General features: G+C 43.1%; 1 pseudogene; it reads right to left on the bottom strand.

Annotated features, from left to right (window-relative positions):
* Positions 1 to 104,870: 104,870 nt before the first annotated feature.
* On the bottom strand, positions 104,871 to 105,305 carry LOC127202013 (40S ribosomal protein S15-like; annotated as a pseudogene).
* Positions 105,306 to 144,179: the final 38,874 nt, after the last annotated feature.

Genomic DNA, 144,179 nt, shown 5'->3' on the forward strand with positions numbered 1-144,179 from the left:
ATTAGTAGTGTGTGAATATTAAGATTCTGGCTCTGTCTGAGGTTAGACTATGAAGCTGAACAGTCAAACAAGGGCAGCCTGTCATCATCTTTTTTTTTTTTTTCTTCTTCTTCTTCTAATGTGCCATTGAGTCAATGACAAACAAAGGCCAAATTATGAAAAGCTAAAGAATGGGTCAGCAAGAGCTCACTAGTATATGATTATCGGGGAGAACAAAAAGTTACGACAGCAAAACTACTGTGCATGTGAGCATTACAGAGGACAGAGGGAGCTATGGGAGAAAAGCAATGAGACGGGAGAGGTCTTGCTGCTGGAGGGGTTGTACATATGTGGACTGTGTTTGAATTGAATTGTACTTTTCACTTACAGTGAAATGGTGGCTTCATATGTTGTAAGAAACAACAATCTCAATGTATCTCTTTAGCCGGATCCTGCAAGGATAAAATCATGTAAAACCAGAGCATATAACATAGTCTTATAGGCAGGGTGTTGAGTTAGTGTAATCCCTTTGTTGTACCGAGGTTTCACAAGGGTTTCTTGTTTATGTGCACTTGTATGATGTCATCACTTTGTTGTTGGCTTGAGACAGGGTCTGGAAGTTGCTTTGTACACAGGACTGGCCGTCCTCAGTATTGAACACCCTCTGGCTCTGCCCCTCAAGTGTTGAGATTGTAGGTAGGTGTGCACCCCTACTCAGCATTTATTTTTAAAAGTCAGATTATTTTTCATTCCAGAATTTTAGAGAAACACCCATCTGGACTAGGGCTGGCTATAGTGTAACAGAAGAACGGGAGGTGCAGAGTGAGATCTCCTGGTGTCTTCCCGCCCTGGCATTCTGCCGAGCGGCATCAGGAGCCACCTGACCTTGGTGGGAATGTCCGTTGTCAGTTGCCTTGTTTGCTCCTGTGACCAGCGCAGGGCTCTGGGAAGGCTTCTTCAGTGCTTTGTAATAGAAGCTTGCTCATGGAATCCCATCGGGATGCCTCCTCCTGCACTAGTATGTGAATCCTTCGCTCCTCAGCTGGGTCCAATACCCTTAGTCCTCTCCTCTTCTCTGTTGAGGAACTCACTCCTGCAGGCTACCTTTCCCAACTGCCAAGCCAGCAGGTGGGAAACGGTAGTGAGAATGGCGAATCTATGTTTATTTTAGCTTTAGACAGCATCCCTGATGGCAGGCCCCTTCCTCTGCCAACTCATGCATGCTTCCGCATACCTTCTCTCCTCCTCACTGCTCGATAGTGTAGGACAGCCATCTTGTGCTGTGGTTCCTACAGCTTCCTGCTCTTAAGAACCCCTGGACCGGGCCCAGTTGCTGAAGACAACACTGAAGACAGGGATGCTGAGCTGGTCCCTATAGAGAACCTTCATCCCTGAATTCCAGAGCCTTTGGTATAATAAGTTACTTCGCATGCTTGGAAACATCGAGCCAGCCATAGTCTATAGCCTTTGACCTACAGCGATGCCATGCCTGCAACATAAGTGCACTAGTGCAACAGTGGCACAGAGCTTGTGGGAGTAACCGACCTATAATGGATTTAACCTAATGTCCACTCCATGAGATGGAATCTGTATCTGACATGGGTGACCAAGAACCTAATATTAGATAGCCTAGGGACCTAGGGTAAAACCAAATCATGCAAGTCTAAAGAAAAAGAAATACGTTGATGAAATGACCCCTAATGACATTTCTGCTATACTCAGTTCAGCGCATTGTTCAGCCATCAGCAGAGAAGCTTCCTCGTGCAGCAGATGGGAACAGATATAGAGACGCACAGCCAGACATTATGCAGAGAGTGAGAGACCTTGGGACGCCCGGCCCTAAATGGGTTGTCCCGATCAAATCCCTCCCCTGAGCTCAGGGAACCCTACAGAACAGGAGGCAGAAAGAACGTAAGAGCCAGAGAGGATGGAGGACACCAGGAAAACAAGGCTCTCTAAATCAACACGAGCAAAGCTCACGCACTCACAGAGACTGAAGCAGCACGCACGGGGCTTGCGCCAGGTCCTCTATGTTTATATTGTTGCAGCTTTCAGTTTAGAGTATTTATGGGATTCCTGAGTGTGTAAAAAATAGGTCTCTGATTCTCTCTTCCTTTCATTAGTTTGTCTTGTTCAACTCTGATGGGATGGTTTTCTTTTTATTATATCTTTTAAAAAAGTGAATGAGTGAATGAATGAAAACCTAGCCACTAGGGTAAAGGTTAACTAAGCCGTCGTTTGTAGGCATTGGAAGAGGGAAAATTGGTTTCTTTCAATGGAGTGACACTGGGTATATCAACCATCTCAGGGCAGGCCTCATGTTCAGGAATAGTTGACCAGCATATAATGGACTCCACAGGTTTTCTGTTTTTGTTTTTTTTAATGCTCTTATCTAGTTATAGCTTTTTTTTTTTCCTTTTGTGTATCTTCTTGGTTGTTAGAGGTTTTGCTGTGCCACTGTATGTTTGATTTTTGAGAAAGAGCTTGAAGTTGCGTGGGTAGGTGGGGGGAGAGGATCTGGAAGGACTCGAGAAGGGAGGACCACAATCAAGATACATTGAAAATGAACAATTCTTTTAAATAATAAACAATGAATAAAAAGAACCTCGAGACCAGCTGATGTCTTGACGCCCCCAATTGCCCTGTCACCTGGATCGGCAATTTTTTTTTGTTTCCTCAAGTGGGAACATTTTGAAAAGATTTCTGTTTGCCTAGGTAGACATCCCTCAGTTCCTTAAAGCATGGAGACAATGCAAATATGATAACCCTGCATTCATTTTGTTTTTTGTTTTGTTTTTTGAGACAGGGTTTCTTTGCGTAGCCTTGGCTGTCCTGGACTCACTTTGTAGACCAGGCTGGCCTTGAACTCACAGCGATCCATCCATCTGCCTCTGCCTCCCCAGTGCTGGGATTAAAGGCGTGTACCACCACACCTGGCTAAATTTGCATTCACAATCACACTGCCGTCCCCCCACAGTGTCCATTCCTCGTCTGACCCTTCAGTACTTGGCTTCCAAAGTACCAGGCTCTCTTTGTCAAATGGCCTGTCATTCTGGCAGTTTCTTCCCAATGTCTCTGCTCCTGTCTTTTATTCCCACCCCGACCCCTGCCAACCAACCTTCTCCTTCTGCCAGTCATTGTTTGGGAGTGCACGTCTGTGTAGTACCATTGGCACATTAACATGCCGGCTTCATGGCTCACTTGTGAGTGTGAGTGTTCCTGGGCTTATGGGTCATGCGTCTGTTGCTCTGGGTCTGCATTTACTGGCATCACACTTGTCTGTATCAAGACACTTTTTGTACGTTCTGTTGGACTCCCTCCCCTCCCTCCCGTGGAAGTATATGTGTTTCTATAACCAACACAGTGGCAAGAGCGCTGGTGAGCCTGCTCTGGAAGGAAGAGAAGTGGAATCAAGTAGCCTCTTGATCAAGTTACAAATGCACATCAGGGGGCCACCAAAGCTGGGACTGTAATGTGCTCACACTACCATGAGGAAGGGGCCACAGAAGAGTGTCTTGGTGCCCTGAAGGTGGGGTAGTGGCTGCCCAGGCACACTTCCTCCCCCAAAGCCGTCTTATTGGCTTCCACCATATTGGTCCTTGCACAGCCTTCTCCATTCTCCAGGGCTCCCAGTCAAAGGTAGAGTTGGGTGTTACTGCTTTTTTTTTTTTTTTTTAAAGAAAAAGATTAGAGGTATCTTCAACCGAGATGCTCACAGGGACACTTGGACCATCTGAAGCGTGCTGTCCTTAGATGCCAGAAGTAGCTCACCGACCACTGCAGTCTGCATGGGGGATATTCTTAAAATTACCAAGCCATTCTATACTGTCAGCAGCCGTACAGATGTGGAACCTGGGCAAAACGCAAAGCTTTGGTAAAAAAACAATTTAACTATTAAAGGATGGCCTTTGGATCATCTGGCCACTAAATGCGTTCTCCTGGCCTCATGGTGGGCACAGGGCTTGGGAGTGTTTTGTGGGATGGTGCCCCTGGTTATGAGCGGATGGATCTTTTTGGAACCTGCCCGCAAGGCTACTCGCTTGCCTCGGCTCTCCGTGACGATAAGAAGTGGTGAGCACCGGCCTTCAGGTTGAGGATTAGGTGGCTCTGGGTGAGCCGACAATGGAAAAGAAATAGGCTTATTTCAGATGAGCACAAGCTTCAAGGCAGGTAATTAAGACACACTTCAGCTTCATGGGAAAATTAGGATTCTAGTTAATACAAGTGCCAGGCTGGAAAGAGGCGAGCCACCCGCTCACCTGTAATCAACAACGAACTGTTTAGTAACAAAACAGCAATTATGCTTGTGCTGGTGTGACTTTCTCCTCTTTCCCTTTCCTGTTTTATCTCAGGCCTGACAGAGTCTAGACTCCTTTTTTTTTTTTTTTTTTTCCTGGTGACACTCTATGCACCTTCTTCAAGAGAGGCGTGTGTATGTGAGAGAAAACAGTGGCTTCTCAGGCCATCCTGCGCCTGCTCCCCGCCCCCCCCCACCCCAAGCCTAGTCTTACCCATTTCACTTGTATCATTCTGCAGAGGTCTCCACCCGCTTTCCTGGTTACACAGGTATGTGCAGTGATGTGAGGACAGAGTTTTAAAGTGGGCATGTCTAAGTTTTCGAGACGCAGCCCTGAAGGCAGAGAATCTGCTGTTCCTGTCCACTGGCCAAAGTCCTTGCTACTGTTGGCTGTTGAGCGGACCCTAAGTAGTTTCTGACCCTTAACAACTGGCCATTAAAGTATTGTTTTTTGACCCATCCATTTTAAACCTCACACGGTATTGTGACCTAGCCGTGTATTCATTTTGTAGTACAGATGTAATTTTTTTGTGTGTGAGAAAAGCATGCTAGATAGGCATTGTGCCAGATGGATAGGTTACTTGTTGTGCCAAGTTCACACTAGATGCTGAAAACACGGCAGTGAGCAAAACAACCATTGTTCCTTGCTTCCTGGGAGTCCAGAGCTTACGGTAAATGGCACTGAACAAATAGACACAAAATAATGATATAATTGGAACTCATGATAAGTACTTGGACGGGACCATGTTTCTCTGCAAGAGTATAGCGAAGGCACGGTGGTCAGGGGGCCTTCCATGGGAGAGCAATTTATAAATTAATGCCCGAAGGGTGGTTAAGATTATCCAGGTGGGGAGTCCTATGTGCGGCCCCCAGAGAGAGCTTAGTTTTTGGAAACTAAATAAGTGGCCAGTTTACATTGCTGGACACCAGCTGGTGATGGACTGTGTGTGAGAATGAGGCTGGTGAGACTGATAATATCTGTGGCATGACCTTAAATCTTACCTTACGTGTGCCAGGGGGCTATTGAGAGGATTTCCACCTTCCTGTCCCTTTCAATTGAGGTGAGACTCATATCACTCAGATGGAAGCCATTGGAAATGAGCAGTGCGGTTGTATTTTGCGCACTCAAAAGGTTGTGAAGGTACCTCGTGTTCTTCTAAAGTGTTTCGTCTTTGCACACGGGAACCCTGTGCTCAAGCAGAATTGCCAGAGGAGCTCAAGGGAAGCGCTGAGGACTAGAGTTAGTACACACAACCTCTCTGGTGAGCTTATGGAGGGGCCTGAAGGGGAAGACTGGAAACAGGAGACCCAACTTGGAGATGATTTATAAAGTCCAGGGGTAACTGATTATGGGCTCCTGAATGCGGCACAGGAATAATGAGAGTAGATAAGAGATGCGTGCAACAATCCAAGACAGAGTCACACAATCAAGCTTGATTATCTGTAAGTGACTGAACACTCTTGTAATTACGCATGTCACTTTCCCAAAGGGTGCTCTGTAGCACTACTCAGGCCCGTCTGGCATCCCTGGTAAAACTGCAGGCACTCGAGTCCACCTCTGATTACTGATGGTCTCCGAAGGATTCTTACTGCAGCGAAGACTTTCTTCTTGTTCATTCTTTACTTAAGAGTGGCCAACTGCCCATCTCATCCAGATTAAACTAGTACTGGGTATAAAATAGACAAATGCACAATTACACTTGCACTTAGAATTTTGTGTGGGATGGACGCAGTTTGGGGGGTAAACCCCAAAGCTAAGCATGCAATACAAATGAATGATTGGGTAGAATTTATTTTTGATTCCTACCCTTCCAAACACTTTTACTCTCCTAAAACGCAATGGTAACTGACTCAATAAGTACAGTGTAGCAGTTTATCATGATAGAAACAAATTAGTGGTAGAAATTTAGCTTATTAAACTATTGCCTTATCCTTGTAAAATTCCTATTACTTAAAAAAATGTTCATACCACTAAACTGATTTTAGATACTGGGGTTCTAGAGATGACTGTTTACTTTTGTTTGTTTGTTTGTTTGTTTTGAGATCTTACAAGTTATAGTAAAATTCACCAATAAACAAATCCAATTGTTATGTTGACTTCTGTTTTCTGTTTGTCAGCAGTGGGTTTTGCCAGTCCAGTCCAAACGTGCAGCAGTCAGATGTCTCTAGATTAATGTTGCTCGGAAATCTTTGAAATAATCATCCCCCAACAATTTATATCAGTTATACTCAATGATAATGTTGGAAGTGAAACTCCGAGAGACATATAGTCCCTTCGTTTGCTTGAAACCATTACCTTGGGAAGAAGGCTCCAGTACTGAATAAAGATTTGTATCTTCTGGGCACCTTAGGGGTTTGTCCAAAGAAGAGTGTGGCTGGCTACCCAGCCTCCTTCAGGGATAAGCAACCTTCTCTGCCTGGTATATTGACCTGCAGTCAGCTGTTCTTTTGCAGCTTTGAGTGGCCTCCATGGTCCTTCGTCTTCTTGACATAGTTGCCGCATTGATCTGTCTTTGCCACTGTTGTTCTGTGTGAGGATTCTTATGTTTGACGACACTCAGTTTCTGAGAGAGCTTGCTTCGCCTTGATCAGTGTTCGTTCCAAGCTCTGGGAAGATGGAAAGACACTTAGAAACCTCTGGTTAACCTTTGTTTATCAACATATGTACGTTCAGCTCTGAAACGTTCCTCGCTTCATCATGGAATTTTCTAATAGAATGTTTTAAGTGCCTGGCTAGCTTCCTTGTTATTTTTCCTCTCCCAGAACATTAAGTTTAGAGAGATGTTGGAGGCAAAGCTGTTCATTTATTTTGTAATACAGAAAGAATCAGTAAATGCCTAGTTTATTTTTAAGTTTAAAATTCTCACCAAAAAAAAGCGCATGCTTTTATGAAATAAAATACTATAGAGGATCCAGGAAGAATAGACCACTCCCCAGAAACCCCAGAGGCAACCGTTGTTGACACTTTAGAGGCATTCTCCCCTGCATGCCTCTGACTCAGCTCTGTGGATGTGGGTGGGGTGTGGAGGTGTGGGAGGTATAGGGGTGCACCACATTTGCACACAGATAACATTGCAAACAGATGGGATTCTGATATACATATTAGTTTATAGCCTGCTGGGTTTTTTTTTTTGTTTTTTTTTTTTTTTTTTTTTTTTACTAAAATGTAGGCATGGTTTTATTTCAGATGGTGTGTAATATCTATTATCTATCTAGCTATCTAATATATGATTTATATTTTTAATGATTGAATACTGGATGTCTTTTGTGCTGGCTAATGTTATGATATAAATTAAGGGTGCCTGGAGGGGAGGGAGCCTCAGCTGAGAAAGATGCCTCCATAAATTAGCTTTAAGCAAACCTGTAGGGTGTTTTTCTATTTAATGGTTGATGCTCTCAGCCCACTGTGGGTGGGGCAAGCCACTGGATGCAAGCCAGTAAGCAGTACCCCTCCATGGCCTTTGCATCAGTTCCTGCCTCCAGGTTCCTGCCCTGTCTGAGTTCCTGTTCCTACTTCTTTCAGCAGTCAACAGTGATGTACAAGTATAGGCCAAGGAAACTTTTTTCCTCCAACTTGGTTTTGATCATTGTGTTTCATCATAGCAAAAGTAACCTTAGCTAGGATACCTTTTATGGCAAGAAGCAGTTCTCGTCCCTAACTGGCATAATAATGATAACCTATTGAAACATTCTACTGTTGTAATTCTATTTTGAGTGTTTCTCAATGGTCCACTTAGTCCTCAAAGGTCCCCAAAGGTTGACACTTAGTTCCTAGCCTGCATGGCTGTTGGGACCGTGGACCTGTTGTGAACTAGGAATAAGAGTCTTCTTGAGACAATGGCCCTTCCTCATCCTCACCCTGCTTTCTGGCTTCACACAACATCCTCTGCTGTGTGCTCCCACCAAGATGTCCCACTTCAGAGCCCACAAGCCATGCGGTCAATCCGGTATTTGTTATGGTGGGCGGCATCCAGCCAATAGCACAGCAGCCGAGCCATCACCAGTTTCTCTTTTGCCTCAGATCTGGGGAGTTTATGCTGATCCCATCCCAACTGCATGAGTTAGAAAGCAAGAGAGCTGTCCAAAAAGCTGGCGAGATGCCTTTCGGAGTTGGCTGCTATAATGGTCTGTCGGAATTTTCTCCAGGGTTGCAGACAGACATTAGCTTCTAATTTTTATTCTAGAAACCATGGCTGCTCTGAGTACACTTAAGGTACACTCTTGGCACTCGTGTGGTGATGACGCTTGGGTAAATTACTATTAGAGAACATGTTGGATCCGAAGGTATTGCCTGATTTACATCTTAAGAGCCACGAGCCGCCGTCTCATTTATAGCATGACAGTTTTGCTAATAATGTGCTGATATCCCTCAGTTGCCTGAGAGTTTGGGGTTTTTGTTTTGGTTTTTCTTAATGTTAGTTTCTTTTCTTTTGTTTCAAAATTTTGAACCTTCAAATGGAGGCTTCAGAGTTAAAGCAGCATCTCAGATGTCAGGGTTTCTCTTAGCAAAACAATCATTTGAAGCTGATCAAAGCCTCTATAGACAGAAGTGATATAGTCTACCAGCTATGAGCCTCGTTTCTGGTGGGTGATAGGCCAAGAGGTTAACTAGTTGGAAGCCGCTGGTTGCCCACCCTGTCTGGTTGATGGTGGTGCTGGCCCGTCCTAGCTGTGGCTGTCATCTCTTTCACTCCAGTATGTTCAGGAAAGACCAGTAAAGCCTGGTGGAGTTGATGGCCATTCATGTCTTCACTCTGCACTCTCAACTGTAGTTGTGCTCAGAATTTTGTAGTTGAATTTATTGGAGAGAATTAGCTTAGGGATTGGTGATTTCTGTAATGGCCAGGCCTTGTGGAGGCCACCTTCCTTTTGAGGCAAGGATAGGGAAACTTAGCGAGCCGTTGCACTCCCAGGGACCCAGTGCAATGTAGCAAAGTTCCCCTGTTTTGTGTGGATGAGCAGGGCATACACGTGAAGCCCGATGGGAAAAACTTCAGCCTATGCTTGATGTCACTTCGGAACATTTTCTTTATTTTTACTTTATGCAGGAACCGGAGTTGCAGATGGCATGGGTGCTGGGAACTGAACTGGGTCCTCTGCGGGAGCAGCGACTGCTCTTAAAGGCTGAACTGTTTTTCCAGACTTGATAATAAATATCTTTGTGTGTTTTCTGAAATGTGTGGACAGGATGGGCTTTTCATTCCATACAGCAATTGTTTATGCCAATAGGAGTAAAACAGCACAGACAAGTAACATGTCTGCTGTCATCGCTGCCAAGTGGAGAAAGCAAGAATATGAGTTCTTCCTTTTACTGTGCTGTGTCCCACAGTGCTCCCTTTGCTTTAAAATAAAAACTCCTGATCACAAGCAGCTTTCTTTTATTTTAACTGATGACAGAGAAAGGAATGCAATCTTGACTCTCAAAATAAAAATACAGCATTGAACAGACCCACTTGAGAACTGCTATTCAAAATGTTTGGTATCGCAAAAGGTTCAAATGAAGTATGCGACAGAGACAGGAAACAGGGGAGTCAGTTCAACAGCAGCGAAGGGAACAGGCTGGCCTGCAGAAAGTGACTCTGAGTTGTGACTTTTCACAGGCAAGAAGCAAAAGGAAAGAGGCCAAGGAATACAAACAGACAAGATAGGGTGATATGATACATGTGCACATGTGTTTTAAACCTATTACGTGTGCTAAAGAAATACTAATAATCGCCAAGCTAGAAAGGCTTATCATGGGAGCACGCTCACCGCCGTGACAGGAAATTTGATTATGAGGTAGAAAGTTTGAGAGGTATTTGGACTTGTCTGCTGTTTTTAATTGGATCAAGTATGTTAGAACGATATGGACTTAGTATATCAAACAACTCAGTCAAAAGGAGACAGAAAAAAAAAGGACAATTTATACATAAAGAACACATCATAAGAGGCGGTGTATGTACAGGGGAAAAGCGAAAGCTGGGGCTTAGCAGTTAGTGGACGAGAATAATGGCTTCATGGAATTTCACAACACATGCAGGCCCTCTGACATTTAGAATACGGAAGAGTCCTTTGCCAACGTGGGCCAAGAGCTGCGCCCCAGCTCTCTCAGCCTCCCTTGCTTTTTCCATCTCTAATTGCTGGATGCCAGGTGGAGCTGGAGGGCACTGACAGATTGAGTGGTCCTAGCGAGTCTCGTATTGCATCTGGCAGCAAGCGCATCACTCTCCACAGGCTCCTGCTGGCTGCTGCACGCTGCCTGTGGTAGTGGTGTCGGCCAGTGGACAGCTGACTCCAAGCCATGGGGGAGAGTGCAGAGCTGTGGCAAATGCCCAGCTGTATATGGCAGACCCTGCTCACTGTTAAGTGCTTTAGAGGGGAGCCGAGTGCATTCTTTCCCACTGGCTCTCTAATGAACCCATTACAGGGTATTTGCTGTAGTGTCTCCTTAGTCACTCTAGGCCAACTGCACTGATCCACACTTTAGTGCACACACCGCACTTCTCCCTCCTAAGCTTGAGGCAACTGCTGCCTGTCCTTTTTGGCAGTTGCTTGGAATAGTTGTGAGCACTGGTGATGATGCTATCGTCTTGAACAAAAAATAGTGACATAGATGCAGAACAAAGCTGAGCTTCCTGCATACTTGAGGGCAGCGCTTCTCATCCCAAACAACATGGGAACAGCAGCAGAACTTGCCAACCCGCGGAGCATCCTTGACATCCTTGAGTGGTCTTTGGTGTCCAGTGGGTACATCCTCATCTCAGCATCCAAGATGCTGTTGCAAACTCTCAAAGCTTCAAGTTTGTGTCCGCATCTCTCTTGTCTCAAAATCTTGGCGTGAAATATTTAGTGCCCCAGGAAAGCTAAATTAATGGTGAGTCAGAGTAATTAAGGCGAAGTAAATAATCTCCAAGGTTCTCACTCCCCTGTGAAACTAATTTCAAATCTTATCCTTCATGTGTTAAAAATAGTTCTCTGCTAATTCAAGATGCCCATGCACTGTGCTGGTGAAGTGCACTTCAGCTCTGTTGAAAGGATGCAGATTAGAGAGTTATTTTCAATTGGGCACTTTTTTTTTTTCAAGAGAGGCATTCATTTTGGTATCATGAAAGCGTGAATCTCTATGGGTGAGCTGAGAGTTGAATACAGCTGATGGGCCAACGAGCTTATGATAACTTGTCACTGGAATAGCCTCTTCTCCCTTTCGGTGAGAACTTCGTTTCCAGCCTCGTGTCATTGATGAGGTTCATTCAGCTTCTGCAGGGGCTTTGATTGGCCACAGCTTGACCTACTCATTTAGAAAAGACGTCTATCTGTGGCTCAGGGTTCGTAAGTAAAGAACCCACTGCATAAGCATGAGGGACTGAGTTTGGGTCCCCAGAACCCACATAAAAGCAGGGCTTAGAAACACATGTCTGTAACCTCAGCTGTGGACAGAAAGGTTTGTTAAGGCATTCATGAAGCTCATTGATGAGCTGGCCTGGCCAAATCACTGAGATGCCCTGCCTCAAAAAAATAACCTTATTTTTACCTCTAACAGCAACTGAGGAAAACATTTGACATCCGTCCCTGGCCTCCACACGCACACCACATGCACATTTGCTCACATCTGTATGAACATGTACACACACACACACACACACACACACACACACACACACACAGAGTCTACTTTGCTCCAATGAATAATGGGAACATTAGGACTGGAACATAATTTTAGTTGGTTCCTGGAAATACTCATGACCTACAACCCCATCATTTCTTCCTTGTTTATGCATTTTAGAGGCCAGTACACTAAAGCACAGCTTATGGGTGTGTGAGACATGTCCACTTCCCTATTGTCTTGGAGCCCGAGGGGCTGGGTGATGTGTTTCTTCCAGTGGGTGGAACTCTGCAGAGCGTGTGAATAAGGTCTTGATCAAATGAGAGAGCGTTCTCTCTCTGCCATGAGAGCCTCAGTTGAGAAAGAAGAGCTGCCTTTGGAGGGAAATGTTTATAGTCAATTTTCCGTTGCCTACAGGTGAAGCATGAGGTCCTGGTCATTGCTGTTGTATGCCTGCAAATCCCTCTGTGACATCTTTGTCTTTGAAGAAGCCTGGGCTGTGTATTGCAGCTGGGACCTGTTCTTCCAGGGGAATGCTGCTTTGCTTTGGAAGTGGAAGTCACAGGATGCCACGCATATCACACAATGTCCATGGCATATAGCCATGCGTCCAAAGCAGAAGTATGGCTAAGCAGTGGCAATGCCTGTGGAAGATGGCTTTAATTCATTTCTTACCTTTACAGATTCCTAGCTTTGGCACAAGTTCACCTTTGAGAAGGTGAGGTGCCTTCTTTCCCTAAGTGCCTCGTCTTGTGCAGGGGTAATAACTTCCTTAGAGCACGTGAAAACAGCAGACAGTGTCTATGTTATGACTTTTAGACATCACTATTGATGTCATAACCATTACTTGCGTTTGCACAATGTCCAGAAGCGTTAAAAATCCAATCTCATTGTTTGATTACAATGAATGAAATGGGCAGCATCCTTACTATTTTAAGGGTGATGATGATGATGCACTTTGGTCATTGATTTACCTTCTTTTTTCCTCTGTCTTTGAGACGGGGTTTCTCCGTGTAGCTTTGGATGTCCTGGACTCACTCTGTAGATGAGCCTCCCAAGGGCTGTGTGCCACCACTGCCTGACTGATTCAACATTTTATGTCCTACCTATTTGCTGTGTGCGCTTTCTCATGTTATAGGAGATTAGATTGTACAGAGATGACCTTGTCCTCTGGGGGGCATGTGGGTGACACGAGGAAATGGACAGCAGTGGGGAATGGTCGAAGGAAGCTGTCAGTTACAGAGTGTTAGAAGGGTTCACAGAAGAGCAAGGGAGTAATGCTTAACAGGGAAGGCGGGCTGCCATTCATAGGAGTTAAGCCTGCCTCCAGAGAGGCTCTCCAAGTTAACAACAGCAACAAAAAAAAAAAAAAAAAAAAAAAAAAAGCTGAGAAATGGGCCAATGAGCACAGTGTGGACAGAGCAGCGTGAAGTACCCAGGACACTGAGGACCTGTGGAAAGCTCAGGGAGGTATGATTTGGAAAAGCCGTGAAGCTTCTCCAAATGACAGAACCCAGAAGGCACAGCATTTTCTGCGCTGCAGCTGATGATTCTCCTTTAGGGTAAGGTCTTTATGGAGATCCCCCCAACCCCACACTACATCCTGAGCCCCTTCTGTAGAGGCTCATTGATGCACGTGACATGTGGGGATTTCACCTGACACACTCATCCCATTTAGCCAGGGGCACGAGTTTGCAGTTTGGTGGGCATAAGCTTCTGTGTGTCTCTACAGATTAGTTCAGGCACTGTGAGGAGGGCCGAGGCCTGGGTGTGCTCAGCTGAGTGGGTCTTGGCAGGTAAAGCAAGTGTTAGCATGCCCTCCATAAACAGGTGACTCGTTCCTGCATGTCCTGCCCTGATGGTGAAGCCTCATAGGGTTTATGTATCTGGTGCTGGGTAATATAAACACTTTAGTAATTAATTTGAAGGTGATGGTGTTTTGAGCTGATTCTGCTGGTTAAAAATAAGGTTCACAGAGATGAGGAGGTGCTAGAAATACGTGAAAACAACTTTAAAAAGAGAGAGGAAGGGAGGTAAAGCATGCTAGCTGTTAGCCGAGACTGTGGCTTAAAAGCAGGCGCTTTTGTCGGGTTTTGTACACCATATGCGGTGTAAAGAACAAACCTTTCCATTTTTTATTTTTTTTAACGGAGAGCCACGATGTTATCTCTGTAATTGAAAATAATCTTCTAAGGTTGCTCTTTAACTGGGTTTACACAATCCTCTTTCAAATCAGCTGTTATCTGCCCTTGCATTTCACAGTAGACGCCGCTGTCTGTCCGGCCCCTGCTAACAAGAAGATCAAGAGTAACTGTTCTCAGGGTGAAACCAAGTACCGCCATTGTAATTATCCCGCCCCGCTCCTGTGCTGTTGGGAGCCGGGAGCCGGCTCCTCCATTCTCAGTGGCATTTGTGAGGAGGCCTCACTGTGGATCATTGTAAGGCCCTGGTTACAGCCCCGTGGGCTTTCTCGGCCAGCTTAAGGATGTCCATAACTTTCCCAAGCCCTTTCATTGCTTCACAGTTAGAAATATTTCCATAGCTGTTTCAAGGATGTTGTAGAGTCAGGGCGAGGTAGGTTTTGGGAATATGTTTCTTTGGCTATTCCAGAGGATACACACAAAAGAGCACTACGTCTCTCGGTTTCTATCCTCGCTGACCTCGTTGTGGCAAAGTTTCGTCCAATGAGCTGCACTGGGAGTTACTCTGGAGTTCTTAAAGAGCAAGGCGTGCCCTTGTGTGCTTAGGATTCATATTCTCCATGAATCTTATGTGTCTGTACAACAGTTGTAAATCTTCCTGCACAGCATTCACGTTTTACTATTTTTATATTATTCCAATTATGTCGTTAATTTAAAAGGGTATTTTAATTCCAGATTAGCAACATATCCAGTGGCATTTTCTTCATATGGTCACTACTGATTGCTCACTTCCTCAGGGAAGGCGTCACTCAAACAGCCACGTAAAGATAGCGGCGCATCAAATCCTGTTTAAACCAGAGCACCAAATTGGGCTGAGACGTCACAGGAAGTTCCTAGCAGATGTTTGCTGAAGATTCTCTGGGACGTGGACAGATCTGAGGACCGGATGAAGGTCGGGATAAGAGGGAAGATGCCGAGGGAGCTCATTGGGTCTCAGTGGGATGTTCAGCCTAGAGCCGTCATGGACTGAGCATTTTTGTCTTCCTCCAACTTCATGTTTCAATAGCGACGATGCCTTTAGGAGGTTGATCCAGAGTCTGGAAGTGATTGGGTCAGAAGGTCAGAACCTTCATGGGTGAGGTTAGTACCCTCTTCAGAGGGGTCCAGCACCTCATCCCTTCCGTCTTGTGAGGATCCCAGACACTGGCCGTGCTGGCACCGTGTCCTTAGGCTTGTTAGTCTACTGAGCTATAAGAAATTAACTGCTCCTGTATATAAAGCCATCGAATACACACTCTTCTCTTGTCTCTGTGAAATGGGCTAAGAGAAGGGTCCAATTTACCCATTTGACATCAGTGTGATTCCCCTTAACAGCCAAATCCAAATATTCTTGGGTGAGAAATAGCAGGCTTAAATCAAAAATAGATGGCCTGAAATGAATTTAGTACAGATTTGACAAAAGACTCATATACCATATATATATATATATATTATACACACATATATATTATACATATATATACATATATATATATATATATATATATATACACAATAAACAGTGGATTTATGAGCCATCATCTTAAAACTACTTAGCCATTTTAGGCTATCTGTTGCCTTGATTAATGCCATTAGTAGGGATAATTGAGAATTGATTGACTCACTTAGACACCTTCCTAATCGCATTAACAAAAATATGATTATCCCATGAATACTTCATGTTGCATCTCACAAGCTGCTTATTCAGGGCGTGCATTTAAAAACTAAAGTATGTTCTGGCTCTGTAGGGCAGCGTCGCCATGAACAGTAAATAGCAGACTGTATCTTCTGCCTCATTCCCACAGCCAGCTGCCGGCAGGACTCCACCGGAGAATCCCTTCCATCTGGGAAGTGCACGCTGCCAGCGCACACATCTGTGGGAGGCAGAGACCCACGCTGTGCACGCGCCTTTCTTTCTGTGTCCTGCAGAGACCAGTTCATCGCTTCCATGTGTCACCACCTTAAAGACTTACAGGAGCAATCTTAGTTAAGTTCCAGCTTTCACCCCGTGGATAGTGGAAGCGACCAGAAAGAAACTCAGATCTGACTGTTTCCTCCCCCCGCCCCCCCCCCACCGCCCGCTTCCAGATACCCCAGAAAAATGATACTCACTACTTGAGGACCAACTCCCGCCACCCGCCAACCTGCATATACCTCTGTCTTATCCACCGTAGGTGTTGGCAACATAAGGAGGAACTGAAAGGGCTTCCTTCTTTAGGTCACACGTGTCCAGAAGCTTGAACACAGTATCCTGTCGGAGGAAAGATGACTTGGTACTCAAGTTTAAATTGCCCCAGGGCTGCTTCAACTCACAAGTTTCTCATTTGATGGATATGTGGCCAGCTGGATATGACATAGCTCAGCAGCTGTATCCGTCTCAAACACGCCCAGGGACATTTTTTTTTTATTTTTAAATATGACTCCCATTTTATTTGTCCGAAGTACTTTTTTTTCCTGTCCTTTCTTTACATGGGCTTTGGTGGAGGTCGTGGTGCAGCACCAGCGGCTCTAAACCATGGTGGGGGTGTTCGGTCTTCCCGGGCCTCACAGGATCGATTCCTGACCACCTGGCTACAGTTCACACAGTGTTATCCTTCAGCTTGTGCTAGGAAGTCCAGCTTTATTAGCCATTATATGTATATATATATATATATATATATATATATACATACATATATATGTACATATATATATATTTTTTTAAAGGAACAAAGGGAGGATGTGCTTGTAGTATCTTTGCCAGTGTTGTCAGTCTGACCCAGAGAAGGGCAGAAATTCATGCCTGGACTCTATATGCACTTGCAATGTCTGGATATTCTCTCATTATTTCATATCTCCCTGTTTTTTTGTTTGTTTGTTTTTTGACTACTTGCAATGCTATTCTTAGTCCCTTCCATGCAGAATTTGTAGTATTTTGCTTTTGAGGGTGGAAAGTAATACAGGCTTTGCTTAAAGTATCAACAACATTGTGATCACTTTAAAATGAGATATCCCAGGAGTCCTGGACAGTGCAACAGGCACAGATGGGGAAGAGGAGGATCCTGGGGCTTATGACCGAGCACCACATAGGGGAAGGTGGTCCTAGCAGAACTGAATCCATGTAGAAACAGTTCAGTTGATTGTACCCTTGTAGGGAGGTGGCCAGAGTGAGTGTGCGGGAGTGGCCCTTGGAGCAGACTGTGTCATTTATGTCACTTATGTCCAAGTGTGCAGCATGTGTGCTGTCACAGAATGATGCATCTTCACCACAGCGTGAGAAGCACTGAGTCATTACCCCGACTTCGAGCCATTTCAGTGTGTTTGAAGTGGGGAAAGGTCCATTTGGTGATGTAGGCAGATGGACGGCCCTCCTTCATGAAGTTTTAAATACTTTCTTCACATTTTTTTGAACAGAATAAAGATAGTTTCCCTCAGAATAAAAATATCCTTAAATTTTTCTAGTGAGCTTATTTCTGAGGAATTTGCTTTTCTTGCCTCAACTTTTCTGTCTCAGAAGAAAAATTAGCCATCTCATGTGTCCCTGATCTCACATTTTATTTTTGGGGGGAGAAAACGAGGGTGGAGGGCACTAAGACCTGCAGGCTCTTTCTGTGACTTGTAGCATTTGGATGCTCAGTGTCTCAGTAGTAATAATTGTACCTGTCTTTTCCTTTATCTCAGGGACTCGGAGAAAGTAAGCAACATACAAGAGGACAAATGTCTGAGCTCTTTCTTATCCTAGAAAGTGTGCGTTATCATAATTGTAATTGGCATAAGGCTTACTGCCAGACAGGTGGTTCTTGTTTTCTCTGCTTTGTGATAGTTGTAACCTCCCTAAAGATCTCAATATCCCTTCTCCACTGAGGATATTTTCCACACACTTGAACTTTGTTTTAGGCAAAGGGTCTCTTAATGTTAAGTGTGTATATCATAACACCTGTTGGTTCGGTTCCTTTGGAAATACTCATTTCTGTTCTAGCTTATAGACCACAAGGTAGGGAATATAGCTGAAGAGATCAGGTCCAGCTGGGGACCTGACAGCAGAACCAGGCAGTGTGGACAGGTGCCCACAGGGAGTATAAACCCTAAAGGCAACAATGTCACACTGAGCGAGGGACGTTTCATGTCGGGGCAAACATGCTGGCGTGCGCTCTAGGCAACATGAGTTGGTATGGAGGATGTGACAGATGGCATCACGGAGCATCAGAGGGAGAGCTGCTCTTCTGCATACGTCAGGTTGGCTCAAAGCCTTCTCAGCATGGACACAAAGTGTGACATTCATAGTGACTACCAGGGATACTGGAAACAATGAAAATTATAATCATTTGTCTATTATGGTGATACAAGACAATATGTATTAGGTTGCATTTAAGAAGGATTTGTATTTTAGAAGTGGAAAATAAAATTGCAACCAAAGGTGACATGTTCTAGCTTTGTAGAAAGTGCACGTAACCAGGACACAGGCTACTCGCTCTTGATAGCAGATAAACGAAGGCGTTGTTTTCAGTTTCTGAAATGGCTTCAAAGTAGAAATCGGAAGCAAAAGCAGATAGAACAGATTCTGTGCATGTTCTTGATGTACACTTACAGGGAGGAGTCATAGTGTAGCTTTTGAGTAGAGGTTTCCAGGTGATCGCAGGAGTTCGCCCTAGCATCCCTGTAACAAAACCTGCTCATTGGACGCTTGGTGATAGTTAAGCAACTATATGTGTATCCTGATTGGATTTAAGACTTGTGAAGGTCAAGACTATCTTCCTCTTGCTTTCAGTGATAGCTTCAGCCACTAAGACAGTGCCTGGCACACAGAAGACAGTAAGTAGTTTTCTGTTGAGTGAATGGTGCGTGGACGGATAGATGCATCTAACTGTGAAACAGCTGCACCGTCTTCCCCTTGGGTGGATAAAGATAGCATCCAAGAGGGGAAGATCACAAAGCCTGCTATGCCTACATGTTAAGGAGATGCCTGTTAAGGTAACAAACAATCATACTGAAGGACACCACCCTCTTTTTTAATTATCGCATCACATGACTGTGATGTGCCTTGCAATGTTAGCCTCTGATATAAATTTAACAGTTGAGTGCTATTCTATAAGGTAGTGACTTCTCCATCTCCATAAATTGAAAACAAAAGAAAAATCTGGGATTGTTTCAGCAGCTCGAGGGGTTGAGAAGACTAGTGGATTTAAGTTGTGTGACTTCAGGACTCCGTGGTTTAAACCCGCGTTTAACGATCTGTCATTGGCATATTAGAGTATGGTCAGCCCTAAGCTCAAGTGTCTGTTACTCCCCGACACGTGACTTCTGTGTTTCCTTCTATAGCCTCTCGTAAGACAGAGTTGGTTTTCTCAGTGCTCTGGTCTGCAGGCCCCTTTCCCTCCCTCTCAGTTTGATTTCTAGTTAGCATGCTGCAGTGTAGGCCACTCCTGGCTCCATTGTTGCTAGGCCCCAAAGCTTTCACCTGCCCTTATTTGACAGTTTTCGTTAGGCTATGCCAACTTGTTTTCTGTTACAATTGCTACTCATAATGTCTACACTAATACCTGTTTATTCTCCAAGAATGCGATAAACATTTCATTTAATCATCTAATCTTAGTCCTGTTAAAATAACTATTTGTTCTGTCTCTAGTTCGTGAATGAGAAAACCAGGGCTGGGGGTGGAGTGGGGTGGGGAGGGTGTCTGTAACGTTCTCAAAGCCATCCAGAAGGTTAGTTTCAAGTTAAGCTTATGTTAAGATAACTATAGATTTATGACCAATTAGAAAATGTAGAGATCTCCCATATCCTTTATTATTGTCTCTAAAGATATAGTGTGAAATTACAGTCAGGTACTGACGTGGCTACAGCCAAGTTCACATTCTGCCACCTCACGGGTCTCTCATGTTGCCACGCCCACCTCTCCATCTTCTTGCCCTTCCTGAATGGTGGGATTCTTGTGATCCTGTTTCCATAATTTCTTCTATCCCAGACTGTCACATAAAATATGATTTGTAACCTTTTGGGGTTGACCCTTTAAAAAATAAATAACTCCTCACTACTACCTGATCCCTCCAGAAGATTGATGTGTGCATCCATAATTTATTCTCATTTCTTGTTGCGTAGTCCAGAGATGATGATTATGATGGTGGTGATCTACCTTCTATTATTTGCTAGTCCAGGGCTGATGATGACCCATCTTGTTCCTTTTCCAGTGCTGGGGCTAGAACCCAGGACCTCGTTCATACTAGGCAAGTGCTCCACCACTGAGCTAATACCCCAGATCAGTAGTTTTTAACTCATTTATCTATTGAAAAACTCCCTTTTCTTTCTTCACTGTACTATGAAAGAGTTTTAATGGGCCGTTCCTGTACAGGTTTTTGTTTGAACATAGGTTTGCTTTGTTTCCCCAGTATACATTTTCTAAAATGCAATTGATGGGTAGTTGCATGTTCTGAACATTTACTTTTATAAGAAAGTTTCAAAACATTTCCTACAGTGTTTGCCCCGTCTTACATTCTCAGCTACAGTGTATGACTATCTTGTTTCTCTGCATTTCCCTGGTATTTGGTGGCGGCATGGTTTTGCAGCCACTCTGATGGCTATGTAATGGTGTCTTGTGGTTTTAACTTGAATTTCCCTATTCCTTGGTAAAATGTTGTGCCCCAAGGCTGGATGCTCTATGATGTCCTCACTCCCATCTCTGATGGTCAGTCATCAGCTGGAAAGAGGGTGACTGATGTCTTCTGTCATCCAACAGGCAGGCTTGGTGGTCAGTCAGGCCTCTAAATGAAAGTAAAGGCTGACAGGTCTTTCTCAGGCCTCATTTAAATCTGACCCCTTCACTCACCTCATATTCATTTTCTCAGACTCTGCCACAAGGTCAATCCAGGTTCAAGGGGTGGGAAAATAGATTCTGCTACCCTCGGAAGAAGCTGTCAAGTGAGATGCTGGGGACAAGAAACAGAACTAAGAGGCATTTTGCCATGAGCCAAACACGTCAGCCTCCTAGTTCAAATGCCTTCCATTTCTTTTTCTTCAAAAGACAGATTAGTTCTGCAAATACATTTCCTAGTAAAAGACTCATCCAACCCTGAGCTGGGGACAGTGGTGTGTGGCCTCAGTCTCGGTTACTTGGGAGGCTAAAGCAGGAGACTGAAAGTGTGGGTCCAGCTTGGGCAATTTAGCAAGACCTCTTCTCAAGCTAATTCAAGTAGAAGTGTGTGTGTGTGTGTGTGTGTGTGTGTGTGTGTGTGTGTGTGTGTGTGTGTATGTGTGTATGTGTGTGTGTGTGTGAATGTGTGTGTGTGTGTGTGCACATGTCTATGCATGTGTGTCTGTGTGCAAGCACATGTGCATGTGTACATGTGTGTTCATGTGTGTGGGGGTGTGTTTGAATTAAAGATGCTAACATCTCCAAAATTAGCCAGTTTATTGATGAACTTCTATTTCAGAATGGTGTCTGCCTAAGTCATAATGGGACATTAATGATTAGAGAAGATACTTTTTCACTATTCTTACAAAGTAGACTAATTTCTGTCTATCCAACTTCCGCTAAACCACTTCTTGGATGGGCCCTAAATTGAGCAAATCCTTGCTTAACACCAGACACAAGTATCATGGGACCTGCCTTCCTGTCTGATGAGAGATACCAGGTATATCAACATGGCAAGTGGAGTGTGGAATCTTCCAACCATGAGTGTGTCTGAATCTCTGACATGTTAGCCTCTTACCAGGAACCACATGACCTTGGCTTTTTAGTTTTCTTGCCCCTAGTATATAGACCATGTGTATCTGTGGGATTCTTACAGCTTTGCCTGTGGTCTAGGCTGAGAAGCAGTGACCTTGATGTGGGTATATAGTCAGTCAGGGATTTCCTTATTTTGCTTGTTAATTCTCCACGTTTCAGTGATAAGCCACATGTGGGTTGCAGGTGGTTTAGATGCATACCATAATTATCTTGTGGATTCTGTTGGCAATCTCATTCTTTTGTTTCTTTTTTAATACATTTCACTTATTTGCTCACACCTCAGAATAATTCATATCTTCCCTCTGTTCTGATGCCTTAGAAAGTGATTACGAATAACTCTTAATTTCAGTTTTGCTAAAAAATTTAATAGAAGAGAAGCACACGTGCCAATATCTACCAAATGTTAGGAGTGGTGGTTTCCTGATAGTGGGTTTAAAGATGTTTTTAGTTATTGTGATTTAATTGTATTTTAAAAATTTAATACTGTAGAATGTATTATGGCTATAAAGCAATCAAAATATCCGCATGACAGACATGTGGGACTGAGGTAATGGTTTATGACCCCGGGGAACAGGCAATGGGAGAAGGTTTACAGGTTCCCAGCAGTGCCGGGGCCTTCCAAGTTACTAATTCAGCAACCTGGAGAGAGGAGGCAGCCTTGGGAGCTTGGACCACATAGCATTCTTCAAGGCTAAGTTGGACTGTTTTCCCTGGCATCTGTTTCTCTCTGCCTTTCATACTTCAAGATGATGTTTCTGGTATTGATAATCATCTGGCAACAGGAATACCACCAAAAATGCTCACATTCCACCCAAATTCCTTGCAGTTAGGGAAGGCCTTGTCTTGCCGTTCCTGGGAAGTATAAGACCCAGATGTGATTTGTGTTCTGGGCTTTTCAATCATAGCTTTCTTTCTTTTGTGTTCTGAGCAGATAGAACCCCAGTTATGTGGTGAAGAGAGGACCATGTGACCTCTGGATTTGCCTTTTGGGAGAACTAATGCAGCTGAGAGGGGTGTGTCGGATAGTTAAGCAAACATCCTCTGTAGGGGCATGAGAGCAGTCAACGTGGTTTACTCTGTAGTCTTGTGAGCCTGGAACCAAAGAAAAACCACTCCAGCTGAAAGGAAGCAGACAGAAAATACTTAGAGCCTAAGTCCCATTTCTGAAATGTCAGGTCTAGATTCCTATCCAAGGAGTATGGTCATAAGTTAATAAAGAAAAGAAGCAGAACCCAACTTAAAACGCAAGGCATGCTGGTCCCCTTGAGTGCCTCAGTTGTGGTGAGGGATTGTGTTACTGTACATTTCAGAAACCACTGCAGCAGAAACCACGCACAATAAATCTTTAAAGTTTCACCAGATCACTTGGCTGATGGGTTTAAAGGTTCGCTCCGGCTATCAGAGGCGCAGACATAGAATGCAGAGGTGTTCTCTCTGCTCATCTCTTCCTCAGTTTACACATTTATGTGTTCCCATAGCATACCTTTGCCTGAGAGTGGTTGTGATCTACTTTCTTTGTCTCCCAAGGCATTGAGATGTTAATCTTAATTCATATTTCTAGTGTCCTCTTACTGGGTTGCAAGATACAATATCAATATATAAAAATCAATGGCGTTACTATACACTGGCAGCGAACAATCAGACTCTGAGATAAAAATGCCATTTTACAATAGCACCAAGAATATGAAAGACTTAGTAATAAATCTAATAAAAGATTGCAGCTGGAGGACTTGACTAAACATCCAGAGTCCAGAGGGCCTGCCTGATTCCCTGGAAATGCTCAAGGAAAGAGTGCAAACCTGGACATAGGATCATAATATATTTATTTTTTGTTGTGCATTGTCAGGAGACACAAAACTGTTCTGATGCCCGCATCCCCAAATGGATATACAGAGACCGTATATCCCAGGAAGTTTTGCTGGTGAGAAGATGAATTTGAAAGGCTGTTTAGAAAGGGAAAGGACCTAGAGTATCCAAAACAGTGTTGGAGAGGCTGGATAAGGCTGAGGGATTACATTTCTGATTTGAAGGCTTCCGCAGCAGTGGTAATCAAAAGAGCTTGGTCCTGGTGTCTCAGTAGATAAATAGGCTGGGGGAACAGAAGAGAGAACCAGAAATAGACCCACAACATTCTGAACTGGCTTTAGAGTAAGATGCAAACAGAATTTGGAAGGGTTTATTTAACTAACAAAATGAGCACACCTTCCTTATGTAAGATTAAAAACTGAGCATAAAAATGGGATAAGACATGATTATATCACTTAAAGCTATAACTCTAATAGAAGATAGTGTATGCTTTGCTCTGTTGAACAAAAGTTTCTTAGATATAATTTAAGTGTGCAATCCATTAAAGAGCAAGTCAATATATCAAACATCACCAAAAACATTCAGTTTAAGAATACAAAGATAAGCCACAGATTGTGGGTGGGTGGGTGGTGGGGGGCGGGGTAGTGAAGCCTGTATGTCTGATTTGCAGTTCAGTATACATAAATCAGTCTCAAATTTTAGGAAAAACCCAACCCACTAAGATGGGCAAATGATTTGAATAGATGCATCACTAAGGAAGAAATATGGGTGTCATATACACACATGAAAAGATGCTGAATAGGATTAGTCATTAGGGAAATGCAAATTAAAACTCCAATGAAATCACACAATAGCCATATTAGAGAGGCTGTAATTAAAACAAACCCTACTAAATGTTGACAAGCCTACAGAAGAGATGGAGCTTTCTTTCATGTACTGTTAGTAGGGATGTAAATCATCGTGCTCATCTTAGAAAATAGCAGTTCGCTGCAAAAGGAAACATGTACTCGCCACATGATCTGCATCCTCCCATTTCTATGTTTGTACTCCAGAGGAAAGAAAACTTGCCTGTATGATCACTTGCATGTGACTTTCCGTAGCAGTGTCCTTGGCACTATCTGCAAACCTCCATCCACCACAACACTGCCCGTCAACAGTTGAAAAGATAAAACTCACAGCAGTAAATCCACGCCCGTGCTGGAAGTCCTCAGCAATAAAATGTAATGAGCTATTGATTACATGCAACAGTGTGGAGGAGTCTCAAAATATTTCTGCAAAACATGAAGACAACTTGACTTCATCCTCTCAGAAACGATGATGGCCTGTGATGTTAGGGAGGGGGTCTGGTGGCTTGTGTGGGGGTAGGGGTGGGGATTAAAGAGAACTAGGGATTTCCACTTGACGGTCACAGGAAACCATCACACGGGATGTACACACAGGAAAGTACACATGGGAAAATTTAGGAGAGCCTACACTTTAAAGTGCGAGTTTTGTTGTATTTGAATTATTTTCCAGAGAGATGTTAAAATCAGTACTGCCAGATGCTGTGACAGGCAGAAAGACCACAAGTGCTCCAGGGCTTTGAATGGATGCTCTACTTTACAAGGACCATGGGTCCATCTTTCTGAGAAAGGTGAATGAGCACTGTTGATACTGTTACAAAGATAAAATATTCTGGGCAGAGAAGCAGTGGGTAAAGGTTGAGGTCTATGATGAAGCCTGGGGCGGGGGCAAGGGAAGTGAGTATTCCCAGGGAAAGGCGGTATTCTGGCAACCATGGAGGTGGGTAAAGCTGGAAGAGTAGAGAGGAGCGAGACTACACAGTTGATCTTGTCATCCTGTAGTGTGAGGATATTAGCGCAGAGACACAGGGGAGCCGCTAAAGGTGTTTAATCCAAAAAGTGTCAGGCAGTGTACATGTTCAAGGAAGATTACTCTCATGCCAGAATGGATGTTCATGATGATTAAAGAAACACAAGAGTTTCATTAAGAGTATTTCCATTCATAAATATTTTATTTGAATACTTCATGTGCAGTTATTTTGTTTGAACAGACTCCAAAGAAAATCACATGGAAAGTTATGCACCACATGCCAGCCATGTAGCTGCATGCATGTGGATCTAAAGTCCTGACTCTCCTGGCGTCACTTAGTGACACAGAGGGCACATTTTCCAGGCCTCCTACAGGAGGCTTTTGACAAGTGTTTTCAGATCAGAGATCTTATCAAAGGCTGAATTGTAAAGGTGCTCTGTGCAGAATCCCATCAGAATGGAGTTGAGAATTAAGCTTGGCAGCATGGAAGCTTGGAAACTATCTCAATGTGGTTGGATCCCAGCGCTGCAAGCACTAAATGCAGGCTCCTCTGTCCCTAGGGTGTCCTGCAAAGTGTCCTGTAGTGTTCGAAGCCAGTGTTGCAAGGGGAGTGCTTCATCCCTCTAGCTGGGATGATGCGGTTCGGGTACCATTAAGGGATGCTGGAGTTCAGTGCAGGCAGGAGCACTGAAGAAGGAAGCACGCTGATGGTCACACCTGCCCGTCTCCACCCTCAGTACTTTCTACCTGCTAGTCTTTGGACACTAAATCTGTACCGGGCCAAATTTTATTTTCCATTCAAGATACAAAGGTTCCTGTTTTTCTCTCTCTTGGGAATGGGCTTTTAGCCAATGTGTGTTGGAAAACAACATTTGCAGGGGGTACTTTTCTGCATCTGGGAAAAACATAAAGACTTCTTAAGGTTTATAATCTTCTAATTATTGTAATAAAAAAAAGGCAGACCTAGCATTTGGATGTTTGGTGAGTTCTGGACATAATGATGTATTTTCATTTAACAGTGTAATGGAATTATTGACAGGTATGTCATATGACTTGAATATGTGTTATCTTATATATCGGGAGAGTTGAGGTCACATACCGCAAAGAGTCTTGAATTTGTAAAGCTCTGAAGCAACAAAACAACAACAACAAAACATAAAACAATGAAATATCAGCGAGACTGTCTTCACACCATAATTTTGCCACGACGATGAAGTAATTGCTCAAATACCTAAAAACTTGGAGAAGCAAAGCACTTACCATTATTTTGACAGCTATCTTGCCCTTCAGGAAATGACATCATGGATCTCCTTCTCAGAGATCAGTGGTCCCTGTGGGTTTAAATTAAATCAACACCTACTCATTGCCAGCTGAGGAGCAGGGCTTGTCCCCTGCTGGGGCGCAGCCAGAGGCTCTGCCTCTGTTGTGTTGGTGTGGGCCTTGCTGTTGTCAAGAAGCTCAATCTCCATGGCTCCTTTCCTCAAGGTTAGTCCCAGCATCCTTTAAACCAGGCTGGCTCCACTTCGCATATGCTAAATGTTCAGTAACATCCTGGTTAAAGAAGGGTGAAAAAGTTGTTTGTAGCTTGATGGGATAATAACTGTTATAATAACTCCCATTGCACTAATAATAATACCCAATAATTATAAAGTGCTGTGTGCCAGGGACTTTCCCATGTGCTTTAACGTATGGCTACTAATTTGAACCTCATAACACAGCCCCCACCCCCCCGGGGAGATAGAGTATCTTGTTTTCCTGATGGTATGCATCTAAATTATAACCGCAGAGAAATTAAGGCTTGACAGAGCTTGGAAGTGGAAGAGTTAAATTTAAACCCAGGTGGTCTGTTGTTAAAACTTGGTGTTCAGAAGCAATCTGCTGATTGCCTCTCACTAGCAGACCCTTTCAAGGAAACAGTATTGAAGACACTGTCAATTAACGTTTATATGGCACTGACGACTAGGACAGTGGTACTGCAATGAGGACTGAGTACTGAGTACATGAAATACTATGCTGAGTACTTTGCAGGCATCTTGTGGTGCTCTGTGCGTACTGTTTCATCCTCTTGCTGCTTGGTTCCTGTTAACTAACCACAAACCTAGACGTGTCTGGGAATTGGGAATCTTAATTGAAGAAATGCCTCCCTAAGAGTGGCCTGTAGGCAAGGCTGGGCATCTTGAGTGATGACTGATGCTGGAGTGCCCAGCTCATGGTAGGGTGGTGCTACCCCCTGGCAGGTAGTCCTGGGTGATGAATGATGTGGGGAGGGCCCAGCTCATGGTGAGGTGGTGCCAACCCCTGGCAGTTGGTCCTGTAAAAAACGTCAGCTGAGCAAACCATGGTGAGCAAACCAGTCAACAGTGTTCCCTCGTGGTCTCTGCTCCAGGTTCCTACCTTGAGTTCCTGCCCTGATGTTCGTGATGGAGTTAGCCTGAGAATTATAAGGGGAAATAAAGCCTTTCTTCCCCAGGTTGCTTTTGGACATGGTGTTCGAACACAGTGACATTTATTTCACCTCACAAATTACAGTCTGTCATGGAGAGAAGTCATGAAAAAAGGCCACCTATACCTGTCATTAATTAAGAAATGTACTACAGGCAATCTGATAGAGACAGGTTCCCAATTGTTGTCTTCCTAGAAAACTCTAGCTTGTGTCAAGCTGTCAAAAAAACAAACCAGAGACAGTCATGGTGGCTCATGCCTATAATCCCAGCACTCAGGGAGGCAGAGGCAGGCAGATCTCTGTGAGTTCAAGGCCAACCTGGTCTACAAAATGAGTCCAAGACAGCCAAGACTACACAGAGAAACCCTGTCTTGAAAAACCAAAACCCTCAAAACAAAACAAAACAAAAAACAAAAAAATCAAAACAAGGAGAATGTTATCATTCACATTTTATAGAGGAGAAAACAAGGTTTATAATGGTGAGTAAATCTGATTTAGGGCTCAAACCTAAATCCTCAACAAACACGCTTGTTTTAAATCCTGTGGGAAGAAGTAATAAAAACAAGTCACCTCAGACAATTTATGAGTAAGCTGCCTTTTTAAAAATATAAATTGTGCAATTAGGTTTGAACTTTATAAATATGTAAAATATACATAATATATGGTTATATATACATAAATCCTATATAACAGAATGTTGTAGATTCAGAAATAGTGATTTTAATTTCACATCTGAAAGCATTATAAGTGAGGGCTTGGTGACTGCATGCTTTTTTAAATTATTTATTTATTTATTTTATTATGTATACAATGTTCTGCCTGCATGTGTGACTGTCTACAAGCTCTCATTATAGATGGTTGTGAGCCGCCATGTGGTTGCTGGGAATTGAACTCAGGACCTCTGGAAGAGCAGACAGTGCTCTTAATCACTGAGCCATCTCTCCAGCCCGGTGACTGCATGCTTTGATGCCTGGGCCAGACTGTCCGAAGCAGGGTTCTCAGCCTCTCATGCCATAGACTTCTTTAGCTGGCAGCTGGAGTCTGTGGTCTCTTCCTCAGAGTGGCATCTCTAAGTGTACTGAATACTGAGACTGATAAGGATGCATTTAAATGAAATAGTTATCGGAGTATTAAAACATGCTTGGACTATTTCAATGTCTATTCTTTTTCATTATCTTATGTTAGGTCTTGCAGTGGTTATAATAATCACTGCAGTGGTGCTGAGCATAGAAAATATTTTGACACATTCACAAGAATTGCAATGAGATGTGAAAAGATTCATGGCTTCTCTGGGTGACAAATGTATATGTGCTGTTAATACTGCCACAGATACATTTGTTGTCCAGATTCATAATTGGAATTTCAATCTGAGTTTAAACACTTCCACAGTCCTATCCATGGACCCCCTTAGGCCCCAAGGACGATTTCACACACTCTGGATGGTCCTGCCTAATCTTGCATGTTTCAAGAGTGAGGCAAATAGCTTGGTGTGCTCTCCACATCTGGATCTTCAAAACTTCTGTCTCAACATTACGGGAAAAAAATCTGGAGTTCCTTTACTGCTCTGTGTAGGTCTTGGCTCTAAAGGGTTCTCCCTGGGCTGGTGGTAGAGAAATATTTTCTTCTCTGCCTGCTTTGATGGTTACTTCCTGCTCATGAACTATAAAGATGCAGCCCTCCTCATCATGGAGTTTATGTTTCTGAGAGAAGGCGGCCACAGGCACAGAAACATACTCTTAAGGATAAGGACGGGATCCAGGTGACAGGCAGGCTTGCTTAGAGGAGAGCAGTAACAAAGGTCGCAGTTTGGTAGAGATATTGATGATAAAAAGAAACTGCAAACTAAATTGCAGATTTATTACACATCGAAAGAGTGGGCTAGACTCGTGGAGAGCATCATTCGTTCTGCCTTGCTTCCCATTTGTAGTATCGAATGCTATCATAACGTGCTGCTTGCCTATTCAGAAGCTTGTCCTAGCTACTTTGTGTCCAAAAGGTAAGCTATCATTGGTCTGTCATTGGAATCTCACAGTTCTTTGAAATTGTACCTGATTTTCCAGAGGAGGGGCCTAGGACGTGTTATAGCTGTGATATGGCTGCCAGGGGAAGAGGCAATCACCCACATTTTATACCATTGGGTACCATTTGCTTTTGCCTCCATTTCCAGCCTACTGTCCTGGAGGGGCAGACGCACTAATGGAAGAGTTTAGTTGCTCCAGTTCCAGGCAGCATCTGGGGCACTGACTTGGAGTATCACGATATATAAAAATGGTATTTTTTTTTTTTTTCAACAGAAACCTGATGAACTTGTTAAGGGTGGATTAAGTGCATTCTGAAGTTTGCATTGCCGTCTGGGAGCAAGAAAGTGGAATTCAGGTTAATGGATTTGGAGGCAGATTTTCTGGTGCTCGACTGGCTTTTGGTGAATTGGTCACGTGCTAGGGGTTCCCTCAAAAATTCTGTGTACTCCCCTGTTTTTCTTCTATGTTGTTTTATTCACCATTATTCATGAATTTTCTGGCTCACTTTTTTCTTTTTCTTTTTTTTTTTTTTAACCATCTATTTTCAGAAATCCCTTGTCACATTTTCTCACATCTTTATGGCCTCTTATAAATCATGAAATATCATCTCTTGTGTTTATGGTCAAATAGTGTTTTATTCCTGCTTCCTGTTAGTGTGACTGGCTAGTTACTGCCTTGCTTAGAGCCTCTCTTTTACCATTACAGACACTGCTGTGAGCATTCACATATCCTTTAATTACTAATAGTCATTTAAAAAGTGTGTGTGTGTGTGTGTGTGTGTGTGTGTGTGTGTGTGTGTGTGTGTGTGTTTATGGTAAAGAAAATTTCAAGAGTACAAATATGACCACAATTTTATTATTTACACCCAATGCCTTTGATTTCTAAATCTCTTCTGTCACATTCTACTCTTTTATGTGCCTTGTTTTTTGTCTTTTTCACTTGTATCTTGCTGTCTGCACTTACTATTATCAGCATGTTGATATATTTTCTTGATGTCTTTAGTGGGGATATACCGATACGTTGGCTGACTGTTGCCGGCTACTGTCGTCTGTTTTCTGTTGCTTGTCTCACAGTGCCTTGTCATTTCAAGGGCTCTGTCTTACCTCCCCTCTTAGTACAACATCTCTCTTGAGAAGCTTCTTTTCTTTTGCTCTTGGAAAATCTGACCAGACGCTGTGGGCACCTTGCCAGCCCCTCCGCGGGGGCTCGAGACCTGTGCACTCTGCTGCTCATAAGCACATGATGATCATTTGCGAGTGAACGTATATGGAGTCCTCACGCTAGGAACTTTCTTCAGATCACGGTTCCCCTAAAAATACTGCCTTGTGGAGAAACTCTGGGTAATCCATAACATTAAGACACGTTGTAGATGTAGTTTATAATCACAGGCATTTGCTCAGTGTTATTTAGGCAGTTCAGCACCAAGGAGAGTGACTGTTTGCTTCAGCTGGGGTTCAAGGTCAGTGGAGGATTTACTGTTTAGGGCTCTGTGGTGCTGTTGGCAAGATGTAATTTTTCCATAATAGATGAAAAGCCAAACCCTGAATAAACATGCTTTAATAATGGTGAGAGCCCTCGCAGAGCTGTACACTGAGGAAATATTAAAGTGCATACTCCCGTAGCTTAGACCTAATTGAAGCAAATAGTGTTCATATTTACACTTGGGTTGTTTGTTTTAGCGTCAGTTCTTGGAGTGCTTCATCGCATGTCCTGCATCCCTCTCCACACAACTGCTTAGCAGTCCATTCCAGCATCCTGCCTGCTTTGTGTCTTTCTTCCAGGCCAGAGGACAGATTTACAGCTTCCTTTGTGTGCCTTGGAAATCCTAGAGGTAGTATCCTAGCCTCCCTTCCTGTGTACATCCCAGTGCTGGAAGGCACAGCTTCCTCATTAGCCATTGGTTCACTGGGGAAGAAATGACTCCAGGGACTTATTAGGGTGAGCTAAACTCTTTTTGTCTGTTTCTATAACAGGTTCTTAGAACCATGACAACGGTGCCCAGAACCTGTTTTCCGAGAAGCCCTGAAGTCTCAGGCTTTTACTGGAAAGGAACATTAACTCGTGCCCTTCCTCATGCCCTGTGGACTGAGATTTTCACTGAGATGGAAACATTCTCTGGGATAGAAAGGAGTGGGGAGCGCTTTGTACAGAAAATGAGAACATTATGCAGACAAGGAAGCCACAGTTCCGGGACTCATTTATTTCCTCCCTGCCCCTATCTAGCATCCCACCCTCAGCCCGCCCGCCTGCCTGAGCCAGGGGGCGAGGATTAAATCTCTTCAAGGGACACTAGACCCACTGGGGCTTTTTCAGGTGTCAAGGGATGAGCTCCTTAGGTTGTGGCTTGACCATCTACTCAAGGGTTTTAATAGAGCTTGAGGATTTATGCTTGAGAGCCCCGCTGGGCTGGACCTATCAGAAAATGTAGCGCAAAGGATGCTTGCAGAGTTTCTGAGCCGATAGAAAACACGAGTCTCCTGCTTCCTTTGGAAACGGTCCAGTGGAGTAGGATGGGAGGGGTGTCTGAGTCCGATTTGCCCTCTCACCTGTGGTGAAACAATGTTTCTACAGTAACTCATGTGCTGTTAGTTGCATTGTTTCTAAGGAGCAGTGATAGCGTTTCAAGTGCATCCTCAAGTGAGATTATCAAAGCGGCCTCTTGATTACCGTTCGCCTCTCCCGTCTAACCCCCCCCCCCCCCATGGCGTGGCCTCTTGATTACCATTCGCCTCTCCCGTCTAACCCCCCCGCCCCCACGGCTGTTTATCATACAGTTACCAAAGACATCGTGTTATATAGTCTATCCCTGCCAGAAACTACAGTGCATCTGACCACAAAACCCCAAACATGAATTTGAAATTCTTTCTGACACACTGTACTAGTTACTTTCCTGTTGCTTGACCAAACACCATGGCCAAAGCATTACAGAAGGAAAGATCTATTTGGGTTATAGCTCTAGAGCGGTAAGAGGCTACCATGGCAGCAAGTGGCAGGAAGGAAGCAGGCGTTCTCACATCTTCAAATGCAAGCAGGAGGCAGACAGAGCAAACTAGGAGTAGGCGAATAGGCGAAGGCTTTTTTATTCTCAAATCCTCCCGGCAAGTCCACACCACCCAACCCTTCCTAAACAGCACAGCCAGCTGGGGACCAAGGGTTCAGGTGCCTGAGACTATGGGAGGCACTCTCATCCAAACCATGGCACACATCAACATCCAGTCTCTCCCATGAACATATCAGTCGAACTTGGGAAGCATTCAGAGCATTAGCATCCCTCATCATTTCCGTATCCTCCTGAGGAAGGAGCCCCTGTCATCACAACACTTAGGGAGCAGTGGTTGATTTGTCTGTGCTAACTTGACTAGGCTGTGGATGCCCAGTTAACCGCCAAGATGTTTACCAGTAAGAATCCTTTCCGCCTGATACTTATCATTTCCTACCCTGGACCATTGGCACTTCATACAACTGTAGTTGCTTTTGTTCTCAGGCCTTTGGGTTTTAACTGGGCATGTATCACTGATTTTTTTTTGGGGGGGGGTCAGCATCTTAACTAGAATCTTACTGCATTATCCTGCCGTGAAGGAAAGAATTTTTGTCTGTTATTGATTATTCACATATCCCCAGTACACTGAAGAATTCTGGCACAGAACAGACACACAGAGAATATTTGTTGAATGAATGGATCCTGTAAGATGGCAGTGAACAGCTGGTGTCAATTAATCTACTTAGTTAGTTGGAACTGGGGAAACTGTGACAGAAGTGGCAAATACTATAGTTTTTAAAACATGTCTTTGTAAATTGGTGAGGACGGTCCATAAAGGGGCAGCCCCACCCACTTAACCGTGAAGACGGGACGCGGGGAGCCTGTGTGCTGGTTGAAAAACAGTTTCAGACAGACGTGGAGTAGAAGGACCACAAAAGCAGAGGCGGGCAGGATTTAAGACAGTGATTCTTTACAGTTTTAATCAAAGCAAGTGGTAAGTTGAGTTTGCCCGTCAGCAAAGCTTCTATGACTATATGAGATAGTTTCAGAACCTTCAAGACAAAATATCGCCCACATATGCTTGCTATAATGAGATGTCACAAAAAAAGGTACTGTGCACATCGAGCCCAGGAAGAATGTGCTGCCATCTTGCTATCTCTCTTCAGCACTAGCTTCCTTTGTTTTTTTCCCCTAAAACATTTCTACTTGTAGGTTTCTAGGACCCTCTGGATCCTTCTATTTCCCCATTCTCCCTTGCTTCTCTCACCTAGAGTCCCAATAGGAAGTCTTCCCCTCTGTCCCACTTTCCTGGTAAGTGAAGACTTTCATGGGACAGGCCCTTTGGGCTAGTGTCCAGATATAAGTGAGTATATACCATTTGACTCTTTCTGCTTCTGGGTTAACTCACTCAATATGATCATTTCTAGTTCAATCCAAGGACAATACGTACAGTAAACTTTGAACCCTTACCCAGATCTAGCCAACGGATAGGACATTCTCCACAGTTGAGTGGAGAGTGGGGACTGACTTTCACAGGAACTCTGGTGCCCCATATTTGACCATGTCCCCTTGATGGGGAGACCTGGTGGCACTCAGAGGAAGGATAACAGGATACCAAGAAGAGACTTGATACCCTATGAGCATATACAGGGGGAGGAGGTCCCCCTCAGTCACTGTCATAGGGGAGGGGAGCAAGGGGAAAATGGGAGGGAGGGAGGAATGGGAGGATACAAGGGATGGGATAACAATTGAGATGTAATATGAATAAATTAATAAAAAATATTTTTTAAAATTCTAATATACAATTTAAAAGCTATTGGTTATAAAACACTCCTGTCTGAAAAGTAGTTAGTAAAAATGTTGTTTCTATTCAAATGCGTATGATGTGGGGCATATAATAGAGATGATGTGAGCTTTACCTATTAACCTTTGTAACTGATTAAGAGCCAAATCTATTGCTGGTCTATACAGTAGGAGACAAAGGCAGTTTACCTTAAATAGATACTTTTAGAATAAGATATTTTTCTTCACTTAATGTTAAAGGGGTTTTCAACAAATTATTACGTGTACTATATAATTGTTCACATAACTGATTAAAGGCTTTTACATGTAAAATACTAAGGCCGAATTTTTAAAATTGCTCTTTTCGAGGCAGTGTCATATACTGTGTTCTTTTGGGGCCTAGATAAAAGGGCTTTTCACAAGCGATAGAGTGACGTCTGTAATGTTTTATGATTATATTTGGAAAGTAACATCTTTACAATAGCATTTCCCCTCACCTTTTCACTTCAAATACACAGGGTTTATAAAGAAACTATGACGATGAGTTTACTTCTAAATTAAAGTTGGAATTCTTCCAAAGGAACAGAACCCCAACTTAAAGTGTGGTCCCCGTTTTCTTTCTGAATGGATTGAAGTGACGCTGAGTCCCTGGTATATGTGGGCTGTGGGAAAGGGTTGGCAATTGGGCCTCTCATATCTACCTGTGTTTGCTGTGTCGGGGCCCATTGTGTGTTCAGTGGGATTGGGAAATTAGATAAATGTGAGTTTTAAATAATATAAGTCAAATAGATTTAAGATACCTACCGATTATGGCTTTTGTGGTGACATGTATGTTTACTCAGGTGGTTCGTTCTAGAAAGTCTAGCCTAGTCTCTTTCCTTGCTGAATGAACTATTATGTATAATCATGGTAAGTACACATTCTAGCTAAAGCATGTGACCTGTGCCAGTGAGTGCAGTGGCATTCTTGGCCAGAGAGATGAGTCCTGAAGAAGGCTTCCTCTGTATTGAGAGTAGTTCTGCAAGGAGCTCCATCACTAGTCTCAGGTCCTGGCTCTTAGCACTTGAGACACGTGAGCCTCCATTAGCATTCAGAACCGCTGGGTCCAGAGGTGGCGTATACTCCCATTATCCTCCAGGAAAGAGCAAACGCGAAGGACCTTGGAAAGCAGAAATACCAATTTAGGTTTTTATTCCAAAGTTGATCCCTGATTCTGGAGGTGTCTCGACTTTATTACACACATCGCTGCCTTGATATTGGAAAGCACAAGATGCAATAGGGAATGCATTTGCTGGTCAGTGGGCTTCTTTTTTTTTTTTTTTTTTGAGTGTAAAACGCCTTCCACTGGAAGTCTGCAGACTGGATCAGACCTGGGTTTAGGAATATATTATCTGGTTCCCTTGATTCATCCAAGTTCAAGTTGGCTGTTTAAAGCTAGCCAAAGCGGCATTTCAGGAGTGAGGGGCAGGAGCGCTTTGCGGGAGAAGCTCAACCAGTTTTATCTGTTTCCATCTTTAACCTGGTGTCTTTGTTGTCTGCATGTTTTTTTTTTTTTAAATAAAGACTGAATATTACACTGTTCACTTCCACTGAAATTGGAATTTGGGGAGGGGGTAGTGGTGCTGTGTTCAAAATGCATAGTATATATGTATGAAATTCTCAAAGAGTGGATAAGTACATTTAAGCAGTATGAATTTAAGTGGGATAGTGTTTCTCCAGATAATACATAGCCCTGGAGTTTGTGGACAAACTCGTTTGTTTGAACTTGTTTGAATTGGAATTTAATTTATGCTGAGTTTTCAGGAAGATTGTTGGTCTGGTATCACAGCCACAGTTCTTACTCCTGGGTCAAGTTAAGAGCATATTTATCATAGTATTTCTAGACGTTAAGGGAAAAAAAATCATCTAATGAATTGCTTAGGCTCATATCTCTCTAACTTTAGAGAAGAGAAAATTCTCAGTGCTGGCACACGAGGCACACAACCTGTCGTGGTCTTTTTAGAGGCTGTGCAAGTACCGTGCTCCATGTGCTAACAATTTTTGATAATTTTCTTTGCCATAATGTGGGGGAATAGAAAAAAATTTACAATAAAGCTCTTCATGTTTTGTGGGCTACATTAATAATTAAAAGATCAATAAATGCACTGTAGCAAAAGTTTCTACACAAGTAGAAATGTGAACAATTAAATCAATAACGTACATTAAGCGATGTTCCCTGCGACCAAGCCAACTGAGAGCGTGCAGAGCAAAGTTTTAAAAAAATCAATAAGAGGAAGGAAATGCAAAGACTTGGTTCTGAAAATGGGTTTTGATCATCATTCCTGCTCACGTTACCTTTTATAATGCTGCACTTTTACGGGAAGTCGGGAAGCACAGGTCCTTCCCAGCACTGTGCTGTGGTCAGAGCAAAATGGATGTGTTCTTAGTTGACTTCTGAGCCTTAACTTTCAATGAACTTCGTGTGATTGTGTGTGTGTGTGTATGTCTCTGTGTGTGCATGTATGTGTTTTTGTATGTATGTATGTATGTGTGTGTATGTGTGTGTATGTATGTATGTATGCCTCTCTGTGTGTATGTATGTATGTATGTATGTGTATGTTTCTCTGTGTATGTATGTATGTGTGTGTATGTATGTATGCCTCTGTGTGTGTATGTATGTATATGTGTCTCTGTGTATAGTGTATGTATGTGTGTATTATGTGTGTGTGTGTGTGTGTGTGTGTGTGTGTGTGTGTATAGAAGTGAAGGTTGACTGCCTTTTCAACTTGAGGACTTGAGATTGGTTTTGTCCATCATCCTTTGTCACTTATATTTGATTTCTTCACATGTTGCCCTTCCTTTATAATTCCTGATTCTACAAGTAGTTGCATTGTGTAAAATGAGGGATGTTAAATTTGGTTGCTTTTTTCACTTTGGTAAATAACATTTATTGGTTATATTAATATTTTGTTATATAAATTAGAGAAGTGTGTGTGTGTGTGTGTGTGTCTTTCTGTCTACAAGATCCCAAGTTGTTGTATTCATGGCTTTTAAAAACTCTGTTACTAGATTTTTTTTTTTTTACCTCAAATGTCATGCTTTCTGATGCATTTAAATGTTGGGCATGTTGATAACTGCTTGCATGTATTTTATATGTGTGTTTATATGTGCACACATATATATGCCACAACAGACATATAAAGGTCAAAGTAAGACTTCTAAGAGTCAGTTCTGTCAGTTTTCTCCTTTTACCATCTGAGTCGTAAGCACTGAACTTCAGTTAGGCTTAGCAGCAAGTGCTGTTACCCACTGAACCATCTTCTTGGCCCATGCTGAGTATTTTGACTTACAGTGTAGGAATATGTTCCCCATTTTATATTTAAATGATAAATCTCCTCTCTCCCTTACTCTAACTTACTCCCTTCTCTTTTTTTTTCTCTCTTTCCTCTGAAATGAATCTGGTTTTGGCTGGGCTGTTTGAAGCATGTTATAACCAAGTGCCACCATCTCCCCTCTTAAAGACTGAGAAGGCTGGAATTGTACTTTGGTGGAAACCCAGACTGGGCCATGGTTGGCAGTGGTGTCTCACAGTTGTAACTTCAGCACAATTTTATCATCGGTAAAATTAAGCTCCAGAGATCTCTGAAAATATAACTAACAGATTCCATCATCAAGAGCATTCCCTCATTCTTATGACTATATCCATGTGTCTGCTCCAAACTGCGCAAACGAGAATCTCCTTCATGTCCAATTTTTTAAATTGTGTTTTTGCTCCATTTCCCACTTGTTGGTGATTTCATTAAATAACAGAGCTACCATCTATGTGCTCATACCGTCAGAGTTCAACACAAGTTCCTGTGAGGTTTTCGAGTCTTAGCATTCTCAAAAACAAACAGCAGAGGTCTGAGGTTGGTGCTGGTCCTTTTGGCTTTGCCTCATTGCTTCCAGAATGGCGGCTCCCTTAGGAGGGAAGGCAGGGTGACCCTCTAAACCCCAACCCCCAACCGCACCTTCAGGCTTGACAGAGTTGAATTGCGTTACAACATTTTTTGTTTTTCTTTTCATTTGATGATGGGTAAAAATGCCTGATATGGAAGGTCTTAGCTATCGAGATACCCCACCCCACCCCTGCCAATCAGGAGTAATTTTCATGTTGTTCTACTTGAAAGTCAAAAAAACAAAACAAAAAAACCAAAAACCAAAAAAACCACAGAAGAGCCAATTCTTAAACTGCTTTTTTTTTAAGGGCTCCAAATAAATGAAGTGGTTTAAAAGAACAAGGAAGTGCTCCACAGGGTTTGGGAGGGTCTGGGTGTGATCAGGTGTTTGCGGGGCCATGTTCCTCTTGATACCCATAGGAGAGAATCTTCCTTTACCTTCACTGGCCCTTCTCCATGGTGTGTACCAGCCTGTAAGTCCCTGCCCCCATCAGCGCAAGCCGTTCCCTCTACTCTCATTTCTCATAACGACATCAGTCATATTTCATTAGGACCTGTCTAGTCGCCTCATCCTAACTATGTCTTAAAAGACTATTTCCAAAATGAGCCAGATCCAACGGTACTGGATGTCAACATACTTTGGAGGGCACATGATTCAATTTAGAAGCATTTCCCCCCTCCCTACCCCCCCTCCCGTGATGAAGAAGTGGAAAGTCCTTGGGTGAGGGGTCAGCTGGAGGATCCGAAATCCCAGCGGTATATTTGGAAAACAATTTGTACAAGATAAAACAAGAAAGCTTTTTAAGCGAGTGCTTTTGGTGCAGTGAAAAACTAGGTCTCCATTTTTCTTCTGAGCATCCAGACAAAGTCAAGGCTAAATCACCACACCGGCTAAGGCTTATTCTAATGCCTTTTGATGTGTCTGACATGTTTGTAAAGCCCTAGGTTCGTTTGTGCATAGAGGTTATTATCTTTTAGTTCTCTGTGTGGAAAATCATTGAGATGATGGTGTCTTGCAATAGCAAAGTCACTGCAGCTTCCACAAAGTGGTTGCTATTAGGTCTCCGCACTACTTTGCTGCAGAAGGCATTTTATGTACCATTTATCGTACTTTTTGTTATTGTTGTTATTTTCCCATGTGGTTGGTCCACGGTTATTTGAACTGTATGAAATCTTTATATTTTTGTTCTGCAATCCCATAATACTCAGGCTGTGGTGGACGTGGATATGTGATGGTATGGACATGCATCTTTTAGTCATGAATTAAGGATATCAGGGGGGGACAAGTGCTAGCTCAGATTTAGTTCACTGGACTCCTTTGTCTCATGTGACTGTGTAACTAGGTTTAAAGTTTATGCCAATGACGTGAGCTGTCAATATCTGCAGTGTGGATGCTGGCTTTTCCATAGTCTGGGTGGGGGCCCACCTGTTTTCCTGGAGCAGAGCAAGGGCAGAGAGTATTCAGTGGTCACTAGAGCCAAAGACCAGAGACTCCATCAGCAGGCACCACTGCCTGGCGTGGTTCCCACTCTGGAGTGTTCGCGTCTATCCTACCAGTTCTCGGGATTCTTGCAGCAAGATTTACTGGCGAACATTGCAGTACCCTTTCACTTAACAGTAAGCACATCAACCTCTTCTTAAGGACAGCTCGGGTTGTTGTCTCCTCAGTGCTGAAAATGAATTTGGTTTTACAATTTTAAAAAAAATCGTAGGTGGCTGAATGGGTAGTCAGTTTTTCAATACATACGTTTTAATGACTTAGTATAAAAATGTAGCTAATTGCATTGAGGGTTCCGTTATAGAGGCTTAAATTGTTTATGTGTCAATTTCCAATGGTAGTCTTTGCTAATAAGGATTTGAGGGTACATCCTTATGAATAAACCGAGTGTGAGAGATAACCATAGATTCAATGTCATTGCGTCCTTAGTCATAGGAAGTGCGGGAGACAAGGCTCACAGTCTTTGAGTCAGATAGCCAAAGTGCGCTCCAGCTCACCTTGTCCGTCTCCCGTCTCCCGACCTCAGGCCGTTCTATCCCTTGGCTGTGGGAGAGTGCGGAAGACAGTCTGAAAAAAAAAATGCACGCTTTGGAGTCTGCCCAGTAGATGATACAAATGGAAGGGGCATCAAGTGAGCCTGGCAGTGTCACAAGCTTTTAAAATTATCTTCCAATTGCAAATGACTCCTATAATATTCGAAGTGAATTCTGATGCTGTTAATATTGATTTTAATTTTCTCTCCCCTTTCGTTCTCTGCTTGGGATAAAAATGTTAATTAACTCTCACCTGTGAAGCCTGCATGACTCATGTTGCTTGTTTAATTTAGATTACACACCCATGGGGCAAGCTTCCTTTCTTTTCTCTGCAGCCCCGAGGACCCCAAGGCAGGGGTGCTTGTGTTCTTCTGCACTGTGGCAGTCCTGCTGCTCTGCCAGGGTGGTGTACTCCTAGAGTTTACTCAGAAGTGAACCCTTCAGGTTTTGGTTTTTTTTTTTTTAATTATTATTTTAAACTGGAAAATATTTTATTTTGCTTTAGGCTGGGTAGACAGTGCCGTCATAGGAAACACCAAGCTAGGTGGTTAACTAAAGTGGAGTCTGAGCGCGGTTTGAATTACTTTGGTTATTCTGAGCCCAGAGCAGTATTTGTCTTAATCATTGTTCAATCTTCTTTTACTCCGGAATAGGGAGGTGCCCCCGCACCCCCTACATTCTTTCCAAAGAAAGGGAGAAGAATGGGACTTGGTGGCACACTTAAAATGGTTTGGCTGAGAAAAGGCGTCCTGGTTGAGGGAGCACAGGTGGCTGTAATTAATACTCTGCTTAGAAATATCTCCAGCAGAAACTTAAAAAAAAAAAAAAAAAAAGTAAAAGCTTGAGCATTTAGTATTAAAAAAAAAATTCAATACATAGAATATGACCTATAAGTAAGGCACATATTAAAGTAACTCAGTCCAAAAAATAGATACTCTTTTTGAAACATCTCAGCAGAGAAAAACCTCTTTATTTAAGACAGACTTGGAAAGGCTAGGCAAATTAATGAAGTTGAAATTAGAGTAATTTGGAGTGTATAGTAATTTGATGTGATTATCAGGGCTATTACCTAGAACTTGGCTGAGCTCCATGACATGGAGAGGAGCCCAGAGAGAACGGCCTTGACATCTCCAATGACTCCTATTCATCCAGGAAGCATGTTGTGTGCCGTTCACATATATGATAACACACTCTGCTAAGAGCTGAACACACAGAGGTGACTTAGCCCCTAGAAGATGAGATACACCAGAACGAAGGAACGGGAAGCTACACTGAAGAGCAATAACAGCGCCAGGCTGCAGAAGAACAGCGCCTGAGGAGTGGTACCCACCCAGACGTGTCCAGGAGACAGGGAAGCTTCCCAAGCAGGTACTGTCAAGTTGCATCCTACAGCATGGTGGTGGGGGCAGAACAAGAGCAAAATCACCTGGCGGCTGAAGAAAGAGACTGAAGATGGGGAGGCCTCCCATCCTCACGGATTAGAAAAATTAATCACTGAACATGACCCTTCTACCAAAAGCAATCTACAGATTTGATGCAATCCCAATACAGATTCCAAGGTCACTGTTTGAAAACATAGAAAAGCAATCTAAAAAGGTATGTGGTTTGACTTTCGTGCCCTTTTGTTTCTAAAGTCAGATTCTCAATTTGAGAGGACACATCAGACATTGTAATTTTGTTTCGTTTGCCTTAACATTGCTTTTGAAAACTTGACTCCACTCTGAATGAAATATTGGCTTTGTAGCAGTGATAAGAAGTCACATGATAGAAAATACTCAATGCATCTTAAGTTTGTCTTGGTTTTTTGTTGTTTTGTTTTGGTACTGGGAACTGAATTTAGGACCCAGTGACTACTAAAGATTTGTTCTGCCTTTAGGTTACACCTTGCAGCACCAAGATTCTTTGCTTAAGGGTATATTTTTAATGCCAGTTTGTTTTTAAGATATACATACCACACAGAATGCTACAGAAATGTTTTAATAAATAGTTCAAAATACAACATGTTGGCCGGTTGCTAATAAGGTATTCGAACATCGTTACCTTTGCACACCATATAGGAGTTAAGTATTTCAGGTGCTAACTGTGTTTACATTAGGCATGCTTCTTCTTCATAAATAATGCAAGGAGAATGTTAGCCTAGACCTAGTTAAACATTCCAAAATGCCAAATTTTCAGAGGAGGAATGACTAAGTTTTCTATAACTTAATCAGAAAATTGGTATTTTAATCTGTGTTATATAGATTCATAGGTTATCTTAGCATGTATAATTGTATACAGAATATATATCGAGCTAGTATGATCCTGGTTGTATGAATATAGAATACAGAACAGTAGATTTCTTGGTCTTCCTTTAACCATTTCTTGATGAAAAGCCTTAGGCAAAACAGGTGACTTCTTTGGGCCTTAATTATCTCATGTAAATAAGAGAGAGAGAGAGAGAGAGAGAGAGAGAGAGAGAGAGACACTAGACTAAATCATAGATTTTGTGGTTCTTCTTTTCTTTAATTGAGACACTTAATAGAAGCTCACAGTGGTGATTCAATACAAGTGGATGAGATACAAGGTTAAGTCAGGGTACACAATCTTTTAGCTCTTTCAGCATTGATTATTTTCATGTCTCGTGAATTTCACCTTCCAGGCCAGTGGTTCTCTCAACCTGTGGGTCATGACCCCTCTGGGGGTTGTGTATCAGCGGTTCTGCACATTAGCTATTTACATTACGATTTATAACAGTAGCAAAATTACAGTTAGGCAGTAGTAATGAAAGTGATTTGATGGTTGGGAGTCACCACACCAGGAGGAAATGTATTAAGGGTCGCAGCAATAGGAAGACTGGGAATCACTGACCTAACTAGTTAGAAATGAGCTGCCGCCTCTCCTTAGGTAGAAAGTTATCATCGGAAAGAGAAAACGACAAATGCTGGGGAGCTTGCATAGACACTCCTATGCAGCATTGGTAGGAATATACACTAGTTTATCCATCATTGAAAACAGTGTGGCCATGCGTCAAACAACTAAAAAGCTGGCCACCTCATGGCTATGCCATTCCACTACTGGGTATATATCCAGAGAAGCAAAGCCATTGTACCAGGAGATACTTGTACTCTCCTGTTTATTGAGCTATTAATCACAATTGCTAAAGTAGGGAATCAGATGGATGTCCATCCATGGATGTGGGGCTAGAAAAAAATACACACACACAGAATATTATTCAGCCATAAAAGAATGAAAGCCTGTCATTTCCAGCAATATGGATGGAACGGGAGGTTAGTTATTTTCAGCATAGTAAGTCACAGAAAGATAAATAGTACATGTGCTCAGACTCGTTTGTGGAAACAGGTCTATCTCATAGAACAGAGTGGAATAGTGGTCATTAGATCCAGGCGGGGGCTTGTGGGATAGGAGGGGTTAAATAAGGGTCAGCCAGACACAGAGGGAGAATCTCATTCTGGTTCTGTAGTGCGGTAGGGAAACTATTGGTTAAATAGTCTTTGGTGTGTTACCTTTGGTCAAGTGAATGACCTTGAGAGGGATCAATTGGGACCTTAGCTGACTAAAGAAAGGGCAGAATTTTTCTCCCCTTCTCATTCACTCAGATTCTGTGTGTGTGTGCGTCTGTGCACACATGCATGTGTATGTATGTGAATGTGTGTGTCTTAATTAGGTGGCCAGAGGCAAACTTCTGGCATGGCTCCTTAAGAGCTTTCTATTTTGTTTTTTTGAGACAGAGTCACTCATTGGAACCTGGGGCTTGGTTAGTCAGGATAGGTTGACTGGAGCTTGGCAGTCAGGATAGGTTAATTGGGGCTTGGTAGTCAAGACAGGTTGACTGGAACTTGGTAGTCAGGATAGGTTGATGGGCTTCATAGTCAGGATAGGTTGATTGGGGCTTGGTAGTCAGGATAGGCTGATTGGGGCTTGGTAGTCAGGATAGGTTGACTGGGGCTTAGTAGTCAGGATAGGTTGATTGGTGCTTGGTAGTCAGAATAGGTTGACTGGTGCTTGGTAGTCAGGATAGGTTGACTGGTGCTTGGTAGTCAGGATAGGTTGACTGGGGCTTGGTAGTCAGGATAGGTTGACTGGGGCTTGGTAGTCACGATAGGTTGGCTGGCAGGCCAATAAGCCCAGGGATCCTCAGGTCTCTGCTTTCCTATTGTTCCAATAAGGAGATGGCTGTCCCAAGGACCCAAATCTGTGTATCACATGCAGGCCCGGTGCTGTCAGAAGCCAAAAGAGGGCATTACATTCCCAGTATCTGGGAATACAAATGGTTGCAGGTGTCATGGATGCTAGGAGTCAAACCTTGGTCCTCTGGAAGAGCAACCAATGTGCTTAATAACTTAGCCATCTCTCCAGCTTCTCACTGAATTTCTTAATGACACTACATGCTTTCCATTCACCAATTGAAAGAATGTAGACCATTGCTTCTCTGCCTTTGGCTAAGATCAAATATAAAACGATTTTTTCATGAATATACATGATTGAATTGTAAATGTGCTTCATTTTTGCTCTAGTTTGTTTTGCAGAACAAATGTTAGTGACACTTTACCCTAGAGGGGTTAACAGTCTGATAAATCTTGAGAAGCCCTTCCTGTTCAGTCTCTTAGACACTCTCAAATACATGGAACACGCTTCAAAAACTTCAGTTGTAAACAATTTAAAAAAAATAGTTCACAAATAAAGCCCAGCAATGGTGGTTCACATCTTTAATCCCAGAACTTGGAAGACAGAGGCAGGCAAATCTCTCTGTTCAAGGCCAGCCTGGTCTGGAGGGCGAGTTCAAGGACATGCAGGGCTACACAGAGAAATCCTGTCTGGAAAAGCCAGTGAACCAAATAAACCAATATTTAAAATGTCACAAATGAATTCACATGATTTTTATTTTTATTTCCCTTAGAATCTATTACTATTCTCCAAAAGCTCAGTCACAGTTTACATGCCAGAAAACACATCCCATAGTTTGTGCTGTTCAGATGGTCTGTGAGGGATTGGGAGGGTTTAAATGCCAGGAGGGGTTCTAAGCAGTGACTCAGATATGTATTACACAGGATAGATGCTTTTGATCAAGGCCTGGAAAACCAGTGGGAAGTAAAAACAACAGCAACAGACACACATGGTTCCATATCCAACAAAGGCTTTTACCTGCTGTATTGGCTGTTAAGAATGTTCTTAAAACCCAGGAGACACGTCAGGCTGGTGAATGTGCTTTCTGATCAATCTCACAACCTGAAATCAACTCCCAGGAAACCCCATGGTGGACAAAGAGAACCATCTCTCACATGTGCGCTGAAGTGTACACACACACACACACACACACACACACACACACACACACACACACACACACGATAATAAATAAGAACCGTATGAGCCAGGTTTTATTTCCTTCTGAGATGAAGCCCAGAGGAAGACAATGCTGTGACTCGGGGGGCGTTATCCTGGTCTTTGCCTTTCTCCAGGGACAAAAAGGTAAAGGAAGACCAAAAAAGAGTGACAGCGGGAGAATCTAGGTTCACTAAAGCCCAGAGGATGTTAAAGCCCAGCAGCTGGCACCATGCTCTGAAGTACCCTAGAAAACCACACATTTCCCATAGTACAAAATGCTGCATAAGGAGTTTTGGCTTTGAATGTAAAAATGTTTTTTGTTAGGAACTGGCTATTTTGTATATCCAGCTAACCTTTAAAAAATTGATTTCTTTAACGTCAGGAGCACAACAGGTAAACACATAAATGCTTATAACTTAAGCAGGTGAATTCGTATTTAAAACTTTCAGAGGTTGATAATATTTTGCATGGTTCCTAATATTTAATTAAGGATGGTGACCTTATGGAAATGAGGAGAAGGAAAGTACAGAGGGCCTACCTAATATTTTTCTAAATTATAGCTGTCACGTAGTTGAGGATTTTCTTTCTTCAAACTTCTGCCAGTCTTTACTCTCCGTCTACGTCTTCTGTAGGCACATGTGGTCTTCAGGGCTACCTTTTGCTGTGCCTCCTGTACCCGGATTGGTTCTATTGATCTCAAAGAAGCCCTCACCTAAATAAACTTGTTAGAACAACTTTGTAACGACTGTCACCTTGGCTGTGTCCTCTGCCTGCCAATAGGAAACATGAATTGTGTCCCTTTTTATTTATGTCTGCTTTGTGTGGCAGGATGAGGAGTAGTCCACTCAGGAAGGGCAAGTTTAGCAGTTTGTTTGGTAAATCTCATGAGTGTGATAGTAATGACACTGAAAGGTAAAAATTAAGAAATTTCTAAACACATTTAAAAATCTTACTGGTTTTTTCTTTTTTTGTCATCTGCTTTTCTGCTTTGGTTTGTTTCAGGCCACACTTCGTCTTTTTTGTGCCCACATATGGTTTACTTTATAAAAAATATTATTGTAGTGCACTCTTTTCTCCTTTTCGGTTTTTCAAGACGGGGTTTCTCTGTGTAACACCTCTAGCTGTCCTAGACTCACTTTGTTGACCAAGCTGGCCTCGAACTCACAGCGATCCGCCTGCCTCTGCCTCCAGAGTGCTGGGATTAAAGGCGTGCGCCACCGTGCCTGGCTATAGTGCACTGTTATAACCATACTAGGCACCTTGGAAGGAAAGAGCGTGGGTGCTGTCTTTGTATGGCTGATGATGAGCACCAAGGAACTGCAGAAGAACAGCAGAGAGAAGCAGCCATGTTCCTCACAGGAGACAAAAAAATATGACCTTATTTATACGATGCCTGCTGCCTAGCGCCTGCCCTTGTCTGGAAGAAGAGCATGGTGTTGGCTGGCTCCTGTGAGCTCTTTTGAGCCTTATGTTTGGGTCACTTCCCAGCAGGAGAATAGCACTAGCCCCCTTGAGCTCTGGACTCCATGGTGTGTGGCTGGTAGGAACAATGAATTAGCCATAGCGTGGCCCCTCCAAGTCGATCATTTCCGGGAACCAAGGTCCTTTAAAGTGCCCATGCCAGTTTCTTCTTGAGTGATTTGAAGCTGTTCAGTCAGTGGGAATTGGAGACCTTCTTCCGTTTCCGTGGGGAAAAAAAAAGCAGATTTGAAAGATAAAATACTAAAGGCTGGCGAGATGGCTCAGTGAGTAAGGTGCTTCGTGTGTAAACACGAGGACCCGAGTTGATCCCCAACAGCCACGTGGAAAAGGAGTTGTTTGGCTACGTGAGTCTGTCACGCTGGGATGCAGAGACGTGGATCTCAGAAGTTCACCAGCAAGCCCGCCCAGCGGAAACAGCAAGTTCAAGTTCAAGTTCAGCAAGGAGCCCTTTGTCAAAAAATAGAGTAGAGAGGAGTAGAGGGAGACCTGCAACACTGACATCCACATCCACATGAAACATATCGCACACACACACAAACACACACACACACAAACACACACACACACACACACACACACACACACCCTACAAATACTTCTGGACTGAGGAGATGGCTCATTTGGTAAATAAAGTGCTTGCTGCATAGTCACGAGGAGCTGTGCTTGATCCACCCCACCCCCACAGAGAGCCGGCCATGGGAGCAGCATGTACTTAGACTCTCGGGGCTGGGGGAGTAGGGCACTAGGCTCACTGGCCAGCAAACCCAGCCTAAAAAGCAAGCTCTAGGTTCGAGAGAGAGAGAGAGAGAGAGAGAGAGAGAGAGAGAGAGAGAGAGAGAGAGAGAGAGAGAGAGAGAGAGAGAGAGAGAGAGACGAGAGACACCCTGGCTCAGAAACAAGGTGGACAGCTCCCCAGGAGTGATCCCCAAGGATAACATCTGAGATCCTTATGCATGTACACATGTGCACCCTCATGTGCTCAAACACACAGCCATGCACCGTGTATAAGTAAAACATCATGCTTCTATCCTGCCTGATAAATTCAAGTCATGGGGCTGAGAGATGGCTTAGAGGTTAAGAGAACTTGATGTACGTCCAGAGGATCTGTCTTGGCCATTCATGTCTGGTAGCTAGCTGACAACTGCATGTATCTCCAGCTCCAGGGGGGTGAGATGTCCTCTTCTGGACTCCATGGGCACCTGAATTTACATGCACACACACACACAGACACACACACAGACACACACACACACACACACACACACACACACAGAGAGAGAGAGAGAGAGAGAGAGAGAGAGAGAGAGAGAGAGAGAGAGAGAGAGAGAGAGAGAAATATACACATAATTTAAAAACATCAAAGGGCTGGAGAAATGTCTCAATGATTCGGAGCCAGAAACCCAATGCCCTCGTCTGGACTGTGGTGGCAACTGCACACACACGACACACAGACAACACACACATAGCCATAATCCGAAGTTTAAAATATCATTTGAAAGGAGAGCCAGGGAGATGATTCAGTAGTTCATAGCACTATATATTTTTGCAGTGGTATGATTCTAGGCTCAGTTTCCAGTATCCACATCAGAATCCTGTAATTCGTGTGTGTGTGTGTGTGTGTGTGTGTGTGTGTGTGTGTGTGTGTATTTCACGTTTGTTATTTTTTAAAACTTTATGTGTGTGCATGCGCATGTGCACACACACACATGCACACATGCATGGGTATGTACATATGTTGGTATGTGATTGAAGTTACCTGCAGAGACTAAAAGAAGGCATCAGATTCCCAGGAGTGGGAGTTAACACAAGCTGTGAGCTGCCTGGCATGGGTGCTGGGAACCGAGCCCTGGTCCACGAGCCCTGGTCCACGGCAGGAACAGTACCTTCTATTAACCACTGAGCCATCTCTCCAACCTCTTTACTTTTCTTTTGAGAGCTGTTCAGATCATTACTCCATTTACTGATGGGATGGTTTGGGGCTTTTTGCACTCAATGGTTAGAATTTTAAAAATGGATTCTAGAGATTTATCTCCGTTGGCTATGTAGTGAGTAAAGATTTTTCTCTCATTCCCAGTGTCGTCTCCTCACTCTGCTCACAGTTCCTTTTGCTGCACAGGAGACTTTTAAATCATTGCCACATCATTTGTCAATTCTGAGAATTATTTTCTGTGATGTTTGAGTCCTTTGCAGAACATTTTATTTTTGCCTCTGCGCAAATACTCAATTGGGTTACTTTGAGATATTACCACAGGCAGTGTCTTTGAATGGAACTGGGAGCCAGTATATCAACTTAAGTAACCCAGACTCAGGAACAAAATAGCACATTGTCTTTTTTCTTATTTTTGCAGTATAGATAGTGTGTGTGTGTGTGTGTGTGTGTGTGTGTGTGTGTGTGTGTGTAAGAGAGAGAGGGTGGGGTGGGGGATGGGCGATAGTTGACAGGAGGACTGAGATGGGAAGATGGGATCTTAAGAAAGGCGGCGGAGGAAGAGGAGGGCACTAAGGCATATATGACATGAGAGCCCGAGGGAAAACCTTTGCATTTTGAGAAAGGAAAAGTCCCAACAAGACAGGAAACAGGGGAATCAGGCAGAGTTGTTGGGATGAGTAAGAACAAAGTACAGTGAGATGTGTGAAAATATCCCAGTGAAACCCATTAATTTGCCTGCTATCTTTAAAAAAAACAAAACAAAAAAAAACTTAAGAGAACAATAGTGTCAGTTTTCTGTAGGTGTGAACATTTGTTGCTCCATTTACAGCAAGCTGAAGCAGTCGTGCTGACCAAACAATGTAGGAGTACTTCTGCATGGGTGTAAAGAGAAGCTAGATATGTGCACGTGCACGTGCAGAGCAGGGCAGGCCTCTCGTGAAAGCCTAGGTAAGGCTGGGCTGGGGAAGGACAGGCAGAAAGACAGAAGAAAAGAAGAGTGAATTAGCTAAATAGGAATTGGAAAGATTCCACATTCTTTAGGTTCAGTTTAGTTTGTAGTTGAATTGCCTCCAAAATCTATTGCTGGAATCCGTCATGAAGGCATTCTTTACTACTTTTCATCCGATCTGTATTTCTTTATTTGTGTCCCTTGAGTTCCCACTGTTGTGTTTGTCAAGGCAATGCAGAAAGAGATAAAGGTCCTTGTGCGAGGTGCACATACATAGATTATGTTATCCTTGTGGTATGTGCTGCCAAGGAAAGAGGAATGCCCAGGGCCTCAGGAACCCCCTCCCTCTCTGTCAGTGTTGGAAGCACCAGAGCGACAATGCTGAGGTGGAAGGGAGACAGCAGCCTAATAAAGAGGTGGGACATGTGGAGGAGGCTGGGCCTGCTGTAGCAAGCACTCTGGGCCTTGGGCACGAACAGGTGCCTTTCCTGTTTGTCAGCTGCATGCGCTTCCTTTCATGCGTGAAAGCCCTTTGCAGACATTTGATTTATTTAATTGAAAGGAACTGATGGAGAAGCAAAGTAGACGACAGTTCCATTTGGGCAGTAACAAAAGAAACATGAAAAATGGACCCCTGGAATTTTTTTCCTGGTGTTCACAACATTATTTAAAAGATCTAACGTGATGTCATGTATGATTTATGTGGTGCCGGTGTTTTGCGACTGTTTGAAGCGGATAGGTATTAGACTATAATACATTATGTTGCTTCAAGTATCCAAACTGCTGTGGTGATGGGAAGAGATAAGGTGTTGTAGTGCTTATCAGATAGTCTGGAATAACTGTCTTCAGGGGTAAAGCTTATATTGGGCCATTTTTATCCTAATGAAATATTCATAGTTCTCATTTTCTTCCTCCTTGTAGCTTGAGGGTTTTGTCCAACTCTTTTTCTTATTTGTCTTCCCTCTCTCTGTCTCTGTCTCTCTCTCTGTGTCTCTCTCTCACTCTCGTGTGTGTGTGTGTGTGTGTGTGTGTGTGTATGTGTGTGTGAGAGAGAGAGAGACAGAGAGACAGAGAGAGAGATATTCTCAGGTGGTTTTAATACCCTCACCACTGTGAAGAAGAATAGACAGACAGACAGACAGACAGACAGACAGATAATACCTATGATGTCATTTCCTCTCTAATTTTAAGTATCTTCAGTGACTCTTACTTCTTTGCCCCGGTTTTCCATTATTTGAAAAACTGTGTTTCCAAGGAACCTGTACTCATGGAGTACTTTGTTGAGTAGGAAATGAAGAGTTTAAAGTACTTTTAGGAACAATAGTCATCAGTCTTCCAATTCTTAATTTCCAGTTGGAATTTGTGATGAGGTCATCTTAAAACAATCTTAACAGGAAGTGTGCTCAACCCTTCCGAAGCTCCCGAGTAAGCTTTGGAGACCAGAGACATTTACACAAGCATCACGGCTTTGCTTCTGTGGATCTTAGTTTGAGCTGTGCCTTGGGTTTCAGTGCTAGAGAAGTGAACAGTAGTCCACAAGAGGAACTCACACACCTGCCCCACAGAACCCAAATGTGGCTCTCCTAGATGGAACACCAAGATGCTTCGGTATAAAAAGCCACACAACATGTCTTCCTACGGGACAGTGATGCTTCCTGACAGATCTGTCTCCCCATCATCTGCCAAGGTAGAGGCTGAGGTCCAGGTTCAGTGATCCTTGCTGGAGAGAGAACTCTGGAGCCTGGATTCTGTTCTGTGGAGGAACAGATGGGGGAAAGCTGGCAGCTCAGTGCTTGGGGATGCTCTAGGGGCGGAAAAAAACCCTACAACCAAATACCTTTGTCTCCTTGCCTTTTTTTTAAGGTTCTGTTTTACACTGATGTCATCTTCCTGGACAGACACAGTGTGTCTTTTAGGTTTCCTCACGGTCCAGATGGAAGCTGCCATGCTTGTGAGAAAAGGAGGATGCTATTTGGGGAGTGTTTCACATTCAGGCTGGGATTTGTAATCACGCTCATTTCTTTTAGCATTTGGGTAAATGTGCCCAGTCTCTCTGAGTCCTGGAATGTGAACGGAATTCAGTAGAAGGAAGATGCTTTTGTGATCAGGGACAAATGACTGTTCTTCAGTACTCTCAATAGAATAATGAGATGCTTCCTGACCCATGGATTTGTCATGTTTAAAAAGATGGTGTGTGCGAAGTGGCTCTCATTGTGTCTAGAACTTAAAAAGCAACAGATAACGTCTACTACCAATGTTACTATTGCTGCTTCATGTCCAGTCTCTATCTAGTGTTGCATGTTCCTTTAAACTATGTTTTTCCAGTAGATTTTCACTATCTGCAATGACAGACAATTGATTGTATTCCTAGACAGGTCCATACTTGCTTCTTGGGAAATTAGTATTCATGTTGGTTTTTCTTCCTTATTATTTAATTCCATTAGTCCCTATGTTTTTTGTTTTTGTTTTTGTTGTTTTGAATTTTGAAACAGAGTCCTGCTTTGTAGCTCTGGATAGTCTAGAAATCATAGTGGCCTTCACCACCCCTGGAGTGCTGGGATTACAGTGCACTACCATGCCCAGGTCCCTACTGCGCCCTCACAAAGAACCGCTGAGTGCACCCCCAGCTTGACTTTGCATTCTGTGTGTGTACATGTTTTCATGTGTGCATGCGTTGGACAGAGGTGGAGGTGGGTGGCTTCCTCATTCATTCCTCATTGTATCTGTTGAGACAGAGTCTCTCACTGGGGCCCAGAGGTCAGTGATTCGGCTAGGCCAGCTAGCCAATGACTCCCAGATAGCTTCCTGTCTCTGCCTACCCAGCACTGGGATCACAGATACATGCTGCCTTTTGTGTGGGTGTTGAGTATTGAACTCAGGCGCTTATGCTCTTCGCAAGCACTTTCCTGGTTGAACATCTCCCCAGCCTAACCCATACTCACTCTTAAACCTATTTCTGCCCTTGTTGGCTATGTTCCTCCTGGCTTTTCTTAGCTTCCCAGGTCTCACTGTGAGGTCACCATCTTCCAGCTGATCTTCTGGAGATACCCGCTTAACATTTTATTTGGTTTTTGTTGTTTGTTTGTTTTGGCTTTTTTCCAAGATAGGGTTTCTCTGTGTAGCCTTGGCTCTCCTAGACTCACTTTGTAGACCAGCCTGGCCTTGAACTCACAGAGATCCCCCTGCCTCTGCCTCCCTAAGTGCTGGGACTAAAGATGTGTATCACCGCACCCTCGGCTCTGGTTAGCATTTTAAATACTAACACTTACATAGAGCAAGCACATTTCCAAATTGCTTTTTACCTCTACCATGTTTTAAAATGTTTTATTATCCCTATTTCCCAAAAGTGAAAATTGAGACTCACCAGGGCTAATCCCCTTCTGTTTGATTAATAGCTTAGAAGCTGCTGACCCAGCTTGAACCCAGTGTCCTCTGATGGGTTCTTGTCCGAGTTCTTGTCTAGATCCAGCCCCGTAGCTATGGTGCATCCACCGCAGAGCAGAAACTGAGACGGTTGTTTCCTTGGCTTCTAAACCTTTTGGTGTTTATTGTATCTTTCCATCTCTAACAAACACTTACTGGACGTTGAATGAACACAAAATGGTACCATGTACTGCAGTCAACACAGATCTCTTCTTGAAGCAGAGGTCCTGTGCCCTGAGCCAGCCTGTTGTAGAGGCAGCCTTACTACCTCATTTGCTGGATCCAGTGCAGAGTGAAAAATATGGAACCTTTCATTCAAAATGCAGGAAACAGTGCCATTATTTCTGGAGAGTCTTCATTTATGGCAAAGTTTTTTATTTGTTATTCAGTATATTTCAAACTAGAGAATAATTTCAGTATTAAGTAATGACTTTGAAATTTACTCTCATCTTTATATTATGTAATGCTTGTATTTAATGTATGCAGGGAGCCTCTAAACTTGTATATGGAACCCCTAAAACTATGCAAGGAAAACACTACACCAAATAATCAGTTGTTTCCATTTCACTTTATGGGATGTCCACACTCTATATGCTACTTTGTACTTTGATTTAAAAAAAGTAAAGTGAACTGTGAGTGGCCCTACCTTTCTGTTGAGCTTTCTGGATAAGTAGTTAGCTACTATTTATAATGTCTTATTTTTTTTCCCATGTGAGGATCAAGTTCTAGCTCAAATGGAAGGCATCCTCTGAGGATGTCAGTGTGCTGACTCACTGCCGACTCCCAAACGCTTGGCTTTGAGTCTCACTCATCTCCTACATGTTTTGGAAGTCTATTTTCATGGGACACTGAGAAGTCCACATGCAAATGAGGTAGAAAGGAACAGCACACACATGAGGTCCATACTCCTCTGGTCACCACACATCCCTATGTCCTGACACACCTCACACAGCACACATTCAAGAAGATGACAGTAGGGCATAGCCAAGAGTGGACCCTTGGAGGGTGGAGCTCTGTGTGGCTGTATAAGTCACATCTATCCGGCAGCCCTGCCTAGTGGAAAACCAGTTAAGGCTATTTCAGGTTGAGTGTCCCTAACTCAAAACCCAGAATTTTGAAATGTCCTAAAACAGAAAACATTTTCAGTGCTAGCGTGAGACCACAAGTGGAAAGATTCTACACCTGACTTGATATAACAGGCTGTTGTCAAAATATATGCATGCTAAAAATATTATATAACATTTCAGGTACGTTTATGTGATACATAAATGAATTTCGTGTTTAGACTTGGTTTTCATCCCAAGACGTCTCATTATGTGAATGCAAATGTTACAACATCTGAAAGAATGCAAAATCCAGAATGTTCCTCCGTAGCATTCTAGTAGTGATACCCAAGCTGTCCCCGGCAGATGGACTAGAGCTATAACTAAGGGCTTGGACACCTGGGAAAGTTCTGAGGGGAGGGCGATGGTTGCGTAGGCAGTATGGGAGACAGTTCATAAAGAGGGCCACTGAAAGGGATTCCATATGAAAGAAAACCTGTGCCGCACCCCTGAGGGATGGCAGGACAGACCCTGGTAGGTTCAGAAAGCGCAGCTGCTGTCTAGAACAGCCTGAGCAAAGAGAACGCGGTGTGGCCATAGATCATTTGCCTTGTACAACATGAGACTGTTGAATAAGATCGTCGTTTCCTCATTCTCATTTATATTGCATAGGGTCTGTAAATCTACAGACACAGTCCTGAGAGAAACATCAGATCTATGTATGTGATTTTTCAATAATAACCTGAGTAATTTATATTAACTTTAGACAATTTCCCCCCAAAATGAAACACTGTTAATTCTCTGTCATGCTTTTAGAATGATTACAGTTAGAGAGATAAATCTTGGTTTCTCTTTTCAAGTGTGTCGCCCCGAGGAGAGGATTAGGCATATGTGCCTCATGTTCTTTTCTTTATATGCAAACTTGAGAATGCTGCCCTCAAGTCTCAGAAGCAGGATTGGGTTCTGATATGGGTTCCTTCAGCCTGAGAGAAGAAGCCACAGTTAGCTTATGCATCTGGGTAGGCCACACGTTGGGAAGGAGTAAAGTCTATTAGGAGGCAAATTCTGTGGCCGAAGGAAGCAGGGACTTGGGTATTTTGGCTGGTCTCCTAGCTGCTGCTAGCTTTGCTTTGTTTATGTGGCAGGTAGTTATTCATATTTAGTAGGCTGCACTGCTTTAGGCCCTGACAGTTGTTTTCTCCGCACTTCTGTGTCAGTGTGGGGCCTTAACCCTTAGGCTTGCCTGTGAGTGCTTTATGACTTGGCACGCTTATGACGTCCCCTCTTTTTACCTGTGAGCTTCCGATCTCTTAGCCCTGTAGCCACTGCATTGTGATCTCCAGGACACACAAAAAAGCCGGCACCACATCGGCCTCTCAGCTCTGAGGTAGACACAGGGGCAGCTAGAGAGCAAGGCCAAGTCTCAGAAAACGAAGCTCATGAGAGTGGATGCTGGTGCTGGTATGGGTGCGTGCGTGTGTGCATGCGTGTTTGAGTATATGGAGGGCTACAACATATGAGAGTAGCTTTGCTACTGTGTGGCATCTTCTTTCTAAAAAGACTTGGGAACCTTTATCCGGCATTGATCTCATCCTGAGTACAGAGCTCTTACGGCCCTAACCACTACCCTCAAGGCTCTACCTTTCAAGTCTGTGGCACTGAAGCATATAGCACACAAATTTGGAGGAAACAAACTCACACCCTAATTTCACCTCCTCCTCTGGCCCATTCCTTTACACGGGCCCCAGTCTCTTAACTTCTTCCAGCATCAAATGTCCCCGTAGCTATGAGGCTATGAACCCAAACAGGTTACAGGCTTCTCAAAGACCATGCAAAGATGGGCTTGCAGTAGACATTCCCTTCTGACAAGGGGTTGTAGAAAATGGGAAGAAAGAAATGCAGGTCCTATGTAAGTCAAACCTTGAAAATAATCTTGGAGTCTGTTTCCTGCCATCCAGGTACACGAGGGTGGGGATTGGTCCACCAAGGCCCTGAGCTACATTATGAAGCACAACCCAAACACTGAAATTCCTCGTCTTCACCTTTTCAAGGCTGGCACTGCACACTGGTGGCTCCACATTTGGGGCTTCTTTTTGGGCAGCTCTTGCATGATGAATGCCTGCAAATTGGCACCTCGAGGATGCTGCCAAGGCCTACCACTTGCACCCTTTGGAGCAGCTGTCAAGATGCCTCATGACCACTTGAGCCACAGTTGAGACAGCCAAAGAATACAATGCTGGAATGTGGTCCCCCTGAGCAGAGAACCCCAAGACCCACAAACTCCCTGTACCCCTTCCCTTGAACCTGCTGTCCTCCTAATGCCACAGCTCTCCAGACTTAGATGGGCATGACAGCCCTCATGGTGAACTGCGAAATGTTTGCCAGGCCTTCTTCTACTGTCCTGCTGGATTGTATGTGGTTTCTTCTAGCTGTGCTAATCCATTTATCCAGTGGTTGCTCAGATATGCACTTGGCATTTCCTTCCCAATGTGAGGCCTTTTTTGCTTACATGGCCTAACTGAGAACTTCCAAACTTTTATCTTCTCTTTCCATTTTTGTAACTACCATCTTTAAATCATTTCTATCTTCCAGTGTCTCACCATAAGCAACGGAAAGAAATAACGTAGTACCTACCCCAAGTGCTTTGCTAATTTGAGATTTCTTCTGCCAACTCTCCTAGTCCACTGTTTCAAATTCTGACTTCCATGCAGGACACGGATATAACTCAGCCAAGTTCTTTGCTGCACCGAGACAAGGATGACTCTTCCTCCAGGTCCCAATGCTTAGCCTTCATCCTTTCTGAACTCCCTCAGAGTGGTCTGTTCATATTTCTATCAGCATTTCCATAATCACTTGGGGAATCACTAGGATGACTAAGGGTTTCCATAGAAACCCCTTGTCTTCTGACCCGTCTCACCACCATCATCCCAGACGTTTGACTCACAGCAATCCTGGATTTTCTCAGCATTCACTTCAAACCTCTTCCAGCCTCTGCCTGGCATCAACTTCCAAAGCTGCATCCACATTTTTAGTTGTTGTAGCTATACCCGACTTCTGTGGAGCAAGATTGCTCTTAATCCATTTGTGCTGTGATGGCAAATATCTAGCTCTGAGTAATTTATGAGGAGGAAACATTGCTCACAAGAGGAAGGGAACTCCAAGATGGTGGCTCTGGCGTGTGGTGAGGGCTTATGTCTTGGATGGTGAAAGGGCATTCATGAAAGGCTGAGCCTGCAAGCCCCTCCCCCTTTTAAATTTTTTATTGATCTTTGTGAGTTTTACATCATGCACCCCAGTCCCACTCATCTCCCTGTCCCCTCGTATCTGCCCTCTACCCTTGCAACCTCCCCTCACCACACACAAAGAAAATAAAAATAAACAAATAATATAACAACAAAACCCGAAAGCATAGAAAACATCTCATTGTGGAAGCTCTGCTATGTCATAGTGCCCACACATCTTCAGTTGCAAATGTTCATTGCAGTGAGTCATTGGTCTAGTTTGAGGCCTCACCACCAGACCTCCTGTTGTTGCCCTGTGCCATGGAAATCCTTCAGCTTTGGATCAGCAGGGCCAACCCCTTCGTGTGCTCCAACAATTCATCATGTAGATCCTGGGCCAACTCAAAGCCCTGAATCTAGGCTTGGGTGGTAGCTAAACTGGTCAGCCCACCAGCTCTCTGCATCTACACCACCAGGATAAGCTCTCCAGCACTCACCCGGCCAATGCAGGGTCAGCTCTTCTGCTTTTGTGCCTTTGGGGGCCTTGCTCACCTACACGACTAGAGCCAGCTCCACTGTGCTGCTCAGTTGATATGCAAGGCCCACTCTCCCAAATGCTGCAGCAGGTGAGGGGTAGGACAGCTCTCCTGCACTCATGCTCTCAGGGCTGACTGACCTGTGCTCTCTCCACCAAGGCCAGCTCTACTGTGCCGCCCAGGCGAGATGCAGGGTCCACTCTCCTGGATGACCTGCAAGCCTTTTAAAGAGTGGCATTAATCCAGTAAATGCTTCCTCCAAGTCCTTCCTTCCCATCACCGTTGTATTGGGTATCATGATTCAAACACACAAATTTTACATTTCTTTGTTATAGTTTTTTTTTTTTTTTGCTAAATTTTGGATAATATCTTAAAAACAAAAACAATACTTCAATTTTTCTGTTTTAAAAGATTGTTCTGCAATTAATAAATGTGATCTCATGAGGCTGAGAAGCTTCTGTAAGGCAGGAGACACTGTCAACAGAACAAAGCGACAGCTTACAGACTGGGAAAAGACCTTCACCAACCCTACATCTGACAAAGGTCTAATATCTAAAATATACAAAGAACTCAAGAAATTAAACACCAGCAAACCAAATAACCCAATTGAGAAATGGAGCTCAGAATTAAACAGAGAATTCTCAACAGAATGGCTGAGAAACACTTAAAGAAATGCTCAGTGTCTTTAGTCATCAGAGAAGTGCAATCAAAACAACTCTGAGATTCCATCTTACACCCATCAGAATGGCTAAGATAAAAAATTCAAGTGACACCACATGCTGGCGAGGATGTGGAGAAAGAGAAACACTCCTTCATTGCTGGTGGGAATGCAAACTAGTACAATCACTTTAGAAATCTATCTGGTGCTCTCTCAGAAAACTGGGAATAGGGCTTCCTCAAGACCCAGCTATTCCACTCCTTGGAATATACCCAGAAGATGCTCCAGCACACAACAAGAACATTTGCTCAACCATGTTCATAGCAGCCTTATTCATAATAGCCAGATCATGGAAACAGTCTAAGTGTCCCTCAGTAGAAGAATGGATAAAGAAACTGTGTTACATTTACACTATGGAATACTACTCAGCTATTAAAAACAAGGAATTCCCAAAATTTGTGGACAAATGGATTGAACTAGAAATGATCATAATGAATGAGTTCACCCAGAAGCAGAGAGACTCAAATGGTAAATACTCACTTATAAATGGACACTAGAAAAAAAAATGGACACTAGCCCAGCGAGCATTTCCCATGAAAGTTTTCACTTACCAGGAAAGTGGGATAGAGGTGAGGACATTCTATTGGGACTCTAGGTGAGAGAAGCATGGGAGAATGGGGAAATAGAAGGATCCAGAGGGTCCTAGAAACCTACAAAAAGAACACTATGATGGGTAGATCTGGGTCCAGGGGTTCTGCTCAAACTATGGCACCAACCAAGGACAATACATGCAGTGAGCATCAAACCCCTACCCAGATCTAGCCAATGGACAGTGGAGGGTTGGGACTGACTTTCACACAAACTCTTATGCCCCATATTTGACCATGTTTCTTTGATGGGGAAGGCCCATGGCACTCAGAGGAAGGAGAGCAGACTGCCAAGAAGAGACTTGATACCCTAGGATCATATTCAGGGGGAGGAGGTCCCCCTCAGTCACAGTCATAGGGGAGGGGAATAGGGTGAAAGTGGGAGGGAGGGAGGAATGGGAGGATACACGGGATTGGATAACAATTGAGATGTAATATGAATGAATTAATAAAAATTATAATGCAGAAAAATAAAAGATCGTTCTGATAACTAGATTATTCATATTTTTGTATAATACTAAGTTTAGAGTCATGCCATTTTTATGGAATTCATGTTGAGAGTTTTATGGAGAAATTGACACTTTAATGTTATTAATACTTCTATTTCATCAATATGTTTATGGGACAGCACTTCTATCTTTATTTTTCTGTAGTATTTTACAGTTTGGAATAGAGGGGGTCTTTCATGTTTGCCATACTTCTCCCTTCTTACCTTCTGAAAATGCTTTTGTAAGTGGTATTATTTTAGATATATACAGTTATTGATTGGTGGCATATAGGCATAGAAGTGACTTTTCTGTACTGATGCTTGCTGACTTATGAGAGTTGTGTCTTCATAGATGTTATAAGTGGAAAATATTTGAGCATTTATTTAAACCTCCTCACCTTCTGAACAGTACAGGTTAGTGATAGCACATCGTAGGGCATTGGTTGTGGGCAATTAGCTTGTCACCACTACCCAGCCTCATAAGGAACTTGGAAAAAAAGACCCAAATCCAAAGCACTGTTTGTCCTTAGTGCTCATTGCTGTTGTACCATTTTAGAGTTAGAAAACTGTATTGACTTTTACATCATTTAGCTTTACTAAATACATTTTGTGTGTGTGTGTGTGTGTGTGTGTGTGTGTGTGTGTCCCTTAAAATTTTCTTTCTCAGCAACGATGGTTGTTTTGCTGGCAGAGAAAAGGAACAACCGAAATAGCTTTACTTCTTCCATTGTTCTCTTACACTGTCTGGGATGACTGCATCACCAATGAGAAGTGGGAAGAGAGGAGCCTTTCTGACCTTAGGGGAAATGTGTGTTGTATACCCACGGTCATAATATTTTAGAATAGGATACCCACAGATGGGTTACATGCGTTCATTTGGGTTCCATGTCCTTCCCACGTCTTCTGTGTTCTTTGTAAGTTTTCTTTTCATTCATGATTTTGCTAATACTTGTTTACTTAATCTTTTAACTGTGGAATGTTAAAATAGCTTTGCATTTTCTGTTAAATGCTACATATCTGGGGGGGGGGAAAACTATTCTTAAGTATCTTTGCTTGTCTTGGTTTGCAATGCTTTGTTAGGAAATTCTTGTATCTGTGAGTTATATGGTTCACAGTTTTCCTTTGTTGTAATGGTGCTTCCATGCTTGGGTATTAGGATAATAACAAAATTGCCGGATCATGCTTTTTATTCTTTTTTAGTTTATTTCCAAGAATCAAAATTGGGTCTACTGACATTTATTATTGTTGGCCTTTTTTTTATATTTCATTTTTTCTGCTTTACTTTATTGCTTTTTTTTTTCACCTTAGCTTGACAGCATAAGTCACTGACATTAAGCCTTTTAAAAAGTTTTGTAATAAATCTTAAAAACATCTTCAAGTCATTACTTTAGGTATTTTGCCAAAATTTAATATATTATTAGTATTTAGTTCTGTTTTTAACTTTGGCTTATCATTTCTATTTGAACCACAGGTGACTTAAAAAGATACTACTCAATTTCTCAATACTTGGCATATTGTACTAAAATTATAAGCTATGTTACTGATTTATTTAATTGATTTATGAACAAATACTATGCTCTATATGATTTGAATTTCTTATGACTGTTTTATGTTCAAATATATGATCTTCCTATTAAATTTTCTTCTTAAAATAATGTTTTTATTTTAAAAGCTCTTTTGTTGTGGGGCTGGCGAGAGGGCTGAGTGCTGAAGCACCTTTGCGGAAGACCCAATTGGTTCTCAGCTTCTATGGCAGATGGCTTACAACTGCCTGTAACTCTAGTTTCAGAAGAGCCTATGCCATCTTTTGACCTCCACAGTTCTCTCTCTCTCTCTCTCTCTCTCTCTCTCTCTCTCTCTCTCTCTCTCTCTCTCTCTCTCTCTGTCTCTCTCTCTCTCTCTCTCTCTCTCTCTCTCTCTCTCTTACACACACACGCAAGGATATTTTATGGAAAACATTTCTAAATTTATTCATTTATAACTGCAAACATGTATTTAATATTCTTTGATCAAAGCGCTCCATGTTCATTAATTTCTTTACTTCCTTTCTACCAAATCCTTTCTGTGCTCCCCCCACCCCCCCGACTACTTTCATGTCTTCTCTTTGTGTGTGTGAGAGAGATCCATCGACTTTAATCAGAGTTACATGCATGAGCAAGGGTCAGAGGCTGTTTTCCTGAGTGGAGATATGTACCTGTGACTACGCTACCAAGGAATACTTTCGAGTGTGTATGACAAGTATGTTTCTTATGTCAGCTCTACTTTGCTGAGCCTAATAGTCTTCACATTTAAGTTAATTTTAGTAGATAATGTTTTGGGAGAATGCAAGGTTTCCCTTTGAGGTTCTTAGTCTCATTAATTCTCTGAATTCTCTGGAGTTGAAAATGGACTCAAAAGGAAGCTTGGTGTGTATTTTTATTAGAGTTTGAAAGAAAAACAGCAGAGCAGGCAAGGTGTAAATCTGTGCAGCTTGGAGGAAAAGGGAGGTGGAAAAGAGGAAAAGAGCTATGTCTTTGAGTTAGGGTTTAAGCAAACCTCCAATGGAGGTTGGCAAGTAGTGTGGAAAGGCCTGTGTTTATGGTTGAGTGTGTCTTCAGAGAAACAGTGAGAAGGTTTAAGTGTCAAGGAAAACAAGTTTAAGCTTTAGGCCAGTATCAAACAAACAAACGAACAAACAAAAACAAAAACAGAAAGAAGGAAAAAGAAAAAGTTGTGCTTTTTGTGGTAGAACGCAGAAAAAGTAGGCTTCTGTAAACAAGTGCAAGAAGGGAGGGGTCTTCTGCGAAGTGCAAATGCATCCTGTGCAGCATTTCCTCAGGTGAATCAGCTTTCCCTCCTGTGGCGTGATCTCGAGGGGGTGGGGGGCATGATTGGCAAGCCCAGCTGGCTTCTCTCTTGAGAGAGGAGAGGAGATATTTAAGGCTGTAAATTTTGGAGTAGATCAGGATGTCGTGTTTCTACCCAGAGCCAGAGGTAGAACACAGATACGATTCCTTTGGCCAGGAGGGAGTAGTTTTCCCTTAATGGGGCTTAATAAAGTCCATCTGGCTCCCCTGTTCTTATGTACTTGACATCCTGAGGAACCATGACAGTTGTGATGGTTCCCTTCCTGATATTACTAGGGAAATGGAAGGTGAGGTCCAAAGCTGACCACGAGTGAGGAAGTCCATCCTCGATGACCTCCAACACTACTCCCACTGTCAGGATACTAAACATTAGTATTGTTACAATCAGCTGTGTCCACACTGTTTTGTCATTTCCCATGATCGGAATGTTTAAAATCTTATTTTTGCTAGTTTTTAATGTAAATTAAAATTCTTGGGAGTACACATTTTGGATTGGCATTCTGGGTAAAAGAAATGGTGTTTTAACTACAGTAATGACTGTCATTATAAGGAAACATTCATTTATTTCTAGAAATATCCTTTTGTTGAAGCCTAGCTTTTTAGAGTATTTATCCAGCCACATTAGTTTTCTTTTTTTATGAATTAATTAATGCTTGTTTTAATCTTTTCATTAGTTTTTAGATTACAATATAACATAATGGATTTCATTGTGGCGTCTTCTTTCATATTCGCTTCCCCTAATTCCCTCTCCAGTACCTTCCCCTCCAACTGTTTACCTGTCTTCCCCATAGTGAACCTTCATCTATCTTCTTCTTATATATGTATATGTACATATATATATATATGACTACTCTTTCTATTCCTCACCTCTTCCTACATTTTTACATCTCTTTTCTAGTTCCATGTCTAACACACACACACACACACACACACCACATGTAGACACACACAAAATTTTAAAGGTAGGTGCAGAATATGAGGACAAACAGTGCTGTTGGTTGTCCTTCTAGGTCTTTCTTATTTTGTTTAATACGATGGTTTTCAGCTGCATCCATTTCCATTTCCATGTCTTGCCTTCCTTTTCTTTGTGGCTTTGGCAAGTTTCATGGTGTATGTGTGTCATGCTTTCTTTATCCATTCATCTATTGGTGGACATCTAGCTTGGCTTCATTTTAGGGCACTTGAGTGTGTGACTCGCCTAACGTTCGTTTTTCAGACAGTGTAGTTGGTTGCTTTATTATATAGTGTATCCACCTCTTACAGTTGTGGCGGTTCCTAGGTGTACTTAATGTAACGATTGCATTTTTTCTTTAAGTACGTAGCCCTTCGATTTGGTTTCTGTTTGTCCCTTCTGTGTTTTTTTTTTTTTTTTTTTTTTTTAGGATGATGTTATCTTAGGACTACTTTCTATTTACTGCTTTTTTTTTTCCTTGTTTCTCTTTTCTAATTTTTTAAATTCACAAGATTTACTTTTGTTTAAAAAAACATTCATCCATTCCATTTTTATTAATCTATATGACCCTCATGTAAGATGCTCTTGTCTTTTAACATGTCTCCATTAGTCAGTTCATTCAGTTATCATCGGAACTCTTCCTCATTGAGAAAAATCAGCTCGTCTTTGTTGTGCCACTACTCCTATCATCTTGGCATGTTAGTTCTTTGTTACAAAAGACGATTTTATCAAGTGTGAGCGTGGGTCAGGGAGTTTATTTTAGTTTACTGTTTTGTTCAATATTGGATAACGCTTGTTTTAAAATATACTCCACTAGCTCAGGCTTGTTGTTAAAAATGAAAGATATGAACCTAATAAAGAAATCACTCTAAAAGAGGACTGATAGAAAACTAAGGGACAATGTTTTGTTGTTTTGTGCAATGATTTTTAAAAAATGAACGTTAGAGGAAAATTAAGTCAATTTAGATTCTTAACTATTCAAATTCTTAACTATTCAAGTTCTTAACTCTGAATATATCAACTGTTTGTTACATATTTTCTGTTAGGATTGGTCAGCTGCTCAGTAGAAATCTATCTGGAAAGATTATTTAGATCTTTCTATAGAACTCAGGAATGGACCTATTATGGAACTTCTGTCAACAGAGAGGAAGACAGATGATGTAATACGCCCCAAGAGTCCTAGGGAAGTAGCCAAGCATTGTTCTCGAGCTGCCTCCCTTTATGGCCTCAGAAGCAATGTACACTGAAGGAGCTGGCCATACTCCCAGTTACCTGGAATGGAACGGAGTGAGCAGTGACAAAGCTTGGCATACGTGAGAAAAGGCCGCAGGGTTGGAGGAAGTGGTTGATCCATGCCTGCTCCTGCAGAAGAGGGACTCTCTACACCATGCCCAAGGAAAGGAGACATGTGGAAAGAGCACCACACACTTCTCTCTGCCTCAGCATCACCTCAGGGTCTTAGGTTATCTGTTGTAGGCAGTTTCTTTCCAGTGTTACAGCAATATTTCTTGGCCTGGGTAATTTATGCCGTATAAGTTTGTTGCTCACACTTAGAGAGGCTAGACCTATGATTGGCAGCAGCGCACTCACTATCTGGTGAGGGCCTGCTTCTCATAGATGGTACCTTCTCTGTGTCCTCATTTGCAGAATGGGTGAAGGAGCTTCACTGATCTCTACCTCTTAATATTAAGTTCTAATATATGAGGTTGGCATGGAATGAGGTGGGGTGGGGCTTACATACAGACCAAGCATCACATGCAGTTACATCCTAGACGTTCAGATTTGCTGGTCATTAGTTCCCTGCCTATGCCAGTGAGATGGATTAAACAGAGGAAGAGTATTGGCCAACTGTTTTATCAGCAGATACAAAAGCTCTCTTCTCTCTGGAGCTGGGATGATAAAGCACTCACAACTCTATGCCCTGGTGTTTGGATCTCTTTGTCCTCTTAATTGGTTTGGAACTTATAAATGGTATTATTATCAATCATTTAAGACTCCTATATGCTTTTGTATTATGGTCGTCAAAATGAAAGCAACATTTTGATGGCAGCATCAATGAGAACAACATGAATGAATGAGTGATACCTGTATGTATATTCACCTACCTATCTAGTTATAGAGAGGTACCTTTCTAAGTATCTAAAGAGAGTTAGTTTGAGTGAAACGATCCAGTCTCAGGAAGTTTCATAGTGAATGATTCCACTTATTTTTGAGATGATAGAATCACAGAGATCTAGAACAGACGAGTGGCGGCAGTGACAGGGTGGGGGATGGTAGTGTATGGGGATTCCCTGGTGGGGATGGAAGAATTCAGTGATGGCTATGTTAGTCCATTCACTGTGTAAAGTGGTACATATCTGTGTATACACACACTGATAGAATTTGAAAAAGACCTAAAACCTTTGTAAGGATATTATGCCAATATATTTTCCAGGACTTGGGAATTATGTAAGATGGGGAAACTGGACAAAATATACACAGACATCTATCCAATTTTTGCAACTTCTCTTGAATTGATAATTATCTCTAAATACAATGTTTAGAAATGCATAAAGATATTGTCTCGTAACCCTAAGTAAGAGTTAATAAGCCAGAGGAAGCTCAGAAAACTGATGTGCCGAGGACACTCCCTAGGAATAAATTTTGTCTCCGTTTAAGTCACGATACAAATAATTTTGAAACGCTCCCTAGACTGTCCATTCCATAATAAGTTTCCGAAGTTCCCCTGGTCTCTTCTACACGACTGCTCATGCAATTCAAAACTTCTTAGTTCTTCTGTTGCTAATGAGATGGGCTTCTTTCTTAACTGCCTTGCTGTCATCCTTAGAACCTGAGACTTAAGGAACTAATATTCATCTGTGAATATGTAAGCATATTCTCATCTACTGGAAGCTCTAATGAAAATAAAAATGCTCTCGCTAAACAAACTGGGGGAATGGAATTTGGACTTACAAACAATGGATGGTGTTTGTAATTACTCTTCTTTGTGAAGATATGCACCTGTCTGTCTTCACTGCTTAGCAGCACTATAGACTTCAAACCTTAAATATTCAAGATATAAACTGTTTTTTTTCCATTCTTCAAATCTCTATATGCAAACCTAGTAGTGTTTGAAAGCTAATCTCCCTGTGTGCAGAGTAATTACAGCAAAGTAAATAATCTCCAGTGTTCCGATTCCCTTTGGAAATGGTTTAATATCTTATCTTTCAAAACTAGTTTTCAGTGCATCCAAAAGGCCTGAGAAATTTCCTTGGTATTCAGAAAAGGGATAACTTTAAGAATACTCAGGAGGCTTTCTCCAGCCACTGCTGTTGTGTGGGGACATGTTTCTGTTATGAAAAACCAGCTCTCTGCATCCTTTACCCAGTCTGGAAGGAGGGAGGGAGGGAGGGAAGGAGGGAGGGAAGCAAGGAAGGAAGTAAGGAGAATGACAGACAGACAGAGACACAGACACACACACTCATACACACACACACACACACACACACACAGAGACAGAGAGAGACACACACACAGAGAGAGACACACACAGACAGACACACACACAGAGGGAGAGACACAGACACAGAGGCAGAGAGACAGAGGCAAAGACAGACACAGACACAGACAGACACAGAGACAGAGAGAAAGAGAGACAAAGACAACAGCAAAGACAAAGAGAGAATATGTGTATGTGTGTCCTCTGTATAGCACACACTTCCGTTCAGAATATGCGAACCAAATCAGAAGGTGCTATGGGCACAAAAAGTGGTTTATGGATCATTCTATAAAGAACATTTTTTTCCTCTCCAGTCATTTTTGTAATGAAACTCCAGTATTCACCAAGAGGCTACCCAGCTTCCCACAACATGTTATGTAGAAGCAGGGATGACCCCCCCAAAATGATTACTTCCTGGGAATTGTGTGCATGTGGAAGGGGTTGTAGTGCACACAGTTTTCCAGAGGGCAAACACACTAAGACATGGATGGAGTTCACCAGTTAGACTCAGTGGATTGGCCAGTGAGCCCCAGAGGTCTGGCTTTGTTCGTCTCCCAGGGGCTGGCTTTGTGGTAGCATGCCAGCTTTTCACATGGGTTCTGGGTACCAGACTCAGGTCCTTGCACTTGCATGGTAGGGATCTTACCCACTAAGCCATCTTCCGAGCTGCCTTACTGGAATTAAAAACAAAAACCCAATGAATTAATCAATAATATATGTATATGTGCATGTTTGGCATGGTGCTTATATTGAGGTTACAGGACAGCTACTGGGAGTTGGTCCTCTCCTTTTATCATATGGGTCCCCTGGATCAAGCTCAGGGAATTGGGTTTGGTGATAAATGCCTTTATTGGCTGAACCATCTTTCTTTTCCCTCCCTCCCCATCCCGCCATTGGGATTTTCCAGCCTTCACAAGGTCTGTTCTGTGGCATTTGTCCCAGTGTCCATACAGGTTGCAGGAGGAGTCATTTTGCCATTGCTGCCTACAATCCATGGCAGCCAGTGCCCAGGCTGAGTTCTTTGCTTATTTATCTGAAATGTTGGATGCCAGACCTCAAAGCACCAAAGCCATCCTTGCTGTTTGAGCTGTGAGGTTGTTTTCTTCACAGACTCTGGACAAGTGTATGGCTGGAAAGCTGTGCGCTCCGCCTAAGGTTGGAACTATAAGGAGAGCCTCTCAGCCTCCGTGACTCATGTTCTTTCCACAGGAGAACTGACAGGAGACATGTTGTTTGGAACAAATATATCTTTCACGGGGTGTGCAAAGACTAGACATGTGCTGCTCACAGTTTTCAGCCTGTTGCAGATTGAAATGTGGAAAGCAGAGTATTGACTGAAGCGTTCTATCTTTGATCGTGGTGTTAAGATTTTTTTTTTTTTGCTCTGACTTCCCCTCAATAAGATATGAGTAGAAAACAACTATTCATAGCAACAGTGTTTTATTTCTATTAGATTTTAGCATTTTGGTACGCCTTTTTGAGAGTCGTGCATGGTTTGCACACACCCGTAATCGTAGAATTCTATAAGTGGAGGCAAGAGGATTGCAGACCTGTGCTGTGCTGCACAGTGAGTTCAAGGCCAGCCAGGGCTACAAATATTCTGGCCATTTCAGAACCGCTACCTCCCCTCCACCCCCACCCCCAGCAAAGGATTCTTTTAAATAACTTACTTTAAGTTGTGTGAATTTGAGCTCACATTGTACTTCTAACCACCGACTCTCATGTTTTTAATGTGTTGGGGTTTTTTAAAAAAATATTTTTCTGATTCCCCTAAGATCTGTGGTCTTTGGAAATTATGCTTTCATTTTCATATAATTAGTATTTTCTCTGTTTTTCTAACTCAACTTTTCAGATCTAGCTTAACAGTTACTTTCTGCTGCTCTTTATGTACAATGTGTCCTTCATGATGGTAGCCCCCCAAATAAGAGCTCTTAAGACCAACAAGCAAAGCCTTCTTTGTGACTGAACATCATTGTCAGATACAATCAAGTGAAAATGTTAGTGTGGACCAGTGAGGTCTAAGGGATTGCCTTGAGGCGTCTCCCATTCTTTCCAGCCCTGTACCTTCTCTTGTGATGCACTTACTCCTCCCAATGTTCAACGCTATTTAGCTATTTCCTGTTCCTTCACCTCTTCTCTCTTCCCCCTCTTTCCTCTCTTATATCTTACCCTTCTTTCTTACCAGGTATAGGTGACCTTTGGCCCTCCATCTTTGCCTTCCTCCACCGCACAGGCTCAGTTCCTTTCAGCACAAAGCCTTTCCCGAGAGAGCAGGAAGAACTTCCTTCACACTTCATCCACAGTAGTATGCGGGAGCTCACATCAGTCATACCTCCCTGGGCTGGGTGTGGAGAGGGGTGGTTGGGTGAGCCACACCCAGCTATGATGGTTCCTCAGAGCCCAGCAGACTGTTCATCTCCGTGTGAGTTAGACCCTTCCTGGAACCTCATGCGTTTGCACTAACTTGGCCCTTGTCCTGGGGTGGATGCCACTCAGAGGCCGACTTCGTAGCAGGTGATCTGCTCTCAGATGGTTCACCTTTCTCACTGGAAATTCCTCCCACCATGTGTCACAGGCAAAGTTAAAGCTCTTACGTGTCAGTACTAGGTGGGCAGGTTAAGCCTATGTTTCTGATGTCCCATAGAACACAGTAGCTGGACAGTCACCAGCCTCACAAGGCTTCCTCCTAATGTTGGTTCAGTTTTCCTAAACCCTGACCCCACCTCTCTTGTTCCCTTTGCAGCCCTAGTGGCCAGAGTGCCCTGCTGGTGTAGGTCTTAAAACAGGCTGGTCTTCTTCTCCCTCTTTGCCACTCTGGAGGCATCGGCAATGGCATCCACTGGGAAATATGTTTGTTAAGCTGCATTAGTTTTTGTTGGCCTAATGGGCCCCCATTGCAGGTCCCCTGATATAGTAAACTTAATATATATCTAAAATTGACCCTCTCTCTTAGTAACTTCTCTTCTAGACTCTTCCTTGACTTTCTTAATGGTAAAGTCATCTTTCTCATCTCCTACACCTAAAATGTGGAGTCCTGTTTCATTCTCAATCTCTTCCCTTTTCGTATTCAACCATTGGGTGAGGGTTGGTTCATCTCAGAGTTTCTGATAGCTTCTTAAAAGGCTTCATTCTTTTTTGCTTAAATGGTTCCCTAGGTGGGAGGTAACCGCTTCTTAATTTTCCCTCTAAAACTTTGTTATTCATTAAGGGGCAATAAAAATGTTTTCTTCTCCCTCAAATAATTTCCCTATGACCAGAAACACTCTTTGGAAGAACAAAGCAAACCACACATTGTGTTCTCCAATTATTTTTTGTGTTTGTTGAATTTTCCTGTTGTAATGACAGAACTTGGGATACAGATGTTGGAGTCCCAGCCTACCCATGTGTGTGTGCTTTGTTGGCATAGAGAACCCTACCCAGATGGTCCTGAATCAAATGCCTGGCATTATTAGTGCCTGGGCATAGATAGCCCTGATGTAAGCATTACAATAATACTTTCTGTGCTTCTTTAACTCATAAACTATTTTGTTTTGTTTACATTAACTTCACGCCAAACTTTCCCATTCTTTCTAAAATATTTTTATGAGCACTTAGTTTTCCCCCAGCACTTGGTTTTTACAACCAGAAAGCAGAGTGGGAAAAATGAAACAAAGCCAAATTGTAAAGAAAACGGTACCACCATTTTAGAAAACAGTTTGACATTTACTCAAAAGTTCTCCTGTAGGTGTGTTCCAAAGAAAGCTGAAAATACATAAACACATAAATACCTGATCACAAATATTAATAGCAGTGTTCATTGTTCCAGAATAGAAAAAAAGCAGGAACAACTAACCATTCAGGAGCTGATGAAGGAATAGACAAACTGTGGTATATCCATACAGTGGAGTTTTATTTGAACATCAAAAAGGAAATATTTAAGTACTGAGTTATGAACTAATATTAAAGACAATGGGCTAAGCAAAAGAAGCTGGCAACAAATAATGGCAAGGTGTTATATGATTCCATTTATGTGAAATGTCTAGAATATATAAATCTGTGAAAGTATAGGAAGTAACTGCTTATGGAATTTCCTTTTAAGATGATGAAATTTTAACTGAATCAAATGGTGTTTTTGTTAGGTTTCTATTGTTATGAAAAAGTTCACAATAAAAATTAATTTGAGGACAAAATGATTATTTTTTTTATCTGACAGTTCCACATTACAGTCTATTACTGAAGGAAGTCAGGGCCAGGACTTCACACAGGGCAGGGACCTGGAGGCAGGAGCTGATGCAGAGGCCATGGAGGGTGCTGCTTACTGCCTTGCTCTCATGGCTTTGCTCAGCCTGTTTTCTTACAGCACCCAGGACAGCTAGCCCAGAGATGACACCACCCCCTGTGGTCTAGACCCTCCCCATCAATCAATCATTTTTGTTTTGTTTTGTTTTGTTTTGTTTTTTACAACTCAGAGTCCCTGTTCCAAAATGACTAGAACTTTTGTCAAGTTGATGTAAAACTAGCCAACCATAGATAGTGTGATAATATCACAGACCCTTAAAGCTACCAAAGCTAAAAAGCATCAACCTCTCTCTTGAGCCCACAAGATAGCTAAGAGCACAATGAACGCCTGGTACCTCTGCCTTTATGTTGTCTGTCTTCTTTAGTTTGGGTCGTGCGTATTCCAACCGAGAAATGTCTGTCTCCCCATCTGCTATAACTCGGATATGAAATGTCCCAGAGATCTCTACTCAAGTGTTTGAACACTTGTGCTCCAGCTGGTGGAGCATTTTTGGAATGTTTTGGAACTTTTGAAAGTGAGAGCCTGGCGGGAAAAGGTAGATCTTTTGGAGACAAACCTTGGATTATCGGTTGGCTCTACTTCTTGTCCTGTATCCTGTATCTCTTCCTGCTCTATGGAGATATGAGCTTGCAACCCTGCATTCCTGCCGCCATGTCTTCCATCATGATGGACTAAACGCAAGTAAACCCTTCCCCGCTCATGTTGCTTCTTGTCAGGTGTCTTATCAACGCAATGAAACAAGTAACTGAAACATGAACCAATCTCTCTGTTTTTCTCTCTTTATTTTTTTGTCTCTCTCTGTCTTTGTCACACACACACACACACACACACACACACACACACACACACACACACACACACACACAGTGCTGAGAGTACAGATATGTTTTTATTCCAAGCATGTTATCTTCTTGGATTCTATGAACAGGAAAACCAGAGGCACCCACCTCCCGGAGCAGGAAGGGTAGACCCTGGAGCAGAAGTGATGGCTTTGTGGGAACCAGGCTGATCCTTTAGGCAAAGGCAAAGACTCCTGAGAACCACCCCGAAGAGCCATAACTGACACAGTGATCCACACCGAGATCAGGATTGTTTATTATGCACACCTCTTTCCCTGTCCCAGGTTCCCCTTCCCAAGCTCATGCTCCACCCTGAAGATGGATTTCAAGGTACAGGGCCTTCCTCCTCCCTGCCTCCTCCCTTCCTCTTCCCTGCCTCCTCCTTTCCTCCTTTCTTCTGCCTCTCACTGCAACAGTTCAATTCATGCCCAATTTTCACTATTTCCTGCCTTATAGTTTTCACATTGGAAAAGGTGGCTGAGCCTAGCATGTTCAGGTCGCTGGAATAGATGACATTGCCCCAAACTCTGGCTCTTGCCCAACTTTGTGAATATAGCAAAGAAACAAACAACTTCCAAACTGAAAGGGAGTGTTTGCTGTACACTAGTTATATCCAAATCCTTTATTAAAGAGTCAAGTGAATAAAAAGGGCAGTAAAACATAGAAAGTGTCTGAATGTGTTTTGTCAAGATATATTCATATATATAGCTACATTTATATCCATGTATATCTATATGTGTATGTATGTATGGAGTGCCGCTTTGTCATGGTCAGGTCTGTTTAAGCTCTTTAAATGTGAGCTGCTGAGTGGCTCTACTTAGGTGCCTTCAGCGTACAGTAGGGACCAGGGCCTGATTTGGGAAGACAAGCTTGTTGCAGTAATGCTGTTGCCTTCCAGGGAGCACAGGCCTTGGATTTGTCTGTGAACATAGCACTCTGCAGGTGTGAACTGAAACTCCTAGGAGAGAAAGCAGGCCTGTCTAAAAGGTTCTTTCACAAGGCAGATGAGCACTGGATCTGGCCTTTGTTTCTATCTGCCACGACAGTATGTGATCCATAGCCAAAGGCAATTCTGTTAGAGAGGAAGTTAATCTAACACTATTTCATTACCCCATTTCTTCTATAATGTGAATGTCTATGGAAACCCCCCCCCCCCCGCAACCAAAGGCTGATGTAATTGCTAGATATAGCCTACCCCTTTAAGACAACAGTTCTAACAAGCAACCAGATTCCACAGGGCATCACAATTCCCACAGCAACCATCTCCCTGGGACAGAGAACTAAGAAGCTGTTTGTGCAAGGGGCTAACAGCAGCCCCTGTCTTATACTCCAAACCAGCACCAGCTCTTCCGTGCTCTTTGCCTTATATGATGTGCTATAAATGTGGGAGTGAATATGATAAGAATTAGATACCCAAGCTTTATGAATACATGGCTTGGGCTGAACCCCCAACATTTTTTATCTCTGTTCTAACTCTCTCTGGGCCTAGGAAGCTTATGTTCTGCATACAATCTAATCTTCTGTAAGCCCAGACCTTGAAGGCTTCAGCTTTCAAGCTCCATCCACTAACCTAGGCCTAGAATGTTTGTTGCCTCCAAAACTTACTGCTGAATAGGCTCACCCTTTCTAGCTTTTTCTGAACTCTGGATGGCTAGTTCAACTCAGCTGTTTGGCTCAAACTCTTTCCTACGCTGACTGGTTCACTTCAGCTTCTCTGGGAGTCTCACTAAATTTCTCTGCCTCCGAACTCCACAGACTCAACTGTACTGGCTGCAGTGACTGCAAGAACTGAATGGAACTGCATGAACTCAACTGAACTCAGCTGCTCTCAACTGAACTGCACTGACCTCAACTCCACTCTCTCTCCCTGCACTGCTGCTCTTACCTAGCTTCTCCTTCCTGTCTGTTCTCGTGAGAGTTTGGCATATCCTATCTCTGACTCATCCTGTCAAGCCTTTCTCCGATTTTCCAGATCTTCATCTGATTTGTCGCTTTGTCTGCCTCTCACTTAGACATCCTTTTCAAACATGGCCGCTTCCTTCTGCAAACCAACTTTACCTTAATTATTTGGGATCAAAGCTATGTACTAGGGTGTGTCTGCATTCCAGCCAGAGGTGTTAAGGGTGTGTGCCTTGTCTTCTGCATTCCAGGCAGATCACACAGACCTGGAAGGTCTTCGGATACGATCCCTTGCCATGTTGTTGGATTAAAATTCCCCTGCAGTGTGGCCTATGATCAATCACATGTGATTTAGTCAGGTGGCTTTTTCTTCAGGGATTTCTTTGAAGGTGCTTCTCTGCCCACTCCTGTGGGCATCTTTCTCTCTCTCCTTGTCCAAGTTTGAAGGGAATGCCTCTCTGTTTCTTTAAGGCTCTGTTATGCTATTCCTTATTTTTGTAAGTGTGTGAATTTCACATCATGAACCCCCATTCTACTCATCTCCCTGTCCCTTCATATCTGCCCTCAGCCCTTACAACTTCCCCTAAAAAAGAAAATAATATAAGATAGAATTTTAAAAATATATTCTTGAGGAAACTGTAGTGTGTCACACAGTTTACCCTTTTGTCCACACATCTTTACTTGGAAATGTTCACTGCACTGAGTCTTTGGTTTGCTTCGACGCCTTTGGCTACTGTTACACTGTGAGTACTGGATCCTCACTGGGACTCTGCTCAGATATCCTGTTGTTGCCCTGTGCCATCAAGGTCCTGTAGCTTTGGATCTGCACACCAGCCTTTTCATGAACTCCAGCAGTTCATAGATGAGGTAGGTGTTGGGGTGGGACAGCTCAAAGCCCTGGGTCTAGACCTGGGAGGTAGCTAAGTTGGCCAGCCCAGATCTCCTGTACCCTGGCTACTTCACCCAGTACTGCAGCTGGCAAGGGGTTGGGTCAGCAATCTTGCTGTCATCTCCACATAGCCTCACTTGGCAGCTCAGGAGAGTCAGGTCAGCATGTCTCCACTCTGCAGCCTGGCTCTAAGATAGCCACATGGTCTCTAGTGGTAACGCAAGCCACAGACACCAACACAAACCCCAGCTGCAGCGGGACCACAGACCTGGACATGGCTCTTGGCAGCAGCCTTGAAGGACCTCACCATGACCACTTCCTCAGGCTGCGAGTCTCCAGTTTCACCCATCCCCACAGTGTTCAAAACCATCATCTTTGCTTTCTTGCTCATCTCTCCACCACATATTCCATCTTTCCCATCTCTCCATCACACATTTGTCTGTTGTCCAGGTGCCTGTGTGTCTTTCTTTCAGCCACAGGACAGAGTGTGTGCTTGAGTATCTTTCTTCAGACCATTCCAGCTGGTGTAGCTGGGGCGGTGGTTGCATGGGTGCTATGTTCTTAATTTCTTGTCTCTTTCTAAGCTCTCCCAGTCAACCCAGACCACAGTCCCTAAGTCCTTTCCTCTAATAACTTCATTCCTGATGGTTAATTATGTGTCATATATGTCCCTGAATGGAGTGCCGCCACTCCGTTATTATATTTAATAGTGACACTGAATAATATAACGAACGGAATTATTAGTTATGAATAAAAAAATAGTAATTTGAATATTAAAGCCCAATGCTTCCTACAATTACTACTAGTTATAGCTGTGCTAACTAACTGTCCAGAATTTTTGTTTGTTTGTTATTTGTTTTTTGTTCTGTTCTGTTTTGTTTTTTCAAGACAGGGTTTCTCTGTGTAGCTTTGGCTGGCCTGGATTCCATTTGTAGACCAGGCTGGCCTCAAACTCATGGAAATTCACCTGTTTCTGTCTCCCTGGGTGCTGGAATTATAGGTGTACGCCAGTGTCTGGCTAAGGACACCAAGAATCTAAGGATAAATTGTCTTCAATACTCCAAACATCAAGTATAATATTTTATGAAGTACATTTAACTGTAGACACAGGAGGAAAAATATAATCAATGAGATAAAAAATGAAATTTTTGTTTTTGCCTATTTACTTCATCCGCTATCTTTAGTTGTTTAGGCCATACTGTCTTCTCGGTTATTTTAATTTTGAGTTTAATACTCCTAATATATTTATCTATAACATATAAAAGTTATATCAGACATATAGAGCTGGGGAATCAGACCTGGATTATGATGGCTGATGGATTTAAAGGGATCCACAGGTTTATTTATTAGTAGATTTACCAGCCACTCCTAAAAAATGCTTTCTTGCCCAGTTAGCCGCGTCTTTACTGGATACTAAGGACAAGCCTTCCAACTATCATGGGAGACCTCCACATGCTCAATATGTGGCTCTTAGTGTAAATGTTGTTTTATTTCCTCAGATGAAGATATGAGATGAGAGCCATGCCCAAGCTTTATGAATACATGGCTTGGCTGAGCCCACAGTGTTTCTATCTAAGCATCCATATGCCTAGGCCTGGAAGCTTCTAGTTTCCAAACAATCTAATCTTCTGTAAGCCTGGACCTTAAAGGCTTTGTCTTCGAGCCTCTGTCTGCAAACCTAGGCCTAGAATGTTTTCAACTTCCAAGACTTAACTGCTGAATAAGCTCACCCTTTCTAGCCCTTCCTGAACTCTCACTGGCTGGTTCAACTCAGCTGTTCTGGCTCAAGCTCCTCTCCAAGATGACTGATTCAATCCAGCTTCTGTTAGCTTCTGACTGATTTTTTTTTTTTCTTGGAAAAACTGCCTCTGAACTCAGCAAAATGAACTGCACTGATAGCACAAACTGAATGGAACTACATGAACTCAACTGAGCCAACTGAACTCAACTGTACTGTACCATACTCAACTCCCTCTCTCTGCTTGCACTGCTTTTCAGTATCCTTTCTTTCATGTCAGTTTTCATGAGAATTGAGTGTGTCCTACCTCTGACTAATTCTGCCACATCTTTCTCTGGTTCATCATTTTGTCTGTCAGGAAAAAGGAAAAAGAAAGCCACAAGGCTGATGGAACTTACTAGAACTTCATGAGAATTGGAATGTTGTTGGTCTAGAGCCAAATTATCCTAGGCTATCTTTATCCCTTTAACATCCTTATGTTAAACAGCTCTGTGATCTAGTATCTGTACTTGTAACTATTGGATAAATCCTTCTGAAATGTACTAACAGGTAACTGACTTCCACCAGCCCAAAAGCTAGAATGTCATCAGCATCCAAGGCCTATACCCTGCTCTAATCCACCTGTCAAGCATTTTAAAGGGGCTTCGATTTATAGCTTTTATTTGTTCTTTAACTGGAAAAGTGTCATGAAACTTCCCATATTGGAATGTGGTATCTGATGTGACACGAATCTTTGTTCCTGGATCATACTTTTATTTGGCTTTAGAGTAAGCTATTTCTCACTCCTTTTAGGGTGAGAGCTGTGTTGACAAGTACCTTGGCATAGTATGAGTGTGAAGTCTGGACTTGTTCAGGATGTAGCCCCAGCAATCCTTCCAGTGCCTTGAAGACTGAGGTAGATTTGTGGTCATTGGTGTTTGCGTTCCTCTCTCTCTGCTACTTATGTTTTCTATAGAAAGTGAATGCTTGCTGGTGGTGCCAAAATTCACCAGAATACAGGGGATTTTAATGAGTCTGTTTTAAGGGGAAGAATCTTCCTCAACATTGATGACTGTCTCAAAGATGGAGACATCCTGTATTTCATCAAACAAGAGATTTATAAAGGAAGCTTTATCTACAAAGGCTGACTTGTTGATTCGGACTTCAATGACATTGAGAAGTTGGTGTTACGATAAAGAGGCAAGGAAGGTGTACCTTTGGTAGGCCTATACCAAGGTTTGCTGTTAAGAGATCATGACTTGTAAGAGATCTAGAGCAAGAGGTTTATTGTGAGAAGGGGGAGAATGAAAGGCCATCTCAGAGTGAGGACTTGGGAGAGAAGCAGACAGATGGAGAGACTTAGAGGCAGAGAGGTAGAGGGAGAGAGAGAGATCTGGGTGGCCCAGGCCTTTTAGGCGCTCTACCAGGTGGCAGTAGGTGATGACATAAGCTGCCGCTGCTGAGTCATGTTGGCAGAGCGCCTAATTTACAGAAGTTGGAACATTGCAGGGCCAGAGACTAATTACTAATTACCTTGGGCTATTTTTAACCACTTGTATGACCATTTATTGGCCCCTTCTGTATGTGACCAGCATCTTTGCTTGTGGCAGGTAGGTAAATTTCAGTATCTGTGAACAGACTCCTCCACAGCTTCTGTCATCCCCAAGGCCAAAGATGTGTTGGGCTGTCTGTCACTTGAGCCGTAGAACAGAGATTTATTCTTTTCACTCTGACCCTCTTCCTATATATCAACCAATGTATTTGTGGAGTTTGTTGATTTATGATGTTTTGCTCTTTCTGTTATAAGAACTTCATGAAATTGTTTATTCATCAGAGCATGGAATTTAGGGTAGCCTATATATGTGTTCCTAGGCATGGTCATTTATATTTGATTCCGGAATAAACTTATTTCTCATTCCCATTGAGTTGATAGTTGTTTTTTAATCCACCGCCAGTTACTGAGGGTCACATTTTAGAGTAAGAGGATGCAGGGCAGTCTCACTGCTTCTGTCTCAGCTCCGTCTTCTCTGCAATTAACTGTAAATTAAAAATCATCCCTGTGCCGGTGTCTGGCTTTATAAAGACAGCAGCCATCTGGAAATATCACTTGAGGGAATTTGTTATCCCCATTTTATGGCTCATTGACCCTCTGGTGGTCAGTTTTAAAGGGAAATCAAAAGACCAAGTAAGAGTTCATCAGAGGACAGAGATAGAAACTGTCTAGACAGTTTAGACCAGGGGTCCAGAAAGCAGTAGCTTTCGGGCTGTCTCTGACTCTGAAGACAGCTCTGTTCCCAATTCCTTGTTACTTATCACACATGAGCACCCTTACTTAGAACCTGCAGTGAGAGCATGACCAGTCACCAGTCCCTCTTGATGAATGGCTTTGGAACTGGACCTGTGGATGCTCATGGTGGAAATGGGTCATGTCTCTTCCCCAGTTTCAGCCCAACTGAATATCCTACATAACATCAAAGTTCCCATTCTTGAGAGGAGGCTGTTAAAAAACTCCTTAAAGATCACTGCTGACAGGCTCCCCCTCCCTAATGGAATCTATTTCTGCCCCTGGGTGTAGACATGACATTCTAATCTGCCCCAAAGGTTAGAACATTACATATGGTTGTCTCCTCACTTAACATTTAATCCATCTGGGCTTGTCAATCACCTGGCCAAGAACTCAACCTTCAGGAAAACTGCCATGCTAAAGAGATGGGAAAAATGGAGGTTTCCTCTCCTACAAGACTTGCAGTTTCCTGCCCTGTTGTTTTCCTTTTAAATGCTAATCAAAATGTCCATGGACATCCTTCTGAGTCCATTTTTTAATTATTTTGTTAGAGTAAGAACCCAAAGAAGGGAACCCAATTTCCTTGTTGACACATGGTGCCCACCATAGTGCTCCCCAAGGTTTCTGCTGACAGGACGTTTCATGGAGACCACAGTGACTAAGGGACCTGCCAGTGTCTGCTTAGCTGGAGCTACTGCAGGTGGGCCAGGTAGACTCAGCCCGGAGGAACTACTATGAAGGGAGGAAGTGGAATAAAGGGGTTAATTTTGAACATAAGAAGAGACCACATTTTCTAAATTTGGGGATATTAGATTGTTTTTCTGTTTTTGTTTTTGTTTGCCAGCATGGGCTATCTCCATAACCAATTAGTCTTCTTTTCTTTTTTCATTCTTTTTTTTTTTTTTCTCTTCCTTGAGCTGAATTTACATGATTTCACCATATGGAAACTGTGACTTTTAAAAAGAACTTGCTCCATTGAGCAAGCTTGGTACATTTTTCAAATGTTTCCTGACATTAACAGCTCTATTTCTCAATTAGCAAGGGGAATAAAGTTGATTATGCATATCCATGGGGTGACAATTTACACCTGATTAGCAGCTCTAAGGTAAACATTAAAAGGTCACTATAAATAACTTTTACTTCTTTTGTTCTCAGAAAGACCAGTCAGCCAGATTCCCCCACTTCCCCTAGACTCCCCATGGTTGATAAAGTCCCATCTTTAATATGGTAGAACTCAGCTTCTATTATGTAACCAAAGCCGTGGAACTTAAAGCTTAGTTGACATTTTGGTTGGTTCATTTTTCCCCCCTATTCTTCTGATACCCATCTGTTTTAGTGAGAACTATTAGTGAAACCCAGACATAAAACAGCAAGAGGCAGTGCAGCTCAATGATGACCAGTTCCTAGATTTCTCCTTGAGCCTAAAATGCCTTCACTTTTGTTGTTGTTGTTTTGTTTTTAAAGATGGTAAAACAGATGAAAGAGTGGGGGGGGGGGTAGTGAGGCGAAAGCTGTCTCACCTCCTCTATGTTATGAAACTGATGAGCCACTGAATACAAATCAATTGATTTTATGCTCTGTGGAATCAGAATAGAATCCAGCTTTTGTTGGGGCAAAGACAAGTGAGGGAAGAAAGTCCTCAGGGAATGCATGCTGTTGGCATGGCCATGGCCATGTCAAGAATCCCACAGCCGGGGTAGAGAGATGGCTCAGAGGTTACCAGCACTGACTGCTCTCCCGGAGGTCCTGAGTTCAATTCCCAGCAACCACAGGGTGGCTCACAACCATCTATCATGTGATCTAATGCCCTCTTCTGACATGCAGATGTAATGCAGGCAGAGCACTGTATACATAATAATAAATAAATAATTCTTAAAAAAAAAAAAAAAAAAAAAAAAAAAAAAGAATCCCATAGCCTCAATCTCAGAGGGATGCCAAAGCCATCCTCCATGGACCAAGTGTGTTGACAGCAAGTGCAGAAAATGCCCACCATATCTTCCTCCTCCCACTATTTACAGCCTTAAGATTGTTTGCTTATAAAGCATGCTCCTACCGAGATTAGCTAAGCCGGTTTCCTTGATCCATCTGTATTCTATAAACACTGTCTCCTTGTTTATCTGTCTATAATAACCTTGCCTTCCTTTTTTAGCTGTATGCAACAACTCCGTTTCTCTGTTCAACTCTGTATAATCAATGTACTAAGCCTAGGGAAGGCTGAGATTTCTCCAGTAGCCTAGACCACCCAGTCCCAGCCTTCTGACTATATGTCTGTCTTTTCTTCATCCCTCCTTGCTGCCTGAGTCTATCCTGAAGCCATGCAAAAAATGCAGCAAACTGAGAATGATTCGGATAAGGAAATTGATCTTATTCATTCAGAGAGGAATGGAGGTGGTCCTGTGGATGGACTGGCAGCGTTCTTTGCAGTTGCTATAGTAAAGTTAAAATGGTAACCTTGTCAGACATGTAGCCTCTATTAATCTCTGCATATGTAGACAAGTTTTTGCCTTCTTTCTATTTTTTTTAAATAGTGAGAACTGTTGATAATGACTTTTGTTACAAATATTAGAATTCTGAGGCAGCGTAGGCACAGAAGGCAGAAAGAGACCAGAGTGTGACCTTTAATAGATGGGATTTATTAGCACACACAGTGAAGGGCAGCCTCTCTCCTGTCTCCCAGGGGAAAAAGTAGGCTGTGACCCTTTCTAGGGGTGTGTAGGGGGCGAGAGACTTAGGAATGACGAAACTGTTACAACTGTAGAAGACTTTAAGTCCCTCTGTCCCATCTTTAGTTCCCAAAGTTGTTTGCTTAAGAGAATCTTGGGAGAGAGGCTGTCTCAACATATTCTCCTTTCTGTACTGACCTGTCAGCAGATAACCAGTCAAAGGCTGGGTGAGGCCATGTGTAATCTCATAGGAATCTTATAACCAAGGCACTTTATATGTATATACATGCCCTTTGTAAGAACGACCATATAACTTCAGACGTGTGATGAAAGAAAGCAGCAGGTTTGGAGAAAGAATCCCCATTCCTACTTCTCAGAGATAATAATATATATTTTGCTAAATAGCCTCTTAAGAGTTTTTGTCTTGGTTTTCTTTTTCTTCTGAGCATATAACAATACTCATTTAAAAATAGAACTATATCACTTTAACCCAAATTTTGAAAACTTTGTAGTTGGGCAGCATTGATTTGTGGGTATATGATATTATTATTAAATAACATGACTAGGTTTGCTGTTCAAAGGGCTACGGCAAATTCTTGGCTCCCTGTTGATTGCATTGAAGTCATTTACTAGGCTGAGTTTTGATGAGACCTCTGAGCAGCACTGAGCTCTTTCTGTGAGGTTTTTATCAGTTGACTTTGTGTGACTGGGTTAGTAGTGCTCACTTTGCCTCCTTTAATGGCTCAGCAGTTTTCAATCCTTATTTCCCTATACAATTTTCATTTAAAATGTGAATTCATGTCAATCTGGAGGTCTTTGTATGCTTTTTTTTTTTTTTTTTTCACTTGGTGTGCCTTTTCTAGCAGCAGGTTTTGGATTTTTACAAGAGCTCTTTACATATTAGACAGATTAACCCCTCATAAGTTAACTCAAAGTAAATTAGGTATTAGGCGATGTGGCAAATATGAATTTCCCCCTTACTTGACTATTATGTTTTCACCTGGACTTAGAACATTCCATCTGTTGAAGAGATATGTAATCAATCAAAGGATCAACCTATAGCATTGGACAGAAAAATAACCCTGGGCAAAATCTTGTTGCTCCAAGATTATAGAAATTGTCCCTTAAATTTTGTTCCAGTTCTGTGGTTAATAAACTATTTGGAATTGGTTTGGGAGAAACATAGTTGGTAAGGATCACTACTGTTTTTGAATCCACAGCTTTTCCACTTTGATCATACAGAAACTTCCACTTCCTCTCTTTCATCCCATAGCTCTCTGTCACTGTTGGCTTAGTCAGAGATAAAAAGGCAGATTATCAAACAGAAACATTAGCACTGTCTCCTCCTCCTATAGTTAAAGTCTGGAGAGTCTGAGAGTAAGGCTTACTGCTAAGAGGTGACCACGAGTGAACTCTTAGCGAGCGTAGCAGGTGGGAGTGCCCCAAGACAAAGATGTGCTGGCAGTGACGCACAGAGAACGATGAACAGTGCAGATGGGAGAGTAACATTGTTAATGTCTTCAGTTCCCTGGACTGAGAGATGAGGAGCTCTTTGCAAGACATTTTCATCCCAGGTACCACCTCAAGGCATTAGATTTAGTGTTCAAATAATGAATCTCATACTCACTTGTTCATTTGACCAAGTGCCCAGGCAGTGTACACATCATCTTGTTTAACTCCTGCCATTTTTTAACACTTGCTGACAGATTCCAGAATGTTCTTCAAGTTATTTAACATGGAAGGAGGAAAAGGTATGGTTTTCCTGTTCCATATATTATCAGTATCATCAACAGACCTCAAGATGCACTTTGCAGATGAGATTCAAAGCTTGCAGGCTTTGGATAATGAAAACCTTGTAAAAGTTGTAATAAGAAAGAGTTCCTGGATGCAGCTGATGGAAAATCACATTTCAAAAATCAGGGCACAAATGTAACTTGCCAAGGATTTTCTGTGATTACATGTATTGCCTCTCCAATAGAACGAAGACTTAATTTTGCTACCTGAGCAGCCATCTGCAGTTGTTAAGTTCATGCCTGGTATGAGTTGTGATGTGGACACGAGTAAAAGAATAAGACAGTAAGTGTGACGTGTGCTGTAGAATTGTCAGCCACTAAGTGTCATTTAGTGAGGAAATGCGGGCAGCATTGTTACTCTCTTCAATTTATATTTATTGAATATCATGGTGTTTGAAGTCAGGCTTATAAATACTAACTTGGTCAGGTTGAGTACATTAATAATTTAAACTTGACAACAGTTTATCGGCTTTATTCTCTTTACTATGGGTACCTTCTGGACTGATCATTTTTTAAAAATCTGCTTGTCTTTTGTTCTTCAATCTTATTTATAAGCAAGTTTATTATTCTGCCAAAAAATGAATATTCTTGATGTAGAGCTCTCAGAATCACGTTTGTACCACAAATCCTGTACTCTAAAGAGACGGTAGAGGGTGGAGTGATGCGTACTACTCTGCTGTGGGTGATCTGACGTGCCAACACGATCCTGGGTTCTTATCTTTCTAGCTAAGGCCTCTTGTGTACAAGAGCCAAAGAGGGATCTTCGATGCTCTCATGGACCATCCTGGGCTACAGACTCATAGGTCTTTTGTACAAATGGAGCAGGGTTTGAAATGTCACAGGAGCTAGCATCTTCTCATTAGTCTTCTCACTGAGAATACGTTTAGGTTGAAAGGTGGGGGCCAAAGGCTGAGAAAAAGAAGAGAGCATGGAGTTTCACATAAGAACGGAAGCACAACAGAACTGCATCTTGGTAAAGAATTCTGTTAAGTCTTGAGTGCATGCGTATACAGAGACAGCATTCATTCATCGTCATGTTAATATGTTTATGTCTGGAAGGCCATATAGAATTTTGATACAGTATGTATATTTTATCTGTGTAGGTTGATTTATGGACATAAAACTGAATGGAAAAAAAAATGACTACAATGATCCATCGCCCTGAAGCAGTCCATTTGCATGAGAATGAAAAGCTGCTTTTTGGAACAGCTGATTTCACCATTTTCTCTTAAATGGAATTTGGCTCATTTTTCATCCAGATATTGGATGTACCTAATACGTGTCAGCTTGTCAGAGAAGGACTCAATACTTAATGATTAAATTTGTACTCATTCTTGCATCTGTCCACTAAGCATCTTGGATAATCTCCTGGTTCTATTTGCATTGTTTTTCTGATTTTCTGAGTCCTCCTTTTAATTTCAGTTTATCTCTCAACTTTCAAGCTCTGAACTGGGTCTTATGAGCTTGACCTCTTGAATCCATTGTTGTCTGAATTGTTTTTATTCGTTGTCTTAGTTATATTTTTATTGCTGCTATGAAATACCACGGCCAAGACAAATTATGAAAGAAAGTGTTTAATTTGGGCTTACAGTTTCAGAGGGTTAGAGTTCACGATGGCAGAGCAAGCGCATGGCAGCGGGAACAGATGAGAACTCAAATCTTAATGAGCAAGTAGGAGTCAGAGAGATACTGGGAATGGCTTTTGAAACTAAAAGCCTACCTCCAGTGACACACTTCCTCAACAAGGCCACACCTCTTAATCCTTCTGAACCGGTTCTACCAACTGGAGACTAGGTATTCAAACATAGGAGCCTAGGAGAACCATTCTCATCCAAACCATCACATTTATTTTCATGCTTTTCTGTTTTTTGTGGGTTTGTATTGGTGACTCAGGTGCGAAGTGCTAACAGCTGTCCACCCAGGGGCACCCTACTCTCTATCTCAGAAGCACCACTAAAGAGGTTGTTTCCTAACTTCCCCCGAAGTGGGGTGTGGCCATATGTATAAAAGCTCTTTGTAAAAATCTCCTACAACTGCATCTGGCTTGTTTTTGTCGTTTTGTTTTGTTTTGTTTTGTTTTGTTTTGTTTTGTTTTGTTTGTTTGTTGAGACAGGGTTTTCCTGTGTAGCCTTTCCTGGACTCACTTTGTAGACCAGGTTGGCCTTGAACTCACAGAGATCTGCCTGCCTCTGCCTCCCAAGTGCTGGCATTAAAGGCCTATGCCACCACCGCCCAGGGCATTTTTTTTTTTTTTCCTTTCTGTTGAGTGGAATGGATGCTACTATTTAACAAGCTCCTAAAATCATTGTCCTTTTTTTCCTTATCTGAATTCTTGGAATAACTAAGTAGGAATAGATTTAAATGCGTTACTAAAGCCATTCAGTCTTGCTGATTGGCTACTATAACTTAGACTACTCCGCTGGCTAATTTCCTGTCAACTTGACATATGCTTGGGTCAATTGAAAAGAGGAAACCTTAATTTGAGAAAAATGCCTCTGTTAGATTGCCATATAAATGATGTGTTTGGGAGGATTTCTTGATTAAAGATTGATTTGGGGGCTCAGTCGACTGTGGGCAGCACTAACCCCAGTCAGGTGGCTCCATCCTGTGTAATAAAGCAGGCTGAGCAAGCCATGTGGAACAAGGCAATAAGCAGCACTCCTCCATGGCCTCTGCCTCACTTCCTGCCTCCAGGTTCCTGCCTTGAGCTCCTGCTCTGACTTCCCTTCATAATAGGCCATGATCAGGACAGATCAGATAAGCCCTTTCTCCCCTAGCTTGCTTTTAGTTATAGTGTTTTATCATAACAATAGAATAGAAACTGGGACAACTACCTTATGACTACCCCAAGTTACCTGGAGCCTAGTTCTTTTTCTCCAAAAGCAATATTGAAATATCTCATCAGTGTCTAGAGTGATACTCGTCAAGTGTCTTAAACTAGAGCGTATCTGAACCGACAGAGCCTCCTTCCCCCACTGTCTCTTCTCCTGTAAATAGTGGCTGTGGCCATTCAGATGCCCCGGCTCCAGACTGGGAGCTCTGCGTTGCTGTTCTGGATGCCAACATCCGTCTTTGAGTCTAAAGGTTGGCATATGTCAGCCTTGTGACAAATTCAGCCTCATGGCCTTTTATTTCCCCTTTAATAGTTTTATTACCAGCACAGAAGTCTTTCATTTGTATGTTTGATTTTCCTTTTTAAATGTGCACATTCTAATTAAGAGCAGAAGACCTTAGTAATAGTTATAGAAATCATATGCTGACGAGGTGTTAACATTTCTTATCTGGTCCTACTTGGTGTTTTCTGAAGCCTTAACTAATCATTCGCCAGTCTGTTAATGCTGTCTTCTAACTATTCTCTCGAACACATTGACTTCTTTACCTTTCCAGTGTCATCCTTAACACCCAATTTGGAGTGTGGAAATGGCACCCTACTTGGCCCCCAGTATATCTGTTCCCACAGTTTTGCAATCTGTCCCCAATTTGGTGTCCAAAATAATCCTGTTCAAAGGAAAATGTTGAGAATCTGCTTGTTACCATAATGGTAGAATGTGCAAACAAGTGTCTCATGTCTCTCTGAAAGTTCACTAAAAATATCTTGACTAAAACCCTCCAGTGACTTTTCTTTGTCCTCAGAAATAGCAGAAGACTGAGCTCACTTCTTACTAAAACTCTCCCTTTTCCTGTTTACTACTTTGTTTATAATATTCTATGTTTTCTGTGCCTTCTCTTCCCCTCTCTCATTATTATTATTATTATTATTATTATTATTATTATTATTATTATTATTGTTGTTGTTGTTGTTGTATTGTAATTATTGTTGTTGTTTTGGTTTTTGAGACAGTGTAGCCCTGGCGTCCTAGAATTTGCTCTGTTGAACTCAGAGATCCATCTGCCTCTGCCTACCAAGTGCTGGGATTAAAGACAAATGTCACCACTTTTGGCTTTCCTCTCATATTCTTAGCCAAGTAGGCCTCACACACCCTTCTGGGTCAAACATGAAAGGCACTTTGTCTAGGAGACAGTTGCCTCCCTCTGATCAGGCTGTTGGCTTTGTTTGTGACCTTCAGCATTGTCATTGTCCCATCTACCATAGATACTGTTTCTTACTCATCTTACTGTTTGTCTCCCCCTTCCTAACAACCATAACCTCCACACTAACCAGGACTATGCCTGCACAAGGTATTGCGGGGTCTCCAGTATCCATCATCCTTGAAACATATCGGGGCATGGGCACCACAGTGGAGGGCATAGCCAGTCACATCTCCTGTCCCCATTTGCCAAATCTTGTTAAAGTAATGAATCTCATTATTTAAATTACTAAAATCTAAGGAAGATAAGCAATAAATCAAGCTGGCTTGATGGGTCTAAGAGATGTCTAAAGTAAGAAGCAAAGGACACTGTTAGGTATATGGATGCATATATATATGTGTATGTGTGTGTGTGTGTGTGTGTGTGTACTTGTAACTATCCATGAAATTTATCCATTAGGTGCCCAAACATCCTGGATACCTAATCTCCCAAACAAACAGTATCCTCTCCCAGTCTAGCAGTGTCAAACCTTCTCCAGTCATAAAGAACAGAGGAAAAAGACCTTTTTTTTTTTTTTTAACCCCCATAAAGAGAGCCCTAGGGCAAGCTGTCATTTGCTCACTCTCCCGTTCAGTCTCTCATTTGTTTGTTTAACAAATATTTGTTAAGTGTGAGCCAGATGCTTGGAATAGAGATGTGAAGGGGGAAAGGAGCTATTCTATTAGTTGGAAAGCAGACACCTAAAATCTAATTATAGGACACTATAGTAAGCACTGTAATTAGCAATATGTACAAGGTAGTCTGGGAGCACGCAGGAGAGCAAATTCTGGTTTCTCGTGCTTCTGGCAAGATGAAAATGGAAATGTATGCACATGTTTTTGTGGAGAGCAAAGGATGTGGGTAAAGTTTACCCCAATCTGGTTCAATTTTGGCTAAATAATTTCTCATAAATGGTATGCTGTTTTTCCATATGAATTTGCTTGGCAGATGGAATAACTCATTGCTTTTGGGCCAGAAACAGCAGAATTTCTTAGACATTCTTGGGTGAGTCAGAAGAGAGAAGACAGACATTATTCTCATGATGTCACCCCTCCTCCCCAAACTCCCCAGGAGACACGCAGGAGCACTCAGTTCCTGGACATGGACCCTTTGAAACAGCTAAGTGGAGATGAATCACCCTTGACTAAGCATGCCACCTTGTGAGCATGGCACTGGTCTGTAAGGGAACTTCATCAATCAGAAGAGTCATGTGGCTGAGGACCACCCCATTCCCTGTGGGTAAACACTCATATGGTTTAGCATTGGGGCCTCCTATTACCTCATGAAGCAACATAACAGAAGGGAACTAACTGACAGGCAGGGAGTTTGGAGAGATATGTCACTGATTTGTTTTTTTTTTGTTTTTTTTTTTAACTTCCAGTTCTTTTTTTTTTTTCCTGTTTAGCTGTGTGTCTGTGTGTGTGTGTGTGTGTGTGTGTGTGTGTGTGTGTGTGTGTGTGTGTGTGTGTGTGTGTGTGTGTGCAGTTGTAGATGTGTATATGGAGGCCAGAGAACCTCTCGATAAACACTGAACACTGAACCGTGAGCTTGTCGACTTAGCTTGCAGCAGAGGTTTCGTGTTTCTGCCTCTCGGGCACTGGGATCCTGGGTGAGCCACCCTACCCATCTGGGTTCTTAAGGAGATTCTCAGAACCTGAACTCAGGTCCTCACCCTTGGATTACACGTGCTTTATCCGCTGAGCCATTGCCCCAGCTCCCTCCTCTTCTTCGGTCTTTCACCTCTTCCCTCCTCCCTTTCAGCTTCTTGCAAGTATCTAACGCTGGTTGAGAATTTCTCGGGGATACTGATAAGCAGAAATAACTGGTAGTTTGCGTTCACATCCCGTCTCTGACATTTACATGCAGAAACTAGAGCGAACCACTTAAGTTCACTAAGTTTGATCTCCTCATCTTCAAACGTGACTCCTAATCAACTACTGCATTAGTTACTTTTCCGGTCACGTGCCAGAAGCCGCTTGACAGAACTGTTTATTTGAGCTCACAGTTCCACAGGAAACAGTCCCGGTGGGAAGAGAATGGCGACCAGTGAATCCCATCCACGGTACAGGAACATGGAGTGCATTTGGTGGGTTAGGAAGCAGAGAGCTCTAGATTGTAATTACAGGTGGGTCTGACTCTCAAAGGTACATCTCCAAAGGCCTCAGTGAACCCACGAGGCACCATATGTCAAAGGCTCCAAAGGGCTGGGCTCAGGCTCTCAAAACATGAGCCCTGTAGGGGATATTTCTCACTCAAACCATTGATCTCCAAAGGCTATTTTGACTATGAAATGAGGTCATGCAAATCAAGTTCTGAAATATTTCATGAACTTCTAGGTTTACCTTTTGCTACAAAATATTAATAGCTAACCTGGGTTCTTTGATTTCTTCCCTGATTAGAAGGTAATTTTTCCTTTGTCATTCCAATCCCACAAGAACAGACCACCCCACCCCCCGTCCCCAGGGCAACTTTACCTATCTTAGATGCTTGGTTGGTTTGCTTCTTAGTTTATGGTTGTTGAAACTTCATGTATATCTGAAGATTTCTGTTGTTGCTGTTGCGGTTGTATGTGTGTTTAAGAAAGGGTTTTGCTCTTTATCCAGCCTGTATTGAAATTCATTGTGTAGCCCAGATTAATCTTGAACTCATATAATCCTGGGATTACAGCGGTGAGCCACTATGCTCATTTTATAATTGGAGATTCAAAAGTATTTTGTACTATTTTGTGTGTGTGTGTGTGTGTGTGTGTGTGTGTGTGTGTGTATGTGTGTATGTGTATTTGCCTTCTGGATTTTCTAAAAGATTCAGACAGCTGTCTTGACTTGAGCAGGGCTTGTCGGGTAGGTGATGGGGCCAGGTCGAGATCTCACCCTCTTTGGCATGTCCTGGAGGCAACCATAGCTGAGTGCCAAGTGGAGCTCACAATCTTAATCTAGGCTTGCAGATTCAGTTAGTCTCAGGGAGCCAGCTTGCACTCCAGCTCTGGCTAACACTTCTTGAAGTCAGCTGGAAACACATAGGGTTACAGATGTCCATAACATTGGCATGTACCCATCCACCAGCGCCTTAGTAAATATACTTCTGCCATCATCTAATGCTTTCCCCCCCCCAAGACTCCTTTTGAATTAAAGCCTTCCATAGTTCTGAGTCCCAACTGCCAAGTAGAGTGACTCATGTCTGCATTATGTAAGCTGTTAGCAGATTACTCCTGTGGACCTAGAATACCTGGCTCTAGGGGGAACAGCCAGGTGCCCAAATGACTCTCAGCTGTGCCCTGACACCAGCTCACCTGGGTTCCCCAGAGAACCACACTTCAGCTCTGAGTACTGCACTGAGGAGACCTCATTAGCCTCACAAAGCCCCTCCTCTCCACTGCCTTCCTGGCAGTCACCTGCCCAGGGGAAAAGGAAACCATGGATGAGGAGGTGATTTGCAATTACCAGGAAGTCAAATTCTTGCAAAAAAAAAAAAAAAAAAAAAAATGCAGATTGACTAGATCTGGATGCAGGGAACTATGCAGAGACAGTGTGGGAAATGTCATCTGAGTGAACTTGAAATTTAAGGCAGACTCCTTGGCACCAAGTCCTGTTTAAAGCAAACACCGGAGAAAATGACCTTGGGGATCCTGGGAAATTGAAGAGGAACGACATGATTTACACAATGAGGCCGAAAAGAAGAAAGATGCTTAGAGAACAGCCATTTCTAAAATGCTGTAAAGAGACATCCTGGATGCTGTTTCTTTGGAAACCATTTCAAAGCTCAAATGCTTATACAGTTGTTATTTAACTGTGATCATGAGGTTTTTTGTTGTTGTCCTGAGTACAATGTATGCATCCTAATTAGGCAAAACATTGTTTCCCCCAACCTGAAGAAAGACTTAGGGGCCTGTGACTGAGTGGCACTGCAAAGCATGGAGGAGCGATGACTTGTTTAGATCTTAATCCTTGCTCCCTGAGGAGGTCCTATCGTTTGGTGTGCTAGGTGCAAACATGGGAACTCAGTTGCTTCTAAGGATTGCCTGTTCTCTGTAGGATGGCAGTCCCCGGAAGAGGGCCAGAGCCCCAATCACAGATCTAATTATTATCTCCCAATGATTGCTACCGCTAGAGTGGATTAGCCGGTGCTATTGGGACCAAGGATGCTGGCTGAAAAGCCATTTTGCTTGCCATTCACGACTACTCAGAAGGTCACCAGGATGTGCTACGTATTAAATATATGTGTGAGGGGAAGCTTCCCGAGAATCAGGTTTTTACCAGTCTTAGTTTCCATGTGTCCTTCTCTCCCTTTGATTCTTTAGTTGTAATATCAGGTAGAGCTGGTTAAGTCCTTTCTAGCTGGTCACTTTGGTCCCTCAGTGCTAGGTCTCGAAGAAACCTGGGAGAAATATTTAACTTATCAAAGCAAGTGCCGCCAGTAGCTCTCAGCATCACCATACCTGTTAGAGGCCTGGCTCTTCTCACCCCACTCCACTACTCTCAAGTTTTCCAGACCCTGAGCTTCCCTGCTCTTCCTCCAGCCTCTCGGACTCCCAGATGACCTCAGCCATGGTCAGTGGGTCTTCTTTTAACTCCCCAATCTCTCACTTCTCCCCCTACCCCCTCTTTCTCCTGGCCTGGTTCAGTCTATTGGCCCAGTTCATTCTGGACCCTTCCAGATGCCTCTGGCAGTTCTCTTTCTCATATCTACAATAAACCTTCTCCTCAGCCATGCCTGGGAGCCATCATGTCCTCATTTTTCATTCACTCAGTAACAGAGATACAGCCATCGGCCACACAGGAGTCATGAACTCCACATTTCCTGACTGCTCTTATCAGTCATTAAAGCATCATTTCTCAACGAGCTTCAGGTGCAAAAAGGCATCTACATCAATAACTGAAAGTTAAGATCCAAAAGACAGACATGTTCAGGTGAGAGAAACAGTGTTCCTGGTGAGAACTTTATGGAGTAGGCACCATTGAAAGGGCCCACACCCTCCCATCATCAAAGTTTTTGCTAGTGAGGCTGTTTCCTGCCTAAATAGGTGGCTTCATCGTTAGCTTGAGGGTCATGTCTGCAGAGACAATAGATGAGTTCTTTGTCCTCAGTGTTTTGTGACAAAGTTCAGTGATTGACTTAGAGTAGGAATCTAACAGTCATTGGTTTGGTTTTGTGCTAGAAGCATGGCGTTATCCTTTTTTTTTTTTTTTTTTAAATGGGAGATGAAAAGTGAGATGGTACTGTTAAAATATTCGACTCTGTGGAAAAACAAAAGGTTGTTTTTGTCTAGTAACTCCATTATGACTTTTTATTATTTTTTCCTTTGATATTTTTGGCTTTCTAGACCAAAACTTCTTGGGTACCATAAAAAGAGGAAATAAACTTGAGTAAGATTTGTAGTGTGAGTCTCATGGGGCCTCTAATCATCTTTGGAGAAGGTACCATTTGCTGCTTCATCCTGGGATGAAGGAAAACCATCTCAAGAAAACAACTGAAGTTGGTCTCTTTTGCAGTTTCCATGACTTTTGCCTGGTTCTGTTTTCTTCGACGTATCTGTTTTGCCTCTAATTATGCATCTAATTATGAAGGGCTAAACTGAACTCAGAAATAGTCACCTCTATTAGTGTACTGAGCTATGGTGAGATCTAGAAATCAGGGATTGCCATGGCCTCTTCAGGCCACCAGCTAAAGCCCAGGCCTGCTTCTGTCACCAGGGAAACACAGTAGGGTAGTCTCTTCTGTGTTCTCTCTTTTGTTCCCACCACAGATGCCCCAGCTGTAGATTATCCCAAGGCCATTCTAAAGCTTGCGTGGCTTTCAAAGGTCTTCTGGCCTTGTAACACAGCATCCCCAAGACTAGATAACTTTAAGAACTTCAGATTCTAGACAGAGGCCAGCTATCCGAGGAACCTCTCCCCCAGAGTAGCTTTGGCCTTCTTTGCTTGTATATTTATTGCTAATAAATTCCAAAGATGAAGGCTGAAGTACCTATGAGATTCAATGTCCCACATTCTCCCTCTGAAATTAAGTTTGTTTTACTAGCTAATAATTCTATTCTATTAAAGTCCCAGGATTTATTTTATAAGCATGGCACCTAGCCATTACATGGGAAGTTCTCCATGGGTTCAGAGAAGAACATGTAAAATGCCATTTCAAGTGCCAAGTTATTTTCCAATGCTTTTTGCTTTCTTTTACAGAATTTTGGAAGTAGCTTAAATCTAATTGGTTCCCCCAGGAGCTCAACTCCTGTTACATTTGCAGCGTATCTTTTTTACCCCCCTTACAGGCATTTGGAGAGAATGAGGTGCTGCTTCTGGCCTGCATGCAAGATAAAATGATGCACGCAACAACTTATTATTATTATTATTATTATTAATTCTTTCATAGGAACTTTCAAATGTTAGCTCAATTCTTCAAACTTTGAATGTTTGATTTTCCTTTTTTTTTTTTGGAAAGTGTTCTGCTTTTCCTAATGTTAAATTTCAGCATCTCTGTTAATGTCAAAGAACAACATCTCTGTCCTAACTAGCTCAACTGTCAGTTTGACACTGCCTAGACCTTCTGAGAAGGCAGTTCCAGTTGAGAGATCGCCCTCATCAGATACTGGCCTGTAGGCTGGTCTGCGGGTTTTTACCTTGATTGTTAATTGATACAATAGGTTCCAGCCCACTGTGAGTGGCACCATTCCCTGGGCGGGTGATCCTGGGCTGTGTAATAAAGCCAGCTGAACTTGAACCTGGGGAATCCAGCACATTGCATACCTCCATGCCTGCCTGCCTTTCTACTCTGGCTTCCCTCAGCAACGAACAGCGTAGCCTGGAAGTGTAAATCTATCCTCTCCTCCCCTTCACTGCTTTTGGTTGTGGGTTTGTCTCATGAAACTAGAACAATCTATAGTTGCAATTACCCCAGGTAGCTGGCCTGTGTCAGCCAAGAAAGAAAGCTAAAGACAGGCAGACACGTAACAGTAAAGGCTAGAGCTGTCTAGATAACACACACTCAGTGTGGCTCCAGTGAGCCAGCTTCATGCATGTCCAGACCATATGTGTACGTATAGACCATGCAAAGCAAACACCTATTTAGATCATGGAACTAAGATGTTTTTAGTGGCCCAGATTCATGTGTGTAAGCTACCGTGGGAACATGGCCAGAACCTTTCCCTTCAGTATAGTCAGTTCATACATTTTAAGCCCCACATGCAGAAGCAAATATGCCACTCCTGGTCCGGAGAATGGAAGGCAGAGGGTTGGAGCAAACACAGCCCTTTTGCTTACTTTTTGCTTCTAAATGTTTGTTTTAGATTCTTATCTTTACGGTTCTGTAGTATAACAACAGAAAGGCAGATCCACAGGGTCTGTTTCTCATACATGAGTAAAAGGCTCTGGCTTCAGAGCTTTAATTTTCCACCGGGGTATGGAGGGCTCAGTATAAGCATGGTCACACAGGCAGCTGCACACTGGTTTGCACAAAGCATGCTGGGGAGGGACCTTTAGGAGCCAGCCAGATATGATGGCTGGCTGACCAACCTGATGGGCTGCTGTTTGGCTGTTGGGGTGGAAACAGCCATCGGTAGCACCAGGAAGTGGATTCCTTTTTTAGAGAAATCAGTGCTTTGACGTTTCTGTTAAGAGAGCTGTGTCTTAAAATATTAAGTACTTCCCGTTCTCAGCATAGGCTGGAAAAGTGGCAATGAGATCTAAAGCTTCCCTTTTGATTAAGGGTCTACTGATTCTGTGTTTGTGTGTGTGTGTGTGTGTGCGCGCGCATGTCTGTGTGCTTGTGTGTGTCTGTGTGTGTGGTGTGGTGTGTGTGTGTGTGTGTGCGCGCGCATGTCTGTGTGCTTGTGTGTGTCTGTGGTGTGTGTGTGTGGTATGTATGTGGGATGTGTGTGTGTACCTGTCTGTGTGTACCTGTGTGTGTGTGTCTTGTGGTATGTATATGGTGTGTGTATGTGTGTGCATGTCTGTGTGTTTGTGTGTGTCTGTGGTGTGTGTGTGGTGTGCGTGCGTGCCTGCGTGTGTGCGTGCGCACATGTGCATATGCATTACAGTCTAAGTAGAAGGTCTGCTTAATTGCAGTCTGGTGTCCTATTACTGGCTGGGCAATACTTGTCCAAGCATAGAAAAACTTAATTTCAGGCTTAGCCAGCAATGAAGTTAATAATAAAGCATATTTATTGAATTTAAAACAGCAAGATTCTTGCTAATTCATTTAAAAATATTTTCCGACATTTCCTTCCCAAGAGAAAAATGGATGTATCTGCCAAATGGGACAAAGGCCAGGCGGACAGCTGCATTGCCCTGGTTGTCCTGAGGAAGGCAGTACTGGGTGGGTAAGTTCAGTTCCAGCTTTGTCTGTGTCGCTTTGCAGCTGGGTGACCTGGGCAAGGTTTTCGTCTCACTGTTTAATTTTTTTCTCTTGGATAAAGTAAGAGGATTAAGTCAGGTGAGTTCTAAGGGCCTTCCTACATCTAACAGTCTTTTACAACTGAGCTGTAAGCAATGGGAAGATGAGCACAGACATAGGAAAAGGTAAGCATGTGGGTGAAGGATGTCCATGGTCTCCCTGGCGGCCGTCCCTGCTGTCTCATGCTGGTGAGAAACTTACATGTTGCTCTTTGGTGCCCCACTCTCTCCTCTCCCACTTCCACCCCCGCCGTCCTCCCCTGCCTCTAAGGAACAGGCATAGTTGGGATTTTTCAGGCTGATGCAGGAACTATTGATGGAACCTGGAATATAGTTTTCTGGGTTACGTTTATCCTATTTCCCAGGATTTGTTTTGTTACGGTTTCAATTTACTAACTATGAAAATAATTTATCTTAGCTCCTGGGCCGTCTGTGTGTGACGACGGCAATCACAATGGTGGTACTCAGCCAGTACTGTGCGGTGTTCAGGTGCTTTTAATGCTATGACTAATAACTTAGTCAATCCTATGGCGATGTCATAAGAAATTTCCTACAGTCCTAGCCTAGTCCTGGTAGCCTATTCCTATAAGGACCCTGGGTCAGGAAGGCAGAGGAACTTGCCCGGGTTTCATACACAAGCATAGGAAAGCTAAGATTCAGTCGTTGGCAACCATTTCCTAATGTCAACCGCTCTTAGGCACTTGGTCTTATTGCGTTTCCTCTAAGGCAGATGTGATGCATTTTATTCATTTTCCTGCGCCCTTTGAAATTGGTATGGTGCTCAAGGAACTCATACTTTGTGTAGAGTTGAATTAAAGAAATAACCAGTCTATCTGGATGCCATAGCTCAACATGGCTTCCAGCCCAGGCTCCCCTGGTCTCAGGTTTCTTGGGAGCAACAGCACTCCTAACACCCTCAGGTGTGCATGCCGAGCAATGGTGCACTTGTTTTCCGAGGGCGCCCACTTCCTTTATGTGTGAGCTTTATGAATAAATTTCATCTGGCTGTTTCTATTTTAATAAAACAAAGTTGGAGTTTAAGGAAGTCACATTGGATTTTGGTGCAAAGACCATGTATGTATCATTTGCGGCGAAGTAATGATGGGCTAATATATGAACCAAGTGGAGAGTGAAGAGGTAGGTGGCACAGAAGGTCGCTGAGAACTGTACTCAGTTATTAGGAAAAAAAATAAAAAGGAGCCCATGAGGTTGTGTTTTCCTGGGCAGTGCTGACGTATTTCAGGATACGGTAGGCTGTTCGGTTATTAAGAGCATATGACACAGGAACGAAAGATCGATATGTTTCTATTCCTGGCTCAATATTTCTACCCTATTGGAAGTGAGAGAAAGAAATAAGAGAGCTAATTCTTTTTATCTTTGCTGCCATGGCACAAAGTTAATATCTTCCTGATGGGATAAATATCCCATTAGGTGTGTAAATTATATCGTTTATTTATTATATTTTCCCATACCACACCTATCCGATAGTTATATTTCCAGCAGTTCCACCATCTGGAACACACACACACACACACACACACACACACACACGCGCGCGCGCGCGCGCGCGCGCGCACACACACACACTCTTTTAGGCCTTACTTATCAGATGAAGCCGTAAGGAAATAAGGGGCCTAACCAAGAGTCAGGTGAAACTCTAGAAAGAGGAAACAGTGATTGCACAGCTTGTAGACTTTGTACCCTGTCCATGCACTTTGTGGATATTCTTGAGAACCCTTTTTAATGTGAAGCTGGTCATGGAGAAAGCAGTCTTCACTGGCCGAGAGGTGCTTGTTGGCGCTCTTAGGAAATGTGTGTGCGCCATCAGGAGCTCCTGGGGATTGCTCTTAGGCAATTCTCTGAAGATGGCAACAGTGTGAACCCGTTCCTTCCTGGGTCTTCTGCTTCCAGGGGCGGGAGGTGGGGGTGGGGAGGGGAGGGGGAAGCTGCTGAGCATGGGCAGAACTGATATGGGAGAACATAGCACAGAAATGTGGGAGCGTTCAGTTTGAACAAAGCTAGTGAGTTATTTATTTATTTTAATTCCGGGAATGCCAACTTTTATTCCAGCATCAGATCTAAATTCACGTCGAGAGCCGTAAATCAGAAAATAATCTTTCTGCTTTTTGTTTTAACATAGTCGTCAGGAGGGGAAAAAAAAAAAAAAACATTTTGAACGCTTTCAGATATAAAGAGTACTGGTGCCTAGAAGAGTGAGCTTCAGTTCCCTGGGGTGTTTACCTCACAGTCACTGTTGTTCCCTGGACACCTGCTCTGAGTGACAACTGACCTCAAGACCGTGAGCAGACAAGCTTGATGTTAGTGCAGGAGGAAACTGTCAGTGCAAAGAAACTTAGTGCTTGGCCATTTATTTTCAAACAGTGTTTTGCATATTGGAAATGCCATTATCAAGGTGGTTGTTGTGTCAGGGGTCATGGGAAATGTGAGAGAATGAGGGAAGATAAATAGCCTACATGAAATTCGCTCATCTAAACAGCGTGCCAAGTCTGCGGCTTCATTTCTATCTGGCGTAGTGTTTAATATTGTCCTTGTTGCTTATGGGGGCACTTGGAGTCAGGAGGTGAGGTTAGTTAGCCCTGATGACATAGCTGGTGAGCAGCTAAACTGAAGTCTGTGTCTGAGATGTTCTTTAGTCCAGGATAGATCTATTGTACGTACCTGATGCTAGTGGCCTTTCACACTCTAGTTAACACAGTGTGTACTTATTCATTACCTTTCTCATTGGTGTGACAAAATACCAACAAAGTCAGCGGTAGAAAGGGCAGTTTGCTTTGGCTCAGAGTTTGAGAGTACAGCTACTCATCTTGGCAGAAATCCTCGTCTGTTGCCTTGTCAGTTCTGTAGTAGACAAGTCCAGATGAGTGAAAATCATAGGACACATTTTCCTCAAATTACCATGGGGCTATGCCATGTAGTACCTACATTGAGTTGAAAAGTATCAGAAGTCAAAAGGCATTTCATATACCTATCCACTGACCTTCATAGCTCAGCAATGGTGCTCCTGAGTGGACGGGGTCCTCCTCACTAGCCGGGAGCCATGATGGCATGGCCCACTCATTGCTAGCCCCATAGGACAGCACAGCTGAACATCCAGATGCAACAGTGTGTATCATTTAACTCCAAAATAAACTGAACCAGTATGAGTTATCAGTCATCTATTATAAGGCAAGAACAAGAGGGATGAACAGCACACACAGACTCTCCTCAAAAGATCAAAAGTTTGAATGTAGTTGCTTTCAGGGGGGCATTGTACAATTTGTCTAATAGAACTTATGTCTGATTGTGAGAATGAAAAGACAGAAGAGGTAAGCGGTGCGTTTGACAAGAGCGTTAGTGTGTGCAATTGCACAGGCGCTTCAGAGTATGTGCTGGTGTCTTTATAGTATCAAGTGTCACACAAAGTTAATGGGACATTTAACATGGGCTCAGACTGCGAATGGAAGAGAGAAATCAGGTGCTGGAGGGAGGTGGCTTTTGCTGTAAAGGGTGAAGAGCAGCCAACCTTTCCCTTTCAATCCCCAGTCATAGGTTGCCATCGCACTCTGAATCCGTTTGTTCCCAACCCAAGGACTCACTTTTGGATGCCTCGTGGTGGTGAGGTGCTTCTTTCTTGGATCCATTCTTGTATCTGTTCTGCTTTTCCCCACCATCGTTCGTGCTTGTGTGCTTGTTTGATCTCCAGGCCTCCCAGCTATACCGCACCCCCTTCACTTGCCTTCACACTCCCAAGGACCAGGATCTTGTAGGTCAGATTCAGTGCGTGTCTGGTTAGTTCCGGTTAGCTTTCACCCTCATCCGCTGCTGTTCTTGCACTGGCTTTGCAGATCCACCACCCACCTGTGCCAAAAAGAGAAAGAACACTTCAATGTTAGAAGAAGGTGGAGATGGAAACGCTATGCGCCTAAGCAGTGGAACAGTTTCTACACGGTGGAATACACAGAGAAACGTGACCCGGATAGAGGACGTTGGCTTGAAATCCCAAGAGCAGTTTCTCTCAAGTCAGGGCAAATACAAGTTCACATCAAAGCACTTGGTTAAGACAATTCATGGTGGAGGAGATTGAATAACTCTTAATATACGTGAATCCTCATGTTTAGCCCTGAAGAGTGACTTTTCTAATCTGGACTAGAGGTCAGTGTGCAACCAGCCAGGCTTCTCAAACTCCTGTCCCCTGGGTCCTCTTCTCGGAATATTCTGAGTCCAGTTCTTGTGGGAACCAGTAACTGTTTTCCCTCTGTGGGGCTGTGGTTACAAAGAGGAGTCCGTTGGAAAATAGTGGCGAAAAGCTGCAGAGAGGAAGTGTACAGATCAACAGGAAAACAAACCACCCCCTGTACAAAGGGACGAAAGGCCTGACTCACAGGGCAGAGGTGGACTCCCCGTCCGTGTTTCCATTTCAGATGACACAATGTCATAAGGTGGGTGTCCTCAGACCTTCCAAGGGACACCTGGCAGGGGAGAGATGGAAGCCTTTATTCAAAACTGGCCCGTGTTGTCTGCAGACAAGACGGACCCTCCAGGCTCCCCAGGTCCACCCCCCCCCCCCAATCTTGGCTTTCTTTAACCTGAATCTAAATGTTTTTAAGTTAATCTGTCTTCCTTAATTGCACTTTAGTCCTTTAAATGGTACAGAGACCAGACCTGTGAATGTGTTGACTCTAGTTTTGTCCTTTTCCTAAGATTTGTTCAAATGTTTTTGTTGTTTGTTTGCTGAGACAGGGTCTCTAAACATGGCTCTGATGTCCTGGACTCATTATGTAGAACAGCCTGGCCTGGAACTCAGAGAGATCCTCCTGCCTCTAGCTCTAGCTCCCAAGTGCTAGGATTAAAGGTGTGTGCCACCAGGCCCAGCTTGTGTTCAGTGTTTTGTTTGCTTGGCTTATGTGTGTATATGTGTGTGTGTTTGCACTTATGTGTGGAAACTGGGGGACAATCTCAGCTGTTATTCAAGCATGTACTTTTTTTTTTGAGACAGGGTCTTTTGGAGGCCTGGACCTCACCAAGTGGACTATACTATTGGCGACTGAACCCCAATGATCCCTTTGTCCTCTGCCCAATTCTGGGGTCACAAGTGCATACCATCATGCCAGGCTTTTTACTCAGGGGGTCTCGCTCAACAAAGGAAGCATTTTACTGAGGGCACAGTCTCCTCAAGCCTGTTATTTCTCTTTTGGAGACAGGGTCTTGCCATGTAGTCCTGGCTCGACTAGAACTTTCAATGTGGACCAAGCTTGCCTGGAACATGGGATGATCCCCCTGCCTCTGCCTTCCACAGTGTTTATATAAAAGGAGTGTGCTAATAGGCTCTGAGAAAATAATTGGTTAAGAGTTTCAGGTGAGGTGTGTACACAGATCCCATGAGGCCACTGAGTCCTGGTGTGTGTCCTTCCCCACATGGATTTTCCATCCGTGCATCCCCCAGGAGGCCTTTGCATGGGCATGTGCAGTAGAGGCCTGTTGTTGATAATTAAAATGTCTCTTTAAAAACCTGTGTCACACTGCACCTTAGTATTTGATTTTCTCTCCGTGAGCCTGGCTTTGGTGTTAATAATTTTTTTTTCATTTTCTCAGCCACATTTTATGGATTATTTAACTAGCATGTATGACAGGATGAGACAAAGGAAAATGACAGAGGAAGACAGCTGCGTCTTGTTTTCCCTCCCTACCCCTCACCTCACACTGGAATGTCCTCACACCAGGAGCAGTGCCTGCAGGGCACCTCAAAAGAAATGCAGAGGTGTATGGTACACAGCGTGGTTGGTGAGGAAGCCTGGCCTCCCTTTGCCTTCAGCATTGTTGCTGACTGCCTGTGAGAGCTTAGCCAGACTCTTCCTGTTTACCCTCAGTGTCCTTGAAGTTCATGGGGACAGCTCTGAGAACAGCAGACCTTTCTCTTTATTCCTTGGGAAGCTGGTGACATTTTTAAACATTTGCTTGGAGTTATGTGTAGTGGCTCATTCCTTTAATCCCAGCACATGGGAGGTAGAGGCAGGGGGAATCTCTGAGTTCAAGGCCTACCTGGTCTACCTGAATGAGTTAATAGGGTTACACAGAGAAACCCTGTCTCAAAAAGCCAAAAACAAAATAAGAAGAAACAAAACAAAACACCCCACAGGACCCAAATCACTATATTAAAGTGACATACATTTGCATATGACCATATCTATATGCATATACAGTCACAAACATATATGTCTGTTTTGCACACCCACTAAGGAAGTGTGCTGGTTACTCTACTCTTTTGTTATCTTGCACAAGCTAGGACCATCTGGGAAGAGGGAACTTCAGTCCAGAAAATGCTTTCATCACACTGGTCTGCAGGTAAGCCTGTGGGCTATTTTCTTGATTAATGATGGGGGGAGGGGGAAGGCATCACTCTGTGGTCGGCACCACCCTCCACAGGTGGTCCTGTGGTATTGAAGGAAGCAGACTAAGCAAGCCACGGAGAAAGCGAGGCAGTAAGCCACCCTTTCCTGTTGTCTGCTTCAATTCCTGCCTCCAGGCTGCTGCTTGTCCTCCTGACTGGACGTTTCTCAAGTGATGGAGACACGTAAGCCAGACAAACTCCTTCCTCTCCAAGTTGTTTTGGTGTTAGCATTTATCACAGCAACGAAAAGACTAGAACAAGAGGGAATAAAGCAAACGAAGACACTTGAGTTCTCCGAACCATTTCCTCGTGGCTATCAGCGTCCACACTCATAGGGCACATCGACACATTGTCACCTGCCAATGGCTCATGTGAGGGTCTGTCTCATCTTGGCGTTTCAAATTCAAGAAATCTGGACACAGCAAGGACGCGCATCTACCAGCGCGGTGTCATACAAATAGTTTCTGCCCTGGAGTCTTCTGTGTTCTTGTGTCCATCTGCTCTCCACAGCTCCTGGCGACCGTCATGTCACGTAGCTCATGTCGTCTCTGGTCAGTCACTGCTTCTTTTGCTTATGAATATGAATTCAAAGTTCCTCCGTGTCTTTAAATGAGTTTTAAGAATTCTGCTGTGCTCTCTGATCATATCACTCTGTTGTATTTTCTTCCTATCCTTGCCTGCTGATGTTTTTATTTTGCTGGTTCTCTCTCTCTCTCTCTCTCTCTCTCTCTCTCTCTCTCTCTCTCTCTCTCTCTCTCTCTCTCTCTCTCGCTTGGTGAGGATGGAGTTCCGGTCTGTCTCGGGTCTAGGAATTCTCACCCTATCTAGAACACCGCTTCTGCACAGTAGGTGCTCAGCAAATGTACAAGCTCTATGTAGAGTGACCTGGACGTTGATTCCTTTAGGCTCTCGTCTTCTTGGCTTTCTGAAAGGCGACAAACTCTTTTATTCACTTTGCTCCAGATTCCCAGATTTTGTTCAGAGGATGAAGCAGAAATTCATGTTAAGTCACGGAGTCTGGGAATTATTTCTTGTTCACCTTTGGCTTCGGAAGCTCTGTGGGTTGTCTTCTGAATTTAATGGGCCCCAGGTGAAAGGCAGTTTGAAGCTTCGGTGGGGATCGGTCACATGGCAAGAGAGAATGCAGGCAGCAGACAGTGATTAAGGGAGGACGGCAGAAAAGTGTGTTCTAACATTTATTGAGCCACCCGTTGTATTCAAAGCTGTGTATAACATAAAAGGTAAATTAGGGAACAAATCTGATATAAAATGAGTGCGCATACAGCACTACAGGGCGGAAGGCATTTCCTTAGATGTTTGACTCATTTACCAAACTGTAGTCTGATCAAAATACAGGCTAGTTCCAGAGAGAAATAATACAGTCGCTGTGTGTGGCTCCGTGGTGCCCTTGGGGGCACAGAAAGGCCTGCAATTTCTTTATTGGTTTTGTAAGTAACTTTCTTTAAGGCTAACAGACTTTCTGGGAAGGCCAAACCAAGAGAAGCCAAGTTAATGTTCTCATTAAAATGCTAAAGAGGCCTTATTCATGAACAACTGAGGCCCTACTTGCTTTATCCTTGTAAACTATGAAAATATGTGGTGATCTCTTACAGAGGGTTCCCCTGGGCCCTCTGTCACCAAAAAGCTTTGCTTAAACAGGCCTTCCCTGCTGTGGGCATGGTGAAGGTGATCCTGGGTACTGAGCCTTCCAGGGAGAACTGGCGATGGCGTGCTTCCTCCATCAATCGGCTTTCTTCTAATAGAACCTTCTTGATTGGGGTAAGAGTGGAAGACATCTAAAGTGCTGACGTGCAGGTGAAGCTGCCGCGATGCTCACTTTGTAGCTGACTCTGTTCTTTTGTTTTTCCTTTGTTTGTTTGTCTATTTTTTCTGGTTTTTCGAGACAGGGTTCCTCTGTGTAGCATTGACTGTCCTGGACTCACTTTGTAGACCAGGCTGGCCTCTAACTCACAGCGATCCGCCTGCCTCTGTCTCCCAAGTGCTGGGATTAAAGGCGTGTGCCACCACTCTTGTCATCCCTCAACATATCTCTTTAAAAACAGTTTTAGGACTTCGTAGAAAGTGAGTGCAGACGCCAAGCACAATACAGATTTTATTTCTTGGAAACAAACGTTTTTTTTCCTGGACTAAACTTGAGTCTTTAGTGGCCACAGCTGTGGAGGAGGGTGAGCTGGGAGGAGTGGCCAACACTGACGCGAGGCTGGCTGTGCTTCACCAGCTTATGTGTAGGCTACGGAAAACTCACCCAGGTTGTGGCCCATCATTGCTGGTTTGATTTTCACCTGGTTGAACGTCTTGCCGCTGTACCCACTTACCCTGCTGCCAACGATTTCAGGCAGGATGATCATGTCCCTCAGGTGGGTCTTCATCACCTTGGGCTTGTCCAGGGTGGTTGCCTCCTTGGCTTTTCTCAGGCACTTGAGTAGAGCGGGGTGCTTCTGCCTCTGGCCACTGTTCAAGTGCCCGCCTCTGTCGCTCGCTGCTGATAGGACGTGCCCAGCAGTTGGGTCAGAGCTATGCCGTGGTAGGTGAACTTGTGGCAGGTCTGCCTCTTCTTTTGTTCCTCTTCAGCCATCTGGGCGGCTGCTCTTAGAAATTGTTTTATAATGGTATTTAGATAAGACTGAAATTGTAGAATGGTGTTCTAACGTAAAGCAGGAAACCATATTACTGAAAAACTCAAAATAAAATGTAAGGACACCCTACCTTTACTCTAAATGCATGTTATTAGAAAGCCTTCCTTGTTGGTTGGTAACAAGTGTGGGTCTCATGCGTTGCTCCTGAGATGGTAAAACCGGTTACTAGGAAATGGCCAAAAGTCGCAAAGGAGAAGAGAAGTCTACTTTGGGTTCATGACTCATGTTACTCAAACAAAAAGACATTCACAAAAAGAGAGACATATTTTTTTCTTTTAAAGTTTATATATGGTAGTGGAGACTTCATACAATAATAACCTCCAACAGTTATTAAGCTGGTGGGCTTAGACATTACTAGTTAAAGAAGTGGACAGTTGTGGAAAAATAGGTTTGGGCAATAAATGAAGAAGGTCTGCCAAGAACTTCAAAGACTTTTTGGTATCCCCATATCTTTGGCCCATGCCATTTACATGTAGGGGTTCACCTCTTCTGTGAGGGTCTTGTGAGCTGCTTCAAGAGGTCAGGAAAGTCTCTCCCAAGTTCTAATGGCCAGATCCGGACAAGAAGGGCAGGAAGGATAAGAGGGCCTTCCTGCCTCTGCCCTTTTCTCAAATGCAGTGTCACTGTATTTGTGGGGAGGGGAGACTGTGCCCTCAACACTATTAATTATAAGTGAAAGTGTTGCATTTTAAGTATTTAATCCTATCTACTTATGACATATGTTGAAGTATGCATGTCCTAGGATGTAGAAAGCATCTTCTTTTACAAACGAATGCTTTGTCCACATGAGTACTGAGCAGTTGTAAACAGTTTCCGGTGCGAGAGCCAGAGATGGTGTGAGTCATGATGGATGATCCTATAAGGTGGTTGACTCTGTCAGTTTCTGAATTACGTTTTGCTAGAGGCCTGATGCTTTCATTCCAGTGATGATACGGATGTCCTTGTTCAGAAGGATCTCTAATAATTTTTGTGGAAGACTGAATACTACATAATGAAAAACATGCTTTTAATTACAAAGCAATTTGGAGTTGCACGTAACAAACTTCCAACCTGGGTCTCTCACTCTTGGTTGATTGACAGGTGTGTCTTAAAGCTGTCATTTGGGAAACTGCTCACCTGGCCCCTAGCTTCAGAGACTGGCCTCTCACAGTTCTATCTGGCATAGCTCAACTCTCCGCACCTCCTTCAGTTTAGCCAAAGTTAGGAATCTAGTAGTTGCTGTGCTGTGCTGTCTGGGGAGTTTTCTCAGTTGTCTGGTAAAGGCCTGTGTGTGTTGTGCAGCTCCTTGCCCCCCCCCCCACCCCCCTCTTTGAGGAAATGTAACTGTTTGATGAGACCTGGATAAAGCGTCTTGGAAACACCCAGCAGGGCTTACTAGTGCACCACAGGATGCTGTATTACGTGTCAACACTTGTCTGCTTTAGGATGTTTTTTTCTCCCTATTTTCAGATGTGTTGTTTGAATGTTAGCTGTCACATTTGACAGTGTCCCTGCCCAAAGCACTGCTTCCCATTCTAGTGCAAGTTGTACCCTAAATCCTATCTTGTGATTATAATTTGGCCACGGTGCCAAAAACCTAAGGGAGTTTTTTCCAAGACCATCAGTGTGAATTAGTGTTTTCCTCAACTAGGCTCTCTTAAAATTTACACTGACCAGTGTGTTGGTTGCTTGGTTGCTCATTCATTTATCTATCAGATGTTTAGGGAATATAAATTGTGCGAGGCAGGCGTGTGTACTGTGTCCAGGGACTGGGATACAAAGGGTCAGCAAACTGGATTTTGTCTGAGTTTTACTGATAGTTCACAGGTTCAATATAAAAGATTAAAGTATTTAAAGAAAACCAAAATGGCTTTTCAGCCATTTAAAGACTATATATAGATTGCCATATTGCAGCCGACTCTATAGTGCTCTCCCTAAGTGTATTTGATATGCGAAGTGGTACCAGGCATTTCTGTATTGCATACAGCCTTCATCTATTTATTAAACTGTGCCTTGTAAGGCTTCCTGATAGGGCAGTAAAGGAGGCTGTCTTGTGTCTTTGTCAAGAAGCACTTTGTGAGCTCCTGCTGCTGTCACTGAGCTGCCTTGTACAGGGGTGGGGCATGCTTCCCTCATCCCGGGAGGGTGTGAGGTCTACACAAAGAAGGACGAGTCTAAAGACAGGATTGCTTTCATGGTGCACTTAGGCAAAGCTGGGGAGTGCCTCTCCTAGTCTGTGGTACCTCCTTATTGTTTTTAAGCACAATAGCTAAGTACTCCAGATTGAAAAATGGGAATAGGGCTTCCTCAAGACCCAGCTATTCCACTCCTTGGAATATACCCAGAAGATGCTCCAGCACACAACAAGAAAATTTGCTCAACCATGTTCATCACAGCCTTATTCATAATCACCAGAACATTGAAACAGCCTAAGTGTCCCTCAGTAGAAGAATGGATAAAGAAACTGTGGTACATATACACTATGGAATACTACTCAGCTATTAAAAACAAGGAATTCCCGAAATTTGTGGATAAATGGATTGAGCTAGAAATGATCATAATGAGTGAGTTAACCCAGAAGCAGAAAGCATACTAGCCCAAGGGGCATGTCCCACGAAAGCCTTCACTTGTCGTACATTTTTAAATACTGAGAAAAATGCTAGACTATTGCATTTTTTAAAAAGTCTCCCTCCTCCAACTGTTGACCTGGCACAGGTTTGGGGGCTCTGAGAAGCCCAATGATTACATTGGCATAGCAGAGGAGTCTAGCATTACCTGTCGGTTCTCTGGTTGGGCTGGCTGCATGCTAATACCAGGGACTCAGCTCTGTGAGAGGCCAGAGGGCACCAAAGAAGAACATGAAAATGTGGGTGGGGGGCCCAAGAGAAAGTCGAAAGGAGGCACAACAGATATCTGATTGTCCTCGACATCTTCCTCACCTGTTCACAGAAAAGACACAGTAACAAAGCAGGTCAGATAGAGGGGGTACCCGGAGACCAAGGTAGGGATTGGAAGGCAACTGGAGGTGCTAAGGGAACCAGAGAAGCTGCAAGAATAAGTGAGGGGGAGGGAAAGATAAGGACTATTTAGATGCAGGGAAAAGCGATGGGCACGGGAGAGAGGGGAAGTGCACGCTTTGGTCATACTGAGAGCCCTCAATTACTCCCAGTGGTGCATCTAGCAAATAGCCAGCGTCCCTTGTGGAGGACATTTTCCTGACTTTTGTATTAACTTTAATGCGATTCCCTTTATGGTTCCCGTATAACTGGTTGAGGTTTCATGGACACCGTGTGATCAAATGGCAAGCAGGGAGGCACAGTTCTGTTATCCCTTGCTGGGTGCCTGGCAGACTTCTGAGCCCAGGCTTCCTGCATTTGATGTTTGCCATCCCTCCTTGTCTACAGGTAGGAGAGTTAAAAGGGGGGAAAGCATACCCCAGGGCTGCCATGGTTATGGCTTGTGCATACAGATATTCAAAAAGCTGAAAGAAAACCAGAAAGTCACAGTCCTGTATTTTCTCCAAGTAAGGTATTTGACACGTTCATTTCTAGTTTGGTTACACCACACAGGGTGCCTTCTGAAAGACCTAAGTTTTGTTATAGGATTCACTGCAGCATGCCTTCTAGACAGCAGGTGCTGGGCAAGGCACTTTCCACATGGGCATGCAGACCTAAGTGTGTACGTTCCTGTTAGAGCAACCATGCCATCTTATAATTCCTGCTCCCCATCTTTTGACTCTTTGGATGACGTTGGTTATAGTTGAAACGCTTTCTGATACTGCTCCCAGTTAATCTATGTGTCCTGGAAAAGGAAGGGGGTTTGGCCAGCAGCAAAGGGTTTTGGAGGGGTTAAGAAGCCATTTGTTCTTAGACTCACACCCTTACTTGTAAGGAAATTGTGGGCTTCAGTTCTGGAACTTTCCATACTGTGGTCCTAGTATGGACATGATGCTTGATGCTTGAGGGACTTGAGAACCAGGCTTTTCTGACTTGAGCATGCGCGGGAACCATCTGCAGGCCTCATGGAACTGCAACTTCTGCTATGTGCCTCTCAGTGAGCTCTGCGGCCAGGCTGGCGTCGCTGAGCATAGACCATGCTCAGAAAAAGAGGGCTTTGAAATCCTTTCTAGGAAATAGGGTTTTAGTCTATGAAAATACTGAAAATTTCTAGGTACATTTTACAGTTTGCAGGACAATTACGTTCTTAGAAAAAGCCATCAACAGCTAATTTATTTCCAGTTGGAAATTTTTATATGTGTACACACACACACACACACACACACACACACACACACACACACCACATCTACCCCCCCCCCCACCCTTTAGGTACTACTGAGGCCCTGTCCCTAACACCAGACTCAGTGTAACGAACTTTAACAACAAGGGCTACTTTGAAGCAGAAATATTCTGTGAAAGATTGACAGCATAAACGCTCTGTTTACGGCGAGCCCTTCCCAGTTATTGATTGTCCCTAGTTAAGCATGGCTTGGAGCCCTTCTGCAGGGGCATCTGGTTGGAGTGGGCTGAGGATGGAAAGGGCAAGAGACAGCTCAGGCTCCTCAAGTGGAACCGTGCATCTGCTTACACATGTTCACCCGGCCCGGAAATTGCTGTTTGCAGTTTCTCCTAACAAGATGGCCTTTGTTTTACAGGTCCTTGGCAGCCAGCATGATAGCGCATTGAGAATACGTGGAGAAGGAGAGGGAGCTCACCAGCGCTCAGGTAAAGGAATGTCGTGTGGGGAGCTGACGTCATCGTATGGTCTGACGTCATTCTCTCAGGTGTATGGTGCACAGTGATGCCTGTTTCAGGGGGTCTGTGGTGCAGAACCTCAGTGAACTCATTGACCCATAGGGCATGTCTGCAGGAGCCTCTGGAAACCAACAGTGACGAGACACAAATAGTCATAGGAGATCACGGGCCACTGTCGACAGAGTAAAAAGAGAATTACTGCTATTCTGCCTCTTTATCAGAAATCTATCTTTTTAACATGAATGTAAATATGTAAATACTGAAGACTTCAAATTATGGTCTTTTTGGGCTGGAGAGATGGCTCAGTGATTAAGAGCACTGCCTGCTCTTCCAGAGGTCCTGAGTTCAATTCCCAGCAACCACATGGTGGCTCACAACCATCTATAATGAGTTCTGGTGCCCTCTTCTGCCCTTCGGGTGTACATGCAGGCAGAACTCTGCATTTGTAATAAATAAATAAATCTTTTTGAAAAACAAACAAATTTTGGTTTTTTCTTTGCATCCTCATCTGAAGGTGTCCTCCTAAATTTCCTTTGAGGTTGTTTTTGTTTTTGTCTTTTTTAGAAAAATGCATACGTTACAACCTTAATTTGCCCAAGCAATCCACTAAGATTAGTTTTCCATGAACTTTTGCTTCCTTTTTTTCTAATCACAGTTTTGGAGGATTAAATGTCCCACTGGAAAGAAACCATGTCTTTCTCATACGGCCTTTACCATCCTGACATAGACATAGGGATGTGGCTAACTAAACCAAGACACAGGAGCAATGACCCTGCCAGGAATTCTATTGACCATGGCAATTTTGTTACTGAGTTCATTTCTTCGGTAACTTAATCCATATCATTGTCTCATGGTTCTTGAAGCTATGTGTCCACAAGCAAGGTGTGGTCAGGCTTTTTTTTTTTTTTTTTTTTTTTTTTTTTTTTGGTGTTGTAAGGAGGAGCTGGTTCCAGCTCTAAACCCTGCTGTCTCAGGCCTCACTTGGCTTATAGACAGCACCTTTCTCCCACTTCTCACATCACGTTCTTTCCTTGCCCATCTGTGTCTGTGTCATAGGGCACCGGGTGATTCTAATGACACAATCTTCATCATCGTCCGTGGCCCCATTTCTAAGCAAGTTACATTCATATGTGCAGGACTTCTGCGTCTTTTAGAGGGACACAAGTCAACGGCAGTATTTTCTAATGGGCGCTTCTCTTGGCATCCCCAAACAAATCTAACACCCCACCTGCTGCTTAGTATTTACAGAATGTGTAAGAGAGTACCCTGACCATGGCCAAACTGAGTTGGGGAAGTGCAGGCAGCACACCCACTCCTACTCCTCCGTTCAGTACAGTCCAAGTTAAACAACACTGGAAATAGACAAGGTGCCTCGTTTAAACGCTGTATAAAAAGTGAGTTTAAAAATACATGTATAGTGGTGCTTGCTCCTCTGCTGGCACCCAGGCTGAACCATCCATTTGCATATTGCCTCCATCAGTACCTCAAGATATCTTTGCAGCCAATTCAGCACCATTTAAATCATAGCTGGGCTAGTCTTCCTCCCTGCCTGCATCACATTGCACTCATTAAATTTAATGTTCTGTTTCCTAGCTTTAATTCATAAATGCTATCTTGAAAGTAGCGCTGCCCTCCCAGCATCTTCTCCCATTTCTACGCTTCTTTAGCTCAATTATTAGACGTTACCTTTTTAGCATTCAGATATGGGTGTTGGTAAGACATTAAGACACGGATCCTCAGGTAGAACTTAATGGCTCTGTTTATTCTTAGAGATGTTTATTTGTGAAATCCTTACTTCCTCTTAGCTCAGTGCTCTCTGTCCAAGTCTGCTGTTGTTGGGGGGGGGGGGACAGAAAAAAAGCAAAGCAAAACAAAGCAAAGCAAAACACCCCCCACGAGAACTAAGAGGAAGCCTCCTACCATGAAGAGTGAAGGTCTGGGAGCAGTTTTCTCCTTGGAATGAGTGGACAGGTTGGGAGACCTGTGTATTCGCTTGTACCCAGGATACGATAGAGCTGTGTTAAGGTGGTAGGCCAAAGTCTAGATATGGAAGCTTGGAGCCAGGGTTCCTGGAAGTCTACCATGCATGCCATTGGAATCTGCAGACAGTGCCAGCCCACAGGACTTCCATGTTCCTTGGGATGAGGCTGAGCATGCCACATGGTGAAGTGGGTGACACTGGTTCCAGTAGCATTGGATTCATAAGCTGGTGGCAGGTAGTGCAATGTGAAATGGAAATAAAATTTTATTTTATCATTTTTCACACCAATGTTTGTCCTTAGAAAGTTGGCAAATCATACAGTAGTTATTTGTGACACATGTGGTGTGTGCAGGCAGCTCCCACCAACTGACACGGGGGAACGTATAGCGTCATCTTGCTGCCTCCACAGCTATTTTCTTCAAAACTTTACTGCTGTTGATTTAAGGGCTTCTATAGCTTTCTCCGTGCACTTCTCATGTTTAGCTTGTTGAGGATGTCCGTAGGGCTTCCTTAAAATGAAAACAGTTAAATTTTCTTTAAGCAACACATGAGTGCATCAGAGTGATGGTGGGGTTGCCCTCTGTGGCTGCAGGTAGAGCCCAGTGAACAGGTACATGCTGCTTGTTCCACCCTGCTGAGCTATGTGCTGAGCACTGCACAATGCATTATTGTAGCAATAGTGCTTTAATAACTAAGTCATTTTGTGTGGACCCTATACCTCACGATTATGGAAATAACCCCGGAACTCCAAGCCTCCTGGCACTTAAACCTCAGCTATCGTTGTTGCCTGATCTTTTCTCGGCTGCCGTTCTGCATCCTTTAGTTTTGTTGATCTAAGATTTGAGAACTTGAACATAAGGCTTTCATGGGATGCTAATATTTGTTGTTAGCTCTGATTTTTAAAACCAAGAAGTCATTTTTATATTCACATAGTTAATGATTAATATGGTGGAATGAAAAAATAAAACCTCCTAGAGGTTATTTATGGTATTATAGAAGGTATCCTAATTTAAACAAATGTTCTGCTTTGGGGGTGGGGTCTTCTTATGTAGCCCTGGCTTGTTTTTCGCTTGCTTTGAAGGATAAGCTGGCCTCGAGCTCCGAGAGACCTATGTATTTTGGCTTCCTAGATTCTGGCATTGATGCCACTGTGCTCAGTACACAGCATGCTTTGAGTCAAGTTTTGCTAAGCCTTCTCAGGGCATGTTTGCACATGAGTAAGTTAAAAGGCAAGCCTGAGTGTTCACCTGCTGTGGGTTCATCTTTCTCCCATGGCATTCTCTTTGTGTCATTTAATATATATGAGCTAAATGACCCTGAGCTGGAAAGTTAAAACCAGTGAAGAAGAGCAGAGGCCTTCTCACAGGGAGCTCAGGAGTTTGGCGTTCTCCGCTATACGTTGCTGTTTCTTGCACGTAGTTAGCACTAGGCTCTGTTCAATTCCTGTAAGTCAGGCTTTTACAAGTCTCTCCCACGTCCCAGCTTTTCTTCTCCCTGTACCTTTCCTGTCCTCACCTTCTTCTTGCTGTCTAGGTTTTTCTCACTTTCCCTTTCACTCATTCATTCGTTTACACGTTGCCTTTCTGTCATGTACCAAAATTTGCTCTGGGAGAAAATGTTAAGCGTGTTATCATTGAGACGATGAGCGACAGTCATGCAAAAGCCACTGCTGTAGTGCAGCCATGTACTACACATGTCTTCCATGCAGGGAGCAGGACAGTAACATTGGCTTGGGGGACTCAGGCCGTGTTTTTATAGAGGAGATCATAAAGGAGCAGAGATTGGAAGACTAGAAAAGACACTGCTATGTGCATGAGCATCACGGGATAGAAACCATTCCAGAGGGGAGGAGGTGGATCTGCAGGGAGCTGGGTACACTGTGACCTGCATGTTGCTAGGCTGTCGCTGGAGCACACAGTGGGAAGAGCGCGTGAGAACGGGTGGCGCTCTGTAGGATGGTGGAAGTCTGATCTAGTAGATTCTTTTTACACATAGCTGAACCTGCCTTTCTAGCTCACGATGCACACAGCACTTGCCTCACACGCATCCTGCACATTGCAAGGAGACTGACAGTCCATAAGGGCTAACTCTCAACTCACCACTTCCAAAGGAATGCCAGCTCGCCTCTCACTGCTAGTCACTCCACTAAACCATGTACTCGAGGTGACATGTCTGTTCTGTTTCTCATACAGTGTTTCCTACTTCAATCCCTCGGCTTCCATTTTCAAAAGCCTCCTGTCCTTCAAGGCTTCCTGTGATTGTATTTCTTATGGAAACTTTACTCCTGAGTGTGTGTGTGTGTGTGTGTGTGTGTGTGTGTGTGTATAAAAATTTTTTAACCCCCTTCTGTACTCCAGGATAACTTTCGATGACTTCTCAATCAAAATTGTTGTATGCTTCTTTGAGTGACGAGCTGTTTTTAAAAACACTCAGCACGATGCCCACACGCTGAAGGCCAGGGCGAGATATCTAACATGTAGCCTGTCCGTGTTGAAAGAGCAGCTTCTTGTGTGTAACAGCCACTGCACTGGTGCTTGTCCAGAGAGCAGAGGGAAACGCTTTCTGTAATCCGTGAGGCCGTTACTGTGATTGATTAGTTGTCATGGGGATGACGCCGTGGTTAGTGTGCAGTCCATATGCAACTCGTGCAGGGGGGAATCGCTGTCAGAGAGGCAGAGGGATTGCCTTGAACAAAAGACAGGCCCAGGTGCAGAAAGGACTCCAGGCTTAAGTGGGAATCAGATGAACTTCCCTAAGGGTTAAACATAGGAAGAGGACACTCAGCCGTTAAGCCCCATGTAATTGTCCCTGACACCGAGTAACAAATGGCTCCACAGGTAAAAGCACCGATATTGCATTGAAATTATTATATGAAATGACCTCTGGAAAACTTGATTCAATTTAAGCCTTCCATGTTACAGATCTGGAGACATTCACAAATTCAAATATGTATGTATGAAACTGTGTTGCCACTGAGCTCAAAAGACCATAATCATATTACTTGAGATTTTGAAAAAGGGTAAACATGAATAACGGCAGAGAAGTATTGATTAAAGAAGCAATATGAACCAGAATAATGGAATTAAAGTAATTGAGACAATATTGGGCCTAATGGACCTTGTTCCCTTAGTGCCTTTCTTCCGCTTTTGCCTGGAGTCCGCTCTAAATTCGATTGGACTGTGTGCATCGAAGAAAGACATGATGGAAGAATGAATATTGCTGTCTATAAAAAAAAAAATCAATATGTTGTTCTTAAGGAAGAGTATCAATCAGCCTGTGAAATCAATTAGCCAGGGTTTTTGTATTAGTTTATAATATAATGAAACATGATGAGACAGGACTGTACGCCTTACACATGGTAGATCTCAGTAGACGATTCTTGAGTTGGCGCAAAGCTAACAGGGACGTAGTTTAGCAATGAATTGGTACAAGTCCCTTTGTTAGCACTCGCTCTCCCATGCTCCTTTGACTTGCTGGCCCGCATCTGTAGTCCTGCGACTGGGAGATGACTCAATTTCATTGATTCTTGTTCTGAAATGACTTCTCTCACATTATTCCCATCGGCAGACCAGGCCAGCTTTGGTGACCTTGCATCTCTGGGTCATGAAGTGGTTTTCTGAAAATCCCGGCTGTCATAGCTATGATGCACTAAAGGACTTTTACATTTTGAATTATCACTTTATTAATGACTAAACTCTATTTGGGAGACTTCAGTGCTTTCTCCTTTGTCTATAAGGCTCTGGCAGTGTTGTGCTTTAGAATGAATTCCCTGTTGCAGTTCATTAAGATTTCTGCCACTCCTTACACTTAACCCCCACCAGTTCCTACCCCTATAGGGGCAACAGTTTGTCTTGTAATTGTATCACTAAAGATTGGATATGCCCATTATTCTTAAAATTCTTCTACATACATACGTGCATGCATGCATACATACACACATACTACAACTAAAGGCAGTTGTCTTCAGGAAATAGTGAGGTGGATTTTTGTTTTTGGGTTTTTAATTTTTATTTTTATTTATTTTTATTTTTTATCACCACTGTTAGAAGGAAAGTGATTCTAGTGGGACGGGTGGTGCTGGGGCCTAGAGAGTTGCAGGTGTACGGCATGAAAGCTGTTTTACCTGGAATAATTTCAGTAACAATGGTGTTTTCGATCTCCATAAGAGTATAACTTTCCAACCTGAACATCATCCAAGTATGAAGTTTTCTTTCTCCTTTCTTAAGATTGTAGGGAGCTAAAGTATCAAAAACAAAACAAAACCAAACAAAAACATTTCAACATCTTGATGACCCACTTTGAGAAATGGAGACTTTTCAGACACTGCAAGCAGCTATGTGTTATGCACAAGGGTTTTCCTTCCTGATGTGAAGAGCCCCGGTCTATATATTCCTTCATCAGTTGATCGCACCCTGCTATTCAGAGTGCAACCCCTGTGGAGAACTGCCTGGAGCCCTGAGTTTTACAACTGCACGGAAGCTCTTCTTTCCTCCACCGCATTGGCTCTTACTATCCCGTGTCTGAGGGAGGTTCCTCTGAATGTCCTCTTTGAGGCCAACTATCAGTGCAAAGCACTCTTTTCCCTATGAGTGTATGTTCTTGTTTCCCACAATGCACAGCGCATTGTTAGGGCAATGAGATGCAGTCTCCAAGCTGAGTTTCACCTAAACGCCCCAATCTCTTGCTTCTGTGCATTGGGTCTTGTCTTAGTGTTGATAATAAGATTGGATGATCACAACGGTAAAGGGGTCTCAATGCCAAAGGCTAAACCCCGGCCCAGAGGTTTAAGGTTAAAGATACATATGGACAAGACCCAGGATTATGGCAAATAAAACAGCAGTAAACCTATAGCTAGCAAGCTTCATCTTTCAATAAAAGCTGAATGAGAAGTTGAAATTAGAGAACCGTAGCTTGCATTTTATGAGTTCACTTAATGCTTTCCCGCTGTCTCTGTTCTCTGAAGGAAGTCAATAGGAGCACTGAGTGTGTGAGCCAGTGGGTCTGTTTCTTGTGCCTTCCTTTGGGCTCTTTTTCCTTATGTTCGTTTGTTATGCCCTAGTCCAATGTATTAGTTTTTGTTTTATCTATTTTTATTTTTATTTCTTAAGTAGCCTGTTTGTTTTCTAATGAGGGACAGAAAAAGAGTGGATCCAGATGGAAGGGAGATGGGGAGGAACTGGGGGGGGGGGATTGAGAGAGAGAAACTATAATCAAGATATATTATGTGGGAAGAAATCTATTTCCAATAAAAGGACAAAATTTAAAAATTGCCTCCTTACCTCCAAAAGATGAATACATACGTTATTCTTGACTTCTGAAACATCACTGAAATGACTTTTGTGGTTGCTCGGCAGGATGTTCGCAGGCTAACCCTACCTAAGCAGACAGCTGTCCCTCTGATGCTGTGGGAGAGGAATGGACTAACTCTATGCCTTCTGGAAAGATGATAAAACAGAACATTCTAGACTGTAAGATATCAAGGAAAGCCAACGATAGTGTTTAATGCAGTCATAAAACCCAGGGAATAATATTGACTTTCCAAGTCCTAAAACCACAGCACCTCCTGCCTCCTGCCCCTCAGCCTGTAGACAGTGAGGATAAAATCCCCTGTGGCAGAGCGCAGAGGATTTCCCTAGGCACCTGCCTTGAAAATAAACATCAGGACTCTGGTGTCAGGGCTTCTCAAAGGAGAGGCCTAGCAGGACAACACTACATCCTATGTCCCTCAGTCCTCAGCCATAGTTTCTTGTTCACTTTACAGTTCTTTGCCCTTACAGATCAGCCTGAAGTCATTACCCTCAAATACCAGGGACCATCAGACTTCAAGAAAAACTGCTGTCCCGAGAGGCAAAAATCTAAGACGTGCACCCACAGCAATCAACCTTGGGGAAAACAGAACTTTGTTTTCTCCAAGGAAATAGTCATCTCAAAACAAAATCTCCAGGGAGATAAAACAAGATTTCACAGCCATGGAACACACAGAATTTATAAAGATTAAATGATAATGCTAGGAGAATTTCCTAGAGAGTTATATATAGAAGATAATATCAAAAAATTAACCATTAGGATCTGTTCATGTGGTTCAGAATCAAAAAAAAAAAAAAAAAATAGCAGCATCAGAGGGAGAGGCCTTGAGGGGAAGCACTGAAAACTATCCAAGGGGAATTGAGCACACCCTACAGCCAAACGTAAGCGTTTGCAGGTCAAAGAAGAAAATCAGATAATTGTGGAACTTTACAAATCTGGATGGTGTTCCAGTAAGTGGCAGAGTTAGGTAAGAGGCAAGACCTGCCTCAGAAATGGCACTAGATTGAAAAAAAAATGGCAAGGTGAAGGCAGAAGACACCTGAAGGTGCCAGCCAAGCATCTGGTCTTGGGGTAACTGATATAAACTGTGGTAGGTAGAGGTTCAGGGGAGACTTCAATGATGATGACAAAAGTGGTAAGGCACCGTGTGTGCAGACCCTGAGAGAGGAGGTCTAAGGAGCTGAGGAGGCTTTGGAGGACCCTTAACAAATTCATGGGAAACCACTTAATGAGCTAGAACGATGACTAGCTCTGGGGAAGAGCCACGTAAGGCAGGAAAGCATATGTAATCATGGAACCGTGTCTGGCTCCACACCAGTGGTCTCTCTAGAGCCCTGCGACTTATAAGTGGGCGTGTAAAGCAACTATGGTGCTATCCATAAGATGTCCAAAGATAATCTACTCATGTTAGAAGTTTTAAAATTACATTTAGACCTTTATTTTGTATGTGTGCACATATATGCATATGTGTGCGTGGCACGCATGTGGGAGTCAGAGGACAACTTGGAGGAGTCAAGTCTTCCCTTCCATCATGTGGATCTTGGGGATGAAACTCAGGTCCTCAGACTTGCTGTCAGTCACCTTTCGATGATGACTCTCTTCAGAATTGTAGCCTGAGCTTGCCTTCATGAACATACACTTTCAAAGACTGTGTTGCCCTAAGTGGCTACACACAACCTCTTGATCAAGTCTTTGGCGATTTTCCCTTCAGATTTGGTAGTCACTGTTGTGATTTGGACTGTCTGTGTATCAAAGGTCACATCCTAAGACTATGGCTTTGGTGGGAGTGACGGAGCTGTTAAGGCATAGGGAATATTTGGGGGCAATAATCAGGAGCTCAACTGTAGTGGATATTGGGACACTGGACCCTTTCTGTCTTCTGTCCACCATGAGCCGAACGGCCCCTCTATGCCACCTGTTTCCACTTTGGTATACCATGACACAATAGGCGTAAGGCAACAGGACAACTGTTCTTTGATAAATGAAAGTAAATTCTCCTTTTTAAGTTAACTGTGATAGGAGTTTTGTTGCAGTATGATAAACTGGATAATACAGTCAGTATTAGTGAAACACTATATAAGCTGTAATTAGGAAAAAAAAAAGTCAACTTATCTCACTGCTGTTCCAAATTCTTAAACAGTTAAAATTATAATAAAAGATGTGATAGGGTTGCCTTTTTCTTGGCTAACCACATGCAATGCTCTGATAATCTGATAAAGGCTAAACCCAGTTGAATTTTTCTATGAAGCAATTATGAATTAAAAGAGTAAGTTGTAGTTGGTGGGGAAAAAAAGTATATGTGGCCCTGGACTATGACAAGTAAGTAAATCTATAGATAGTAAATTTCATCTTTTAATCAAAGCCAAGTGAGAACTTGGAATTAAAGAGAACTGTAGCTTCCATTTTATGACTTGACTTAATGATTTCCTGCTGTCTCTGTAGCGCCCTCTGTGGGAAGATAGTGGGGAAACAGACAGTCACTCTGGACTTTTATTAGCTGTGAAAGAAGAAAGGGCTGCTTGTGGGGAGCACCGTGCGGAGGGGTTTGCAAGCACTGCCCATTTGGTGCCCTTCGTATTCAGAGTGGAAGATCTGAAACAATGGTGCTTTAATTTGCTGCTCAGCTAATGGCTGCTGATTTGTTCTCATTTTTCAGGCTTCTAATATGTCCTTAGAATCCTCACAGGGGTGTTGTGCTTCTAGCCTGAGGTCTCTGTGCTTCATTTTTCCCTTTGTTCTTCAAACGCACACCTTGCCTCACCCTCTTTCATCTCCTGAGAGGCTCAGAATAATGTATGGTATTCACCGAGTAATCTGGCGGAATCTCTGACATGTCTTGATGGCGGTAAACCACCCAGAATCCTGGAAGATAGCACCAGCTTGCATTAGCAAAAGATTAAGTCAGGTGACCTTTTAAAGTCTTAATTTTTAAAAAAGAAAATTTACATTTTTACCAGTGATGATTGAGCAGCATTGATATTCTTCCTGCCTGCAATACTGATTACAATTGCAAATGCTTGCTGAAAGTTCTAGAATGGCTCCTCGCTGTTCCATATGGAATAGGGCATTATTTTACCTATTTAATGGCCATTAATATTAAAAACACTTTACCAAAAATATCTCTATAACTTTGTCTACCATGTGCACACATCATAATGAGGAGTGTATTCTGATATGTGTGCCTACCACGGGCTTACTTGGAGTTCTAGTCTGAGAGAATTTGCCAAGAAGCTTAAAAGTTTGAGGGATTTCTTATTTGAGACATCATTATGAGAAAAGGTAAAAATAGAGGGTGCTTTCAGATGAGGTCAAGAGAGCGATTTTTCAGCTCGTTACTATCATTTTGCATAAGGATTTTCTGCATGTGAGCCCAACACGATCTGAATCAAGAAAAGTGGAAAACCATGGGAAGCTAGTTATTGGAAGGTGGGATGGAGGACAGTCACCAACCCTTGAACTTTCCCACTGACAAATGAAGGGTGTCTGTCATTTGTAATCTTACAGGAGGTAGGTTCCAGGTAGAGACTCAGAGGAGGCCATGAGCATATAGCTAGAGGTTGGAGCTGGGGCTTCCCCATCATGTGGCATGGAGAATGGGTACCGCAGGCTGGGGCAGTCCCTGGGGGCGGGTTTGGAAAGGGGAGGGTGGACTTGCATGTCTCAGGTGGAAACCTAATTTAAAAAGAAATATTTGGAGCATTTGAGGGCAAATGATGTGATCAGAATGACATTTAGGGGTAACACTGTGCACTGCAAAGAGCTTAGGGAAGGAGACAGCTGATGCAGGAGGAAATAGGTGGTAGGGAGGAGGAGGAGGAGGAGGAGGAGGAGGAGGAGGAGGAGACAAGCTTGACAGGAGTGTTATGGCAGTTGATAAGACAAACTACAGATAAGTTAAAGCAAAATTGCTTGCTGCCTTGAAGAAAACCCTATCTACCAGCCTAAAATTAACTAGCTAATTACGTTTAAAACTAGAAAGAAAATTAAGATATCCAAAAGATTATCATGCAAATATCCAAATGCCTTCTGGAGTAGACCACTTCTCTTTCTATCTTGAGGTGTGACAACAAAATAGGCTGCAAAAGACAGAAAGTGACAAAATCAGTTGTCTTTGGGATGCAGTCCCAATCCTTCATCTTCTTCCCAGGCGCCCCAAGGATGCCCCTGAGAGCAACAAATAAAAGAGGGCGATAAGGTCAGAGGTCAGGGAAGGAAGGGTTTACAGGTCATCAGATGCACGTGTGTACATGAGCACCCCTCCCCCATGGCCTGCAGAAGGAGATGGGCAGAGCTGTCTGAGCAAATAGTGTGAGCTGCTTCACAGAGAGCCCAAGGACAAAAGATGGAAGGAGTGCTTGGCATAGCATTAAACCACGAGCTTGTTTGCCTAGGCTAGAAATGTTTGCTTCATTAGAGTAGGTAGTCTTATTTGTAATTTTAGGCTCTCAATGAAGGAGCAATGTCATTTGTTAAATGTAGCATCCATAGACAATTCACAGCATAAAACACAAAAGAACAAAGCCCCAAATTGACCACCAGAAAAATCCCCATGAGCCTGTCACATGGAAGCCAGAGGTTTCAGATCTGGAGCAGAAGTCACAGGTGTGAGATGCCCACGTGAGTGCTGGGAACCACACCCAGTGCCTACGGAAGAGCAGGAAGTGCACTGAACTAGATTGTGAGTTTTTTTTCCTAAAGATCATTTTATGTATAGTTTATTTCTCTATGTGTGTACATATTCCTGCAAAGGCTGGAAGAAGGCCCCAGGTCCCCTGAAGCTGGAGTCACAGGTCTCTGTTCGCCTCCCAATGTGTTGGCCCTGGGGACAGCACTCTGGGTCCTCTAGGAGAGCAATTCTCAAGTGCAAATCCCAGAATTGACTGAATTTCTTTACATGAGTACCAGGTAAGAAGCTTTCAACCCAAAGTGGAAGAATTACTTAAACCAAGAAAGCGTTATTTTTACATTTCAATTAAAATCGCTCAATTAAAATCCATCAGAGTGGATTATAATCTTCTGAGTTAAAAAAAAAAAAAATCCAAACAAGGGGCACCAGAGACGGCTTAAGCAATTCCTTGGACCAATATAAAAACAAAAGGCAAAACAGATGTAGGGGTATGTGTTTGTAATCCCATCTTTAGGGAGGTCGAGGCCGGCACATCCTGGCAATCCCTACATCCCAGAAAGAGGTGCTGTTTCAAAAATCAAGGTTGGCTTTCTTATAGCTTATGCACATTCCAAACAACCACCACCACCACCACCAACAACAACTTTATATCAGTCACTGTAAATGAATCTATTAATTGTCTGTCTTTCCATCCATCTATCTAAACTATCAACTACCTAGCGGGGTATATAAATTATGTGTATTTTTATGTACATACCTATACACACAAGCTTGAATTTGAGGGAGCCAGTAAGTTCAAGCCTCGCAGTCTAGACCATAGTCAGGAAACCCTGCTGGCAGAAGCTGGTGTTGGATGGAGTCTGACGTCTGTGGAGCACAAGGGCAGGCTGCTGTCCTGGCTTTCCATGTTGCAGTCCCAAGGCACAGTTTCTTCTTTTCCTGGAAACCCAGGTTTTCCCTTTAGTACTTTGGCTTATTTTGACAGGACGCATTCACGTAGCCAGAGTTGGTTCCTTTGCCTGACTTCAACTGACCACAGATGGTAATAACAACAGCAAAACACTCAGGGCAGAGAGATGGCTCAGCGCCTAAGAGCACTGGCTGCTTTTGCAGAGGATCCAAGTCATTTCCAGCACCTACATGGAAGCTACCAACCACCTATAACTGCAGTGCCAGGGGATCTGGCACTCTTCTGGCTCCTGGCTCCACTATGTGCACAGAAATACATGCAGGCAGAAGACCCTCACACTGTACCAGCTAGCCTGTTGTCAGCCCTTAAACTCATTAGCCCGGCTAAGTTGATGCCTAACATTTGCCACCACACAGCTCTGAATTTCACTGTATTTAAAGAGCAGAGCGAGTCACATTTTGCCCCGGTGTTGTCACCTTTATGGTAGAGTTCTGATTCTTTCACTGATACAGTAGTGGCAGTCTTACTGATGTTTTACCATTTTTATCAAATCTTAACTAATAGAAAGAATATTTTTGAAAACTTGGACGATGTTAGCACGTTTTCTCTGTCCCATGTTCTGCCAATGGCTTCATCTGCCTCATCTTATGAATTGATATGAGAATGGATCACACGTATATTCTTTTTTAAAAATTTGTCTTGTGACAGCGTCTTATATTGTCCAGGCTGCCTTTGAATTTGATAATGAGCCAAGAATAACCTTAAACCTTTGACGCCCCTGGGACACAGTATACGCACTGCTAGAGATTGAACCCAGGGTGGGCACTTTGCCAGCTGGTCTGTTATCCATTCCTAGGCTGGGTGATGTGAATTTTGACAGGACTAGGTTATTGACTTCTGGAGTTCTGCAGTGAGCCCATTCGGCTGATTTTGTGACAGTCACGTGGGCTATGGGGAGTTAATATTTTCTGGGAAGAATTTTAGTGTGAGAATTTACTGTCTTTTGCACATATAAATTTGAAGCCTTAATGTTATGCTCTTCTGGTTATTTGCATTTAATATGCATGCAAATTCACAATGTATACTATATGCTGAGAACATAATTTATAAATCGGTACTTTCCCTGGTTGTTAGCAATTTTGGCCGCTTTAAAAATTAATGCTCCGAAGAAATATATGTTTGTAAATTTATTTGGGGTATCTTTAGTTTTCTGAAGGGAATAAAATGCATTGTATGTTCTGTACAGGCGAGGCAGACCTCTGCAGTAATGTCCCCCATGTTTAAAAAGTTATGCACAAAGGGAAATTTTGAAAATGCTTTTGTTTATCTTTCCTGTAAATGGGATTGGATTGGGTGTTGCAGAGGTTTGCTTCCACTAACAATGCTAGAAAATACATGTTTCCGAAGGATGATTGCAATGTACAGCACCCCACTACAATTGGGGGTGACTCTCCTCAGTGCTGAGCACATTTTGAGTAAGAGAGGACATATTATACTTCTATGTGGGAGAAGATGCGTTCACAACATCACAGAGAGCAAGAGCATGCCAGAGAGGGCTCTGGGCCTCTCTGGCTGCCTTTTAGCCTTGTTGTCTTGGCAACAAAAACACAGCCATCCATCCTTTCCCCAGGCAGGGCGCTCCAGTCATCCTTGATTCTGCAGTGACCTTTTCTCCTCCCGCTTCCAATCTGTTCTGAGGCTCTGCCATGCATCTTCAAGGCAACTTCAGATTTTCTCTTCCCTGGCCATCTTCAACCAATCACCAGGTTCTTTTCCTTTCCCTTTGGACCAGTGGGACCTCATCACTGGATCCTTAGCTACTTGCCTCTTCCATCAGTTCACAGCAAGGTCCCCCAAACTTTCCTGTCAGGGATAGAAAGCAAGCCATTTCAGCTTGGACACCAGGGACACATTGTCTGCTTCGGCATCTTAGGAAGGATTAAGTTGTAAGCGTTCTTCTCTCTGACACCACATCTTTCACGACTCAGTTGCCTTCTACTTCCTTATCTGCCAGAAGGCTTCCTTCCTTTCTGTGGTGTCTCTAAGTTACCTCGGTCTTCTCTCAACATCTCCTCTCTCTGAATGGTAATGAACAAAAGCTCTCAGCCGGCATGTTCTGTTGGTGGCAGGCCCACCACCACTGTTTGATCCTGTGTGAACCAAGTACTAGTGGTTCATGGAATGAGCTAAGTTCAGCTGCCCTGTGGGCAGTGACTCCAAATATAGACGGGGCTCCCGTAGTCATGCAGCCTGGCCAAGGGCAGGAGTCCCAAGTTCCTTCCTGCCTCCGTCATGTGAGTGAGTGCAGAAGAGAGATAATGAGCCATAGGGCAAGATCTCTTGATTTTTTTTTTCTCATTCATTTGTGGGCCAGGGAGGCATTTTCAATGGCTCTGCAGCTAGGGATTCGAAGGCCTTTGACCCAGAGGATGCTAAGGGAGAGCCACTGTGCCTGCTTAGAAGCCGTGAATGAGACAGAATCCTGCTTTAGCACTATAGGGAAGTATGTGATGAATTTGATGTTAAACTCTGAGTGAAAATAACTCAGTTATGTGATAATGATGTTTAGACAATATATTCTGCACTGGTTTCTCTTCCTGCCCCTTCCCTTGGTGTTTATGTTCCCTTCTTCCTGCCTCTCCACTTCTCTTTGCTTCCCTTCCCCCTTCACCTCACCTTTTCTTCTTAAAAACAAACAAACAAACAAAACCCTCAACCATAATAGTAGCTAATAAATGTAATAATATTGTGACTGGCCAAGAGGTGCATTTATTTATTTATTTTGCCTGATGGTATGGTAGGTAACTCCAACCTCAGAGCTCCCATATGCTGTGTGTATATTACTCTCCTGTCTTAGCAGTCACTCCCTGAGTCCCAGAATGTCGCGCCTACTTTACTTTTGGACATATTCGGATCTCTCCCATGGCTTAGTATTAACAAAGATGTTTGCTAGAAGGGGTGTGTTGGAATCCCTGCGAGAAACCAGAAGTAAGGCAATCTCCTGGTGGCCTGACGGGTCACAGGGTCTGGATGCCAATGACACAGTGGGTCCTTATATCTCATTTGCCCTAGCTAGCACCCATTAACCCCACAACAAACAACAGGCACCCCTCCACAACTCAAGACATAGAGGTAGGAAATGCCTAGTCACTTCGTTAAGGCTCAAAGATTTGAGCTCTCTCTCTCTCTCTCTCTCTCTCTCTCTCTCTCTCTCTCTCTCTCTCTCTCTCATTCTCTCCAGGGATTCTCTGTATAGCCCCCTAGTCACTCTGTAGACCACGCTGGCCTAGAACTCAGAGATCTGTTAGCCTCTGCTTCCTGAGTATTGACATTAAAGGTGTGTGCCGCTACACACCTAGCTCCTATGGCTAGGAGATTATAGAAATACATTTAAAAATAGTAGTTCATAAAAAGAATATGCTACAGAGAAATGTGTAGTCTTGAAAAGCTAAGAATATGCTCTGGCCCTTTATAAATGATGAAGGCTGTTTCCCATAATTTACTGATTAGCAGTCCCCAAAAGCTATTTTGGTGGCCCTGTTTTGAAAAAGCAAGAGACAAATTCGAGACCTGGTTCCGTGCTAGCTGGGCCTTGGGGTTGGTGTCCTGGAGGACATTACTTGCCGATAAATGTTGTAGTTGTACTCAGGTGACTTGTGCGTGGCACACTGGCCTAGGTCTGTGAAGTAGAGGGCATTCATGGGGCAGCTGAGGAGGAGGACGGAGACTTGCTGCGGATCTGTGGATGGTACCGAGTGAACTCCTACCACAGTCACAGCACATGTGAGCGCCATGAATGGGGAGGGGTGGAGGTTTCCAGTTCACACTGTGTTTTGTAGTTTACAAAGTGCTTCTCATTTTGTAATTGTGAGAACCCTTTGAGGCAGGAAGAATGAGTGTTACTGTTGACCTCAATTTATAGAGAGAGAGAAAAAAAAAAGGATTGATCTCCAGTCAGGCAAGTGTCTTCTTCAAGGTCATATAGTTATTACGTGGTAGAGCTGGAAATCAAATCCAGATATCCTGGCTCTGAGACCTCAGAGGCTATGAATTCTCCCTGCTCAAAGTTGTCAGCCCCACATGCTCAACAGGGAAGCGTTTCTGCTCACTATTGATTCAATATTGCTGCAAGGTCCATTGTGTTAACTTAGGAGCCAGCAGGAATGGGTAGGAGGGCTCCAGAGCCGGCGTGATCTGGTTCATCTCTACTCGGATGCTTCTCAAGTGGGAAGGTGGCTGTGGATGAAGCTGTCCCCAGATATAAGAGGCCATTTGCACCATGCCAGGTTGTCCTTGCAGGTCTAGGCATACTGGGGCTAGAGAGTGAACCTGAGAAAAGGGACAATTGTGAGAATTTGTATCTGCTGCTACTGGACTCTTATAGCAAATTGAAGCTGTTTTCACTATTTTGCCATACATGTCAGACCAAATTGCTGCTCAGTAAATAAACGGAGTGGCCTGTTTTCTATATTTGTGTCCACTTATTTAAAGCAGTAGTCTTACGTGATACGACAGAAGACAGGGTCATATCCCCTTCCTCGCCACTTCCAAACTTGGGTCTCTCGGGTAAGGATCAAGTACACGGTGGAGGCAGCTGAGGTCCACAAGTGCTCCGAGTCTGAACCTGAGCAGCAGATGCCGTCCATCCTGCATCCCGCGCCACCGATAAATGCTGTGGCACAGGGGGATGCATCATGGGAAAGGCAGGCAGCCTTTGCAGGGACTCTAATCACATCCATATGCAGAGCAGCACTCATGCTGAGAATGATGGCCAGGGGCCCTGGGACAGTGCTGCCTTTACTACACTGTTCATAAAACATGTTAAAAAAAAAAAATAAAGCCTTAAAAGCTATGTTTGTGAAGAGTGAGGACAGGAAAATGAGAGTAGCAATTCACAGTGTACTTATCCTTGCAGCCAGAAGTGATATCAATTTTTAAGCATAGTACGTCTCGCCTCAGGCCAGGGCATCGGTGGGCTGGTGTCTTACAAGCTGTCCTGGAGCTTTGCCTGCCTGGCTCTTTATACCTTTTAGATATTAGCTCAAGTGTCACTTCCTGGATATCCATTCACCAACCCAGTCCGGGAATTCTGACTCCTGTACTCTCCTTGCTTTGCTCTCTACCTTGTCATCCTGTTTTATTTTCTTCAGGGCACTGATTGCTGTTGGCAGTTAATTTATCGATGGTTTGTTCAGTGCCTATCTCTTTCTTCTGGACTGTAAGCTCCATGGGAGCTAAAACCAACTTCAACTCTGATTATTAGCTGTGGCTTTGTGGAGCTATGAATGTGTCTGGACCTCTGTGAGATGTTCAATAAACCCACCAAGTGAGTGAGTGAATGAAAGCATGAATGAATGAATGAATGGATGGATGGATGGATGGATGGATGAACACGTTTGTGTTTTCTTGTTACTTAATCCCTTAGTGTAGTACCTAGCATTGGGGCCCTTCTCCAAGGGTAGAATCAAAAGAGACGATTAGGTGTTGCTGTTGCCATGGCAACATACCTCATGAGAAACCACTTAAGGAGGGAAGGATTGGGTTGGCTCATGGTCTGAGGATTCCCGTCCATCATAGCAGGGAAGCATGGCAGAGGCAGTAGGAGTATGAGGCAGCTGGTTTACATCTTAGAGGATCAGGAAGCAGGGGGGCTGCTGAAGCAAGGCTGAACTACGAGGCTCTACTCACCAGTGACACATCTCCTAAAGTTCCCACAGCTTCCTAAGCTGTGCCACCATCTAAGGATCATAAGACAGCACAGTCTATAGAGGGCTATTTCATATTCAAACCGTAACAGAGGCCATAGCTGTTTTCTGTTGTAACAGCAGTCAGCTTAGCCTCACAGGCTTGAGCAGCACACAGTTATCTTCTGTATATTTTCTAAAGGTCAGTTCTTACACAGGTCTAAATACAAGGGTCTGCAGCGATTCAATTCTTAGCAGAGACTCCGAGGAAAAGAATCTATTCTCCAAATAGTAGAGGTCACCCACATCCTGTAGTTTGTGGTACCCATCTATCTTCAAAGCCAGCACTAATGGATCAAGTCTTTCTCATGAGTCTCTGGTCATCCATAAAGCTCTCTGAGTATAAGGACTAAGGTGGGTGGGTTGAGTTTACTTGGATAATCTTGGGTAATCCCCAACGTCTTTAACCTGAAAAACATCTACAAAGTCCTTTCTGCCTTGTAAGGTATTGTGCAGATTCCAGGGGAAAGATGCTGGGCATTTTCTATGGATGTGTGTGGCAATATTCTTTCTCCATGTGGATATACAACAACAACAACAGCAACAACAACAACAACAAATCAAACAAAACACTATCACCACATAAAAACCAGTATAAGGTGCTCAAGCTAATGCTTATTTCTATCCCATGCAATATATTTACTCTGTGTGTGTGTGTGTGTGTGTGTGTGTGTGTGTGTGTGTGTGTGAGTGAGTCTTCCTAAGCTATTATTTACTCAGTGAAAACTAAATATGAAGCTTGTCCCATTTCTTTTGACACCTTTGTTCCTAGTGGTAGAATAGGCCTAGGTTATGTTCATGTATGGTTGGACCATGGAGCCCAGATTGCTAAACAAAATGGGACCAGTAGCCAGTGTCTCCAAAGAGGACTCGGGGGCGCGGGGGGGAATGGGAGGGAGCTGTAGCGATAAAAGGGCTATGAGAGATAATTCGTGTGTGTGTGTGTGTGTGTGTGTGTGTGTGTGTGTGTGTGTGTGTGTGTGTGTTTAAGGGAGTATTTACAATCACATTGTAATTAGAAATAGCATTTTATTCTCATTTTATAGATGGATGAAGCTGCGACACAGATGAGTACCTAGGAGTGACTGAGGCAAGATTAAACACTCAGGCATCCTGGCTCTTGGTCCTGCTCCCTAACCACAGAGCTCTTCTACCTCTCCCGGGGAAGTTAGTGAAGAGCTAGGGGAGCCCATGAGGGGGCCATCACTGTTGAAGAGCAGAGCCCCAGTTTTTAATACATATGCGTGCATCGTTAGGGCTTCACAATTTCTTGCTTGGGGTCCTCAGAACTCAGAACGGACCCCACTATGATCAAACCTAACCACTTGTCTCCAGAACCCAGGGATATAGAAGGTCTCTGTACCTGGGAGGTTCAGAGAGGGGACTAGCTGCTGAACCACCCAGCCCAGGGCATTCCCTCTGAAGGGCTGGCATGGGTGATCCTCTGTTACATGCACCCCACTAAGGTTTTATTGGACTTCTGTGTCCTGTGAACTAGGAAGAAGTGCTGCCCCTGTTTGCTAGGCCTCAGCCCCGGTCAGCCACTTCAATACTTCAAGCCCCTGTGAGGAGAGAATGCAAACAGCGCTTGTCTATATCAAGTGAACACTGAGCACTGCTCTGTTGGTTATGAGTGCTCACTGAGTCAACGGGGTGAGGAGGGAAGCATGTACCACGACCTCAGAGGCCTGATGCTGTCTGGCTTTGATCACCCTGAGCTGAGCGAGACAGCGTGATTGAGATAGGAAGTCATCTCTGCACAGTATCCAAGGGAAACTGGCTGATTGGAGGAACGTTACAGGTCAGCCCATGAAAGCATGTGATCCATCAGGGTGTGGGGAAGGAGAGCTTGTCTTTGGTGTATATACCAGGACTTTATTAATCCAACCATGGTAATTTCGTTGGCAGAGGGTGGCCAGGAAATATCATTTCTATTTTTATTTTTTTGGTTTTTTCCCTCATTTTAAAAGTTGTTTGACAGTTTCATACATTCATAGAATGAGTTTTACTCACGCCAACATTTTCCTCCTCTTCCCGTTGGTATTCTTCTCAGTGAATTACCCTCTTAGTTTGATGTCTTTCTCCATGTGTGGCCCCACTGAATTTAACTAGCTACTTGCACGAGTCAGAGTGGAAGTTATTCAGTACAGCAAGGGCAATCTGTGTTCCCACCACTGAAGAAAGTGACACCCTTCCCCCAACAGGCACTGCCAGTGGTCCTAATAAGCCCCTCCCTCATCCATGATAAACACTGATGGGCAGAATCTTGTGCAAGTCTTGTGCAAATAACCACCACTCCAGTGACTTTGTGAGTGCAATAGCTCTGTCATATTCAGAAACGATCCATCTGTTACACGTCCCCGCGTCCTCTGCTGCCTCGCATTTTCCCTACCTCTTCAGCCGAGATACTCTCTAAACCTATGAGGAGGTGCTCTGCTCATTGGGGTCCAGCATTGCACCATCTTCCTGGCACTTTGGTCAGTTATGGATCTCTGTATTAGCTACCAGCTGCTACAGTATTATGTTTCTGTCATGAAGGCAATGATAATCTATTGCTATAAACATGATATTTAGATGAAAAATGATGTTTATCAAAACAATATTAGTAGGCCTGTTTCTAGAGCCTGTGACTTCCCCAATCAATGACTGTGGGCCAGGTTTGTAGAACCAAGCACGAGTTCTGTCCTGTGGAATGGACCTCCAATCCAATAAGATGGAGGTCGGCTGCCCCCATAGCAGTTGTGCCCTTATTACGCTAGAAGCCACACTTGGCTGTAGGCCATTTATTTAGCTAATCGGGTTTGGAGCTGGGTGAGAATGATGATTACTTCCTTGTCTTTCCCAGCAGCATGCATAGCACCTTCTGGAATCCTGAAAGCTCGCCAATACAGAGGGAGCTCAGCAGCTTGATTTATCCAGGACATGTAACCAACCTGTTTGGTGTTTTCAGTAATAGGGTCTTATCATTGAATTCTAGTGTCAATACATTCGTTGAATGCTGCCGCCACTCTTTAATGTATTTGTATCTAATTGCTTAGGCATAAATGGTTAAAAATCCCACATTGAACTTAATAGATGTGTCTATTAGGGGCAACTTGAGATATTAACTTGCCTCTGGTGGTTTGTGTGAAAAACAGTCCCCATAGGCCCATGGGGACTATTAGGAGGTGTGGCCATGTTGGAATAGGTGTAGCCTTATTGGAGGAGGTGAACCACTGGGGGGCGGGGCTTTGAGCTTTCAGCAGCTAAAGCCAGGCCCAGTGGCTCATTCTCTCTTCCTGCTGCCTGCCGATCAAGATGTAGAATTCTCAGCTACTTCTTCAGCGCCGTGTCTGCCTGTGTGCTGTCATGATTCCCTCCGTAATTATAAAAGACTACTTCTTAACCGTAAGTCAGCATCAGTTAAATGCTTTCCTTTTTTTTTATAAGAGCAGCCGTGGTCATGGTGTCTCTTCAGAGCAATAAAAAGACCCCCGACACTGCCTGCAGGACAAGTCCACAGCATCACATGTAATGACATGAGTCACAGGATTCCTGGACCGCACACAAAGATTGTTACTGTTCCTGGGACAAGTGTGAGTGTAAGCTTCTGTGCTCGCCTTGTTGGCTCTCTTGTCTCCTAGCCCCGCTGCAGTAGGGCACAGTGGTCCAGACCTGGTGGATCTGTGTCACAGCTGAGGATAACAACATCCTTTAGGAAATGTCCAGTCATATAAGCAGGTCCTGGCAGACATGCCCGGCATTTAACACAGAGGAAGGCATCTGGCTGAGAAACAACTATTTCCTTGCCTGGAAGGAGATAGGAACTCCACCCTAACAGGCTCCTTGCCTCATAAACATTCTTGAAAAGGTCCCTTGGGACAAATAATGTTACAGAGTGAGAATTGCTTCCCAGTAGAAACCAATGCACTGTTAACTATATTTCTAATAATTATCACCAAACTATTTTTCTTACATAGAGAGTTGTACCAGTGAGTTGATAAAATCTGAACATTGAAAAGGAAAAAAATCCTCCGTGTAGAATTCAACTTAATCATTTGGGATTAGGATCCAATCAAATTTGTTTAAAAACCCAGTTTCTATAGCATTCAGAAGTTCCAAAGAATTGGTAATCAAATGTCACTTTAGTGAACAGTTATTTACATGGAATGTGTGCAGGGCATGTAATTGTCTCTCATCAAGCGAGAGCAAATGAAAGTGTGAGTTCTGTGTTGTGACAATGGGTGATGCTGATTGGTGCTGTGCAAAGTTTTTTGTTTATGAAAGCGTAACCTTTCCTTTGATTCCGACGGTAATGTTCTAAGCAAGTCCTTAATAGGAAAATTATTATTTAGTGTGCAAATTCCTTTATATTTGATTCTTCAATTAAGCCCTGAAATGAATTGCCTTTTAAATAGTCACCATTAAAGATAAAAGACTGTGTGATGCCTCCTCCGTGAGTAGCCAGTGATAAATTGGCCCCAGATGACTTGGATAATCCATAGGCCAGTTAAGCCCAGAGTGTATTTTTGAGGTTGAAGTGCAGTGCTTGACTCATACGAAAGTTCAAGGACCCATATCCCATCAGGAGTTGGTGTGGTGCTGTGAACACGGCTTTACACGCAGCCGGGACTGTATTGAACAGCAGCTCTCCCATTTCTTAGTGCAGCAATTCAGCCGAAACATCTGAGGCTCAGCTTTCCCATCTATAAATTGTAGATAATGATCACTACATCATGGAGCAGTTGTGCATCCGGCATGAAATAAGTTATTTGAGGCTGATGTATTCCTTTAATAATGTAAAAAGAATATTGAATTCAGTTCAGGACCATTATAAGATTTTTTTTTTTTGATTACTTTCAGCTTGGGTGAAGCTTTAAATTCTTAGTTAAATTTCTTTTCTAAAGCACCCATTTATTGTCTATTATTTTTCTAGTTATCTAGGTACATTGGGGAATTAAAATCATCATTTAAAAATCATCCCATGGATATCAAAAGCTCATAAATTGTTAGATGCTAATGGGAGAGTCAAGAATCTGCTCCAACTTATTATTGTAGGCGTGCACAGAGCTAGCTGGGGAAAAGCAAGGGCTGGTTTGAATTCCCAGAGTAAAATGCTTTGCAGAATTCAAAGTATGCCACTCACTATAAAATTAATTCAATTATTTACCAACTACACACATACTAATCAGAGTTGAAAGTATGAAAGACCACAGGGAAGAATGGCTGGTTACCTCTCTATACAAGACCGTACACTGAGAAATAATGACAGCGTGTGTGTGTGTGTGTGTGTGTGTGTGTGTGTGTGTGTGAGAGAGAGAGAGAGAGAGAGAGAGAGAGAGAGAGAGAGAGAGAGAGAGAGAGAGAGAGAGAAAGAGAAAGAGAGAGGGGGGGAGAGATATGGGGGGTAGAGGGAGAGAGAGACCTTCAGTTTTATGGAAAATCAGGATCTGAATATTTAAAAACCAATTACAATTAATTAAGATGACTAAAAGAGCTGTGACAGGTTGAGATTCTATTTTTGTCACTTTAATCAATCTCTCCAATGAAAAGTAGGAGAGAGGTTTTTAGATCTGACATGTGGCTTTAAAGCTTTGCAGTGGGAGTAGGCTGAGTGAGCACAGCAAGAGGAAGGAAAACAAGTTAGGTTCTTTTTTTTTTTTTTTCCAGTTTCTTTTTTTTTTTTTAATTTAAATTTATTTTTAAATGTATCCACTTTACATCCTAATTGTACCCCCTCCCTTATCCCCTCCTGGTCCCTCCCTCCCTGCCTCATACCCCCCTCCCTTCCCCTAGTCCTCAGAGATGGGGAGCTCTTCTTCCCTATCAACTGACCCCAGCCTATCAAGTCTCATCAGGACTGCCTGCATCCTCTTCCTCTGTGGCCTGGCAAGGACACCCCACAAGGGAGACGTAATCAATGAGCAGACAATCAAGTCCATGGCAGAGACATCCTTGTTCCCCTTACTAGGGGACTCCTGTGGAGACTGAACTGCCTACTGCCTACATGTGAGCTGGAGACCTAGGTCCTCTCCATACATGGTCCTTGTTTGGTGCATCTGTCTCTGCTGGCCCCCTGGACCCAAATTTGTTGGCTCTATGGGTCTTCTTGTGGAGCTCCTGTCCCCTCTAGGTCCTTCTGTCCCCCTACTCTTCCATAGGACTTCCTGCACTCTTCCCCAAACTTTGGCTGTGAGACTCAACTTCTGTTTTGATCCGCTGCTGGGTAGAGTCTTGCAGAGGACCTCGATGGTGGGCACCCTTCCTGTTTCTTCTCCTCAGCAGCTTCCAGTGTCTATTCTATTAGCCCATCTGAATGAGATTTAAGCATCCTCCCCAGGGTCCTCCTTGTTACTTAGCTTCTTTAAGTCTGTAGATTGTAATATGGTTATCCTGTATTATATGGCTAACATCTACTTATAAATGAGAATATGCCATGTGTGTCCATGGTCTGGGTTGCTTTATCCTTTTGCCTGCATATTAAATGATATCCTTGTTTTTTGATAGTTTCTTACAAGAGTAAGAAATCCTATAATCTCTAAAACACGAGCTGTGGTACTCTGGATATCACGGCTGGCAGATATGACTGAAAAGGTGAAGAGAAGAGGAAATGAAAGTTAAGGTGTTTCTGCCAATGGAATGGTAGAGGACAAATATAAGGTGCCCACCTTCCCACACGTGTCACCATTTGCTGATTCACACCATCATGCTAACTTATTATATGTGTGTATGTGTATACCCCTTGACATGATTATTTGTACATGCATACAAAAATACAATTGATTTGTATTTGTATAGATATGTGTATATATGTATATATTTAGTACATCTTCAAACTATATATATATATATATATATATATATATATATATATATATATATATATATATATAGTGTTAAGTCTTTTACTTAGTAGATATTGGGCTCAATATTTCCTACTTCTTTAAGCCAAAACATTAAAAGATTAGCTTTCCCAAAGGCATAAAACCACTTGGAAGCTGTCAGTGTTATTCCAGCTTCTTGTTCATGGATACTGCTTGGCTTTGTTTCTGGTTGGTCCAGCTCACACTGCCTAGGCATCCACCCTCCGTGGGTTAGGATTCCATGCTGGACTGAGGTATTTAAGCTGATCACAGTCATTAGCAGGCTGCTCAGTTCACTCACAGGCAGAGAGCAGGCAGTAGGGACTGAGAGATTACTTGCCCACCCCAGTCCACACCGGCCCATGAGAGAAGAGGTTCAGAATCAAACCCTTGCCCACAAGAACCTTGTCACACAGTGGGGACACTCCCATGGCATTAAGCGAAGATGCCTTAGAACATCACTTAATTCTAATTGTTTTACTATGAAAGACCGTGAAGTGAGTTCTTCCGCCTCCTTTTTCTTGTTGTATTTTTCTTTCTCTTAGACTCTGTTTGATCATACACACACAGCTTTTTTAGAAAAATGCAGCTATCACGTAAATGAGAATATTGGGCAAATGTACGAAGTTCTAGCTCTGGGCTCCGTTAGACAGGAAAATGGATATTCTAATAAGTAGAGTTGTGGAGGCCACAGCAAGTCGTCGTCATACAGCTGTGGGTCAGCATTTTTAGATGGCATCTGGGATGAGTGGTTAATTAAGAAAAGGAATCCAATCACCCCAGAATCTTGGGGAAACGAGGTCTATGCTTTCTTCTCCTAGAACAGGGAGGGGAATTGGCCTCTGATCTGTATGGCCCTCTCCAGGGCACTTCTCAGCAAAAGTGCACTTCTGCTTTTATTTGAAAATCTCTTATCTCTCGGTAACCTTAGTGTCAGCGATGCCCATTGGCTAAATTTAATTGCCTTTAGAAAAATATCATCTATTCCCCCTCCCAATAATTACTTCAGTTTACAAGTAATTAAAGGGTAATGTGTTAGAAATGTTTTTGTTTAAATTCTCCCTCTCTTTCACCTTATTGATATATTACTTATTTATCGACAAATGGCTGCCTTAATAAGGCAAGCTCCCGGCTTCATCAACTGCTACAGATTCAGTCTGGGACTATCCAGGGCAGGCTGTCTAGGAAGAAGGACAGTACTGGACTGTAGTACTTATAGGATTGTGTTTGTGTGTGTGTGTGTGTGTGTGTGTGTGTGTGTGTGTGTGTGTGTGTGTGTGTGCGCGCGCGCGCGCGTGCATGCATGTGTGTAGGAGATCAGTAGTATTTTTTAAAGAGCCATTTGTATGGTCTTTTGAAATTAGAAGCCCAATTATAGAATGATGTATATGAACTTCCTGAGAAGTTGGCAAGCAAGTCTCTAAAATATTTATTTAGATGTATTTATTTATTTTATGTGTCTTTGCCTGTATATATGGATGTGCATGCCTGGTGCACACAGAGATCATAGAAGCCATAGAATTGGATTGATACCTGGTTGTGAGCTGTCATGTGGGTGCTGGGGATTGAAGCTGGGTCCTCCGCAAGAGCAGCCAGTGATCTTTAACTGCTGAGCCGTCACTCCAGCCCTGAGCATGTCTTCTTTTGTAAAATTAGAATACTGTCTAATGACCTTATTGTGGTCTAGGTAAGGAAATGCACCTCGCGAAGCACCTCCGTGTCGTAAATATTCAGTTCGTGTTACTGCTGACACTGATCAGCATGGCCGGTGCAGGTTTTGAGCATATTTTCAGACTTTGTCAAACTGGAAAGCTCCTTTCAACTTGAAGTCTCCTGGGAGGCTCACTGGACTTCCTCTTAAATGCTCTTCTGTTCTGTGTTTCCTCCATGTCTCTCACTGCGGTCGACTTGAAGAAAATCCTGCAGTATGACCAAGACTCACGGGCTTGGAGGGCAGGGCGTGTCTTACTTCTCCAGCATCCTGTTAGGATAGTTCAGAGTCTAGAGAGGAAACTCAATAGACCAGCACAGAACCGTGCAGCATGGAGTCGTGAAGCCTGGGTTTATTTATTGCTTCATATTTGACATAATATTTCTCAGATCACCTTCCCGGACCCAGGAGTTTTGAGGACCCTTAGGCCATATTTGTAGACAGAGAGGACCAGGGTCTAAATTCTGCTGATGGCTGGTCCAACCATCTTAAAAAAAAAAAAAAAAAACTCTCTAAATCTATGTTCCTTAGATATTTGATCAACCAGTATTTACTGGAGACGTAATGGAAAGGATTTATAGTTAACCAAAATATATAATAATGGACTTAGTAACTGATGTGCTGTCCCTGGCCAAGGCAGGATCAATGATATGGTTGATTCAGCTGTGGGTTGTTTGTGGGTCTGTGTATGTTTCCTAAATGGCTGTGGGGCTTATTAAAGGCTCTAAATCTTTGATGATAGTTTATCACACTTGCTTCCTTCAGGGCTGCGCTCATTTGGTCTCAAGGTTTTGGCAGGCAGTGCTGAGTACCGCAGCTAGAGGGATACAGGGTACCAGCAGGCTTTCATTGAATAGGTGGGTGGGGCTCTGGCTGTGTTCCATTGGAGAGTGCTGCATTTGCATTTTGAGGGTTATATAGAGCATCACAAGATTAAAGTCGAGTCAATTTGTACTCAATCCTTTACATTTGAAAAACTGGCTCTCTAGGAATTGGCCTGGTGCTCTGAGCCTATTGGTGAAGGATTTTTTTGTGTACCCAGCGTCTAGAGGAATCTGTTGAGCAGTAAGCATGCAGAATATGCATGCTGTGTCATGTCTAATTCACCATGGCTCCCTGAGTGCCGCAACTGTGTAAGGAAGAAGAAAATAGCATAGCCATATTTATGCAGATACTGTTTCTAGAAGTTCTTAACATCTAAAATGTTAAAATAATGAATCCAATATCCCAGAATTGCCTGGGAGTAGAAATGATAGTGACTGACCTGAAATTTACATTTTCCATAGATAATAGTTTTAGCAGAAGCTAAACTTTTAATAGGCTGTAATTTTTTTTACATGGATTAAAGTCAGATTCTCCTTTTAGAGGGCATATAATCTACCTTTAATGTAATATATTTCAGCAAATATGTTAAGATAAATTTTACAATTTGGACAGAATATATTTTTGGATAGTCACGTTAAATTTAACAATAGAGGACACTTTTACTTGAACCCATATTAAAACGTATCTAAACTACTCACTTGAGGATGTGTACAGTGGTTGGTTTGTTTCACTGTTGCGGTTTCGAGAGACTCTTAATCTATAGTTCATGTTTGCCTCGAACTCTTACTTCTCCTCTCTCCACCTACCTGGTACCGGGACTATAGCCATGTGCCACAGACCCAAGGTATGAGGGTACTTTTAAAACATGAAACTGTGCTAGGTAATGCTCAGGTTGTCATGGTTACAGTGAAGGCTGCTGGGGAAAGATGATCAATTCCAAAGATGTGGTGTTAACCCCAATGCAGACTGACCAGTCAGCGCTCTTGACTTTGATTTTAATTAATAAAGATAAATATGATCACATGTTAGGTATCTTGGCCTAGTATCATTGTCTAAGACCAGTGCAAACATTGTAAAGAAAATCTGGTTTTCTTAAGTTTTGAGCAGTAGCCATAAACAAATTGCTTTGTTGTTACGTAAAACAAACAAAACAAAACCCAAGATGTTTAGAAAGTTTAAAATTTGATCTTGAACCCACCTCTCATGACTTAATTACACAATGCCACCATCACCAGTGACACTGTTTTAAAACCTGCTATTTAGATGTATTTCACCTGTGAGGCATCCTTTATTAAACTTGAATCATCATAGGCTAAATATAGACCCACCTCTTGGTCTATCCTCCCCCTCCAGAACAAGCTATAAATAGTATGCAAGCAGATTGTACAACAACCTTGGAGAATAAAGTACAGAACCATAAATAAATTAAGACTCGGTGGTGGTGCCCGGAGATATATGGATTGCAAGAAAACACCAACTGCAACCATTTGTTTCTATTTTCACTTACTATGCGCTGCACAGATACTAACATTTTTGTTTAGCTGGCAAGGAACTTTATTAAGTTAGAAACCAGCTCCCTTAAATTATAGTCTTTGCAAAAGCTCGATGCATTTAAAGAAACTCTTTGAATTAAGGGGTCAAAATATTATAGTTTTCTTAAAAAGACCCTAGACACTAGTGATGACAGTGGGGGTTAATTCCGCTTCCCGGAGTGAGAGCTCACTGTGTGGACACAATGTACCACTTTGGCTGAGATGCCTGTTTTCAATAAATATGGAAATTATGGCTTCCAGTGTAGTGGCCCAGTGGGAAGTCTCATGGGAAATAGCTGAAAACTATGTGATAGATTTGAAATTAATTCTTGCCCCCTTTCTGAAGTAGCCAACCCATATGTACAAGATGTATCATTATTTCCTGGCCATCTAGAAGGAGGATGAAATGCAGTCCTGTTTTGTAAAATGAGTCTGCAGCAATAAAATTCTGGTCCACATATCTTCCTTGGAGGGCAAGTGGAACAAAGCCGGCTCTGACATCACGAGGCAGCCCAAGCCAGTGATGGCTCTAAGTGCCACTCGCTCTTTCCTGCCGCCGCCTTGACTTTTTCTGAGAACTCAGCAGAAGGTGACATGGTGTGTGTGTAGGCATATGTATGTATGTATGTGTATATAGGGGCACGTGTGTATTGATGTGTGTAGTGTGTATGGTGCGTGTGTGTGTGTGTGTGTGTGTGTGTGTGTGTGTGTGTGCATGCTCGCATGCGTGTGTAGGTGTGTGAAGCTGTAGTTTTGTCCCTTGCCAGGGTTCCTAGATGTTTTTTCTAAGTTTGGGTTTCAGACTAAACCTATGTTGTAAACTCTATGAGAACAAGGGTGAATGCAATCATTCTGAGATTATTAGTGAAGGAAACATTGGAGATTTATTATACCATACATTTGGCAGATGACTGTGACTAAAAGTAGGCAATAGGAAATGAGAAAGCAATTTGAAGGCTGGGGTTGTTCATTAATAAGCCATGTCTCCATTTTGCATTGGAGGCAGGATGGATTGATAGCACATGGCAAGGGTGTGGGTTAGAGGGAGTGATTTGAAAATCTCTTACGATAATGCAGAGACAATCAATAGGCATTTACTACAGAGCCACTACTTAAACTCCTGGCAGCTTCCCGCCAAGGTCAGAGATAGTCAGCCTCTCCTGCTTTGGTCTCACCCACTGTTCGGCCAGTATGTAAGAGTGTAGGGCTTTACACAGCTGCTCCACACTGGGTCTTGGGAGCAAAGGCACCTGGGTGTGGCACTGCTGTCCCCTCACCTAAGAACCATTGTTTTTTGGCTGTCCAGTGCTCTTTCTTCTACTGTTTGTGGAGAGTATCTCATGCCTTTAATCCTTGGTCTATACATCTCACAAAATATGCAAGATTCACCCTGCTTTGTTCGTTTGTAACCACTGATGAAGTAAGTTCATTCAGAGTTCATAGAATTAATAGAGCAAGAACAGGTCCTTGTGTGGGAAGCTGATGTGGATCCACTCGGTAAGGCCTGAGCATCAGGATTGCTCGGATTCTGTGAAGGATGAGACACCTGGGCTATGCCCACCAGGCTTCCCCACGCAACACCATCAGAAGGGTGGCACATAACTGCATACAATTATGTTCCTTGTGGTGGCTGGCTCTCTTCCACTTGTTTCAGTGAATACAGTGTCATTTCTTCTCAGCTGCCATCTCTCCAATCACAATCCTCATTTTACAGATAAGAACCCCAAATTTAAAAAGTTATAACTGGTCAATCTCAGATTGGAAGGTTGCAGAGCTCCCTATGCAAGCTGTCACTCACTGTCCCATCGCCTGCTGGGTACCACCTGACACTCTTGCTTGCTCCTTCTCTCCCTTTAGCTGCCTGTTTCCTAAGCAGCTGCTGAGGCTGTTTCTCCAGTGATGGTCTCTCTCCTCCCTGGAGCTCCTTCCTGACTTGTCATCTTGGAAATCTACCCCCAAGGCTTTGGTCTGCTGTTGTCTGTTTTTTACAAAGGACTTCTGCAAAGCCAGCTGAAAATTTCCAACATCTCCTTTGGATGGTTAATTCCCTTTGAATTTACTAAATATTCCAAAGTGCTAGGATCTAGGATATTTATTGAATAGTCTTTCTCAGGGATGAGTCCCCGGATTGGTTATCCAACACCAAGTGGTCAGCCCTGAAGTCATCATATACACATACAAGTGACGATATATAGACTGAACAGCTGTGTTTATCTAGGAAAAATATTAATGTATACATAACAACAGCGAAAGAAGTAGAGGCCACGAGTTTGAGGGAGATCAAGGTGTGGCTGTGTATGGGAAGGGCTGGGGGCAGGGAATGAAAGGTGGGAGTAAGTACATTTTAATGAGGGAGGGAGGGAGGGAGGGAGGGAGGGAGAGAGAGAGAGAGAGAGAGAGAGAGAGAGAGAGAGAGAGAGAGGGAGAGAGAGAGAGAGAGGGAGAGAGAGAGAGAGAGAGAATATTTAAAGCTGTCATGCTGACATTATGTTATAAGTAGAGAATTCCCATTTAATCTAATATGATGGGTTCCAGGTAGGGAGAGGTATATGAAAATATTATTTAAAAAATTACATTCAGGCTTTATATGCAAGGTGTGTGTGTGTGTAGGTGTGTAAAAACATATAAACACACACACACACACACACACACACACACACACACACACACACACACACACACATATATATATATATATATATATATATATATATATATATATATATATATAAAAACATATACAGACAGACAGACAGGCACACACACACACAGCTTCCCCAATTCTGAAAAAAACAAATATAAAACAACCCTGGTCCCAATAACTTGGTAGAAGACATAGTCAACCAGTGGTTGCTATTTAAAATGTCATTACAAGAACTCAGTCTTTAAGAATTTTCAGAGAAGCTGAGGGTGGCGGTGCCTCCTAGCACTTAGGGAGGCAGAGGCAGGCAGATCACTTAAGTTTGAGGCCAGGCTGGTCTACAAAGGGAGTCCAAGACATCCAAGGCTACACAGAGAAAGAATTTTTTTTTTTTCAAAAGAGTCATAGAGTATGGTGATGGGGAGACCAAGGCCCTGGATGCCTCAGTGGTGCTGTTGAAAGCAGCAGCCTGCTGTTCTGGGCCTGTGCTAGCCTGGAAGTCCAGTCCTGTGATAGGGCCCCGCTGATCCTCCATGGCCGGATGACTTCCAAGGCTTTACTGGCTGGCCTCTTTAGGCTGCCCTGGCTCCTGCACCTCTCGACTTCTATCCCTAGGATTGAGATCAGAGTGGGAAATGTGTTGGCCTCTGTCTAGATGCACACCAGTGTGTGTACATACATACGCCCCGTCCAGTGGCGAGGTGAAGGCAAGCTGGCGCCTCTTTGGGTTTTATCTTGCTACAGCAGTTGCCAAAATTCACCACCATCCTGACTATACAACATATTTTGCTGATACTGAAATTCTAAACATCATTTCTCACTTCTCATGTGTGGACATTGCAGAAAATATAGGAACTGAATGTATACTTCCATATTTAAAATAAAGAACGGAAAATAGCAGTCACTGTATCTTTTTCAGAAGACCAAAAAATGTCACTATTTGTTCTTTTGATTTTTTTTTTTTTTTTTTTTTTTTTTTTGCCCCTGTTTCTTTGCAGGGAGCATCAGCAGAAGCTGGGTTTGTTGTTACAATTGCGGCCTTGTTTCCTATAATGGGCACTTGTTTAAACAAAGAAATACTTATCAGGGGGAAATGATAACTGTGATAAATTGCCTGGCTTTCATGTTTACTTGCTGTTTTCTGTTGCTGCTAAATCAGTCTGAACAAAACGGAGCTGCGTGTCCTTCCCAGTGGAGCCTCCCTCCCTCCCCCGACCCCCATGATTTGTAGATTTCCCCTCTTGTCCGTCTTCTTGGACACTATTCACTTGGGCCACCTCCCAGGTATTAACTCCATGTATTCTTCACTGTTTACACGTATTTCTGTGCAGATTCTTTTCCACATCCTTTCATGCTTTACTCCTCTCCCCTCTCTTCCTTTGCTTCCGGCATCCAGAACAGCTGCCATAGAAATGTGACCCTGTTCTCTGCCCACTGGCTCCACCCATGGGAGAATTAATACTCCCGAGAGCCACCATGCTTGATTGGCAAGCGACAAGTGTGCCCATCATGGTGCAAAAAGGTGCTGTCGTGTTATGTGCACACACGCCTGTTTCGTGCTCACGACCCCTCACCATTGTTATAGTGTCTTGGACTTTACTTCTAATGACAAAGGAACATGTTTATAGTGTCCTCTGCCTGTCAGGCCCTGGCTCAGCCTCTCCTAATTTCCCATTTAAATGCCAGTGCTGATACAGGGGAAGGCAAAGCATTATATGCAAAGAATAAGATTGAAAAGCTCTCATGGTATTCCTAGAGGGATTCACTGGGGTCTAAGGCTGATTGAGCGAATTGACAATGGCTGTCAGTCTCCAGCTAATGCTGGGTTTCTGTATAGTCCAGAGTTGTGGGATAGCCAGCTCCTGTGGCTGCTTTTCCCAGTGTTTGGAATTTGTACTTTGTCTTCTGTCAAGTAACTTCCTTTTTACTGCCTTTGTAGACAGTGACTCCCAGAAATCTA

Source organism: Acomys russatus, chromosome 18, assembly GCF_903995435.1.
Source record: "Acomys russatus chromosome 18, mAcoRus1.1, whole genome shotgun sequence".
NCBI classification, from domain to species: Eukaryota; Metazoa; Chordata; class Mammalia; order Rodentia; family Muridae; genus Acomys; species Acomys russatus.